The sequence below is a fragment of the Schistocerca serialis genome, chromosome 3, assembly GCF_023864345.2.
Source record: "Schistocerca serialis cubense isolate TAMUIC-IGC-003099 chromosome 3, iqSchSeri2.2, whole genome shotgun sequence".
In the NCBI taxonomy this organism is placed as follows: Eukaryota; Metazoa; Arthropoda; class Insecta; order Orthoptera; family Acrididae; genus Schistocerca; species Schistocerca serialis.
The window spans coordinates 940416731-940560909 of NC_064640.1; the positions used below are offsets into that span (position 1 = coordinate 940416731).

The following is a 144179-nucleotide window of genomic DNA, read 5'->3' on the forward strand; positions in this document are numbered from 1 at the left end:
GAGATCAAGATGGGAGGGTACACACACTACTACGTTGGCTTAATCTGACTGTGACTGCAATTGCTCGACCTGCCTACATAGTTCCCTGTTTCCTGATGCTGCTGGGAATTCAGCTCTGCCAGTACCTGTACCTGCTCCGTCCATCTACATCTACATTTATTCTCCGCAAGCCACCAAAAGGTGTGTGGCGGAGGGCACTTTACATGCCACTGTCGTTACCTCCCTTTCCTGTTCCAGTTGCGTATGGTTCGCGGTAAGAACGACTGCCGGAAAGCCTCCGTGCGCGCTCGAATTTCTCTAATTTTACATTCGTGATCTCCTCGGGAGGTATAAGTAGGGGGAAGCAATATATTCGATACATCATCCAGAAACGCACCCTCTCGAAACTTGGATAGCAAGCTACACCGAGATGCAGAGCGCCTCTCTTGCAGAGTCTGCCACTTGAGTTTGCTAAACATCTCCGTAACGCTATCATGCTTACCAAATAACCCTGTGACGAAACGCGCCGCTCTTCTTCTCTATCCTCTCTGTCAACCCGACCTGGTACGGATCCGACACTATACTCAAGAATTGGTCGAACGAGTGTTTTGTAAGCCACCTCCTTTGTTGATGGACTACATTTTCTAAGGACTCTCCTAATGAATCTCAACCTGGTACCCGCCTTACCAACAATTAATTTTATATGACCATTCCACTTCAAATCGTTCCGCACGTATTCTCCCAGATGTTTTACAGAAGTAACTGCTACCAGTGTTTGTTCCGCTATCATATAATCATACAAGAAAGGATCCTTCTTTCTATGTATTCGCAATACATTACATTTTTCTATGTTAAGGGTTCGTTGCCACTCCCTGCACCAAGTGCCTATCCGCTGCAGATCTTCCTGCATTTCGCTGCAATTTTCTAATGCTGCAACTTCTCTGTATACTACAGCATCATCCGCGATAAGCCACATGGAACTTCCGACACTATCTATTACGTCATTTATATATATAGTGTGAAAAGCTGTGGTCCCATAACACTCCCCTGTGGCACGCCAGAGGCTACTTTAACGTCTGTAGACGTCTCTCCATTGAGAACAACATGCTGCGTTCTGTTTGCTAAAAACTCTTCAATCCAGCCACACAGCTGGTTTGATATTCCGTAGGCTATTACTTTGTTTATCAGGCGACAGTGCGGAACTGTATCGAACGCCTTCCGGAAGTCAAGGAAAATGGCACCTACCTGGGAGCCTGTATCTAATATTTTCTGGGTCTCATGAACAGATAAAGCGAGTTGGGTCTCACACGATAGCTGTTTCCGGAATCCATGTTGATTCCTACAGAGTAGATTTTGCATTTCCAGAAATGACATGATACTCGAGCAAAAACCATGTTCTAAAATTCTACAACAGATCGATGTCACAGATATGGGTCTATAGTTTTGCGCATCGGTTCGACGACCCTTCTTGAATACTGTGACTACCTGTGCTCCAAATGCAAACTATCTCATCCACGGTAGCAGAACGCGCAATCTACCACTGCCGTTTATAACAAGAAGAAGTAAAAACAGAGAAACTGCACTTCCACCACATAAACAAAAATTATGTACAAATCCTTTCGACGCATCATGCCCTGACAGGTTACCAAACTTGCATCAAACCAGTGTTAAGTAATTTCCTCTAACATTCCATTTAAACAATGACGAATCCATAATCTGTTTTGGTTTCACAAATGACACCTTAAGGGTGCCTCTGCGACTTGACAAGGCTGAAACAGATATACATATACACCAAGATGTCCATCAACATAGAAAAGCTTCACACCACACCACACCACATTGTGCTGGTACTGCTAGACGACGATCGATACTGTAGATGTAGCTCCACTATCACTGAAGTCCTGCGTCAATAACCAGTCCTGACTCTAAAGTTGCGACCCAGAGAGCTGCAGTCGCAACATGTGCATCAGGCCAGGCATTGGGTGAGGGTGAGTGGTACAGTTTACACCTAAGGGAGTCAGTGACACAGTGGAATCTGCAGTAGTATTTATTTCTCGTCTTGAGTTTAGAGAGTTATAAAGTGTCTTCAGGGTAATGGGTGGCCTGGGCATAAGTGATGCTGCAAAGAAGTGCAGATGCATCGTCAGTATGACGTGACGTCGCCCCGTACGTCAGTGGGTCATGGCTGGATGTTGTACTGGCGGCAGCATGGGGATGAGAAGGCGTCGCCTGCACACACCCGTCTTGCGGTAGATTGCTGCTCCCACCTCAGTGCTCTCGTAGACAGCTTGTCGTGCACTCAGGTGAGGACAGCCAAGTGTGGTCCAGGATGTCAGCTGTCGTTAAGACTATTCCCTGGTCCTCCACGATGGGTCGACTAAGACCGCAGCAGATGTTCATGAGTCAAACAGGGGGATACATGAACGCGTCACCTCTGAGTGGTGTGGAGGTGACAGCTTGAAGATCATCCGCAATGACCCATAGCGTAGGAAGGCTGGCCAAACTTCAGTATTCTCCTCATCCACGACGTCCCAGTAGGCAGCGACGACAGACCGCATGTGGTATGAATCATATCGGCTATGTCTCTATATTGAAGTCAGTAAGCAGGTACCAGACAGACAATCATTGATCAGCTTGTTGTGGTTTCACTGAAAATCTATAGACCATCATTCTCTCTGGTTCTAGTGACAAGGACAGGATGTCAACATGACAATGTCTTTTAAGCTCCGAAAGCCTCGTATTTAAAGAACTGGTGGTATGAACGCATTTGGCCTGGTTTATCAGTCACTTCAGCACTCCTTGTCTCGCTGTGGTATTTCAGTAAGTATTCTAGGTCACCGAAATCAGGTCTTTCTAACTAATTCTGACATTGCAGTGGAGCTCTGACACTGACGTTAGGAAGTGGTACTTAAAACTATCTTGTTATGTAGCACTGCGCCTTACGTTACTGCTCTCCTCGCTCGGAGGTTATGTGGCAATGCTCTCTTCATACCCCGAAGTCCTTTACATTGACAGGACATCTTTTTGACATTCACACTGGCACAAAAACCCAGAGCTAGTCTTCCTCAAAAGTTTTGAAAATGAACAATAAAATTGTTCTGCCTGCACAACAGTAGCTCAACTGCATTCCTAATTTTGTATTCGTTATTAGACCTTTCCCTGCATTTTACCTATTTGGTGTTGCTTTGAAAACCCAGTACTCACCTGACCAGATGTATTTTTTAACCCGTAACTAATTCCCACTACTTCTAGGTTTAACGTTTCCATATCCCATTCTGAATGTTTATAACTTACCAGCCTGACTAAGAGATGTAAAAGTCCATGCTATTACCCACGGCATGCCAATTTTCTTTTTCTGTGGTGATGGCCTTCTCCTGACTGGGCTTGTCTGGAGATGAAAACAAGGACTTTTCCCTCCGGAATATTTTATTAATGATGAATCCATGATTTAACAATAGGTTAGAACTTGCCCTAGGGAAAAGTAACAGCTGTTGTTTTCCCATGCTTTCAGCTGTCCACAGCAGATTCACAGTAACTGCATAGCAATAATATTTTGGCTGGTATTAGAAGGCCAGGTTAGTGAATCATACATAATGTTGCCCCTACACCTACTGAAAAAGCAGCTGCCACTCTTCGGTATCCATGGGTTAATCTGATCTCTCCACAGATGCCCCTCTATTGTGGTTTAACTTACGATACAGCTATATGTATCACTGAGGCACAAAAGCCACCACGCGTTGGCAAGGTCTGTAGCTCACGGTTATATAAGTACAGGAAAAGAATTATGTAACCAATTCCACCATGACGTTGTACAAATACGAAAATGGTAGATGTAAGCTAAATACACCATTCAGCTGGACTCTGCATATGTAGTGGTCCTATTTCCTTCATTTGGGAGACAACTGCTTTCGCCTACAATAATCGTGATATGTTTAATGTGTAACCTTGCTGAATCAAAACAAAGTCGTTATTAACTGTTGCTCTGTGACACTTTCGCTTAATAGGGAGTCATTATACTTAATTTCTATCAGGAGTTAAGTTTAACACCCACAAAATAAAAAAAGCAGATACAGTGAACTTTCCCTTCTAATATGTATTACATTAACAATATTCTCTTCCTCAGTACAAATGATGGTGACATTTCATGTAACATAAAAATTCTACAGTAATAAATTACTTCCTTTCCTTTCTTGGGCATAAAACCAGAATTAAATTTCGTGTACTTCTAACACTAAATACAGGGTGAGTTACTAACTATTGCCGCCTAGAATAACTCAGAAAGTATGATAGTAGCTGAAAAGCTTGTGCGACAAATGTTGCATGGGAGAACGGGGGCCATAATATGACGTTCATTTGTGGTTGCTAGCTGAGGTCCCGTCAGACGAACGAAGGTAAGCTTTGTTTTTTTAAGTGGGATGCTATAGTTTGGTATTTATTTCTGATAGCAGCTATCGAGACGAATCCAATGACGTGTAACAGTAAGGTCTTTGAAGGTCAACGATGGTTCAAACGTTGGCATGAATGTCCATTTACAGAAGGTCTACGAAGTAATGACCATTGGTATCAATACAGTGCTGCAATCTTCTTGACATGGATTGAGTGGTATTCCTTATCACTTCGGCACTTATCGAAGCACATGCTCTGACAATTCTCCCTCATTTTTATTATCTTTTCTGTTTCGGCTAGAAAGTGTGATTAAACATCTTGCCAAATAAAAAATTCTGGATGGCCAACTAAGAGATATTACAAATCTAAACCGATGTCCTCCTGCTGATCTGACAAATACATTCCTCAACAGTATATAATATATCAGTGAATCAGTAACCTCTGAAATGTTCCATGTCTATGTATTACAATTTTTTTCGTGGTAAACAACACATAAACTTTAAAATCCCACATTATCCTAACATCAAACATTTGACAAGAATTGTGTATGGTACAGTGTATTATTACCCCAAGTATAATTACTAGGTCATCATTGATTCTGGTCACAACCTGTTTCCAAAACAATATGCAAAATAGATCATACAGGTAAACTTGTTTGAATAAAAGAATAATCTTTAATTATAATACAGACTTGAAACTGCATTTTTATTCATGGAAAACAAGAACACAGAATTATAACACTGAGGTTTTTAAACAAACATTTATTGATAAAAAACTGTTTTGTAACCAACAGACAAAACTCATTTCCAACAATGTCATAGGAAGGAATTCTACTACTATTATTGGAAGCCATACTTGAAATACTGCATAATAATGCGCTGAGAAATCACTAGAATAACACACTGAGACATTTAAAAATGTTCTGGAACAGGAAACTGACTCTCATTGTAGGCAGTTGCTGTTACAAATAGTGCTAAAGATGTAGAAAGTAATATGATTTTTCTGTTGACAAAACCAGATTTCTTCTAACACCATACTGCAGTGGTGGAGAGACAAGCAGATAGCGCCATTATGTTTATTTGATATCACAGATCATCTAAGATTGTAATACTGTACAACCACAGTCCTGAAATACTGGCTTCATACTTTTTATGACATTTCCAGAATCTACAAGGAACACAATGGTGTTATGAGTGAAATATTGCACAAAAGCAGTCTCTGACATCATCTATAAGGAAAACAAACTTATTTGCATTCCCCTTCGTCCCCTTCCTTGCTCAACCTGTCAGAACAGTAATAAACGAACTTTTTCAAAAGTGAGCATATAGTACATTATTGTGATTAAAATGTTTCACACCTAAATGTATGTACATGATTAAACCTTTACTAAAGCCTAATGTACGCTCATTTATCAGACTACATCATAATATGGAAAGATGAAGCCCAAGTAGATAACAGATGACAATGAAAATACGGAAGAAGGCTTTCAGATGCACAGTGCAATTGTCTGTGATACAACACTGAAGAAAGAAATGTAAGGAGCTGTCCCCTCATGACATGAGTATGAAGCCATTTGGTGTTAAAAATAAATTATACCTATTTGTGAAAAACAATCAGATAGCGGTCTCTCCATTTTCTTGTAGTTTCACTATCTTGATGGGCCTAAATCAGTTGGAACCGGTTTTGTAAATGCTTGAACTATTTTATGCAAATTAAAATAAGATACACAGAAAAGACAATCACACTCAGAAAATGAACTGAATGGGTATTTAGTCATGTACTGTCCATACTTACGCAGTAAATAATATCTTCTGGGCTTTAGCCATTAAAATATCTACTATTCTAAGTATTATGTATGTAATTATTAATTAGCGGATATAGAGTGTGTACAGCGTTCACGACGACTTTTTATACAGAAACGTTTCTGCATTTTGTCCTTTGACTAGTTCGAGTAAAAATCGAATACTGCCAAAGATCACTGTTGTAAATGGCATAATAAAATGGGTACAAGTGGATCAAGTTCCACTTCTTTCTAGTAATACATATACTTCTTTAGCTTGTTTCTGTAAGAATGTTAATACTGTTAGATCAGTAAGATCCTGCTTACTATCTATCTGCAAAGGCACTGATGCCGTGAACTGGTTTCCAGCCGGGCACAGTGGAACTCCAACTACAAACAAGTTTTGCATCACCCAAATTCCCAGAACTCCTGTAGATAGACGTTGACTGTGAATATTGTATCACAGACGCAGTCCCTTTGACTGCTCAGAGATGTAGATGTTTACATCTTTAGGCAGGTTTATGCCTAAAGATGTAAACAACCATGTATGAGCAGCGCCTATTAGACGGAGGGTGTCCGGCAGCCGATCAATTCCAGTCATCCACCAGGAGGGAGGTACATGGCTCATGTTGTCTGTAGTTCACCCACGCCTAGGCGGTTAATACCGCGGTTTGATCGCGTCCGCATTGTTATTTTGTGTCATGAAGGGCTCTCAACAGGGGAAGTGTCCAAGCGTCTTGGAGAGAACCAAACCGATGTTGTTCGGACATGGAGGAGATACAGAGAGACAGGAACTGTCGACGGCATGCCTCGCTCAGGCCGCCGAAGGGCTACTACTGCAGTGGATGACCGCTACCTGCGGATTATGGCTCGGAGGAACCCTGACAGCAACGCCACCATGTTGAATAATGCTTTTTGTGCTGCCACATGACGCCATGTTACGACTCAAACTGTGTGCAATAGGCTGCATGATGCGCAACTTCATTCCCGACGTCCATGGCGAGGTCCATTTTTGCCGCCACAACACCGTGCAGCGATATACGGATGTGCCCAACAACATGCCGAATGGACCGCTCAGGATTGGCATCACGTTCTCTTCACCGATGAGTGTCGCACATGCCTTAAACCAGACAATCGTCGATGACGTGTCTGGAGGCAACCCGGTCAGGCTGAACACCTTAGACACACCGTCCTGAGAGTGCAGCAAGATGTAGGTTCCGTGCTGTTTTGCTGTGGCATGATGTGGGGCAGACTTACGCCGGTGGTAATCATGGAAGGCGCCGTATCGGCTGTACGATACGTGGACGTCATCCTCTGACCGATAGTGCAACCATATCAGCAGCATATTGGCGAGGCATTCGCCTTCGTGGACGACAATTCGCGCTCCCATTGTGCATATCTCTTGAATGACTTCCTTCAGGTTAACGACATCGCTCATCTAGTGTGGCCAGCATGTTCTCCAGGCATGAAGCCTATCGGACAAGCATGGGATGGATTGAAAAGGGCTGTTTATAGACAATGTGACCCACCAACCACTCTGAGAGATCTACACCGAATCGCCGTTGAGGAGTGGAACAATCTGGACCAACAGTGCCTTGATGAACTTGTGGATAGTATGCCACAACTAATACAGGCATTCATCAATGCAAGAGGACGTGCTACTCGGTATTAGAGGTACCGGTGTGTACAGCAATCTGGACCACCACCTCTGAAGGTCTCGCTGTATGGTGGTACAACATACAATGTGTGGTTTTCATGAGAAATAAAAAGGGTAGAAATGATTTTTATATTGATCTCCATTCTAATTTTCTGTACAGGTTTCAAAAATCTGGGAACCGAGGTGATGCAAAACTTTTTTTGATGTGTGTATATTGCTGTTCATAATATATTACCGCAGTGCCTGAAGCTGTGTAACTTCTGGTATAAATTGTCGGTAAAAATGCAACACTCTTAAAGTCTGTGTTCAGTGGCACCAGCGTATAGCATGTGCGAACTTAAGGGTTGTAGTGTTTGTGTTTCATTTCCACCTCCATCAACGATCAGCTAGAGCTCAGGAGCTTTGTCACTGCGTCCTCTATTTTTTCTCTGCAGACAGTAGATGTGCTGAGTGTAGGGGCAAACAATGATTGAAGCATTCATTCCAGGGTACACCCGTGCCCCACTGGTGCGTACATATTCCTGTTGAACAACTTCAGCCATTTGAACGAGGTATCATTGTAGGCCTCGACTGTTTGCTGTGCGTCAGTGTATCGGTGATGTGTCACTGCTTTCAGTAGTGGTCAGTGCAACGTTTCCAGATCCGTAAACCGTGTTCTGTACGACCACGTAGAATAGACACACTCCAAGATCGATGCATTGTTCGAGCAGCAATGGCCGACCGAACATCATCCAGGGAAGAAATTCGGGCACATTTCCATATTCTATGTCACCGAGTACCACTGGGAACTGTCTACTTGCAGCAGAATTCAGGTCACGTGTGCCTCTGATCAGGCAACTGACATCACCACACCTCAAAGATGGCTACTCTAGTGTCATGGAAGAGTCGACTGGTGGAAGGAATCGCGATCTGTCGTCTTCAGTGACGACCAGGTTGGGTGTATATGAGAGTGATGGGCGTACATGTCCATGACGTAGACTTGGTGAGTAGCCTAATCTGGAGTGCATTCGGCCACCACACACAGCTCCCACACCCCGTGATTCACGGTCTGGGGAGCCATCAGTTACAGTTCACAGACACATTTGATGTTTCTGCAGGGTAAAGTAATCAATGCCCGTTACACAGCACAGGTGCTACTGCCATTTTTTCGAGAGGAGGGTGACGTTTTTTCTGCAGATCACATATGGCTGCTGCAACGTAGTGTGATCTTCGAGGTGTACAACAACTGCCCTAGCCAAAAAGATCACGAGATCTCTAACCCATTGACTACATCTGGGACGTGATGAGGTGGAAACTTAGTCGTCCTCCAGAAGCTGCAAGAATCATTGCCGAACTGCAACAAAGGATACAAGATACTTGGGACACACTACTGCATGATCCTATATGTCACCTTTACAATCGTTTGTATGCAATAATACACTCCGGCGTTACTGCCAGAGTAGGATACACTGTGTACTGACGGGATTCTGTCGACACACTTACTGACGGGATTCTGTCGACATGTGTTTCATTTGTTCGGTTTGTCATCATACATTCCTGCAGTTATAAATTAATAATTGCTAACCTTAGTGTCAAATTTGGAACGTAAAAGGAAGGTTATTCAGTTATTGGCAAATGTGAAATAGATAAAAGAAACGACACAGATGGGAGATGGGTTCAGTTTGCAGAATTTACATTAACATCTGTTATGAATACGCTCTTCAAGAAGCAAGCTAGTCACAATTCGACTTTGAGGGGCCCTAAGATTAATGTGGAAAATGAAATAAACTTCATTCTTAGCAAGAGATCTAAAATCGTTAGATATCTCTGTGCTGAACAGGTTAAATAAAATCAGTTGTCATCGATTAAAAAGTGCAAGATTAAAACTAAATGCTAAACATGAAAGATTAAGTCTAATTAAAGGAAAAAATGTTTATTTAAAAAATTAGAAGAGTAGATACAGGAATTTCAAGAAACAATTACAAGTCTCAAAACCAGTCAAAGAAGCTGACAAATAAAAAGATAAATCTGATGGACAAAAGAAGAAATACGAAAGTAGAAGCAATGTAAGGTAATATGGAATGTGCATAACTACGGAATGCTATGGAAAAGATGGAAAAGAGCATGAAAGAGGACCTGAAGAAAGAAGTATAAAGAAGATGTGATAAAAGTCAGTCTTGAAAATAAATCTAGTTTAAAGGCGAAGGCGAAGATTATGGTTCGAAAGAGTCAGCTTATAGTGTTGGACACAGATCAAGGCCAAATTATAGACAAGAAAGAAATACTCAAATATATTTTGAATTTTTATAGTAACCTGTACAGTAAGGTCAATGACGATATCTTAATCCTAGATGAATTAGTAGCTTCTGATTCCCAAATACCAGAAATAATCCCCCTCGGAAGTAAATCTGCTTGAGCTCTCAATCGATATTTTTAAGCTGATGGACGAGGAAGCTATAAAGCTTTTACCTAAGACATTTTCAAGTTGTTTGCACAGTGAAAAATTAGCAAGAGACTGGAACAGAGCCAAAATAATACATGATAAAAGTAGTTCTAAAGACGTAAAGAACTATCGCTCTATCACCCTTCTGTCTCTAAAGTACAAAATTGGTACTAGAATTTTCACTACAACATTGAGCACTACACTTTACCTGGCTCAAACCACTGTACAGGCTAGGTTCCGCAAAGGATTCAGTGAAATTCATCATGTCCTCACTCTAAACGAAACCATTGGTAGAACAAATGAGTACTATCTACCTCTTTGCCTTGGCTTTATAGATTTAGAAAAGGCATTTAGTTCCATCAGTCACCCAGCTGTGATTGACGCTCTAACAAAACAAGGAGTAGAACAGGTCCATATTAAAATCTTCTATAACAGATACAAAGCCCCATAGAGTTTGCAAGTGTTTTTGAAGAAACAAGATGACTATGTATGTCCAAACTTATTTACAGTAGTCCTAGAAAACGCAACGTCTAAATTTAATTGGAAAACGTACCGAGAAAGAGATTAAATAAACAAAGAGCTGTTCTGTTTGCAAACAATATATAAAAACTTCAATACTGGTTAGCGAATCTGCATTAGTTTGCTGTGAAGTTTGTCCAAATATGAAATGTGATACGAGCAACATCAAATGAATAAACTGAGACCGGAGGGCAATATCTGTAAAAGGTACACAGCTGCAGACGGTCGCAGAATACATGTATCAGGGTCAATTTGTAAGATACTCTTCAGTTTTATGACGTCTAAGATGTCGATTGAGCTGAGGGAAACATTTTCGACTGGTGTATACTGCCAGTAGTAACTTATGGCTGTGAGACTTGGACATAAAACGAATTCATTTTTAGAAAATAAATAGTAAACCAAAGACGAATGCAAAGATCGATATTGGGCAGCATAAAGAAATACAGACAGAAAAAAAGATAGAACGAAGGAAAGAAAGAAAACACACAGTAGATATCAGATGGGCAACAAATGTCAGCGACATACGGGAGGAGTATACTTTGAAATAGCAGTGGGATGGTCATGAGGCGCTAAGAAAGACGACAGGTGGTCAAAACAATTGCTAGATTGGAGCCCACTTTACCAAGAAAGACCAAGCGGAAAACTACGGGACAGATGGGACAGAGACTTAAGGCACACAGCCGGATTGAATTGGGAAGGGGAGCTCAAGATCGGCAGAAATAAAAGAACCTGCTGGCATCCCGTATATGTTGCCCGTCGACTCAAGTAGAACACATCTCGAAGTGATCGAATTGGCTGACAATGATAATGATGATTATGATACTCCTAAAGCAAGTAACTAACTTTCATATCATGTGTCAATAGAATGCAAGTTCTCACACAATACATCATCCATTTTATTAAATTTGTATACAACATTGTTGTTTTACACAATTTTAATTATATTGTTTTAGAAATAACATATTAACGAAATAGGGAAGTGACAAACACCATGCAGTTGCCTAACCATGTCCTTGATTCCATTTGATACAGTAGGTACACGGGTATTTTTAATTAAAATGTTGTGTTGGCAGGTCAACAAAGTATTACAACAGTTTTATTCGGATCCTTCAGAAACCGAAATACCTCATGATCAATGTAAATATGTTGGTGTGGTATTCACGAGGAAACGGGCTGCAGTCCCAACGTTGTCACCTGAATTCGGATTCTGAAGTTGTCAGTCAGTATGGATATACAACTGGTCTTCTACGTAATCTATCAGCATTATAGAAATTCACCTTATGTTCTATCTTTTTCACCATTACCTGTGATGAAAAGGGAAACTATTTCGTTGTAAACACGGAAGAAAGTTACATTGAGTCTGATCTCCTAATGGAGGTTTGTCAACTGAATAACATTCATTGTAACATATGTATAGGACACTGTAACACATATGTGCCAAAGAGACTGTCATATAACGCGAACTATAAATCACTGTTTCCTGACACTAGGAATAAAGCTGAAGAAACCAAAGCAAACTTAAGTTAGTACATTTCAAAAAGTACATGGGGCAAACTCCTGGCCCTATCTCTCGTCATAAACAAATAGGAAATCTATGGAGGATTAACATAGGAAGAGTAAGTTACAGTATTTGTAGTGTCTTTGCTTGACAACTCAAGACACTGATGGAAATAGTGAGATACATGTTATATTCCTTGTACTTGCTCACAAAAGAATAATTCTGAAGTAAACGCACGTTACAGAGCACTGTTTTGTGTTCATGGATTCCTACAGCTACTTGAAGACTTTAATTTCAATGCAAACGTAGTGGTGAAGCATGTCTGCAGGAGGTTATTATGAATTTAAGTAGACAGATGCACGAAAACTGTGCTATAGGTAAAGGGAATTTTTAAATTAAACATATGAGTGTATGGTACAGCTTCCTTGCTGAAGACTTTCATCGCATAGTAGTTTCTTCCTGTTTTTATTTACACAGTAGGAATAATGTGTTGATTCCACAATTTATATTGTAAGTTCGAAGAACATAAGGATGTGCGCGCTCAATATCCTTGTTCAATGATTGCATGACAGGTTATATGTCAGCCAACTAAAAACATACTTTAAAACGTAATTACAGGTGTTAATGTTTAACTGTTCTGAGAACACAATATGTAATAACTGCTTGTATACAAAAATATCTATCTATCATGAAACTTATCTCTTCCGTCAGAAGATGTTAACATTTATAAATGTTGAGGGAAATGTGTTCGTCGCCAAGATGACTATGTTGAGAAATACATACGAGTATGTAGATATACATAATAAAAATTTAGAATGTTAATAAAGTTCATTTTGAAAACATTATTGGAGGTATCAGCGATCCAATTACAATCTTTGAAAATTATAACAGTCTAGATCGCAAGGCACATTTATACAAAGGTGACCCGTATCGATGATTATGTAATCTTCAGATCTAGTCATTCTGATGGACAACGGCTGTGGATGGAGTAGGAACCGCGGAATGACGACAGTCAGCTGCTCTGTTGACTACCGTCACTCAGCTCCATACATCGCCATTGTCCATCAAAATGGCTAAGTCTGAAGATAATCATGTAATGATCAAATCCGGTCACGTTTGAATAAATGTGCATTGCGATCTAAACTGTTACTATTACTTTCAAAGTTAATAATTTTTTTCTTTCAAAAGATTAAGCGTTTTCACATAAAAAATTCGGAGACATTACTTTTTAGCGCGCCCTAGTAATTGCGTGTAGTGATGATGCCAGGTAGCAGCTTGAAAATTTGGCTGATATGAATGAAAATGAATGTAGAGACGGGGGCTGCAAAAGCGAAAATAGCAGGAAACAAGGAAATTGAAAAGAAATTTAGTTGAGGAACTGTCATTTCCAGAAACACATATCGCGCAAATTGTTGAAGTACACTTCTACGTGACTCAAACAGTGAAACGGGTAAGTATTATAGTTCCAGATTTGTCAGTACACTTTCTTATAAAACAGTAAATAATTTCAAACTGTACAAAATCGATTAGTTTTCTACACCAAAAAAATGTTTTACATTTGAAGCATAAATCAAGTTACTATGACTAAAGCCTGAAGACTGAAAAAAATCACCTCGCACAATTGTAACTTCTTGTATGTATGCCGTTAAGGAACACGGTGTGGCATTCCATCCAAATCAAAATACTAAGTCTGCAGTAGCTTGCCATCTTCTCCAAACTGGTCATAAAGTTGACTGCATTGTATCTGAAAGGTGATGTATACCAGAAAAAGACACACAGGTTATAGATTCCAAAAATCATTTAACTATATAAGCATCTCATATCACACTTCAGTTCACTTTGAATGAAAAGACTGTAAAAATTCGGCGGCACAACAACAACACACCACACTTTCTACAGATGTCGTCCTGCTCTTTTACTTTCTTCTCTTCTAGGCCTGTCTCTCTCTCTCTCTCTCTCTCTTTCTCTACTCCTGTATGTTTCACTACTCTGTGAAGTTATTCTGCCAATGAGTACCCAGTACCCATTACGTATTATAGTGTTCACAAACACATTACTATATAATCCTCCCAGCAGAATGGTCATTGTTCTGTACTGTATTTACGTTTTTGACAATTAATACTCAATATCTGGGTATTAAAGGTCTAGTGGCAAGCAATATGAGATAAAATTTAACCACAGAAAGCAATTAAGTATAATCATTTGTAAATTTGTTTTGAATATGGAATGAATTGGATCTCGTGTATTTTGTTTTGTAATCTTTGAACACGGATAGTCACTTACATTCTAGTTTTCCTGGTATTTATTGTGCCATGTTTCCTATCTATGCTTATATAACAGCATGCCTGCAGAGTAAATGAAGAAGATACTACATCGCTAAGTCATTTGCAAGGAAGCAGTACCGTTTAAGAGTACATGAGGAGTTTAAAATATTCGCTGTCAGTTATGTCATTTTTTCATATTTATCCATTTAAACTACTATAATCTTTATTTACATCATTCCACCGCGTTTTCATCGTAATGACGCTCTCTGACTGATTATATTACGCCGAGAAGATGAATCTGTCCTTCCAGATTACTAATACAATTTTCTTGGTGTTTATTGTGGCATGTTTCCTATCTATGCTTATATAACAGCATGCCTGCAGAGTAAATGAGGAAGATACTACATCGATAAGTCACTTGCAAGGAAGCAGTACCGTTTAAGAGTACATGAGGAGTTTAAAATATTCGCTGTCAGTTATGTCATTTTTTCATATTTATCCATTTAAACTACTATAATCTTTATTTACATCATTCCACCGCGTTTTCATCGTAATGACGCTCTCTGACTGATTATATTACGCCCAGAAGATGAATCTGTCATTCCAGATTAATAATACAATTTAGACATTTCACAAATTTCAACTTTGTGTTTAGTTAGATTTCAAAGTCAAAAGTTCTCAGTCTCGTTTAGTAAGTTTTGCCTATAATGTCTGAGAAATTGAGATACGTTTTGCGAAACATCTACTTTAAAATTCTGAAAAACATGAAAATTGAAACATTTGAAGATAGATGTCATATATCGATAAAACTATTTACAAAACCACAATAATCAGAAACTGTATAGTCTTATAAAATGAGAAAGAGAGTGGAATTTTTTTAATATTATACGGACATGTTAAAGGTTTGAGGTCTGGAATCACTGTCATTCATATTTTAAAATGAGAATGTAGACGTGCACAATTTCCCTAAATTTCTGTATGATCGTTGACATGGTTGCCCCATGGAGGTGTGATAGGATCGCTGTTATTCTCTGTATACGTAAATGATTTAGCGAACTGGATGGGCAGCAATTTGGAGTTGTTTCCTGATGCTGTGGTGTACGGTAAGGTGTGTAAGGTGAGTGACTGTAGGAGGCTACAAGATGACTTAGACAAAATTTCTAGTTGGTGGGATGAATGGCAGCTGGCTCTAAATGTAGGAAAATGTATGGTAATGCGGTTGAGTAGCAAAAACAAACCCGAAATGTTCGAATACATAATAAGTAGTGTAGTGTTTGACACAGTCAGGTCATTTAAATACATGGACGTAACGCTGCACAGGGATATGAAATGCAACGAGCATGTGAGGATTACGGTAGGAGAAGTATGTTCGACGTAGGTTTATTGGGAGAATTCTAGGAAAGTGTGGTCCATCTGTGAAGGAGACTGCTTATAGGACGCTAGTGCGGCCTATTCTTGAGTACAGCTCGAGTATTTGGGATCCGTACCATATCTGATTAAAGGACGACATCGAAGCAATTCAGAAGCGGGCTGCTAGATTTGTTATTCGGAGGTCCGAACACCCCGCAAGTCTTACGAAGATGCTTCCGGAACTCAAATGGTAAATCTCTGAAGGAAGGCGACAATCTTTTCAAGGAAAATTGTTGAGAAAATTTAGAGAACCGACATTTGAAGCTGACTGCAGAACTATTCTGTTGCCTCCAACATACATTACACGTAAAATCACGAAAATAAGATACGAGAAATTAGGGCTCATAAGGATATATATAGACAGTCGTTTATACCTCGTTCTGTTTGCGCGTGGAACAGGAAACGCAATGACTAGTACTGGTACGGGGTACCCTCCGCCACGTGCTGTGACGTGGATTGCGGAATGTCGATGTAGATGAAGGTTCCTTAAGCATGAGAGTAACAACAATAATAAAAATCGATTCCTTATGAATATATTCTGTCTTCAGTTACACTGATACTGTAGTACATGTTAGGTTTTCAGTAACATGGGTAAGGACTAGTGCATTCTCGTGCTTGTGTTCTTCCCAGCGCCATAAAATTCCTCAGCATTGTCTCCTCAAGACTTGCAATTTTCTCTGCTGATCTGTCGACCTAAACTACATGGATTCCGACCATAAATGTGAAAGGGTACAGTACTGCCCGACATTGAAAATAGGCACTAGATTCTTCGTTATTCTTGTCAGAACAACATATTTTTTGTAATAATAACTCAATTACACTTAATACACCGAAGCCTGATACCAGTGTAGGAAAGAATGACAATTTATTTATTTAACTGATCACATGTGCTCTCCCACAAAATAAATCCCTACATCCACTTTGGTGAGATCTGTGAAATGAATGAATGTATGGTCGTCTGCTAACCGTAGATAGTGAATGTGCTATATATGCTCATCTTTGAGACGGTCCTTTGGCCACCTTTGGTGGAACCAAAGACATGAAATTTACCTGAGCTCTGAGCGCCTGAAATGTGGCTGACCAATATGGTAGCAAGGTGCTCCCCCACTTTTGACGGAGGTGCGAGCTGACCTGAAGAACGGCAATGTTTTCAGCACTCGGGTGCTGGATCTCGTGTTGGTAAGACCTGTCTTAGGTGTGCTCCATAAAGACAAAAGAGTGGAGAGAATGGTATGCATGTGGAATACTTAAGAGTAGTTTGGAATAATTATTTCTCTATTTCAGGAACTTTTGTGGGGAGAATTAAATGTCAGGCAGGTAATATTAAGGGGATCGTAGTAATCTTCGGAAGTGACCAACGGTCACAATGAAACCACGTGTAGCAATAAGTTGAAATACTTCCGAGTGCATAAGTTAAGCTGAATTACTGGCATGTGTACTATAAGTTGGAAATATTTAAGAAATGGCGTGTGCAGGACTTGGAATTAGAGACGAGTACTTCCACGTGGTGAGTACTGTGAGAGTCTCAATCTGTGTATGAGACAAAGGATAAGGAGAAGTACTCGTCCGTAGTATCAGTTGAGGACTCGCGTGTGTGATAAATATGTTCTTAATATTACTTTGCGTGTTATGTTTCCGTGTGACGCTTGATTCAAACTATAACACTCTGAGAGTGTCTATCCAGCAACGCCACTTGGCTTGCATTGCACAGGAAGACGTGCATATATCCTCCAGAGTTCATAGTGGGAAAGAAAAGTTACGAAGTGGGGCACTGTCGTGTGAAACTGGGATGAATACTAATTGAAGTGGGAAAGCTGAAAGTGACGTAATTATAACGTTGTGACTATTCCTTGTGTTGTATTCCATGTTGTCAGTGTGGTGCATTTCATGTAATTTAAGTATGTGTGGTTTGCATGGGAGAGTAGCAAGATAGGTTCAGAGGCAGTGGGTTATGCATGTTCCTTTTTGTACCGCTCGGTCTGGAGGAAATTTTCGTGATGATGGGTGTGAGAGTCGAAGTGTGAGATATAGCAAAAGATCCACCATCCTATCTAGAAAGTGCACTGTAGTGTTAGATAATTACGAGACCATAGGATAGAGAATCACCAATGTTAAGCCATGCCCACTGGGCGGAATTTCTCATGTGCAATTGTTGTAGAAAATGTAATGGCGTGTTTAGGTTATAGAATTTATCGGAATAAAAAAATATAGTGAAAAGAAAAAGATTGGTGGCCTTTTCCTTCGAATAGTATGTTGTCATGATATCCAGAATTTATAATGTGTGCGCCATTCATATTCAGTGCGATGGCCATGTGTTGATCAAAGCCGTTGGTTAAGAAAGAAAATGTGGTATTACCAGTGCGTAGTGAACAGTCAGAGTTGTGTAAATTACTAATAGTCAGATATGCGTTAACCGTTTCCGTTGCATAATATTCAAACAGGAGAATAATTTGTAACTTAATTGTGAGTACTAGAGCTCATGTTACTCGATAAATACGAATGAATCCACTCGCTTGGCAGACCACTCATCTTGCAGGCCTGACTGCTTGATGCCACAGTATGAGAAACGCATCTGGATGCCTCTCAAATGTTGTTTTTCTCAAAGACACAGCATATTCTTCTGCCACAAACACACATTCCACCCCCTCGTACGCAAATAGTTAGATTTAAGCATATGGAATGCGCAACACCTTTCTGCTTATAAAGCAATAATGATTTAAAATTTTAATATTTTTAAGTATTTGCTGATTTTATTGAACACATGGAAAATAAACATAATATCTACTATCACAATAAAAAATGATCACATAAATCGGATTGTGTGAGCCTTCGCAGGTTGCATTAGCACTAGAAATTGGGATCCAAGTATTGTATGTTAATTACCCTAAATACTTTTCCACTAGGTTATAAAACAGACAAAATTAATGGAAACATTAATGTAGACTGAAATAAGTTGCCCCATAGGGATTTATTTAAGGGATGCTAAAGAGCACGGATACGTTTACTGTGTAACTTCTGCACAGTACGAAACGCAGAGCTGTCTATATCGTTATTGTGCCAGCTATTATGCTAGAGATCACTCTATTTCATGTCACTGACTTATAATTTTAAAACTTTATTTCCCAGGTCAAATCAAAAGTGATGTGAAATAGCTTCCCTGCTTAAATACAAGATGAACGTTGGGTGATATGAAGTCACTAATCACTGACCGTCTGTTTATTAATATCTGCGATACTCTCTTAACTGTTTAACGGATTAACAAAAATTTCTCTCGGTTCTAATCATTATGTGATAGGTGAATGTTTACAGACTAGTTAGAAGGAAAATAGAATAAATCCGAGGCTTTCTGATTTCTACCGTTTATCGCATTTCTAACAAAGAAGCAAAGGGAAACAAAAATTAAATGATGAACCAAACTATACAGTGTTGTATCCATAAGCAATGAATCTATTTCATATTCGTTGCACATATCAAGTATAACGTTAATCGTAGCTACTCATTATCATAGTTGACATCAAGTCCACGTAAGTGCTCATAACGTTATTTCGACAACTATACTCAACGTTAGTAAAATTACTTAAGAATCCTTGTTGATAAGTTCACATGGAGTACTGTTGTGTTGCACTGAAGTGACGGGACTGTATATTGGAGACTATTACAATTCAAATTGGACTGTAGAAAACGAAAAAGAAATTGCAACTGCTAGCTTCGGATGTGAACTGCCACGGAAGTCGATCATCGAAAGGATATGCATCACGGTGTTTCCTTTTTACAGAGAAACATTGGAAACCACGTAAACATTATTTCGTAGCTTGGAAGCTATTACGACAAACTATACGAAGATTACCAACCTAAATCAGTCATCGACCTGAATCGATTTCCTGGAGGTGGCATGTCTTTGTTTTTCTCAACCCTGCGAACCAGTTCACCTGTCTTATAATAATGAACTGCATTTGCCTTGCAACCATAATATTGCACTACTAACAGTTTTTCAGATTCATCAATGTTTGACGTAGGATGAAGTTACATTAAATTAAATATATACCTAGTTCATCCTTTGTTCTGTACACGTTCTGCTACTTTTTTAACGCCGTAAGCAACACCTGCAGCGGCAGCAGTTGTAATTTGGCATTTAACCAACAGACATATCATCCTGTCAGAAAAAGAGCTATGCACAACGGTGATTGCCAGAGCTGAAATAATATCCAACAGTAAGCATCAAGGTGCTGAAATAAACCAAAAAACATATGTTGAAACGAAACAGCTATGTGACAAATGAAGGCTTTCAGCCAAACGCGAAACGTACACCCAGTCAATCAACAACACGATCAGTACCTTGCGTACCTGGTACCATTCAGTACCTTGCGTTTCTTCCTATGTACAGCGATTTAAAGAAAAATGGGATTAATTTTAAACAGGAATTGGATTAAAACAGTTTTTCGAGCGCGGAAGAAAATCTAACATATGATCTGCCCTGTGAAGGATTATTATATTCTTATATTCCGATGATTTTTAACTGCATGTGTGGATGTGAGATTAGCTACGTGGGACTGTCAGTTCGAAATAATTACCAATGCTGCACCGAACATAAGCGGAAGACGAATGACAGATATCTGGGAAACCTAGTGGCAGGCAAAAATAAAGTTATCCATTAAGAACAAGACATTTTCGTGTAGACTCTGATTCTGGGACGCGCTTCAAATTACTAGGATTCAGTGATCAAGATAATCAGGGAAATTAAGTGCATTAATAGCTTTTAATAGACGTACAGACTACGCCCTACGTAGTGCAAAGAAGCCAACATTTGATGCCGACACACTACATAAGTTTTTGATCCATATTTGTCGTGGCAAGAATCAGCGGTCGCTGAGACACCTCACGTCATCCATACCTCTGAATTCCCACCATCTCAGTGACAGTCAGTTGCTCCTCCGACAAAGGAAATGTGTGACACCATAGAATGTTTGAACTTTTATGCCAGTTTACGAGCCAAGTTCAACTAGAGTAATTTACACAATAATTCTATCCGTAAATAGTTCATTCTTATAGTGATGAAATAATTTCCGTTACAGCTTAATTCACTTTTTCACAGTATCGTACGCCAAAATGACGGATAAATACGAAATATTTTTTTTTTTTTTGAAAACAACATCGTAGAGCTGTAGTCGTGTGAAACATTGGCTTTATTGGAGGAGCGTGTGGTCAGCACCTTGTGCTTCAAATAATTAATGACGGGTTTCAAAAGTGAAATCACTGTTTCTGACCAGACTGAACAGGCCACGTTACAGTCCTCTCACTAAGGAAAAATAACTGAGCTCGATTTTCGTTCCGGTGTGTGTAGCCCAGACATGCTGAGCGCTCAGCCACAGAGGGGAAAAACTCCCGGCTTAGCAGTTTAAAGTAGTACTGAAAGACACAGAGCTTCCCATAAAATGTGCTCAGCGATCTACGGCCTCATGTTAGAAATGGCACCGTAATCAAGTCAAGATTGCCAAAAAGCGACCTATGTTATTCAAACGGTCAGATGCGAAAAGAGTTGTCAAGCAAACTCTGTTGGCAACTTATGTCCAAAAACTTGGTAACACCCTCTTTAGAGAATTACACATCACCAGGATACTCTAACATGTTTCGATATCTGGAAGTTCAATAAGTTGGAAATTGATTTAGTGTACTCCAGATTCATTAGTTCGCCGTTACACTTGTATTTCATGTGAAATAATTGTGAACATAATAGTCACAGGTCTTCAGTTTCATTAAATTTGTTACAGATGAGGAACATTAGTATCCATTTCCACTACTGCACAGGCCTTATAATTATTCACTGTGTATAGATAAAATGAGCTATACTGTCTTAGTGGCTTCCTCGAAAATCGTCAGTATAAAAATAAGAAAACATGGAACACGAAAGCACATCACAGCTCGTAATAGAGTTATCTTTTGGCCACGCTTGTGCACTATTCTGAATTGTACCACTAGTACGTCTTACGTGAAGTGGCAGCAGTTTGGCGGCACTAGCCAGAAGCCTTGTCGGTGCACAAAACTAAAAGGTGCGGGGAGCAGCGACTACCGCTTGGCGCGAGCGCTCTTGATCATTTGGAGCGCAGTGAGCCCAGGGAACGGGCAGTTGGGGTAGAAGTTGTGGCAGCCCGCGCCGTCCACTCCCGCGATCAGCTGCCCCATGTGCGCCGCGAAGTGGTATCGCGACGTCACCTCGGCCGTCACGCTGATGCTCGTGTCGCTGAAACACAGAACACATCAGGAACTCACCCTCACTATCATAGCTAAAATCACTAAGGGCTAGATAAGCAAAGCCTAATTCTTCACATCATACGTAATCCACAAGCCACCTTGCGATGCATGGCGGAGAGTATTGTGACAGTTTCTCTACTGTAAGTTAGCACAACAGATTTTCAGTCATGGGCTCTGTATTTAACACAGATTTAATATAATTTGTACTTCACTGATTCTTTTCACATATTTCTACCCAAATTCCAAATTATAGCAAAAACCTAATTGTACAAGAGTACAATGTTACATCTAGAAACACTGACGGAAAAAAGTCGCAATACCAAAAAAAGATAATTCATGTAATGAAATTTCGGGAATATACTTGCCTAGGTAACATATTTAAGAGGTCACCATTGCAAGACCAGATGATAATGTTCAAAAAATGTTCAAATGTGTGTGAGTTTCGAGAACATACCTTCACCGAGGAGTCAAGCAGTATATTGCTCCCTCCTACGTATATCTCGCGAAGAGACCATGAGGATAAAATCAGAGAGATAAGAGCCCACACAGAGGTATACCGACAATCCTTCTTTCTACGAACAATACAAGACTGGAATAGAAGGGAGAACCGATAGAGGTACTCAAGGTACCCTCCGCCACACAGCGTCAGGTGGCTTGCGGAGTATGGATGTAGATGTAGATGTAGAAATCTTATGGGACTTAACTGCTAAGGTCATCAGTCCCTGAGCTTACACACTACTTAACCTAAATTATCCTAAGGACAAACACACACACCCATGCCCGAGGGAGGACTCGAACCTCCACCGGAACCAGCCGCACAGTCCATGACTGCAGCGTCTCAGACCGCTCGGCTAATCCGGCGCGGCAATGATAATGTAAGAACGGGATGAGCCATTGCAAAAGTGAAACGCTGGTACATTAATAACCGATGTATACGCCAGAGCGTTGAATGTAAGCATGCAAACGTACGTGTATTGTGTTGTACAGGTGCCGGAAGTCAGTTTGTGGGGTAGACTTCCATGTTTGTTGCACTTGGTCGGTCATACAGGGACAGTTAATGCTGTTTGTGGATGACGTTGTACGATGATGACTCATATGTATTCGATTGGAGACAGATCAGGTGAACGAGCGGTCCACGGCAACATTTTGACACTCAGTAGAGGATATTGGGTTATAACAGCGGAGTGTGGATAAGTGTTATCCGATTGGGGAGCAACTTCGTGGAATGCTATTCTTGAATAGCAGCACAATTGCTCGAAATACCAGATTGACGTACAAATTTGCAGTCAGCGTGCTTGGAATAGCCACGAGAGTGCTCCTGCAGTAGTCATACGAAATTGTACCCGGACCGTAATTACAGGTGTGAAGGTCCAGTGTGTCTAGCACGCAGACAGGTTGGTTGCAGGTCCCTAACTGGCCTCCTCCTAACCATCATACGACCATTATTGACACCGAGACGGAACTCTCGCTTGACACCACTGTAGTCGCAAATGGTGGTAGTTTGTGTTCAGTGGAATGCACATTACAGGTCGTCTGGCTCGGAGCTATCCTTGAAGTAACCGATTTGTAACAGTTAGTATGTGTCACAGAGGTATCAATTGCTACTCAAATTGCTGCCGCAGGAGCAGTACGACGCGCCAGAGCCGAACGCCGAACATGATGGTCCTCCCTTTCGGTAATGTAATGCCACGTGGCCGTCCGGAGCCCGGTCTTCTCGCAGTCATCCTGCCAAGTCTTCCTGCAATAGCGCAGAAAGAAAATCCTGCTTCTCTTAGCCCTGTTACACGATCTAGTTCAAACTCAGCGAGGTATTGATAATGGCGTCTTTGTCGCCTTAAAGGCATTTTTGACTAACATCGACTCATCACGTCCAATCTCAAAGATACTTAACGCTCACGACCGTTACAGTGTGTACTTAAAGCAAACCTGATTTGCATCCTGATAGTGGCATTACTAGCGCCATTCTTACGCGACTGGAACGAAACTGAAATAGACATAGTAAATTTTCGTTTATGTTACACAACTCCTTCTTGGTGTTCCGATTTCTTTTCTGTCAGTGTGTAAGTTTACTATATTTCCTCCACATGCAAACGTAAATTCCAGGCATGTTTAATAGGAAGTACTTTGGTCCAGTAGGCAAAAACTGACCTCTGTGCCGGCCGAAGTGGCCGTGCGGTTAAAGGCGCTGCAGTCTGGAACCGCAAGACCGCTACGGTCGCAGGTTCGAATCCTGCCTCGGGCATGGATGTTTGTGATGTCCTTAGGTTAGTTCGGTTTAACTAGTTCTAAGTTCTAGGGGACTAATGACCTCAGCAGTTGAGTCCCATAGTGCTCAGAGCCATTTGAACCATTTTTTCTGACCTCTGTAATATTATCGAGAAGGAAGAGAGTTGCCGATGGGAGTTAGAAATGGGACGATAGACGGAGAGAACATGGCAGTTTGTTAGTGGTGTAAGAAATGTAGTTTCTGAAAGGGAAGTAGTTTCTACGTGGCAGCGGCAGGATGGAACAGAGTCGAAAGCAGGGTCGAACCATTGGGACAAAGGAAGCGCTTGTTCGAAGTTCGATGACGAGCAGAATGAAGAAATTGCCAGAGATGTGTGACTGCGTTATTATCGTAATGAATTAACAAACATTAAGACTGAACGTAAAGGGCTAACGAGGGAGAAGGCGGAAAGGAGAAGACAGAAGAATCGAGAGTGAATAGCAGCAGACAGAAGATTCGTCAAGAAGATCGACACAGAAGTCGACAGTAGAACGAAGAATTCAAGATATCGGACGAATGAGAATTTTGTGGGTCCTCATCAAAGAAGCTCGAGTGTAGGGAACAATAAAAGTGACTGAGTCTGGGAAAATAATGGCCATTTCCTTCCATCAAGAGGAGGAGAGACATGGCAAACTATAGTGACAGCTGACAATACAAAATAAAGTGTGTCTTAAGCAATCTTTTGTGCTATTTCAACGTATTGGTAATGATATACCAGCAAGATAGTGTGGAGAAGCCATAGTATGAGTCGTTACAATTCCTCAGGTAATTTATTCAATTACGAAATTGTCGGCAGCCACACTGTCAGCTTCCGAGGTCAGTGGACACACCTGCAGCAGCCCAGATTAACAGCCATCTTCGGCCGCCGCCATCGCTACAATCTCAGTTGAGGAATAAAGCAAGCTGTACACTCTGGTGACGCGGTTTTCATATCAAACAGACGGGTGTGTGCACGTGAACTCTGCAACATAACACTGAGAGTATTTTAATATCAGTAACAACCAGGCGCATTACAAAATCTGGCAGTTAAGATTCTACTCGCAGTTGGGAAATTAGCATCGCTATATAGCCTTTGTAAGAGAGCCTTGTTGACTTGAAGTGTTAAAACATTTGAAAAAAATTCATTTATCTGACAACATAACTTTGTTTAGGGACGTGCACGATTGTAGCCCAACATTGATACATTAATATAATACCACACTTCGAATACACAGGGTTATTCTAAATGATGCTCAGATTATCACCTAGATCATTTATGGTTCAAATGGCTCTGAGCACTATGGGACTTAACATCTGAGATCATCAGTTCCCTAGAATTTAGAACTACTTAAACCTAACTAGCCTAAGGACATCACACACATCCATCCCGAGGCAGGATTCGAACCTGCGACCGTAGTAGTCGCGCGGTTCCGGGCTGAAGCGCCTACAACCGCTCGGCCACCGCGGCCGGCTAGATCATTTATGTAAATCAGGAACAGCACAGGGCCTATGACACTACCTTACCGAACGCCAGATATCACTTCTGTTCTACTCGATGATTTACCGTCTATCACTACGAACTGTGACCTCTCTGAGAGGATACTACGAATCCAGTCAGACAACTGAGACGATACTCCATATGCACGCAATTTGATTAATAGTCACTTGTGAGGAACGTTATCAAAAGCCTCCTGGAAATCTAGGAATGTGGAATCGATCTGAGATCGCTTGTCGACAGCACTCATTACGGGACATGTAGGAACAATGGCTGTTCCGTCAAGATGTGGAAGATTCCTAGGACTTCATTTTCCAACAGAATGGAACTCCGCGCCATGGGCACAGTGATGTACGAGGCTTTTTGAATTACTCCCTTCCTCAGCACTGGGTCGACGCAAGCGACTTGAGGACCTGGCTCTGCACTTCTGACCACCGAGATCTCCTGATCTCACGCCCTGCGACTGTTTCTTATGGGGTTATGTGAAGGAATCTGTTTATGTCCCGCCTCTGCCAACCACTCTCACTCTGAACGATCTGCGGAAAAGGATCACTGCTGCTGTGCACTCAGTAAGAGCATTTATGCTTTCGTGTGTGTGGGGCGAGTTTGTCTACCGCGTCGATGTTTGCCGTGCAGCCAACGGTGGTAACATAGAACATTTATAACATTTATCACACTTCCAATTATTAAATAATTATTAAAAACTAATAAATTACAAATTATTTAAAATTATTAAATTAATTAAATTGATGTTAAACATTACGAAAAAAATTTTCAAACTTCCTCTTTTCATTGGTACAAAGCTTGTTCATTTTGGAGTTCTGAAAATAGTTCCATCATTTAGAATAACCGCGCAAAAATTACGTACAAATCAGTAGTAACATTTCTTTAGCTATTTCTCATACAATTTCTGTTCATTGTGATTAATTACGCACCGACTGCTTAATATAACTTCAAAGGAGTCACAGTAGATCAAACATTTATAACTTCGCGAAGGGAAATTTGCATTACTGACATTAATTCTCTGAAGCTTTGCATGAGACGACAAGCAATCAACTTTACCTATTTAAATATTAATAACTATTGTAATGTTACAATTTTCTGTGCGTGTGTGCGTGCGTATACGTAGGTTTTGCAAGTCTAGACGTGAGATGTTTCCACTTGTCAGTTCAAGTGTAGGTATTGGTTCTGATTTATTTCGATAAAACAGTAGCAATTGTTGAGGTAGTTGTTCATATGTTGGTTAATAATAGTGGCAGTGAAAGAACAGTACTTCAGTGTCAGTAAGGCATCATCTCATAACATCTCATCAATCAGACTTAATTAAATGTATTAGTACCTTGTCTCAGTATGAGTTACACCGTTTCCTGTTCCACTCGCAAAGGTAGCCAGGGAAAATCGACCATCTGTGTGGTTCCATGGGAGAACTGATTTCTCTTTCCGGTGATCGTTGCCTTTACGCGAGATGTATAGTTAGCAGTAGGTACGTTCTCCAGTCTGTCACAAATATCGGCTCTCAAAACATTGTCAGTAGTGTTTCGTAGATGAACTTTTCTTGCCTCCACGGATTCCAGTTGGAGTTAGCGGAGCATTTCGGTATTTTTCGCTTGTTGATCAATCGAATCTATTGGTAACAAATCTAACAGTATGCCCCTGAACTGCTTCGATGTCTTTCCTTTAATCCGACATGGTGGTGATCACGAACACTCGATCACTGCCCAAGAACGAGTCGCACTTGTGAGCATATGCGATCTCCTTTATAAATGAATGCAGTTTCGTAGAATTCTCCCAATAAATCGAATTTGATCGTTCGCCTCCCCTACAACCTACCTTATACGCTCGTTCCATTTCAAGTCGCTTTGTCATTCTTAGATATTTAATAGGAGTGACTGTCAAGCAGCACACCAATTATACTGTATTCGAATAGAACAGGATTGTTTTTCATACTAATCTTCATTAACTTACATTTTCCCACATTTAAAACATGCTGCTGTTCATCCTAGGACGTTTTCTGATTAATCCAACATTTTGTTTATGTGAGAGCGGACGCACCATGCTTCGTATTGCACTTTGAACCACAGATATCCTTATAAAGGGCTGGTACCCAGTTCACAGGTCAGAGGAAGGCAATGCTCATCATCTCCAATAGGGATTTCCCCAAGAAAACACCATGGTGTTCAACCGACGTTTTAGTTCTATGAACAATTTACTAACATTAAGTAATTCGTATTTAATTTCCTGTAAGCTCGTGGCAATTTTTCAGTTTCGTGTAACCCGTCAACGGATATACGTGCTCGCCAGAACATTTCTTACTCTTCCGTGCTATGACAAATCTCCCTCGTTCAGAGCGTAAAGTAGGAAAGATAAATAGCTGTAAGGAATTTATGATAACCATAAACAAAAGCCAGTTGTCAAACGCTAAGACTTGTGTGAAGACCATAATACTTGGCTAATGGCAATGCAAAACATTTCCAGAGGTGAAAGTTATTTTAAATACGAAAAGTAGTAACCGCAGAACCAATGCACAGAATGTTTAGCTTCGTAAACATTGATATAATGCCTTTCGAATACTACAGTGGGCAGTTATAATACTTTCATCAAACGTTGATTGATAGTGTGCCTTCGTAGTTGCTCATAATTTCTTACATATGTGACAGAAACTGACGAGTTAAATACATAAACAATGCAATACAAACTCAACAGATCTGAAGGCGGTTGCCCTTTGCCGAACCGACTATCAGAAAATGTAAATTTTAGATTTAAATAAAGAATAACAGAAGTTTGAAGTAGTTGTGTAACAAAGTTCTGAGCAAAGAAGCTTTGAACATTTATGAATGAAAAGCAACTGTGGGATGGTAATTACCCTCTTATTGACGGCATTATAGACATACCCAGAACCAAAGACAGTACATAGATAATCACACCTCTTGTGAGGAAGTACAAACTAAAAGTATTAACAGCTTAGAGAGTTTCATATGTTTTATTCTCTCAATAATCAGATTAGTTGTTAGTTATACGTATCCTTAATGTGTCTTGCCAATGTCCACTCAACTAGTAGTTTCACATGAATTTGTTGGTAGTAATGAAAATTACACTCCTGGAAATTGAAATAAGAACACCGTGAATTCATTGTCCCACGAAGGGGAAACTTTATTGACACATTCCTGGGGTCAGATACATCACATGATCACACTGACAGAACCACAGGCACATAGACACAGGCAACAGAGCATGCACAATGTCGGCACTAGTACAGTGTATATCCACCTTTCGCAGCAATGCAGGCTGCTATTCTCCCATGGAGACGATCGTAGAGATGCTGGATGTAGTCCTGTGGAACGGCTTGCCATGCCATTTCCACCTGGCGCCTCAGTTGGACCAGCGTTCGTGCTGGACGTGCAGACCGCGTGAGACGACGCTTCATCCAGTCCCAAACATGCTCAATGGGGGACAGATCCGGAGATCTTGCTGGCCAGGGTAGTTGACTTACACCTTCTAGAGCACGTTGGGTGGCACGGGATACATGCGGACGTGCATTGTCCTGTTGGAACAGCAAGTTCCCTTGCCGGTCTAGGAATGGTAGAACGATGGGTTCGATGACGGTTTGGATGTACTGTGCACTATTCAGTGTCCCCTCGACGATCACCAGTGGTGTACGGCCAGTGTAGGAGATCGCTCCCCACACCATGATGCCGGGTGTTGGCCCTGTGTGCCTCGGTCGTATGCAGTCCTGATTGTGGCGCTCACCTGCACGGCGCCAAACACGCATACGACCATCATTGGCACCAAGGCAGAAGCGACTCTCATCGCTGAAGACGACACGTCTCCATTCGTCCCTCCATTCACGCCTGTCGCGACACCACTGGAGGCGGGCTGCACGATGTTGGGGCGTGAGCGGAAGACGGCCTAACGGTGTGCGGGACCGTAGCCCAGCTTCATGGAGACGGTTGCGAATGGTCCTCGCCGATACCCCAGGAGCAACAGTGTCCCTAATTTGCTGGGAGGTGGCGGTGCGGTCCCCTACGGCACTGCGTAGGATCCTACGGTCTTGGCGTGCATCCGTGCGTCGCTGCGGTCCGGTCCCAGGTCGACGGGCACGTGCACCTTCCGCCGACCACTGGCGACAACATCGATGTACTGTGGAGACCTCACGCCCCACGTGTTGAGCAATTCGGCGGTACGTCCACCCGGCCTCCCGCATGCCCACTATACGCCCTCGCTCAAAGTCCGTCAACTGCACATACGGTTCACGTCCACGCTGTCGCGGCATGCTACCAGTGTTAAAGACTGCGATGGAGCTCCGTATGCCACGGCAAACTGGCTGACACTGACGGCGGCGGTGCACAAATGCTGCGCAGCTAGCAACATTCGACGGCCAACACCGCGGTTCCTGGTGTGTCCCCTGTGCCGTGCGTGTGATCATTGCTTGTACAGCCCTCTCGCAGTGTCCGGAGCAAGTATGGTGGGTCTGACACACCGGTGTCAATGTGTTCTTTTTTCTATTTCCAGGAGTGTATTTTCTTTTTTCGCAAATAAGTCACTTACGACTAGTTGCGTTTGCCTTCCTTTTCGTCCGGTATTCTTTCATGAGTATCGAGTAAGTGTTTGCCTATTGTATCTTGCCCTTTTTTTCTCGAAGAAAACATTACCATAACCGATTGACACAAATAAGCTTAAAATTACCTAAAGGAATTAGGACACCAAATTTACAAAACCGTGTTGGTATGAGGTAAGTCACACAAACACGGATTTCCGAGGAAGAAGGAGGAAACGAACTGTTTTACGTTTTCCAGAAATAAATTTCAAAAGTGCAGTGGAGAAAGTACTGAAATTAATTTAAAATGTGTACAGTACGATTGGTAGATTCAAAATATACTGCCATAATCGCGTAAAGTTTTAGTCAGCCTTAACCGCTCTCTTGCTTCTCATAAGTCTGAAGATGTTCCTTGCTTATCTTACGGGCTCCTGCAACTGGTGCAGCAATTAGGGTAAATAATGACGTAATCGCTGCCTTGGCTATGAGAAGTACGTTCTGTAATGAGCCTTAATGGTAAGTTATCTAGTGTACTGCGCCATTTTCAACTTCGAGAAAGATTCATTTTGGAGTTCTCGCCGTTGTAGAGCGAAATTTTTATGTGGGACCTAGTCCTAGGCTACATGAAGGCCATCGATGCTTGCCGAGCTGGGTTTGCTTGAACTTCTTATTCGGGGCATGAGACTAGTCCAGATGGAAGACATTTGGCATTGAAAGGAACATATCCGTGTCTCGTTCTGACACACGGTTTTATTTCTGTAGTGTACTAGACAATATGGTGTGTGGTGCTTTTCTTAAAAGCACATGTACGTAAACACTAAGTAGACATTTATGTTGGCGAGCTGGGAAAGAGTCTTGTAAATTCGATAAAAATATAGTACTGAATTTCAGTCTAACAGTTAAAGAACAAAGTTGCGTTTCTGGTGATTTTCGGTAGAAATAAAATGCGCGAAATGGCGCAGCTATAGCTTCACGTCAGTCCTTTAATCTTTGGAATTTCTCTGGTTAATCTAACGTACAGTTATGTGGTGTTATTTGTTGTGAGATTCCGAAGGACAGTTCCAATACTCAATTGGAAAAAGTTTCTTTCTCCGGGCACTGTACATCCTTTCCTTCGCTAATTGCGTTTTTGCTTCTATATAAGTAATTGTAGTATAGGTCATCAGTTGACTTGAGTGTAGAATCCTATTTGTATGCTTGACAATTATGAGACAGTGTGGGGAGAGTATTAACGGTGGTCCATGCATAAAGTGTACTATTCTCCTATTATACTACATAGCCACCATGTACGACGTCATCATTTACTAACGCATCACTATCTGCCTGATTCATCTGAATGAAAATTATCTTCTCTCTCATCACAAGATTTTCAATTATAGTGATGAAACGAAAGCTCATATGAAGCTTTATTTTGATTTCTCAGTGGAACAGGCATGTAAACATTACATTTACCGTCAATGAACAGTGTCACAGTAGTCGTAATGTAACACAACTCACAAAAGAAATGATCTCTTAGAAAACTGTGTTGATACTCTTCAGTACTTATCTGTACGAAATGTGTATGCTTTCAGCTAATACAGCTTCACTGTACTTACCGGATAAGATTTAAGAGGGCTTTCTCGGACTCGGTAAGTTTCTCCTTGGACGGCATGGCATTCATTTCACATATCAGCTTCGGAAGACACGAGTTTTTGATCGTTGACAGCAGTTTGGCGCGTGTAGAGCTTGCTGTGGGCATAAATTTGCGAACAAATAAAGTATTTGTGCTTGCATCAAGCAGAACCTTAGACTATAAACAAAACCTCAGCATATAGTTATTAGTGGCACTTGCAAGTTAGAAGCAATTATTGTAGTTATAATTCTATATTAGCTTCGTTCAGTATTATACTTAAGTCTCATTTAAGTAGCCCATTACTAAAAAGTAGTTTCTGTCGCAGATAGCTGGTGTAGCCTGTGGTGAAATATTGTGAGTTTATTGTTATTAGCAAGTGAATCAGATTAAAAAAAGAAGGAAAATGTATGATAAACATACTTCTGTAAGTAAACTTCTGGCTAGAATTAAATTTAACTACAACTATGATACAGAAAGTTCGAAATCCATGAACTGCACGATATGCCATAAATTATGTATCTAAATGGCACAAAATTAGACATGAATATATAAGAAATTATTAGAGCCAATTTTTCAGTTAAAATATAGAGAATTAAAACGGTTGTTACAGTAAATGATCAGAAAGGAAAGGAAGATCATTTGAGATTTGTGCTCAGAACATCACTAATTGGCCGAGGCTGATGAAAATGTAGTGTGATTACTTATTACGACGACAAAAAATGCGCTGCTAATCCAAGATTTTCTATAACTGAGGCAAAGGACTCGCATTATCATTTCTATGGCATCATTAAATCCCTTCATGCGAAGAAAGACGCCGGTGCCGATTTCCGGCCAAATGCTAGCCCAGTCCGTGTGTAATTATACCCGGTCTTTAATGACTCCATCGTTCTTTTTCCACGAAAAGAAAACTCACTGGTATAACGAATTTGTTATATGATCATTAACATATCTTGGTAGACAACATCACGCATATGGAAAGGCCGGAAAATATTGCCAAAGCTTAACTTTGCTGTGGGCTACTGTGGTAACGCTTTTCACGATTGTGTTATAATTAAAAGAGTAAACAATAACCCCGCTCACCTCTGCATCGAAATAATGGGTCACTAATAAGTTTCGCTGGTTGAACATGTATGCATCTATTGCAAGAACTGTGCTGCAGCCATTGCCCTACCAGCACAGGAACAGGTCGAAAGTGATTGGTGGGGCCCAAAGGTTTCCCCCAAATCTGAGTCCAGCGAGAGCCTAGCACTGTATACGTTACATTACAAAGCTACCAGAAACAAACGATATGTAAGACTTGAGAGACGGGAGCAATCTATCTTCAGTGAAGAACTGAAGACCTACGGACCGAACGACACAAGCGCTTCGAAAAAACTACCAAAAACACTGAAGAAAGAAAAGGAAGAGATAGCTCTAGGATTTTACAGCCGCCGTAACCGATGGTCCACTTCCGGCTGAGCAGAGGAACACTCGGGCCAGTTCGCACTCAACGATCAAAACGGCAACATCGTCTTGGGTAGGCCACCAGTGTGTTAAATGTCTTACAAGGAATTCCTTGAGTACGATGTGCAAAGGGCCAATGATGTTTACGGCATCCGACGCCCCACCTGTTGCCTAGCATGCAACCACAATATTGGTCGCTAAGGGAAACAGGGGGTGGGACTGGAGGTATCCAATAGTGAGGATAGCGAGGACATAAGGGTAATCACCAATTGGACGAGGCTGATGAAGATGGAGTGTGATTGCTTATTACGACGACGAAAAATGCTGCTGATTCAAGTTGTTCAGGAATTGAGGCAAATGACTCGCATTATCATTTTTATGGCATCACTAAATCCCTTCGTGCGAAGGAAGACGCCGCTGCCGATTTCCGGCCAAATGCTAGTCCAGTCAGAATATCTCACAACAGCGCTATGTCCGCTCCGATAGCTGGGTGGTCAGCGTGACGGATTGCCGTCCTACGGACCCGGGTTAGATTCCCGGCTGGGTCGGAGATTTTCTCCACTCAGGGACTGGGTGTTGTGTTGTCTTCATCATCATTTCATCCCCATACGACGAGCAGGTCGCCCAATGTGACGTCGAATGTAATAAGACTTGCACCAAGGCGGCCGGACCTTCCCCGCAATGGGCCTCCAGACCAATGACGCCAAACGCTCATTTCATTTCCACAACAGCGCTATGATGCTAGTAGTGTTGATACAACGCACAGCATTGACAACGATGAACAAAGCCAACATTGCATTACATCTTCAACAACAGTTGTCGAAATTGACAATTCGTCGGAAAGGAACGCAAGCAATTTCGCGTAGTGAGAATGAAGTGACATATGAAACATTAGCGTATCCGAAAGATGAGTCAGTAGAATGTTTAGTGCCGTATACGTTCGACTGTGCGGACAATGTACATGAGGAGTAAATATGCGCTTAACATGTTAAAGCGATGTTGAAACAGTTGTCGATCCATGTGGTTCATCATCCTTTTCGGACAGGGAGCCACAAATTCCGTCATCAGTGAAACGAAGTAAAGGACAATCGTTGTCCAAGTAGCGGGTACTGAACATAATTACGTACATTGAAGACCATCCACAACGTAGTAAAAGCAATGATGAACAGATTTAGAATAAGTCTGCACCAATATCACAGTGCAGTGTATAAGGAAAACTACGAGTATTCAAAGGAGAATACCTGTTATAAAAACTGGTGTTAACGCTTTTCAAGGATGCTCGATACAATTTACAGGACGTGCATGCTAGTGACCTACTACGTTATGCACATCAAACTGAGCGTGATATGAATTACTGTGATATCAATGACAATAGTGGAAGGTTGTACAACTTCAGACAGTGCTGCAGAATTGGAAGACGTAAGATAACGAAATTTCATACAAAGTGTTAACTTGACGATGCACAGCAAACTGCGGATTCGGCCCGAAAATTTGTAGATGAAGTAAACAAACTTATCCCATCGTTCAGAAAGGAATTTTTTATCAACTCCGACTAACCGGAAGTTGGAGACGAAGTGAATCTGGATGGTAAATTGACTGAAAAGTTATTTACTGCGCTGCGAGAAGTTGGAGATGCTCTGCCCCCTACGGTTCTTTCTCGCCCGCGTGACCTTGCAAGGGCAGTAAGGAATATTTACGTCACAGCAAGCAAGGGTGGGGAAATGGGCGTAACAGAACTACAAATGTGGTATGAGCACTGCTTCTGGCCAGTAGCTGGTCAAAATAACATGCTTTTGCTTGATTCCTGGTCTGCTTATAAAAATCATGCTCCTTTAGAGCAAATTATCCCTCCTGAAAAGTGTGTGACATTGCAGTTCATACCACCTGGAACCATTGGACAAATTCAGCCTTTGGATGTTTGGTTTTTCCGTGCCTCTAAAACATATTATCGCGCTATCTGCAGCTGTGCCTTAAAGGTTAGCTAATTTCACGATTACGACAAATTCTTTGTATTCGGTTGCATGCCATCACATTCCATCAATTCTAATTATCTCGTAACACCAATACGATTGTCTATGCATTCTTCAAGTGTGGGTACCTAGCGCAACATCCTGCATGCTTTGTAACTCCCAAGCAGCTGATGGTGCGAACTTGTGTGATCATTGTGGCGCGCCATTTTTCAATCGGTGTTCGTGGTGCAAGTTAATAGTTTGTTTTGAACATTTCCTAAAAGTCGACAATGTCCATTTTCTGTAGTGTTGATCATAGTACCTACCGGATACTCATTTGTGTTGCACTCTTGATGCACATGTGTCATTGGCAGCTAATATGTTTCCTGTCCATAATATTGTTAACACAACACTTTCTAATGAGCCTTACTGAAGATTGAACTTGAGGCGTCGCACTAATGGGGTTCATTGTTAGTTGAACATTGTCAGATGTTCTTCAATTGAAGAGTCTTGTAAATCTCTTTGTATAAAGTCATACATTAGTATTCAGGGACAGTTGTAAATACACAGAACCTTCCTGTGGAAATGGACTGTACACATTTAAGTAAAACTTCATATCTATATTGTAATAAAGTGAACTACTATTTCGTGTGCTGCAGTTCCATTTATTCTCCTCCTGGAGCAAGCCAAACAAACGATCGTTGTGCCAGCACAACACAAAGAAAGTGAGAGCTTTTGCGAAGTAATTGAGTTTTTATTTCAGCAAGGGTAATCTCTAGCGGAAGATAATCCCAAGAAGTTTAGATGGAAAATTTATGGGTTCTATGTGCAGCGAACAGTACTACTAACGATAGTAAATTTTTCGATACACTCATTCTCAGAGAAGGCATTGTATTCTGAAAAGGAAAACACACTTTAACGTCCTGTCGACTTCGACGTTATCAGGAAGGTAGCAGAAAATCGAATTTGAGAAAGTTGATCGTGACCTATTCAAGGTAACTGTAAATCTGGATACCCATGTATGGCCTTAAGACTGATCCTTCTAAAAATGAGTCATGCATTTTATTCAGTCCTGTATTACAACGACTGGTCAGTGCAGCAGATGAAGTTTAGTAGGGTGGAAAAAAAGTGAAGGAATTCTTTTTTCGAGTCATTAAAAGAAGGAAATGACAACTATTGTCAATCTGTACTATATTTTATAAACAGCACGTACGTCCGTTGCAGACATTAGTTTTTATACTCATGCATTATTATTTCATGTGTCGCACATTAACTTTTTGATCAAATGTTTGAGCAGAGCAGAAACAAGACTCCCTAGTAATTACATAACGTATTTTTGTCCGATGAGTGGGATATGGACAGATGGGGTATGAAGTGGACTATCATGAGGTCTAGCTTTACAAACATTTAATTTACTTCCGAATAATCATGGTAAGTAAGGAAAACTTAGTGATCTGAGGGAAAACCTGAACATTTCATTAGCACTTGCTGATAGCTAAGCTTTCTCTTTATCTATATCCTCTTAATAATGATAAAAAAACGATCGATATTCAAATACATATTTCATGTTTTCTGAGCATAACTTGAACATAAAACAAAAAATTTGAAAGAAGAAAAACCGTCAAATGTTTTGTGAACAGACTTGCGTAATAGTAAGAAATAAAATCGATTAGAAAAACATCTTACTTGCCTTTGAATGACGCTCTAAATCATGAAGAGCAAATGAGATGTCAATCGAGAATTCAAAGTTCAGTGTTTAACTTAGAGTTTTAGGACGTACTAGAGGATATTTGTCTGGTGGATTACGCAGATCGCTCTGTCTGCTGTAGCGTGCACTTGACATACTCGTATTTCTATTATCTATGGCCCAAAGCCCCCCATGAACCATGGACCTTGCCGTTGGTGGGGAGGCTTGCGTGCCTCAGCGATACAGATGGCCGTACCGTAGGTGCAACCACAACGGAGGGGTATCTGTTGAGAGGCCAGACAAACATGTGGTTCCTGAAGAGAGGGCAGCAGCCTTTTCAGTAGTTGCAGGGGCAACAGTCTGGATGATTGACTGATCTGGCCTTGTAACATTAACCAAAACGGCCTTGCTGTGCTGGTACTGCGAACGGCTGAAAGCAAGGGGAAACTACAGCCGTAATTTCTCCCGAGGACATGCAGCTTTACTGTATGATTAAATGATGATGGCGTCCTCTTGGGTAAAATATTCCGGAGGTAAAATAGTCCCTCATTCGGATCTCCGGGCGGGGACTACTCAAGAGGACGTCGTTATCAGGAGAAAGAAAACTGGCATTCTACGGATCGGAGCGTGGAATGTCAGATCCCTTAATCGGGCAGGTAGGTTAGAAAATTTAAAAAGGGAAATGGATAGGTTAAAGTTAGATATAGTGGGAATTAGTGAAGTTCGGTGGCAGGAGGAACAAGACTTTTGGTCAGGTGATTACAGGGTTATAAATACAAAATCAAATAGGGGTAATGCAGGAGTAGGTTTAATAAGGAATAAAAAAAATAGGAGTGCGGGTTAGCTACTACAAACAGCATAGTGAATGCATTATTGTGGCCAAGATAGACACAAAGCCCATGCCTACTACAGTAGTACAAGTTTATATGCCAACTAGCTCTGCAGATGATGAAGAAATTGATGAAATGTATGACGAGATAAAAGAAATTATTCATGTAGTGAAGGGAGACGAAAATTTAATAGTAATGGGTGACTGGAATTCGTCAGTAGGAAAAGGGAGAGAAGGAAATATAGTAGGTGAATATGGATTGGGGGGAAGAAATGAAAGAGGAAGCCGCCTTGTAGAATTTTGCACAGAGCCCAACTTAATCATAGCTAACTCTTGGTTCAAGAATCATGAAAGAAGGTTGTATATCTGGAAGAATCCTGGAGATACTATCAGGTATCAGATAGATTACATAATGGTAAGACAGAGATTTAGGAACCAGGTTTTAAATTGTAAGACATTTCCAGGGGCAGATGTGGATGCTGACAACAATCTATTGGTTATGAACTGCAGATTGAAACTGAAGAAACTGCAAAAAGGCGGGAATTTAAGGAGATGGGACCTGGATAAACTGAAAGAACCAGAGGTTGTACAGAGTTTCAGGGAGAGCATAAGGGAACAATTGACAGGAATGGGGGAAAGAAATACAGTAGAAGAAGAATGGGTAGCTCTGAGGGATGAAGTAGTGAAGGCAGCAGAGGATGAAGTAGGTAAAAAGACGAGGGCTAATAGAAATCCTTGGGTAACAGAAGAAATATTGAATTTAATTGATGAAAGGAGAAAATATAAAAATGCAGTAAATGAAGCAGGCAAAAAGGAATACAAACGTCTCAAAAATGAGATCGACGGGAAGTACAAAATGGCTAAACAGGGATGGCTAGAAGACAAATGTAAGGATGTAGAGGCTTATCTCACTAGGGGTAAGATAGATACCGCCTACAGGAAAATTAAAGAGACCTCTGGAGAAAAGAGAGCCACTTGTATGAATATCAAGAGCTCAGATGGCAACCCAGTTCTAAGCAAAGAAGGGAAGGCAGAAAGGTGGAAGGAGTATATAGAGGGTTTATACAAGGGCGATGTACTTGAGGACAATATTATGGAAATGGAAGAGGATGTAGATGAAGATGAAATGGGAGATAAGGTACTGCGTGGAGAGTTTGACAGAGCACTGAAAGACCTGAGTCGAAACAAGGCCACGGGAGTAGACAACATTCCATTAGAACTACTGATGGCCTTGGGAGAGCCAGTCATGACAAAACTCTACCATCTGGTGAGCAAGATGTATGAGACAGGCGAAATACCCACAGACTTCAAGAAGAATATAATAATTCCAATCCCAAAGAAAGCAGGTGTTGACAGATGTGAAAATTACCGAACTATCTGTTTAATAAGTCACAGCTGCAAAATACTAAAGCGAATTCTTTACAGACGAATGGAAAAACTGGTAGAAGCGGACCTCGGGGAAGATCAGTTTGGATTCCGTAGAAATGTTGGAACACGTGGGGCAATACTGACCATATCTTAGAAGAAAGATTAAGAAAAGGCAAACCTACGTTTCTAGCATTTGTAGACTTAGAGAAAGCTTTTGACAACGTTAACTGGAATACTCTCTTTCAAATTCTGAAGGTGGCAGGGGTAAAATACAGGGAGCGAAAGGCTATTTACAATTCGTACAGAAACCAGATGGCAGTTATAAGAGTCGAGGGGCATGAAAGGGAAGCAGTGGTTGGGAAAGGAGTGAGACAGGGTTGTAGCCTCTCCCCGATGTTATTCAATCTGTATATTGAGCAAGCAGTAAAGGAAACATAAGAAAAATTCGGAGTAGGTATTAAAATTCATGGAGAAGAAGTAAAAACTTTGAGGTTCGCCGATGACATTGTAATTCTGTCAGAGACAGCAAAGGACTTGGAAGAGCAGTTGAACGGAATGGACAGTGTCTTGAAAGGAGGATATAAGATGAACATCAACAAAAGCAAAACGAGGATAATGGAATGTAGTCAAATTAAATCGGGTGATGCTGAGGGGATTAGATTAGGAAATGAGACACTTAAAGTAGTAAAGGAGTTTTGCTATTTAGGGAGTAAAATAACAGATGATGTTCGAAGTAGAGAGGATATAAAATGTAGACTGGCAATGGCAAGGAAATCGTTTCTGAAGAAGAGAAATTTGTTAACATCGAGTATAGATTTAAGTGTCAGGAAGTCGTTTCTGAAAGTATTTGTATGGAGTGTAGCCATGTATGAAGTGAAACATGGACGATAACCAGTTTGGACAAGAAGAGAATAGAAGCTTTCGAAATGTGGTGCTACAGAAGAATGCTGAAGATAAGGTGGGTAGATCACGTAACTAATTAGAAGGTATTGAATAGGATTAGGGAGAAGAGAAGTTTGTGGCACAACTTGACTAGAAGAAGGGATCGGTTGGTAGGACATGTTTTGAGGCATCAAGGGATCACAAATTTAGCATTGGAGGGCAGCGTGGAGGGTAAAAATCGTAGAGGGAGACCAAGAGATCAATACACTAAGCAGATTCAGAAGGATGTAGGTTGCAGTAGGTACTGGGAGATGAAGAAGCTTGCACAGGATAGAGTAGCATGGAGAGCTGCATCAAACCAGTCTCAGGACTGAAGACCACAACAACAACAACATGGCCCAAAGTGTAGTAAACTTACAACAATTTTTCAGTCTCACGAAGTTGGGAATCTTTCAGATATCAGGAGGGAGAATGCATGTGATGCAGGACGTTATGTATTTCTTACAAGTGCTTTCGACATCACTGATCTTGTTCATTCACTATTCCCGATAAAAAATAAATGAAACATTCAATAAAACTGGAACTGTAAACAGTTATAATCGAATTGCAGATTCTGCTTAGTACTCTTTCTACGTCACTATAGTGTAAGTTTTCCAGCTACTACCATTAACTTTCCTTGTTCTTAAATATTAAAAGTTTGATTTTGTGTAGCAATTTCAAACACATTTTTTTTCATGTTTGAACAGAAATTTTCAAGGGGTCTAGGAAATATTTTCCTAGTGAATACTGCGCACAATTCTCAATGCTTCTGTGTGGCTATGACATATTCCTGCAACATGTAGCTATAGATGAGAAAGCTTCAACTATATTTCAGCCTGAAAAATTTTTCACTAGAGAACCAAACAAATATTAGAAAAAAGGCTGCCTGTGGTGAATGAAGTAGTGCGTCGCTGCCCACTGCAGTCTGACAACATTATTCTTGCTCACTAACGTTTATCGGTAGACGAAGGTTAATTGAAAAATATGGAATGAAAGAGGAACCTTCGACCAGACAGCGATTAGAATCCTTTGCCGAATTTCATCCAGTGGTCTCCTTACGCCGTAACGGGTGAACATCTAAGCTCATAACTATTTGCATAGCAATAGTAACTGTTGGTAAATTAGTTAACCACTACACTTTGCATAGCAACACTATCTCAACTTGTGAAATACTTGTTTTGCTTGACTTCACGTAGAAAAAGTATGTCAAGGCCACACAACAACAGACCGCACATTCTACATAATCCACCAGACAAATAGCCTCTAGCACCCTTACAAACTCTTAAGTTAAAAGTTGTATTTCAAATTCTCACTCGGCACCACATTTGTTGTACATGCTGTCAAGCAGCTAAAGGCGCGTCAACTCTTTCTCTGGTCTATTTTATTTCTAGCGGTTACACAAATACATTCAGAAAAAATTTTACCACTTTTTTAAATTAATATTAACGCCCTTCAACAGTGGTGTAATTTCACATGAATTAACGTAGATTCACCTGAGATATGTAATGATATCCTCTGCTTGTTCAACCGGTTGGTTTATTGGCAATTTATTATGGGTGGTGCTTCGATTAATAGAGTCGAAACTGATGGACAGCTATCGTAATGTGTATGACACATAGAAAAACCTGGAAAGGATGCTTAGAGTGGATGGGACGTAATACCGCACGCACCATGTGTTTGGATCAAATATGTATTATCTCAAGAGCATTTTAATGCTCACAGTCGAACCTCTGTTTTAGGCTCTGTCAGGTGTGATCGTGCATTGTTGCTACTAAACTCAAGCTAGTTGACTGCTCCGCACCGCAAGAAATGTTTCACCTTTTCTTTGAATTCGAGCTCTTCTTTATTTTTTCCTCTCTCCGCTTCGATGATGATGATTATGTTTGGTTTGTGGGGCGCGGTTATCAGCCCCCTTACTAATTCCCAACCTTTGCTCAGTCCAATCTCACCACTTTCATGAATGATGATGAAATGATGAGGACAACACAAACGCCTAGTCATCTCGAGGCAGATGAAAATACCTGACCCCGCAGGGAATCGAACCCGGGACCGTGTGCTCGGGAAACGAGAAAGTGACCACGAGCTGCGGACTCTCCACTTCGACACAACCTACATTTCCTCATATTATTTCTCATCTACTCAGTTCACCCATTGGACTATAACAGTTGATAACGAGGAAACACCGGTAGGAGTGTCATAACCCAGACGACAGATAAAAATCATTTTCTTTGTTGACAGTCCTACATGTTTCATAGTTCTTTATAAGTGTTGCAGTTAACTTGTAAAATGTATCACCATTATTTACTACATGCAAACAACTTACACATATTTAAAATAAAATGCACAGAAGTAATCACTACTGTGGAAAGTGATCAAGCGATCTATGTTATCATTGTAAGTACTGTTTGCATTTCCTGAACGTTTCACAGCTGATTAACAAAATACGATACTTCAGAAAATAACGTTAAGTGATATGTGGCGCATATGACGAGATGATCTAATTCATTTTCCTACTAGCCGAATGACAGGGAAAGCGATTATAGAAGAAACAATAATGTTTTATGTTACGTAGGATATTAAGGGAGACGAAACACACAGAATTCGTTATCACAAAGCTGTGTAGAATGATGCCAGTGGCTTAATTTGTCTCCCTTATCCCTGAATAAACAAAAGTGCTTTCGTAGTTTGTCGTGAAAGGCACATGCTTGTTTGATCTTGGCCAGGCAGCCTGTTTGAGGAGTATCTCTTTCTATTTGTGCTGGCGCGGCGGGCCGAGTCACAAGGATGGTGGTGAAGGCCACTCGACGTCTGGTGCCGTTTCCAAACCGGTTTCTACGGGCGGGGCTCTGCATGTAGCCCGCAGCAGAAAACTCCTCAATAAAATGACGCTGCTGTGGTGAGACAAGCTGCAAATTTACTCTCTGGAATGCCACAGCTTAACAGGACTGGCACCACGCGAGATTTGTCCTACTGTTCACGTCGCCCACGCATAGTCGAAATTTAAGTGATACCTGAAGATTACAACAAACAATTAAGATGAGGATTAAAACAACTGACGTAATTAGCGTTGCAGGGATCCCATATGGAGGAGAAGGGAACCAAAACAGGCCAGTAACCAAAGCGGAACTCACTTTTGTTGGTTGTCATAATTTCCTCAACACAGCCTACTACTAACTACCAGCGCTGGGGCCACCTGGGATTATGCTAAGTCTTGTAACATTTCGCACTGTACTTTGCTTTCTTTGAAGAACAGATTTTCTTCATTCTCCAGAAGACACCGCGTCTTCTTTTTGTTTGTCCATCTCGGTTTAGGCCGTTAGTAGATATGCTGAGTCGGCTGAAGTGCACTGTAATCGATGACGTCATGTGGTTTCCCCACACCCAACCCGCCTGATAAAAACCAATTGCACTATGTATAATATTGCGGGAGTTCAAATTTTGACAGGAAATTCAAAAATAGCAAAATTGTGGTTCTATTTTAACTATTGAAGTAGGGCTTTTGTCTTAAGAATAACTTGACGGGAAATTAAAAACGGTGCATTATCATACTGGTTGACTTTGAATACTGACACAGTGAATCTGACGATTAGAATACTGGGACAGGCTCTGTGACGTCAGAACACAAGATGGTTATGCAAGAAGGCTGACCTGAATAAAATATGGGAGACAGAAGATGGCCAAGCTGGAATTATGTTTTAGTTTTAACATGACATCACAATAAAGACTTGGAATACTGGTGCATCTGTCTGTGAAGTCCGAATACAAGATGACAATGCAACATGACCGACGTGGAATACTTGTGGAGGAAATCCAAGATTCTGAATCCTGAGACAGGCTCTATGAGGTCATAAATCCAAGTTCTAAGATGCTGGCACTGTACAGAATAATGCGCTGTAATAATTCATACAAACGTGTGGGTCGCTTTCGCTTCCACTTTCGATTAGCACCATACTAGCATCTGTAGTAATCGATTCAATAGATTTAAACAGCAGGCACAACAAGGAATTCCATTCACAATAGGTTCCAAACAAATTGCAGGATTCTCAGCCAGCTGCACCGTAGAGACCCAAACAATCTTTAGAGGGTGGCAGTGTAACTAACGCCGATTTTTGCTGTGAACACGCCTTGGTGTGTTGCAAATTTGATGTCAATGTTGATGAAATGTTCAACTCCAGTCATCCTTAACAGAATGTGATCTAATGTCTGCGTTGGCACCGCATTTTAAGTGATAGCTCACATAAATTATAAGAGCTTTACTTTTCACATAGCACATCTAAGATTTCCAGCAGATTTCTATTCACTACTGACCTTTAGCGTCCAGGCAGATTATCCATTAATAAAGAAGTTCATGCTACAAATCTTCAGCATGTTATTCACATCTGATATTCTAACAAAGGAAACCACACAGCAGAATAACACTATATCTGTGATGTAAACCTGCAGGTTCTAACTTGCAAGGTCCTAAGTTTAGCATCCATTACGTCTTCGATGACGTCAGAGTCCAAGATGTCTGGCCAAGTAATGTGAATGCAGTCTAAAATATTTGTTCCAAATCGAATGACACTGCGGTTGTCTACCCGCACCATTCATCCTCAGTGGAGGCTTACTAGCCACAAAGCGAACACACCACTTGTGCTCTGTACCCCATATTGAAAGACCGATCATCTTCTTCATAAAGCGTCGTCAGAGATCCACCACCTCTAATTTTTAAATTTATCTGAGGACTATGGGACTTAACATCTATGGTCATCAGTCCCCTAGAACTTAGAAGTACTTAAACCTAACTAACCTAAGGACATCACACAACACCCAGTCATCACGAGGCAGAGAAAATCTCTGACCCCGCCGGGAATCGAACCCGGGAACCCGGGCGCGGGATCTACGACATCTACACAGATGAAACTGACTTGCACAGTGGACTGTAAGTATTAAACCATTCCTCTCTCTCCAAGTTTATTACTTGTGTGTGTATTTCATAATCTTCTTTTATTCCCCCCCCCCCCCCCCCCCCCAATTTCAAGAGCTCCCTGATGCAGACGTTGCTTTGTTATTGGACCAGCAGCAGGAGCTATCAAGCCAGCATGCACTTCCCAACACGCTGTATTGGAAATCAATAACATCTGAATAGCAGCAGAAATGAAATCATCGTGCAGGCAAGCTCCCTGATGCAGCTCCCGAGCCGGCCGGAGTGGCCGTGCGGTTCTAGGCGCTACAGTCTGGAGCCGAGCGACCGCTACGGTCGCAGGTTCGAATCCTGCCTTGAACATGGATGTGTTATGTCCTTAGGTTAGTTAGGTTTAATTAGTTCTAAGTTCTAGGCGACTGAAGACCTCAGAATTTAAGTCGCATAGTGCTCAGAGCCATTTGAGCAGCTCCAGACTTGCTGGGGTGGAAATCATGACAGCACGCAGAAATGTTTCCAGCCTTCCAGTGTTCACTATCACCATGGTCCGAACCACATGACGTACGTCAAAAATTGTCTAGTGCTGCTATGAAAACGGTATTATTCGCTGCGACATAGAAATTCAATGCTAGTGACAGTAAACGCTTAGCTGTAAGCATTTCCTCAGATCATGAGTTAAACGTAATGGTAGTTTTTGAGATTCCACGATTTACTGACATGAATGTAGAGCTTTCAAACTGTGAACGGTATCAGTTATGTCAGAATTCAATGAAAATAACTGCTACGTTCAATACTCGAACACCTGCAGTGTTACCAGATTTCCATACAATATGTGTAGGGGACTATACAACAGCAGCGAAAATATACAACGACGAGAATACCACACTGTGCTTTCAGTTTCAGGAATCTACGTTCAGAAACTTGATGTTTACTATTTCAGCCATCCAGAGTGTAGTGTGTGAGGGTGGCAAATGTTGCCCATGTGTATATCGATATTTTGGAAATGTCTGGCATGCGCTTACAGAGCTTACACATCGGAACACTTCAGAGGAAACCTTCGCTACGAATTTCGTTGCTGTGCTTCAGTCCACAGTATGTACGATGCATCTGCATCATCACTACCTGACGTTCCTAGGGACTGACGTGGATATTTGTGTTTATACCTGTACCCTACTATTTTAAACCACATTTTAAAAAATTGAAAATAAATGAGTATTTATCACTCTGTACCATGTTTCATTTCATTAATAAATTTCAAACATGATGAACAGAATATATAGTTAATACACTGCCGGAAAAAATAGCACATCCTTTTACAGGTTTACAATCCACTTAAGACACATTGTGGAATAGTGCATATGGACTGCATGAAATGATTACATTTACAGATCAATAGCACAAACGGTTCTAAGTTACCAAGTACCTAGTAGATAGTGTCGGAAGTTCCATGCGGCTTTTTTCGGATGATGCTGTAGTATACAGAGAAGCTGCAGCATTAGAAAATTGTAGCGAAATGCAGGAAGATCTGCAGCGGATAGGCACTAGGTGCAGGGAGTGGCAACTGACCCTTAACATAGACAAATGTAATGTATTGCGAATACATAGAAAGAAGGATCCTTTATTGTATGATTATATGATAGCGGAACAAACACTGGTAGCAGTTACTTCTGTAAAATATCTGGGAGTATGCGTGCGGAACGATTTGAAGTGGAATGATCATATAAAATTAATTGTTGGTAAGGCGGGTACCAGGTTGAGATTCATTGGGAGAGTGCTTAGAAAATGTAGTCCATCAACAAAGGAGGTGGCTTACAAAACACTCGTTCGACCTATACTTGAGTATTGCTCATCAGTGTGGGATCCGTACCAGATCGGTTTGACGGAGGAGATAGAGAAGATCCAAAGAAGAGCGGCGCGTTTCGTCACAGGGTTATTTGGTAACCGTGATAGCGTTACGGAGATGTTTAATAAACTCAAGTGGCAGACTCTGCAAGAGAGGCGCTCTGCATCGCGGTGTGGCTTGCTCGCCAGGTTTCGAGAGGGTGCGTTTCTGGATGAGGTATCGAATATATTGCTTCCCCCTACTTATACCTCCCGAGGAGATCACGAATGTAAAATTAGAGAGATTAGAGCGCGCACGGAGGCTTTCAGACAGTCGTTCTTCCCGCGAACCATACGCGACTGGAACAGGAAAGGGAGGTAATGACAGTGGCACGTAAAGTGCCCTCTGCCACACACCGTTGGGTGGCTTGCGGATTATAAATGTAGATGTAGATAAAGATGTATCGACCCATGCTGAAGCATCCATACTAGTACGTGGTGCAGCGTCCACGGGCGGAAATGCAGGCGCTGACTCTGGCATCTAGTCCGTCGTATAGATGGCGAATACTGTCCTGGGTTATGTTAATCCAAGACTGCTCGACATGGTTACGTGGTTCTGTAAGAATTGCAGGTTGACCAGTCTCACAAGTCATTTCTCGCACCATCATATCACACACGTCCTCGACTGGAGACGAGTCCAGAGAACGTGCTTGCAGACCACATTGAGTTTCACGGGCAGTGTGTGGGCGAGTATTATCCTGTTGGAAAAACACATCGTTTCTATGTTGCCAGAACAGGTATAACAACATTCTGCACTTACCGAGCGCTGGTTAGCACACCCTCCAGAAATACCAAAGGTGAACGAGGATTGTAACCTACCGCATCCCAGACCCAAAGGCCTTGGGCGGGGCTAGTGTGTCTTGGACGCATTCACTCTACGAGACAGCGCCCACCAGGTCTACGACCATCACTTGCATGCATACCGTATCTGCTCTCACTGGTGAAGTCCAGACTGGGCCATTTCATTTTCCAATGACCCTCTGAAGACACCATCTGGGACGAGTACGTCGATGCTGTGGCGTGAGAGGATGACGAGGTATAGGTGTGCACGCCCCTAGGTCCACTGCTAATAACCAGTTAGCAACAGTTCGTGTTGACACCTCTGGGTTCACAAGCACTCTAATCTGTGCTGTGGCAGCTATACGATCTGCCACTGTTGCCCTTACTATACGACGATCCGGGCTGGCGTCTTTGCTGCGTCGACGTCCTGAATCTCGTCTAAGGGTGTGAGAATGTTCAGGTGACCACTGATACCAGCACCGTTGCCCAACTGACGCAGCACGTCCAACTTGTGCGACAATTCTCCGAGAGGACCATCCCGCCACTCAGAAGGTCACAATTTGGCCCCTTTCAAACTCGCACAGTTCGCTGTAGGAAGCACGAGTGCGTCTCAGTGGCACAATTGCCTGCTTGCTTCACACGTTTGCACCACAGTGAGCCTTCTAGCACTAGACATTCTCTATTACAGGGTAGACATACATGGCGCTCTGGTAAGTATGCCAATACACTACCTGTTGGCGGACGACGCAGAAACCATTATCAATACGTCTACTATTCCTCAGGTGGCATATGCCGTCATCGGATCAAAATCTACATCGTCTTTCCAGATGTACTTTCTTTCCGGCAGTGTATGACTGAAGTGCAAATGACAAAAAAATTGTTTACATATTCGGTTATCTAAACAAAGAGGCAGTCCAGAGTTATCAAGCAAGGAGGACCTATGGACAGAAACATGCAGAAGAACTGTAGCTCAAGTTTTAAGTATTTCTCCATCCACGGTATATATAGCAGAGCAGTTTTTGATATGAGGAGGTGTGTCTACTTCAAAGTCCAGTTATTGCTATATTGAAGAGACTTAGCGCATTTTACGTGAGATGAAACTTGTCAGTTCATTTACCTATGGGCAGAAACATGCAGAAGAACTGTAGCTCAAGTTTAAGTCAATATTTCTCCACCCACGGTATATATAGTAGAGCTGTTCTTGATATGAGGAAATGTCTCTACTTTACAGTCCAGTTATTGCCATATGGTAGAGACTTAGCGCATTTTACAAGAGATGAAACATGTCAGTTCATCTGTTGCAGTGTCAGAAAGAGATTTAACAGTAGTTGCAACAATGTTAGAGAGAAGTGAGGATAAAAGATTCTGGTTTTACAAGATGACCATCTACCCGTTTCAGAACGGTCTGTGCTTCGACATTGCCTTCCCGGGGCTACCCGGCTTTCAGTTCTTCTCAGGGAATGTAAACTAGATCCCTGCAGGTCACAACACCTTTGCTGTAGTTAAAGGTGTTGTGCAATTGAGTTTCTATCACATACTCTCCCACGCATTGAGCTTTCTGAAGGTCCTGTACTTGTTGGGAGCTAGATGTTTCAACCAACAGAGCGCCATTGTGCAAGCGCTTAACAGATTTTAAGGTGCTAGCAATGTCTTCTAAGCCTTTCCGTGTGTAAAAAGGCGAAAGTTTCTCAAAACCACTCTTTGTTCTTTTAACTATAAGAAACACAGTCTGCGAAACAGCAAACATTCTGTTACTACTGACTGAATCAGGACTGGTTATACGAACCCTCTTGATAGACTGGATATTGTTAACTTCCAGCGGTACACCCTTACTGCTGGGTAGGGAAAAGAAAGTTTCGGAGGATCCCTTTCAGTCCCACGTCCAGCTAGGGAAAGGAGGGTCCACTCAAACAGAGCCTCCTGTGCCTGAGTAAGCTTTACACAGCTGAGGTGCGTCAGGTTCCCTAGAGGTTGCCTGCTAACGACTGTTTCATCTTAGCAGCCAAACACGTCATTAGCGCCAGCGGATATAACTCCTTGAGCTTGCGGGTTTTTATAGAGGTTTATTCCAACCTCGCGATCCGAGCGGTCAAGCCAAGCTCCCCGTTCACGAGGCACACAGTATTCCACCGCCGTGCCGTGCAGTGGTCGGTGTAACCCAGAGCTTACAGTGACAGGGGACTGGCGGCGCTTACCAGCCCTCAGCTCAGAAACAGCGCGGTCGCCAAGCCCGTACCCAGGAAATGAATGCTGAGCCCCTGACGGGAAAACGAGTGTGGTGTACTGAACGGTGAAGAACGACAAGCCAAATTAAGCACGGTTGAGAAAATGAATGAGGCCCATCAACAACTTTCTACTGTAAGTCATAATAATTGATACCTCTTCGACTCTTCATTTCTTGTGTTACATTTCCATCTATTTTACTACGCAACATAGTGTTTTCAGTCTTCTGTACTAACAATCACAATACATCTTCGCTGCGAGCAAGTTTCGAAATTGTATTACGAATAGCAAGATTCGGCAAACCGTTTTCCGAAAGGGAGTTTGTAAAAGCCTTTTTCATTGATGCTGCAGAGCTTCTGTCTCCCACTAACGTTAGCAAGTTTCAAGAGAACTACCTTTCGAAACATCGTGTGGGTGTAATAGCAAGCGTTGTGCACAGACAGTTAATAAATAAGGCTCTAAGCACTATGGGACTTAACATCTGAGGTCATCAGTCCCCTAGACTTAGAACTACTTAAACCTAAGGACATCACACACATCCATACCCGACGCAGGATTCGAACCTGCGACCGTAGCAGAAGCGCGGTTCCGGACTGAATGGCCTAGAACCATTAGGCCACAGCAGCCGGCTTAATACACTACTGCTCATTAAAATTGCTACACCAAGAAGAAATGCAGATGATAAACGGGTATTCATTGGACAAATATATTGTACTAGAACTGACACGTGATTACATCTTCACACAGTTTGGGTGCATAGATCCTGAGAAATCTGTACCCAGAACAACCACCTCTGGCCATAATAACGGCATTGATACGCCTGGGCATTGAGTCAAACAGAGCTTGGATGGCGTGTACAGGTACAGCTGCCCATGCAGTGTCAACACGATACCACAGTTCATCAAGAGTAGTGACTGGCGTATTGTGACGAGCCAATTGCTCGGCCACCATTGACCAGACGTTTTCAGTTGGTGAGAGATCTGGAGAGTGTGCTGGCCAGGGCAGCAGTCGAACATTTTCTGTATCCAGATGGGCCAGTACAGGATCTGCAACATGCGGTCGTGCATTATCCTGCTGAAATGTAGGGTTTCGCAGGGATCGAATGAAGGGTAGAGCCACAGATCGTAACACATCTGAAATGTAACGTCCACTGTTCAAAGTGCCGTCAATGCGAACAAGAGGTGACCGAGACGTGTAACCAGTGGCACCCCATAACATCACGCCGGGTGATACGCCAATATGGCGATGACGAATACACGCTTCCAATGTGCGTTCACCGCGATGTAGCCAAACACGGATGCGACCATCATGATGCTGTAAACAGAACCTGGATTCATCCGAAAAAATGACGTTTTGCCATTCGAGCACCCAGGTTCGTCGTTGAGTACACCATCGCGGGCGCTCCTGTCTGTGATGTAGCGTCAAGGGTAACCGCAGCCATGGTCTCCGAGCTGATAGTCCATGGTGCTGCAAACGTCGTCGAACTGTTCGTGCAGATGGTTGTTGTCTTGCAAACGTCCCCATCTGTTGACTCAGGGATGGAGACGTGGCTGCACGATCCGTTACAGCCATGCGGATAAGATGCCTGTCATCTCGACTGCTAGTGATACGAGGCCGTTGGGATCCAGCACGACGTTCCGTATTACCCTCCTAAACCCACCATGTTCTGCTACCAGTCATTGGATCTCGACCAACGCGAGCAGCTGTGTCGCGATACGATAAACCGCAATCGCGATAGGCTACAATCCGACCTTTATCATAGTCGGAAACGTGATAGCACGCATTTCTCCTCCTTACATGAGGCATCACAACAACGTTTCACCAGGCAACGACGGTCAACTGCTGTTTGTGTATGAGAAATCGGTTGGAAACTTTCCTCATGTCAGCACGTTGTAGGTGTCGCCACCGGCGCCAACCTTGTGTGAATGCTCTGAAAAGCTAATCATTTGCATATCACAGCATCTTCTTCCTGTCGGTTAAATTTCGCATCTGTAGCATGTCATCTTCGTGGTGTAGCAATTTTAATGGCGAGTAGCGTAAATGAGGCTAAGGACTTGGTTGCTTTCTCTATTGCGTGAGATGACGCAACAGCTCTTCCAGATACAGCTCAGGTAGTGATATACTTACGAGGTGTCGATAACGCTCCGTGTGTAACAGAGGACGTTTTGTACTTAGTTCCTTTGAAGGGGATTACGACAGGTGTAGACTTATTCCAAGCTGTCGAGCAAGCAGTTACTTGTATGGATTGGAATCGATTAATCTCAGTGACCACGGATGGAGCACCAGCAATGCGAGGCCATCAGAGAGGACGCATAACACTGATGTGCATCGAGAGGCGCTTTGTGCAAAATCAGTAACGTTAGAAATGTCATGTAAATTGTTGTGCGCACTGTAAACTATCTGAAAAGACATGGGCTTACTCGTAGTCAGTTTCAGCAGTTGCTGGAGGATTCAAAAGAGCAGTACGGCGACATTTCTTACTATACCGAAGTACGCTGGTTTAGTCAAGGTAAAATGTTGAAAAGTTTTTTTTTATTTATGTTTGGCCGTAGTACATTTCATACATGAGAAGGGAGAGTGAACCGAAATTAAAAGACCCTTGCTAGATATCAGACCATGCGTTTCTCGTTGAAATTACGTCTCACATAAACAGCCTGAACGTCAGTTTGCAAATTAAAATAATTTAATTTCTGACATGTTGAAAGAAGTAAATGATTTTGAAACAAAGTTTGCTTTTTGGGAGAGCCAACTATTGTCTTGGTTTGGTCCACGAAAGTGCTAGAGTTGAAGAATACGTGTCAATAATCATAAAAATCAAGGAGCAATTTCGAGCACGATATGAAGATGCTACGTGTGTGTCTCCTATCACTCGTGGCTTTGCACGGTCATTTTCAGCATCATTTGAACATGCTCCAAATCATCTACAGATAGAACTGATCGACCTGCAGTGCGATACACGGCTAAAGGACAAGTTCTTTGCAGTAAGAAGAACAAAATAATTCTACGAAAACTTCCCATAGCATGAATTTTCACGCCTGCATCACAAAGGTGAAAGAGTTATGTTCACTTTCGGATCTACTAATGCGTGTGAAAGATTTTTCTCCACAATGAAAATGAATAAATCAAGGTTTCGATCGAGCATTAGTGACGAAAATCTTCGTAACTGCCTGCATTTATCAGAGTGGAGTGCTTTTGTTCCCGTCATTAACATTATTGTTTCTCATCACCAATGATAAACATGTTTCGGATTTCTTTCTTTTTCTAATTTATAGCTGTTATTTACTACTTGAGCCTCACTCTGCTGTATGTTACATAGTCGAACATTGTTATTTGAAAAATTTGGAATTGAACCGGAAGTTAAAGGTGTACTTACATAATTAAAAATTAGTCTTTCATTATTGAGAGACACAGTGTTCAAAGTACGTGGACAAAATTATGGTCTCATAAAGAAAAAGAAAATCCGAGATACAGCAGATGGTTAAAATGATGAGCAGCATTCATTCACAAATCATGCGTCAAAGCAAAATATGAACCTGAAAATACCATACATTTTCTAGAACTGTGCGTTATAAGAAGTGGTGAACACAAGATTCGTCTCTTCCGCAAGCTAACAACTACCTCAGACAAAGTATGGTAACCCATTACAACGTTCAAAGTTGAAAACAGCGCAGTCGCGGATGTGCAGATAAAGTAGAGTGGAAGACAGTTATGTAAAGCTGGCCTAGAACGGCTAAGTATCCAATAATATAGCCAAAATCTCGAGAAATATAGATGTGAAGATTGTGTTTTCCTCATCAGATTAATTAAGTGCCATTTTAAGGAATGCTGTGAGGAGAAGAAATGAGGATCCTTTTCAATAAACAGGTGTGTATAGTGTAGAACTGAAGGTACTGATGAATGAGTATTGGCCTAACAGGAAGGAGATTTAGAAATATATACGATATAATGTGTACACAGAGTGTACTAAAGGTGAAAGATGCACTATGGTATGCACCAAAACCTATGTCACGGCAGTGAAAGCGTGCAGAATGGTTTAAAAGTACGGCACAGAGTAGGAAAAGGTGAATTAGATGATAGAACTGGGAAGACAAAAATCTTTGCTGCCAAAAAGGAGGGAACAGGAATAACTACTCAATTAACAGTACGAGTACCAAATGAATAGGCTTTTATTCCGCATTTCAAAGTTTACTAAAGAAGCAGGAGTAAGTTGGCCTTAGGATTCAGTTCGCAAATATGAGCCACAAAAAGATCACATAAGTAACTAGCGAGAGAACCTCTGAATTTTTTTGTGAAATATCTGTGAAAAACTGATAGATTCGTCACTAATTTAAGCAGTTTACCAAATCGATTTTGGAAGTAGCTTTCTCTTTGATTTGAACATTATTAATAACCTTAGATTTTGTCTTTTGGTAGGAAACTTTATAATGCATGCTTGCCATTCGAAGTCGATCGTCAGTAAATTGAATCGCGCAAGGGAGACCGCGTAGTACGCAGTACAGCCAAGATCTGTCGCCGCAACTGCTCTCAATGAAGTCTGAGTGGGAGTAGGTACTGGTCGGGAGACAGCCGAGCAGCACGGCGTTCGGTGTACGGGCCAGAAGGAACGCAGCATTCTTCACCATACACTTACAAGTTTATAGGAAAGTGCATCAATAACATACGTAAGCCAGAAAAAATAATGTACATATGAAGATAAAAATGAAACCTGTGGACAGGATGATGCCGGCCGGGGTGGCCGAGCGGTTCTAGGCGCTACAGTCTGGAACCGCGCGAACGCTACGGTCGCAGGTTCGAATCCTACCTCGGGCATGGGTGTGTGTGATGTCCTTAGGTTAGTTAGGTTTAAGTAGTTCTAAGTTCTAGGGGTCTGATGACCTCAGAAGTTAAGTCCCATAGTGCTCAGAGCTATTTGAACCAGTTTTGTCGACAGGATGCGTTTGAGAACATCCTGTAAAAGCCGCGCTAGTCCGGTCTGATAAATTTTATTGGAGACGATGTCCCAACGGGGAACTTTCGACTCTTCGTTTTATTTGCGTGAAATGCCGATATCTTATGTAGCAGACACACATCCGCAGTTACTCTTTACCGCAGGAAACTTTCTACTGCACTGTCGCCAAATGGTACGCGAAATCGTTAAACAGCAAATTCATTACTAGTCTCGTGTACTAAACACACGGGAGGCAGGGGTATAATACTCTTCTTTCCAAGTGTCACAGTCGTCTCTGTAGAAAGCGATAGCTGCAGGCGTCTGGCATGCGTAACGATCAGCTGAGAGAGGCAGTTTCATTGTGGCGGCGTTTCACAAGAGGCGCACGCTAAGTCGGACGTGGCCGGCAGACCGTCACGTCCAGCTGTGCTGCGAAAGTAAGACAAGGCCGCCGAAAGTAACGGCCTCCGCCTCAAGCTGCCTGGCGCGCTGGCTAGATTCTAACGCATCTGCCTCTTCACTGCGTTCCTACAGCGGAGGGAACGACGGTATTTTCTTGTGGAGGGAGGCTCTCAGTGTTGTGTAATTTTACTGGATGTAGTGTTCCAACAGCGAACTTTTGACGATAGGAATACTACCGTTGTCCCTGAGAAGGCTGGAGAAATCCTGAAGTAATCCAAGGCCACGGTAATATTTTTCACGCATTAGCTTAGCGTCTAATTTATGTAAGAAATTATGGCCTGTTCAAAATTACTTTATAGGATTCACACTTGGGTAGGAAAATCCGGAGGCATCGAACTGAGTTGCACGTCTGATTTGATCCGTCATAAATAGTTTGTGAAAACCTGTGACTGTGAAAACAACTGGTTCGATTATAAATAATTTTTCTACTACCAGTCACAATTTTCTTTTATTTAAATTTTACACGACGCCTTTCGGGAAATGATTCTAATTTTCTAGTGCATTTTTCTCTGTGTACCGTGCCATCTTTACGTACTGTTGTTTAAGTGTCAGGTTCTGGTTTGTTCTGTTGACTTTACCGCAATACATAAAAAATCCTCAATTTTTAGGTGATTATCGATAATAATATGAAGTGAGTGGCGAAATTTTAAGGATAAGTTCTTCAAAAGAATAGGAGAACAAACAATAACTTGCTGTTTCAAATTTAACAACTAACTACGTATAAAAGTCGATAATCAACTAAAAACTGTTTTTTTTAATGTTGCATTGAAGTTAACAGAACAAAGCAGAACGTAACACATCAAAACATTATGCAAAAATAGCATAGCAGACAGAGAAGAACGCGCTGGAAAATGGGAATCATTTCCTGAAACCTGTCGTGCGAAACAGAAATAGAAGAAAATTGTGATTAGTGGCAGAGAAGTTATTTCTAAATAAACCAATTGAGTTGCACGTCCTACACACAACACACTCGTGATCTTGCAGTTCATTCAACTCGCAAACTATTCGATGTACAAATATTGAACTGGCATAACTGTCTACTGTAAGAACTGGAGCACGTTTTTGTTTTATTTGTGGTACGAATTTTTTGAGCCAAAAACTTAAGAAACAAAGTTATACAAATTTTCTAAATGACGGAAACTTTTGGTTCTTGTTCCAAACCAGCACTATGTCGGAGATCTTGAACTCGACGCAATTTGAGTTAATTGTGACCTATGATGCAGCGCTCTCACCTGAAAACCTCAGCGCCTGCCCATCAGGTTAATTCGAGAAACAGAATTAGGTTTAAATTAATCAGTTATTACATCCTCTGGTGAAACTTTCTAATTATATGTAAAAAACAAAAAATTTCGTCCTGTTAACGGTGGTGAGTGAACTATCGGTTTACGAGATAGAGAAATAGTAATACAAAATACTCAGCCTCAATATTTGAAACAATACGAGGGATTTCTTTTGTGTGATTAATATTGAAGTGAGATTAACTTCATTCGGGGTTGGTTATTGATAAGGGTCTTCTTTTTAATCGTCAAAATTTACACGACGCCTTTCGGGAAATGATTCTAATTTTCTAGTGCATTTTTCTCTATGTACCGTGCCATCTTTACGTACTGTTGTTTAAGTGTCAGGTTCTGGTTTGTTCTGTTGACTTTACCGCAATACATAAAACAGTGAAGATACGCCTCATAGTGTTTTCTCATTATCAAAAATTGCAGTTGACTGACCTGTAAGAATTGTGGCCCTTAAGTAGCACTAGAACAATGCAACGCCTTACTGGAGGCAAACTGGAGAGCTGTGCCCATGCAAACAATGTGGAAGCCTAATGACTGTATGTCAGTATACTTTTTCCAGCTCGTCGATTTCGTATGTGAGGTACTGCGGTTTATGGAGATAGGTCGCTAAGCTCCACCTTTTTAAATTTACCACTTATTTTGACATTTTAACACTGAAAACGGAGAAAAACTCTATCGAAGTTACTCTCGTAGCTATCAGAAATAACTGAAGTGGCTCTCACTGCCATTATTTAATGACTTTGTCTTTTCCTGTAACTAAATTTTTAAATAGTTTCATTCTCCCATAGTTTGTAGATGACGCACTGCTATAATTGAGGGCATTCTTTCAGTTCTCAGAAATGACTTTCCTAACACTGAAGCTAGTCATATCCTCCCCTTACTTTTCGATGGTAGAGGGTCTTGTGAACAGCAGCAGAAATGTTGCGCGCGTTATCAAGAACAATTGTTGACGGCTTAGTCGCGTAATTCGCAAACCATTGACCTCGACTGACCTCGCATCTCAATTCACTGGCCAAGGATGCGACGTCTAACATTTGCACTTAATAACATACGACGAACATTTTTCACTGTCACGCAACAGACAATAGTATTAGATTCTGGCTCAAATCCACATCCCATCATTCTGACAGTTTTGCCGTGGTTTCCCTACGTAACTTCAGAGAATAGCGAATGATATTTTCTTCACTCTGAAGAGGAGAAGAATATAGAAGTATAAGACATTAAATCCACTCAAGAAAGAATTCTGACACAGGAAGAATTTCGTAGCTGTTTCCACATCATGTACACAGGAGTACTGATATCCTTAATATTCTGTGTTACATTTACTGCACTGACCAAAACTGAGATAATGTTTTACACATCAGATTCGTGTCCAGAGAGGTGGGCTTTCTAATTTCTGTCTGGCCAATATCAGGACGTTGACTCCAACAGGTCACAGTTGACAGCTCTCCCAACCCATATCCTAACGACCCAGTGCTAAGTGGTTAATGACATTTTAGCCGACAACATTTTGAACTTTAACCTGCATTTTACCCAAAATAGCGGTGGCCGTCAAAGACCATTTGCTGCTCAGGTTTTGTGCATATGGGTCAATAACGTGAACCAGCAAGGTGTTATGCTATTAGTGTAGTGAATACTGTATGTCAGTAGTTACTGTTCTAGTGTAGAACAAAGCGTATTTTCATAGGCGCATGTTGTATCGAATTTCGTAGCTGTAATTTTGATCTTATTCTAATAAAGAAAATAAAAATTTTGTATCACCCGAATTAATTGCAATTATTATGTTTTTTCGATCATAATTCTCTTGTTCAATACTCGTTCGACCATAGTAATCCGCTGCGTACAGCAAGCTACATAATGGAACTAACAATAACCCTACTACCTAAGTGTCATTCAACACAGCGTCTACAATCGTGAACGGAAGTACTCTGTTCATCTCTCAACATACTTCGGAGGATCATTTTAAGCCTGAACGATGCACGCGTTGTCACTTTGCGACAAGAAGGTTCAAAAATGGTTCAAATGGCTCTGAGCACTATGGGACTCAACTTCTCAGGTCATCAGTCCCCTAGAACATAGAACTACTTAAACCTAACTAACCTAAGGACATCACACACATCCATGCCCGAGGCAGGATTCGAACCTGCGACCGTAGCGGTCTCGCGGTTCCAGACTGTAGCTCCCAGAACCGCACGGCCACTCCGGCCGGCGCGACAAGAAGGGTTCTCAGAAAAGGAAGTAGCGTGCCAAATTAAGTACACCACAGCGACATCTTTCGAACAATCGACTCCTATCGCGAGACACACAACAGTGAAGATACGCCTCATTGTGTTTTCTCATTATCAAAAATTGCAGTTGACTGACCTGTAAGAATTGTGGCCCTTAAGTAGCACTAGAACAATGCAACGCCTTACTGGAGGCAAACTGGAGAGCTGTGCCCATGCAAACAGCACGCAACCGTCTTCACATACTCAAAGCAACCTCTAGTCATCCTTTGCAGACAACAGGACTAACACCCCAAGCCGAAGAATGTGGGAACACCTGTAATGAAAACTGTGAAATCTATATCAATGTCATCAGGTTATCATGACCGAAGAATCCAAAATTTATTTCTAACAGTGTTAAGGCGCCTAGGTATCAAATCATAGCTTAGGTATGCATGCAATCCTACGTACTCAACAGGCTCGTGGGTCCAGTATACTCTGTGCCGGCATGATGTACGGATGTCGGACGTTTCACTCTTTGCTGTCGAGGGTAATCTGCGGGCTGTGCAATATTTGGACTCGATTCTCCTGCCCACTGCTCACCTTTACGGTCTATATTTCGGCGACGTCTTTGTGTTTGAAGATAATAATACGCGAGCACACCGCGTCCAATTTGTGAACATCTTCCCCCAGAAAGCATGACGCAACCGAACAGAATGGCCTACTCTGAATGCTAACATGAGTCAGATTGAGAATTGTTGGGAGTATTTGAAAGCTGTGTCGCGTCGTCACAGAGACTCCCACTCGCACTCATGATCTCAGGTGGAATGTCGTCGAAGGGCGGGACAGACTAACAGCTACCTGTCAGCCAGGTTGTGTATAGCATGCCAGTTCAGGCATGTTACAATTCACCGAGTAGAGGAACATGGAACTGACTGTTACACAGATGCACTTTTTGATTTCGCAGATGTGCACTTTCAAACAGACGACATTTTTTTATACTTATTTTTTGTCTCATGAGGCCTATTATTTCATTCATTGCTCCTCTTGAATCTGAGACCAAACACGTTTGCAAATATGCAGGAAGTGTAAAACGCTTGTTGAGTTGTTTTTACACTCTCACGGTGCAATTATGTATAAAGTTGTGAGCAAATTGCTTCGTTGCAATTCCGGCTGTTGATCCCAGTCGCAAGTTCTAGGGTTCACTGCAATGTCTGCAAGGTCGCCTCTTTGTCAGGACAGGGTAACACGCAGTGGCGCGTAACCGAGAGGAAGTACACGTTAGCGCCAAATCCGTCTCCTTCACCTCGCTACGAGTCTGTCGTTCATAATGGCACTCGGCCTCGCTGTTGCTCACAAAGCAATCCCTTCTCATTATTGACATTTAGATACGCAAATATTATTACTACCATTCACAGCTCCATACGTGTCTGTTCTATATGTGTCTGACAACTTAACTGCAGATTCCACATTTTACTGCACCACGTTAAAATAATTATTTGATGTCTCCATACCATGGAAGACAAAGCTTAAGAGAAAAGCACTAACATCTAACAACTGGTGGCACTTAACTACCCTACGTTATTAATACTGCAATACTTACTGACACCATTATATTTTCAGAAGCTGCGTTAACCCCGCTACTTGAGGAGACATAACGTCAGCTTCTAGAAACGAATTCAATTTTTCCGTGGTATTATCCGTCCACTGGAGGACCTGCTATTTGCTTCAGCTGCCACGTGCCTTCTCTGACACCAGGACGTCATCTCAATTTGCAAGCACATCAATGGTTCGTAGGCATGTACGGTGTATATTCGGTTCTATATGGGATCATGCATTAACTTGTTTGTATGTTGTGCTTCGCAGTTTGGCCCACTTCCTTTCCTTGCAATCTGAGATTCTACACCTCTCAGAAACTGTTGTAAGCGAATTAGAGCGATTTCCTTCAGAAGTGTTAATCACCATCTTTATTAATCGTCTGCTCTCTCTATTCATTACGATGCAAACAATTAGTGCTGCACACTTACGCAACATACTTTTACATTTCATGTGAGCACTTCATTCTTCCTTATGAATTCGAAGTGTAACTCACTTCTAACTTTTTCTTTTGAGTTATCAGTCTTGTGACTGGTTTGACGCGGCCCGTCACGAATTCCTCTCCCGTTCCAACCTCTTCATCTCGCAGTAGCCCTTGCTACCTACGTCCTCATTTATCTGCTGGATGTATTCCAGTCTCTGTTTTCCTGTACAGTTTTTACCCTGTTCTAACAAGCTTCAGACCTCAGGCTTCTTATCTGACACCATCAGATGACTTTTAGGTTTCACTAACCCTCTGGGAGGTACCATCCAAGACTCAAAACCACGACTCAATGGCCCATCACTGCTGAACGCTGCACCAGCAGCGAGATTTTCGATCAACGATTCGTGCGCTATGCTAAAATTGCTATTGACACAAAATTCTCTCCTCGTTATAGGGTAGTTCACATCTCAGATGTTTGAAGCAGTAATACAAATGTTCGTGATACATATTCCCACATTTGAGCCAGAAAGCTATTCTCAACAGATGCTGCCTCACAACAGGTACATTCGATAAGTCCCTGGTTTAGTTCAAATGTGCAAAGTTCCCGTTTACGCCAGAAGAAACTAGTGTAAGTTGCGCTAGGTAGCTGAGGTTTAAGGAAATAAAGCAGCCCTGGTTTGCACAGATCTCAGTAGCCAACGCTTTTTATCTTCACTAAAGCAGTCTTTTTGAAAGAGTAAACCGCCATTTGACTGCGTATTATTATATTTATCTTTTGTACTATTCAGATTTTGGTTTTTACGCCATTATCAAGTACAATGCTAAAAGTTGTTAGACAATTATAAAGTCATATCTCTTGACGCAGTTCAAAGCAAGTAAACAAGGCTAACACATGGCTTAAGCTTTGAGATAACGTCTTATAGCCTTGTTTACCTGCTTCGGACTGTCTTAACAGATATGACTTAATAATGGTCTAATAGCTTTTACCGTTGTACGTGGTGATGGCATAAAAACCGAAATCTAGATTGTACAGAAAATAGATATAGTAATACATAGTCAAATGGTAGTTTAATCTTTTAAAAAGTATTGCATGACTGTGGTTCAAAACCATCAAAAATTTTTTACTGTTTAATCACTACCAGCTGTCAATGACCTCTGCCAGTTCTGCACAAGCTACGCCGCTTGGCTCATTATAGTCCAGTCCAATTTTTTTTTTGGACAAGTTTTCTGTATGTTTTCGGGGGTGCTGAATCCAAAATCTCCTAAGTCTCATCAAAATAGGTCAATTTTCCCTTATAACTCGGAAAGGACGCAATTGTTGGCAAGATTGACCATTTATGAAAATGAAGAGGTTAAAATTTCCCACAAAATAGATCCCAATGGTGTTTTTCGTCAGGCCAATTTTATGGTCCGTAGCCCGTGTTGAACTTAGGGTAATTTCAAAGCTGAGCACATGGGCCATCTCAACACCTTCGCCGCGCACCTGTGCTTTGCTGCAGATCCGTTGCCAAATTCCATCCTCCAATAGCGTTGCCATGTTGTTGGAGTGTTTGGTAGATGACACTTGTTCTGGTAGAGTGGGTAGATGTTCGTAAGATAGCCATGTCCTCCTCCGGCTGGTGGGGTGTATCTCTTGCATCGAGTTTTTTGGCACAGTGGAACTTCAGAGGCTGTGGTACATGCAGAATGGGACACCGGCACCTTTTGCTATGGTGAGGCGACATCTAACGCTCCGATATGGCCAGAGGTGGACTGGGCGAGAGGATCTCTACCGTGGCCTCCAGTCACCAGATCTGAACGTTATGAATTTTTGTGTTTGATGGCGTCTTAAACGTGTAGTGAACGCCACTCCAGTTAACACCCTTGAAGAAGTGGAGCAGAGACTTCTCATTGCTTGTCAAAATTTTCGAAATATTCCAGCCGTGTTTGTAAGGATTCCAAACTCATTTCGGCGACTGGAATAGGCTAGCATCCAGGTACTAGCATAATAACCTCATTTAACTAAGAGTACAGTCATGTAACTGTTGTCGTGTTCATTCAAAACACGTGTATTTCTATCAAAGTATGTCTTATAACTTTTCTTAATGTCGTACACTATTGTTACGTTTTCCTAACTGGAGTGTTTACACAGAAACAAGTCACTGGTGGGTGGTAACCACAAAGTCACAATTATGTCCCAAACAGTTTGCTTGCGGAGTTATGTTTCTCTGACTTCTTTGCTTGTAGTGTCGTATACTTTCATCTGTATGCCTATTAACTATGATACACCCTGCATGCAGCACATCCGCTTCGTCTACTTATGAATTAGAATTTGCAACAACACTAGCGATTTACAACACGCAAATGTATTGTAACAACCGAAGGTATTAGAAGGAAAATGAATATGTCTACATCCGTACTCTGCAAGTCACCTTGCGGTACGTGGCGCAGGGTGTTTTGTGTACTACCGCCAGATTTCCGTATTCCTGTTCCAGTCATGAATGGTTCGCAGGATGCCGGTTAGCCTCCATGTGGGCTCGAATATCTCTAATTTTATATTAATTATATTTTCGCGAGATATATGTAGGAAGAAGCAGTAATTTGTTGACACTTCTAGGAACGTACTGTCTTGGAACAGTAAACCGCACTGTGATGAAGAACCCTCTTTTCCAGCACATGCCACTGGAATTGGCTGAATATTTTCGGGACGCTTACACGCTCACTAAATGAACCCCTAACGAAACGTGCTTATCTTCTTTGATCTTCTCTACTTCCTTTATCAATCCTATCGAGTAAGACTCTCATACAGACGAGGAATATTCAAGTATTGGTTGAACGAAGGTTGTGTCATCTGCCTCTTTTGTTGACGGACTACATTTCCTGAGGATAGTTCCAATGAACCTCAGCTGGGCATCTGCCTTTCCTGCGATTAGTTTAAATCGCTAAGTACGCATACACATATATTTTATGGAAGTAAGTGTTCCAGTCACTATTCTGCAGTCGTGAAATCATACAATAATCGGTCTTACAATGTATACACAATGCATTCCATTTGTTTATGTTGATGATAAATTGTCACAGATTTTCTGGAACTGTGATAGAGAAAAGTTATCAGACCCTTCAAATCATAGATACTTTCAACTGCACAGTTGTAAATTTACTGTCTACTGGTTTCAGTTACAACAACCATCTTCCCAGGAGGAAAACAGTATATACATCAATAGATCAAGAATACATTTTCGTCAAATATGACACAACAATATGTAGAACATACATAACTGTCATAAGAGAGTGCCAAAACATAATCCATATGAACGTACTGTGTTGTAACTGTGCCAATGCACAGCTCGTTTATATGGATTATGATTCAGACAGACTCTAATGACAGTTACATACACTGAGGTAACAAAAGTTAAGAGATAGTGACATGCACATATAAAATGGCGTTAGTATCGCGACCATAAGGTATAAAACGGCAGTGCATTGGCGATGCCGTCATTTGCACTCAAGAGATTCATTTAATAAGGTTTCTGACGTGATTATGTCCGCACGATAGTAATTATAGTGCGCGTCATTTATGACGGCGGCCGAGTTTAGGTTAGTCTGCGCATCTGACGTCACAAAACACAGTCAGCCAATGAACAGAGAACGACGTTGCCAGAGCTCGACTGCAGTGCAGAACACGGACGAGTGTCTTCAGTTGTAGAAACGTTCAGTCATAAATAAAGTAATTGAACAAAAGCAATGTCTTGATAGCAGACTTTCTTTTTTTATAAAGTTTGGAAAAAGCATTCTTTATACCAATTGCTTCATATTCTATCAATTAGTTAAACAAAGCAAGCAATAAGCCTACTAATTCAGGCTATAGCAAGGAAAGGTGTTTGTATCGTTCTCACGAACCGCTTTTTCGCAATAAAGAACAGCGGTAATTGTTTATTTTCTATTGTACTTCGACGAAACGTGAATAATTTATAGCCATACCAATAGTGTTTGTCGGTATTTCGCGTGATTGTTTGGTAACTAAATGAGAGGTTCTGAGTTCAAACCTTGTTCGGTCCTAAATATTTTCTTTATTTGTAAACAATATCAAAGTGTCTTACTTCATGAATTTTACTTTTTTAATGTAATTTTTTGCAATTTCTTGTGCGTTGTCTCTTCATTATGATCATAATAAGTTTTCGGTTTTTCTAATTTTGTCCTCCAATATTTCCTTTCACAGCAATTACAAAACAGTGAAAAGGCACACATACAATATTCATGTTATCTGTTTTGTTTGTATATCTTCTCTTCCGCAGTCGCTGTTTTGCTATTCATATTGAGATATATTCTTTTGCGACAGTACTAAAAGTATTATTTAGAGCAGAATTTCGGCTCGTACGTTGCCGAGCTACTTGATTGTCTGACGCAATTCTTTGCTTCACTGCTTTGGCAACATCATATTCAATGTTTTCGTCGACTGATCTATGTTTTTGGTTTTGACAAGTATTTGCTGTCCGTTGTGACAAACACAAATTGTTTGTGCACTGCGCCTCACTGGCAATATATTTTAGTTTCTATGTTTTATTACGTCCACAATTGCCAGCCGGTGTGGCCGTGGGGTTAAAGGCGCTTCAGTCTGGAACCGCGTGACCGCTACGGTCGCAGGTTCGAATCCTGCCTCGGGCATGGATGTATGTGATGTCCTTAGGTTAGTTAGGTTTAATTAGTTCTAAGTTCTAGGCGACTGATGATCACAGAAGTTAAGTCGCATAGTGCTCAGAGCCACGTCCACAATTCAATTTTGTGTACTTCGCCAACTTTGTTTTAATCAGAACGTTTTAGAAAAAAGTGAAATGATTCTGGTATAAATAAAAGTTTTATTATAGTCGCTAAAGATGGAGTATTTACCAATATTACATACGAGACCTATCTGGTACTTAAATTAAATGAGATATTGTTATACAGTAAATTTTATATGAAATTTAGGTATCTTGTCCACATTTCATTCTCAACATTGTGGCAACTAAAATCGACCATACGGAAAGTATACGGTATGGACTTCTTTACCTCTGCAAACTCTTCAAAATTTCGTGCAATGGTTTACTACATTTTATACTGCACAATAACTGCGTTGAGCCCGCATATCGTGGTCGTGCGCTAGCTTTCTCGCTTCCCACGCCCGGGTTCCCGGTTTCGATTCCCGGCGGGGTCAGGGATTTTCTCTGCCTCGTGATGGCTGGGTATTGTGTGATGTCCTTAGGTTAGTTAGGTTTAAGTAGTTCTAAGTTCTAGGGGACTGATGACCATAGATGTTAAGTCCCATAGTGCTCAGAGCCATTTGAACAATTTTTTTTTAACTGCGTTGAACATCGAAATAAAATTAAGTCATTTATGGGGGGAAGGTATCAGTCAAGAAGATGTGTAAAAATCAAATTTTTGGGTCAAATAGTTTTTGTGAAATCGAATGATAAGTGTATCAAAGCAGTCGGAACACCATGTGTCTGCACAGGCGAGCAGTGCAGTGATGACAAAATCGCGTACAGCGGGGAATGCAGGGAGCACGTCTCCGTAGCAGCGAAAGGGTTAATGCGGCCGTGGTGGCTTTAACTGCGCGCTCCCCCCTAAACGTAAGTTTGCGAACTGTACTATACTATGGCGCGAGCGTCGTTTGCAACTGGCAACGCAGCAATCTCCCGCGTCTGGGCGGGCATGCACGAGTCGCCAAGATAAAAAGGACGTAATCGAGATATCAATTCGATCACAAAATTGTGCACTGGTAACACTTTCGCAATCATGGACAGCTTTAGAAATAGCATGAATCAATATTTCTATAGGGGAGTTCCAGTGACTTGTTGAACCCATGTCACGTCGAGCTACTGCACTGGGCCGGGCAAAAGGAGGTCCGACACGTTATTAGGAGGATCCCATGACTTTTTTCACCTCAGTGTATGTTCTACATTTGGTTGTGCGTATTTGACAAAAAAGCGTTTTTGATCTATTGATATAATTATACTGTTTTTCTCCTGTCAAGATGGTTGATATAATTGAAATCGGTAGAGAATAAATATAAAAGTGTACAACTGCTGGTGCAAATATGCTTTCTTCAAAATACTTAACAGCCCTAGACAGCCACGTAAGAAAATTTTTATATTTAATAATTCTGCAAATTTCCAGGAAACCGAAGTTAAGCGTATATTATTCGTTTGTACGAGCATTTGTGACGCATGGGCAGAAATGCGGTCAATAAAAGAAGCGGAAAACAATAACCATAAGGGATTTGAAAGAAAAATTCTGTGAAAAATTAAAGGGGAGGGGCCCTCAGCATACCTGGCGGGAGACAATATATAATAAGGTTAATGGCTATGGCAAATAAGATGAAACTGAGCACAGAGCCTTGAGGCGCCCCGTTCTATTGAACAGAAGTATCCAACAGAGTCGAACCCACACATACGGTCGTTTAAAAATTCCCAGATAAAAAGGAGCAGGCGATCCCGGAAGCCCCACTCGCACATAATACAGACGATGCCGTCCTCCAGCATGTGTCATACACCTTCTTCAAATCAAAAAACATGGTCACAGTTTGGCACTTCCGTAAAAAGTTGTTCATAATATGAGTTAACGAGGTGACGTGACAGTCAACTGCAGAGAGGTGCCTACGGAATCAACAATGGGCGTTAGGGAGGAGATTCTGAGACATGAGCCACTACACCAGGCGAACATTAATCATATGTTCTGTCACCTTGCAGATGCTACTGATGAGGGAGATCGCTCGGTAGCTGGAAGGAATTGCTGGGGGCCCCTCCTCAGGGGGGAGGGGGGGGGGGCTCACCCACCTAAAGTGATTGTCCACATCTCAGATCACACCTCCCGTATTCCAGAGAGACCAATCGGCATAGAGAAAGGTACCAGCTAAGGCAGTCACCACATCCTGGGCCTGATCTTTACCAGAGGGTGCGTATGGGACCTATTTGTCGATCCGGGCCTGGAAATTACGTGTTATCCGGTCACTTTTCGCTCGTCAAACACTTGGCCTGGTCTTCAGGCAAGCACAGAGATGATAAAGAAGAAGAAATGGAAAAAGAGAGGCCTCAAATGCCAAAGCGGAAGATGGATAAGAAAAGGAAGGGAAGGGAAAAAGAGATGAGATGACCCGACGAATTCATGCATAGTTTTAACAAGAACTTCGGTTTCAGCAAGAGGGAAAAATAATAGCAAGAGGATAGACAAGCCGCACGGAAGTAGTAGCACGAAGTAGTGCTGCAAAGGGTAGGGTTCCTTGGTAGCCAAGCACGTACTCACCAACGATTGGTGAGGCACCTGGGGGTTGGACGTGGAGTGGCAACTGTGTACCAGCGTCGGTGCTGGCGGACCGAGGAAGGTTTAAATCCTCCTCGTCCTGGTCCCAGACTGCGCGGGTACACAGAATCGGGACTGGATTTTCACATCATAATAACAACATATACTGATAGAACCAAAGCTAACATCACAAATTGAGACATTGCTAAACACAAGGTGTCAGCTAGAAATTTCGCGTCCTATTTAGTAGCGAAAGAAAACACTGACGGAAAAGGTAGTGTAAAATTGTAGGTAGAGATGACTGGACTGTTTGCTTGGTGTCAGATACAGTCTTTCCGAATGTGGCGTCGGTCGGCATAGCTGAAATTACCAGCGAGTCAGGCAGCGACGCATATGTACATTTCTGAGCATTATGTTTCGGGGAGGCATAGCTGTCAACAACTTTAAACCACTAGTGCTCAATGAAGACATTTCGAACCGTGTAGGACAGAGCCAAAGTAACACCCTACCCATTTAGTTGTCGTTATTACATTTCCAGGGGCATGTGCACTTCGAGTAGGGAGTAGGATAGTGAATGTGCACATGTTGGCACCACACGTCATATCGTTAGTCATGGGACGGGGCAGATATTCGGTATCTGTAGGTTCAGCTGGATCAATTTCTCGCCTTAGCCATGCATTCTTCGAGTTGTTAATCAACTCTTGCCTTTTCATTATCAGTACTGTTCTCCCCCTCCTTCAAATTGTGGGTATATGGAATAAAATGCGTCAGTGTATAGTCTGGTCTAGTCTGCATTAGCAACAACATATCTTGATTAACTGGGGACAACAGACGGAAATACCATGGAACAATCTTCCATGATAACACTCGACATGTCTGTGATCGTGTACGCACTAACGCAAAATTGTTTATAGTTAGAGGTGGCTATAAAGGATACTGTCATTACTGACCAACACAAACAGTTCCTCAGTGTGCGACGCTTTGATTATAACCGAAAGCCAACCTATGTAATATGTGAATAAATCTTAATTCATGTGGGAACATTTCTGCGAGGGATTCATTTGCAGTTTTGCAGAATTTAAATTGAATTTTATGAAAATATTTCAACCTTCCACTGACAATTGGTCTTACTTGAAATCAAAAGCGGAATTTAAGATATGTGTTTCCGAGAATATCTAACCTAAATTAGACGTCATGTGACATTGCGCCGCCTCTAACGCGTCACTGTTCATTTATTAGCCTCTGTTTCAGATCTGGCCTTTCGAACGGGTGCTATTTGAATTTATACATAAGTCACTAGTGGTGAATTTGTTAGTTTACATGGACTTCCCTTATTAAATTCTGAAAAGGAATGCTTACAACAACAGATACTTTCGTGGTTTTGCTGCTACTTAGTGTGTATCATGTCGGGCAATAAAGAGTTTGCAAGTCATGCAGAAAATGAGGTACAGTGAAATGTCTCCAAAGGTGGATGCAAGGGGCACCAAGTCTTCAGGAGGCATCTGTTTCGCTGCTGAGATGTGTTTTCCACCAGTAACTGGGATCAGTCCTCAGGAGCTGCAGAAAGCACCTAATCTCCGTAAAACTCAAAGTTGTTTAGTCATGACAACGAGACTACTATCATCAAGTGAAGAAACCAGGATATGCTCATGACATGAGATCGTTATCACTAACTGTCCCTGTGGTGTCACCGCCAGACACCACACTTGCTAGGTGGTAGCTTAAATCGGCCGCGGTCCATTTATTACATGTCGGACCCGCGTGTCGCCACTGTGTGATCGCAGACTGAGCGCCACCACAAGGCAGGTCTCGAGATACGGACTAGCACTCGCCCCAGTTGTACGGCGACTTTGCTAGCGACTACACTGACGAAGCCTTTCTCTCATTTGCCGAGAGACAGTTAGAATAGCCTTCAGCTAAGTCCATGGCTACGACCTAGCAAGGCGCCATTAGCCTTACATAGTTTGATAGTTATCGTATGAAATGTCTCATCAAGAACGTTGTAAACCAAAGGACTATATAAAAGTTAAGTATTCCCAAAGCAATGTACTTTTCTTGCTACCATTCACTACTTATCCTGTTCCAGAATTCACGCCCGTCTGCGTTAGATAGCGTGCATTTCGGCCTCCTCTATCTACAAGGTGTTGACACATTTGCCAACACATCAGTCCCACTTTCAGAATAAATTATAGTAATGTATTTTTGATGGAACTAGAGACACGATAAATAAGAGCCATTAATCTCTACGATACTCATGAACACAACTAATTCAATAACATATACAATCGCAACTAACAAATCAAGGGAGATTCTGCACTGTCTTTAATATAAAAAAAAATTGTAATACTTTATTGAGACTCAAAGAAAACAAATGACATCCATTTTTACGCTAAACTCAAGCGAGCTGTGCAATAATTAAGGTATTGCACTCGTATTTGGTGGGATAAATCTCTCGTCATGTCAATTAGGTTAAATTTCTTGTAGTTTTTATACATCACAAAACCACATCTGGCAAATGGTTCTTTTGGAACCGTCACGGCCGATTGCTTTCCCTATTGTTGTTAAACTGAACAAGTTTTACGTTTCTAATGACAACACCGATGGCAAGATAAATTCTAAAATTCCTGTTGTTTCTTTACTAGACGGCTTTAAAGGCGAATGTCAAAACATTGAGTAGGTATCGCTGGGACGCGCTAACAAGCAGCCAATGAGAGACGTGAACAGGTAGGGAATCACAGTGCACTGTGAATTCTTGACACAACAATGTGAAGAACTGTTATCGTTACCTGTCAAGGAAGTGACTTCCCATCGCTATACGGCTGGTTGGTAAACGGAAATCTGACTATAAGAAAGCTTTATGCGTGGTCCGCGCAGTGTTGATGTCCTCATTGTCTGAAGGGTATTTGTTCCGCCACTTATCGCAGCAACCGCGTTGATTACAACTAAACTGGCACCTGAGAACTGTGTCACCATCAAGGCTCGAAACCGGATTTCCTGCTTTTTACGAACAGCCAGATAACTAGTAGCTAATTCAAGCATGTTTCCTGGACGAAAATAATTTTGCATTGGCAATCAATGGCTCGTTTATTCACGGAATTTTTACTGAATTTTCGTACACTACATATCCTTATTACATGGGATAAAAGACATGCCGTCCCCATACCTTACAGTGGTACTATTCGAATGATGGGAGATTATTTGCACGCAATAATTCTGATGTTGGGAGAGAACAATCGAGTGACAACTGTTATGGAGCGGAGCACATATAGGCTATAATGATACAGCAACTTAATTATCAGGTGCTGTAGTCTACTACGAAATGAAGCTATGGCAGATGTCGGACAGGAAAGCGGCTAACCAGTCTTGTCGGTTGTTTGAATATACTCAAGAGCTCTTTGTAATTGGGCAGGTGGAATGTGGTCCGTCGAACTTCACAGACGGGAGGGCGCCATGCGAAGCCGTTGTCTGCCTGGGGTTAGACGTCAACGATCCGGCCAACCTTGCTCCACTAAAAAATTCTGGAGTCTGCCACAAAGTGGAGCCAACTAATCATAGCCAATCATTTGAGTTGTGTTTGCCCTCTCTTCTGTGAAAACAATTACTAAATTCAAGACAAAAAGGCAAAGGGGGTTCGTTTCAAACCAAATTGTCTGGAAAGAATAATTACTTATTTAAAACTGTAGAGAATCGACTCGTGGCGATAACATATTAGACCTTCTGGTGACAAACAGACCCGAACTATTTGAAACAGTTAACGCAGAACCGGGAATTAGCGATCATAAAGCGGTTACTGCATCGATGATTTCAGCCGTAAATAGAAATATTAAAAAAAGGTAGGAAGATTTTTCTGTTTAGCAAAAGTGACAAAAAGCAGATTACAGAGTACCTGACGGCTCAACACAAAAGTTTTGTCTCAAGTACAGATAGTGTTGAGGATCAGTGGACAAAGTTCAAAACCATCGTACAACATGAGTTAGATGGGTATGTGCCAAGCAAGATCGTAAGAGATGGAAAAGAGCCACCGTGGTACAACAACGGAGTTAGAAAACTGCTGCGGAAGCAAAGGGAACTTCATAGCAAACATAAACATAGCCAAAGCCTTGCAGACAAACAAAAACTACGCGAAGCGAAATGTAGTGTGAGGAGATCTATGCGAGAGGCGTTCAATGAATTCGAAAGTAAAGTTCTATGTGCTGACTTGGCAGAAAATCCTAAGAAATTTTGGTCTTATGTCAAAGCGGTAGGTGGATCAAAACAAAATGTCCAGACACTCTGTGACCAAAATGGTACTGAAACAGAGGATGACAGAATAAAGGCCGAAATACTAAATGTCTTTTTCCAAAGCTGTTTCACAGAGGAAGACTGCACTGTAGTTCCTTCTCTAGATTGTCGCACAGATGACAAAATGGTAGATATCGAAATAGACGACAGAGGGATAGAGAAACAATTAAAATTGCTCAAAAGAGGAAAGGCCGCTGGACCTGATGGGATACCAGTTCGATTTTACACAGAGTACGCGAAGGAAATTGCCCCCCTTCTTGCAGCGGTGTACCGTAGTTCTCTAGAAGAGCGTAGCGTTCCAAAGGATTGGAAAAGGGCACAGGTCGTCCCCGTTTTCAAGAAGGGACGTCGAACAGATGTGCAGAACTATAGACCTATATCTCTAGCGTCGATCAGTTATAGAATTTTGGAACACGTATTGTGTTCGAGTATAATGACTTTTCTGGAGACTAGAAATCTACTCTGTAGGAATTAGCATGGGTTTCGAAAAAGACGGTTGTGTGAAACCCCGCTCGCGCTATTCGTCCACGAGACTCAGAGGGCCATAGACACGGGTTCACAGGTAGATGCCGTGTTTCTTGACTTCCGCAAGGCGTTCGATACAGTTTCCCACAGTCGTTTCATGAACAAAGTAAGAGCATATGGACTATCAGACCAATTGTGTGATTGGATTCAAGAGTTCCTAGATAACAGAACGCAGCATGTAATTCTCAATGGAGAGAAGTCTTCCGAACTAAGAGTGATTTCGGGTGTGCCGCAGGGGAGTGTCATAGGACCGTTGCTATTCACAATATACATAAATGATCTTGTGGATGACATCAGAAGTTCACTGAGGCTTTTTGCAGATGGTGCTGTGGTGTATCGAGAGGTTGTAACAATGGAAAATTGCACTGAAATGCAGGAGGATCTGCAGCGAATTGACGCATGGTGCAGGGAGTGGCAATTGAATCTCAATGTAAACAAGTGTAATGTGCTGCGAATACATAGAAAGATAGATCCCTTATCATTTAGCTACAAAATAGCAGGTCAGCAACTGGAAGCTGTTAATTCCATAAATTATCTGGGAGTACGCATTAGGAGTGATTTAAAATGGAATGATCATATAAAATTGATCGTCGGTAAAGCAGATGCACCGACCGGAGTGGCCGTACGGTTCTAGGCGCTGCAGTCTGGAGCGGAGCGACCGCAACGGTCGCAGGTTCGAATCCTGCCTCGGGCATGGATGTTTGTGATGTCCTTAGGTTAGTTAGGTTTAATTAGTTCTAAGTTCTAGGCGACTGATGACCTAAGAAGTCGCATAGTGCTCAGAGCCAAAGCAGATGCCAGACTGAGATTCATTGGAAGAATCCTAAGGAAATGCAATCCGAAAACAAAGGAAGTAGGTTACAGTACGCTTGTTCGCCCACTGCTTGAATACTGCTCAGCAGTGTTGGATCCGTACCAGATAGGGTTGATAGAAGAGATAGAGAAGATCCAACGGAGAGCAGCGCGCTTCGTTACAGGATCATTTAGTAATCGCGAAAGCGTTACGGAGATGATAGATAAACTCCAGTGGAAGACTCTGCAGGAGAGTCGCTCAGTAGCTCGGTACGGGCTTTTGTTAAAGTTTCGAGAACATACCTTCACCGAAGAGTCAAGCAGTATATTGCTCCCTCCTACATATATCTCGCTAAGAGACCATGAGGATAAAATCAGAGAGATTAGAGCCCACACAGAAGCATACCGACAATCCTTCTTTCCACGAACAATACGAGACTGGAATAGAAGGGAGAACCGATAGAGGTACTCAAGGTACCCTCCGCCACACACCGTCAGGTAGCTTGCGGAGTATGGATGTAGATGTAGATGTAGATATCATAAAATGATGTTAAAAGCTAAAGTAGCTGGAAGCGATATACCGGCTCCTGATTGACTGTCTCAAACATTTGTTGGACACATCAGTATAGAGACGATACCACTCTAAAAGGACACCTCGTCCTAGATGCTCTTGACTGGTGGAAGCGCAAGACTTCATAGACACTCGTGAGCTGGCGGATGGGGTTGGCAATATGGTGCAGAACATTAGTGACATGATGGGGACTAACTACCTTCCTCCACCCTTCGTTTTTCCGTAACCAGGAACCATTCGTGGCCTACCCGTTTTAGTGTAAATAATTAGCACAAAAAATAAAAAGTACTTCCGAAAAGTGGATCAGTAATTTAAAGTCATTAGTTGTGAGACAATTGTAATAAACAGCAGTCTCATCCTACCTTAGCTTTGTACATTCTGGGTTGGGAACAGGTGGCAATCTTGCCATTGCTTCTTCTGTATGCAGAGTGGTGAGTTGATCCGTTAGAGCACTGCATCCGCGTGGTACATCCGCGTCAGTAGCGCCCGTCTACATCACTCACTATCCACGCACACGCGGAACCAGACGGCTGGCGGTTTACTCACTTGGTACTATGTGGTGCTCACTCACAGAGTGACGAGCAACAGTCGCATGTCATTGCCACGCGGGTAAGCAAACACAGATTCTACATGTACAAGTTCGACACATCATTAATGGGTCCGGCAAGCTTCAAAATGTATTTAGAATTAGAATTTCGTTTTAGCTGTCGATTTTCCATGTTTTCTATGGTGAAAATGTGTGCTAACTACCTAAGATTCACCAAGTGTTACCATAGTAGAACGAAAAAAAATGTTAACCGAATATTAAATGTTGTTGAAAGTCATTGTTGTAGTTGTGGAACTGTACATTTCCATGAAATGATAGCTGTCGAATTAATGCTCGCTTTCAGCTGCTAAAATCACACTGATATTTACGAGGGGCGTTCAGAAAGTAAGCTCCGATCGGTCGCGAAATGGAAACGACTATGAAAATCCGATAAAGCTTTGCACAGATGTGTTGGGTAGTGTCTCTAGTATAACCCCAGTTAGCATCACATCGCTCTTCTCATTTCTGAGCTCGCAGTGAGTGCGTAAAGATGTCTAGAAAATAGTGTCTGCCGCCAAGTACGAGGGCCTGGTGAGAAATTTCGCCTGAAGCTATGCAGCTAACATTACATAACTGTCGTGCTGTTTCTTCTTCAAGACAATTCTCAGCCGCATTCTGCAGGGGCAATGAAGATGCTCCTGCATCGTTTTCAAATGGAAATGTGAGATTACCCACAATACAGTCCGCAATTGTCTCCCCCTGAGTTTCATCTCTGGTCACATGAACCGCTGTCTTTGAAGACAACATTTTGACACAGACAACGAGGTGTAGGCCAGCGTGGAGAATTGGCGGAAAGCACTGGCGGCTGCCTTCTATGATGAGGCTATTGAAAAGTTGGTACAACGCTATGACAAAAGTCTAAGTCAGAACGGCGACTACGTAGAGAAGTAGCTGAAAGGTGTAGCTGATTGTTACAAGTAAAACATTTCTGATGTTCACTGTGGTTTCAATTTGGCAATCAATCGGAGCTTACTTTCTGAACAGGCCTCGTAGATATACAGGGTGTCCCAAAATAATGTATACACCATTCGAAACTGAATTTCTCTTTAAATAGAGGAGATAGAAATAACTTTTTGTATGTAGTAATCCAGAATCTTGGCAATGCTTCCATTTGCTGCAGAATTGGAAATAAATATGGCGTTATCGTTTGAAGAACGAAAGCGAGTGTTAAATTGTTGATGGAATAAGGAGAATGTCGACGAGATTCGTCGACGTTGAAGGGACGAATTAAGAACATCTCCACTTTCACAGTTAACAATTAAAAGACTCCGTAACTTTTTGTAGCCGATGCACCGATACATGATGTGGAGAAGAGGCGTAGCAGAAGAAAGAGTTGTTCAACAGACAACAAAAGGATCGATGCAGTGTTCAGGCGTACACGCATTCCCCGAAAAAGAATGCGAGGCATGCTCGTATGAGACTGCGCTCAGAAAACCACTGGTTCACAGGATTTTGAGGAATGAGAGATGGAAGCATTAAATTCATATTCTTCTCCTTGCCCTGAACGAAGATGATCCCGATGGTGAACTGATTTTTGTAACCGTTTAATCAATATGTGTGAAGAAGAGAATGTTTCCAAAATCTAATTTTTCGGTCTGATTAAGCGACTTTTAAACCAAACGGAACAATTGCCAGCCGTAATTGTGTGTAATCCGCTAATGAAAATCCATACGTAACTGAAGAAACACATGATAACCTGACAGAAGTATCTGTTTGGTGTACTCTGTCCTCTTGAGAGCTAATGGTGTCGTACTTCTTCGAAGGGGCCATCGCAGTTGATTCTCACTAGAAATATTGCTCTTGATAACTCCAGGCCTCACCGACATTTTTGACGTGAAGATTATTACTTTTTCACGATGGGCGGAATCACACTTTCAACTATATGTGAGGGAAGTTGTCAGTCGCATTTTCCCTCCGAGATGGGTAGAACGAAGTGTTATGGAGTATAGATCTCGATCACAGCATTTGACCCCTTTTGGCTTCTATCTTTGGGGATACTGTCAACAACACAGTACACGCCGCAAAACCACAAAAATTGTATGGTCAAAAGGAGAAAATTGAGCAAGTCTGTGACGCTAGTCAATTAGAAACTATACAATTGGTGTATCGCTGTATTCCAAGTCACTGTCGACGATGCGTTGCGGGAGAAGATGATCACTTCAAGCAGGCCCCATAAGTTACGCCTTAATGTAGACAACACCAAAATCTTTTCATTTCTGTCTGTTGAAATCAAAGAGGTAATTAGCTCAAGAGAGCGTATACATTATTATGGGACACCCTGTATTTTGAACACAACAAATTAAAAAGATTTCTGTCAAGGAGTGTGACAACAGACTATAATTACTTCCGGTCCAGATTGTGTACCAGCCAGGCTCCTCTCAGAGTATGCCTATACAATAGCTCCATATTTAGGAATTATACACAACCGCTCTCTCACAGAAAGATCCGTACCTATAAACTGCAAAACTGCTCAAGTCACACCAGTACCCAAAAAGGGGAGTAGGAGTAATCCGTTTAATTACAGGCCAGTATCACTAACGTCAATTTTCAGTAGCGTTTTGAAACATATACTGTACTCGAACATTATGAAGTACCTCGAAGAAAACGATTCATTGACACATAGTCAGTTCGGATTCAGAAAATGTCGTTCTTGCAAAACACAACTAGCTCTTTATACTCATGAAGTAATGATGGCTATCGACAAGGGATGTCAAAATGATTCCATATTTTTGAATTTCCAAAGGCTTTCAACACCGTTCCTCACAAGCGTCTTCTAACCAAACTGCGAGCCTATGGATTATCGCCTCATGTGTGCGACTGGATTGTGATTTCCTGTCAGAAAAGTCACAGTTCGTAATAATAGACGGAAAGTCATCGAGTGAAACAGAAGTAATATCTGGCGTTCTCAGAGGAAGTGTTATAGCCGCTCTATTGATCCAGATCTATATTAACGACATAGGGGGAAATCTTAGATTGTTTGCAGATGCTACTGTTATTTACCTTCTTTAAAAGTCATCAGATGACCAAAACGAATAGAAAAATGATTTAGATAAGATATGTGTACGGTGCGAAAAGTGGCAATTGTCCCTGAATAAAGAAAAGTGTGAAGTTATTCACATTAGTACTAAAAGAAATCCGCTAAATTTCGACTACACGTAGATGTAGATGTTCGTTTAAAATTAACAAAAAGACTTCATATACACCGTAGGCTTTCGTGAATAAATCCAGAAAATGAAGTACTAGGACTCATTACATTTGATAATATGAACAGGATGAGAAAGGAAGCGTAAGGTGTAACGGAGTCTATCCTCCGCAGATGCTACTGTCTGATTGCTCTACTTATAATAATACCAATCTCTATCGATTGGTATTATTATAAGTAGAGTAATCAGACAAATTTGTTCACCAATAAATTATCTGTAAATTACAGAACGAATAACATATAATGCCCCCGTATTTTCTTTGTTCACTTGTTGTCCAGAATTAGTATTTGTTCCCTAGCATCAGTGCATTTTCTGTTGCATAAATAACTTACTTATATTAATGGTTTGACCAGACTCTTTTTGTGGCTCTGTGGCTTAAACTCCAGACTCCAAAACCTAGATTAAAAGTTCGATTCCTGGTTACTCCTACGATTTTCTCTGTTCTTATCTCTTCTTTCACTTATAACAATGACAGTAATTCCAAGTCAAGTTGCACTGCATTTCGGAGTACGTGTTGAAATGTAGACGTCCTTCTAACTCGCTGTATAAGTCTTTTCAGAGGTGGGAGGAAGTCAAGGGCACACCATCATGCCTAGTAAAGCTCTGCAGCGCTTAAAACCGTCCTTAAAATTGAGCACAGCTTTATACGATCTGCAGCGAACAAATGAAAACATAAAAATGCTTATAGGCGGACGGCTTCAGTAGTTTGGACTACAACGCACTAGGCAGTCGCAATGTTGAGCAGCAAATTTAGTAATCCTGCTGACGGTCAGTCGTGACCGATCAGCAAAGCGAGATGGACGTGGATTATGTTATGCATTTTTTATCTCATAACAAACGTGCTTTACTATAGTTATAAAAATTATTTTTCCGTCGTTTTACTTGGTTTATGCGCTGCCGATTATACATTACTGGCCATTAAAATTGCTACACCAAGAAGAAATGCAGATGATAAACTGGTATTCATTGGACAAATATATTGTACTAGAACTGACATGTGATTACATTTTCACGCAATTTGGGCGCATAGACCCTGAGAAATCAGTACCCAGAACAACCACCTCTGGCCGTAATAACGGCCTTGATACGCATGGGAATTGAGTCAAACAGAGCTTGGATGCCGTGTACAGGTACAGCTGCCCATGCAGTGTCAACACGATACCACAGTTCATCAAGAGTAGTGACTTGCGTATTGTGACGAGCCAGTTGCTCGGCCACCATTGACCAGACGTTTTGAATTGGTGAGAGATTTGGAGAATGTGCTGGCCAGGGCAGCAATCGAACATTTTCTGTATCCAGAAAGGCCCGTACAGGACCTGCAACATGCGGTCGTGCATTATCCTGCTGAAATGTAGGGTTTCGCAGGGATCGAATGAAGGGTTGAGCCACGGGTCGTAACACATCTGAAATGTAAGGTCCACTGTTCAAAGTGCCGTCAATGCGAACAAGAGGTGACCGAGACGTGTAACCAATGGCACCCCATACCATCACGCCGGTTGATACGAATACACGCTTCCAATGTGCGTTCACCGCGATGTCGCTAAACACGGATGCGACCATCATAATGCTGTAAACAGAATCTGGATTCATCCGAAAAAATGACGTTTTGCCATTCGTGCACCCAAGTTCGTCGTTGAGTACACCATCGCAGGCGCTCCTGTCTGTGATGCAGCGTCAATGGTAACTGCAGCCATGGTCTCCGAGCTGATAGTCTATGCTGCTGCAAACGTCGTCTAATTGTTCGTGCAGATGGTTGTTGTCTTGCAAACATCCCCATCTGTTGACTCTTGGATCGAGACGTGGCTGCACGATCCGTTATTGCGAAACGAGCCGTTGAAAACCTACTGTCTCGGACTATGCGGTTTATAAATGCACTTTTGGGATTCTGGAAAATAAATGGAGAACGGAGAATTTTTCACCGTCCAAGGGTGTTCGAGAAGAATTTATAATTTCCATAACAAATGCATGCTGTGTTTTAAAAAACAATGTGCCACAAAGACATGACTATAAATTTGAAGACATATTGTACGTCACTCCAGAATTGGAAATTTCCACAGATCAGACAAGCTGTCATTATGAAATTTGTTTCAAGATGCAAACAAGGTCTGCCTGCTTCGACAAGTGCACGGAGACTTAGGCAGACACATGCGGTCTCCACGAGACAGCGTGCCCAGAAATGCCAACGCGGAGTCAGCTGTATGCAACAGAGGCCCAGTGCGCGGGCTACATTGCAAGTCATTTTTGTATTGAATGTCGCAGGAGGCCTGCCTAATGCTTAACAGACGTTACCACTGACGCGGACCCCATCAACTGTCTCTGTACCTGCCAATACTTTTCCTCTACTATTATTGCACAAGAACTCTAGGTAAGTAGTCAACGATGAGAACACAGTACACAATCGGATATGCATATCTCCGTAATATAATTTGGCACCGAGCGAGGTGGAGCAGTCGTTAGCACACTGGACTCACATTCGGGAGGACGACAGTTCAAACCCGCGTCCGGCCATCCAGATTTAGGTTTCTCGTGATTTCCCTAAATCTCTCTAGTAAAATGATGAAATAGTTCCTTTGAAAGGGCACGGGCTATTTCCGTTTCCATCCTTGACACCACCCGAGCATCTGGTCCGTTGCTAATGACTTCGATGTCGACGGCATGTTAAACACAATCTTCTTTCCTTCTGTTTTAATATAATTACGCAATTCGTGGTTGTAGTGCTACAAAATGAGTGAACCAAGCAAGAACTCTGTGGTTCCTAACTATTAACATCACCAGACTTTTGATCTAAAGTCTCCTAACACGTTAATAGAATGCTGCTGGACATCAAAACTGATTTAGGTTAACTCTGAACAAGCTTGCCGTTAGAATATGGAATATTTTTACCAGCCGACATCCATCTATGCAATTACGTAGAGCTTTGACAGTCAAAAATTTTGGAAGAGAAATTAGTTTCGAGTATATAAAAGAGTTCGTAATATTTTAGCACACGTACAACTTGTGTATCGTGAAAGTGTCAAGAGATGATTGGAACACAATTTACGCCTTTCTAAGCCGACTGCAATTATTGCAGCAAAGTCTTACCCACCCTTTAAAACCAAGCAGTTCATTTCTATTGCTGTCCATGACCAAGGGAGGCTTACAACAAACTTCAGACATATAACAGCCAAAGAAATGTCAGAAAAATCGGGTCGCAAGTTTCGAATGTCATTATAACGTAAAAATATTTTTTTTGGAATGCGATTTGAGAAGTGAAGTTAAAGTGGAATAAAAACGATTTATTTGCCAAAAATTACAGTCCAGCTGATGATTTCTCAATTTTTGCTGAACTAGGTTGTGAGCTGAAAGTCATGCTCGAAGTCATGTTTAAACACGAATTCATGAGTGCATTTCCCGTGAAGAACGTATTTTCTTTGGTGTTACAACGGTAGATCTCCGTACATCAAATAAAGTTTGTTATGAGGCGTTTCAAAAAAAAATGTTGTCCTGAAAACTAACTTAAAAGAAACGAAAAGTACATTCGTTTAATAAATGACAATGAACTGGAGCAATAAATGCAATTAGATTAAAAATTTATCTATTTTTCTTAACACTTTTATTCAGATGATTTATGACGGTGTCACGAATAACTAATAGTGATTTATATCTTTATTTGTTATTCGCCATTCACACAAATTTTGCCAAGTCTGGAGCTAAGTGAAGAGCATCGCGCATGCGCACACAGCAAATTCGCAACCTACGTGCAAGCGAATGCAGGTGCGTGAAAACCGCATGGCTGCGGAAAAGCCCTCAGGTAGCCATTGTACATGAGCTCATGCGGCTGTCATTAGCATCGGTAACCTCCAGCAAAGTTCTGCAGGTTACGGTATCAGTACTTATAACAACGAATTTTAAAACTCATAATCTCTCCAGCAACTTATATCATCAGACAATGATGTTTCCAGTCAAGCAAGAAGGTACTATCGAATAACGAAAATGCTGAGGCTGCTACTCAATAACATCGGGAAATTCACTGTAGAGCCCTGATCCTGGAAAAAAGTTCCCTTTGTTAATATGTCAATAATGAAGTGATGGAGACACACTTTAGGCTGTATGAAAGCTATTTTTTCTTTTTTTTACGAATGTCGCGTTTCAAGAAAATATACTGAGAAAGAATTTTTCCCCTAAAGAAGAAAGGAAACTATTCCCAGATCGTAGCTAAGCTATTTCTCTCTTTTATCATCTCTTCCAGCAGTGCTTGTTCAGCTTGTACGAGGTTAGAGGCGAAGAAGAATGGTAATCATAGATTTGAAATTGTAAAGGAGAGTCGTGAGTCGGGCCATTACACAGGTCGACCAATTGTGAAAAGCGGGAGTCTAGGCTGATGTCTCGTTCTGGCAGCCGTATGCACAGGGACTTGACAAAAAAATGGATGCACAGAGAGAAATGCAACCTTGAACGTAACTGCAAATGATAGCTAAAAAATGGTTCAAATGGCTCTGAGCACTATGGGACTCAACTGCTGTGGTCATAAGTCCCCTAGAACTTAGAACTACTTAAACCTAACTAACCTAAGGACAGCACACAACACCCAGCCATCACGAGGCAGAGAAAATCCCTGACCCCGCCGGGAATCGAACCCGGGAACCCGGGCGTGGGAAGCGAGAACGCTACCGCACGACCACGAGATGCGGGCGCAAATGATAGCTAAGCCTGCAGTTTACGCTGCTGTCTTTCACTACGAACGGAACCTGTGCAATGTCATCTATATGTTTAAGTGTCAGTCTTGATCAGAACAGTGTTCTCTTTATTTGTAACTGCATAATGTCGGAATAGTTGTTGGATGGGTGACCATCCGGTCTGCCGAACGCTGTTGGCAAGCGGGGTACACTCAGCCCTTGCGAGGCAAACTGAGGAGCTACTTGATTGAGAAGTAGCGGCTCCGGTCTCGGAAACTGATATAGGGCCGGGGGAGCGGCGTGCTGACCACATGCCCTTCCATATCCGCATCCAGTGACGTCTCTGAGCTGAGGGTGACACGGCGGCCGGTCAGTACCGTTGGGCCTTTATACCCTGTTCGGGAGGAGGAGTTTTCAGTAACGAAGGGAGCACAAGTGCTACGAAGATTTATACCGCGTACACATAAAACTGTAAAACATCATCCGCTAATCCACAACGCAGTAGAAAGTGTGTGCTGAGTGATCGTAACAGTCGGTCATTGAAGAGGATTGTGATGGAAAAGAACAGAGCGACATCTGCAAGACTCACTGTAGAGCTGAATCTCCCTTTCGCGAACTCTGGCAGCACAAAAACATGGAGTAAGCTCCAGCAGCAGGAATCTGTGGGGCGAGCTGAAATTCCAAAACCACTCAACAGTGATGCAAATGCCTGTAACAGGAAAACGTGGCGCCGAACCCATAAAACCTGTACTATGGAACATTCGATTCGAGGAAATTCATTTGGTCGGAAGAGTCTTGCTTCACGTTATTTCCATTATCTGGCTGAATTTACGTCCCAAGAGAGAAAAAAGGGGTTCGCTGATGATTTGAGCAGCCACATCGTGGTATTCAGCGGGCCCCATTGTTACTCTGCAATGTCGCGTTAACGTTTTCGTGACCATTTTGGCTGGTCTTGTACATAAGATGTTACGATGTTTCTTTTCCAGTGATGATGCTGTGTTCCAAGACGCCAGGGCTCTCTTCACACGGGTCGCATTATACAGAACTGGTTTTCTTAGCACGAGGGTGAACTGCCACACCGCCCTGACCACCACAGTCATCGGATCTCAATATTATGGACCATTTGGGGTCTGCTTTGGAGAAAAAGGCGCCAGATCGCTATCCACCTCCATCAACGTTATTTATTTTGCAGGAAGTATGGTATAAGGTGTCCTTTAAAACCATACAGGACCTGTATTTGTCCTTTCATTGGTGACTGGCGAGTTGATTGGAATCCAAACGATTTTACTGTAGCCGGCCGGTGTGGCCGAGCGGTTATAGGCGCTTCAGTCTGGAACCGCGCAACCACTACGGTCGCAGGTTCGAATCCTGCCTCGGGCATGGATTTGTGTGATGTCCTTAGGTTAGTTAGGTTTAAGTAGTTCTAAGTTCTAGGGGACTGATGACCTCAGATATTAAGCTCCATAGTACTCGTAGCCATTTGAACCACTTTTTGATTTTACTATACGTTATTAGGTATGGTAATGTGTTTTGTTTTTGGTGTTTTCATATTTTTGTCCACTTCCTATAACTGTCAGGAAGTTTCAGGTATATGAAGTTCCAGTTTACTCATAACAATCATACAGAGTTTTGAAAAAGATTCGAAGGGATGGAGTTTAACGAGTCGCCGAAGTGTAGCAAAATTCAGAGGACTAGTTCAGTTGAATAGCGAAGGGGGTTCAAACTATTCCACACCTTGTTGAAGGAACTAGCGCAGTAATAATCTGAAGTGATTCGGAGAAACCACCGTAAACGTAAAACAGAACTGCGGAGAAACCACTGAAACGCTGAAAATCCTCCTGAACACTAGATATTTATTAAACGTTTTGGCAACTCGTTAGCGGACAAGTTTTCCAATCCTACTGCGTGGCATAACGCACGTAACACAGACCTGCCATGCCAATACTACTGTTTACCAATTCTGCGCAGCTCACTATAAAGATCAAGTAAGGAAGACTGTAAGCATATTACGGCGATTTACCGATTTGGGCACAGAAGCCAGTTTGCGCGTATGTATCACGTGCTAAAGACAGTGGCATATTGTGCGTCAAGAGATGAATACCATCTGTTGTGCTAATCTACACTCCTGGAAATGGAAAAAAGAACACATTGACACCGGTGTGTCAGACCCACCATACTTGCTCCGGACACTGCGAGAGGGCTGTACAAGCAATGATCACACGCACGGCACAGCGGACACACCAGGAACCGCGGTGTTGGCCGTCGAATGGCGCTAGCTGCGCAGCATTTGTGCACCGCCGCCGTCAGTGTCAGCCAGTTTGCCGTGGCATACGGAGCTCCATCGCAGTCTTTAACACTGGTAGCATGCCGCGACAGCGTGGACGTGAACCGTATGTGCAGTTGACGGACTTTGAGCGAGGGCGTATAGTGGGCATGTGGGAGGCCGGGTGGACGTACCACCGAATTGCTCAACACGTGGGGCGTGAGGTCTCCACAGTACATCGATGTTGTCGCCAGTGGTCGGCGGAAGGTGCACGTGCCCGTCGACCTGGGACCGGACCGCAGCGACGCACGGATGCACGCCAAGACCGTAGGATCCTACGCAGTGCCGTAGGGGACCGCACCGCCACTTCCCAGCAAATTAGGGACACTGTTGCCCCTGGGGTATCGGCGAGGACCATTCGCAACCGTCTCCATGAAGCTGGGCTACGGTCCCGCACACCGTTAGGCCGTCTTCCGCTCACGCCCCAACATCGTGCAGCCCGCCTCCAGTGGTGTCGCGACAGGCGTGAATGGAGGGACGAATGGAGACGTGTCGTCTTCAGCGATGAGAGTCGCTTCCGCCTTTGTGCCAATGATGGTCGTATGCGTGTTTGGCGCCGTGCAGGTGAGCGCCACAATCAGGACTGCATACGACCGAGGCACACAGGGCCAACACCCGGTATCATGGTGTGGGGAGCGATCTCCTACACTGGCCGTACACCACTGGTGATCGTCTAGGGGACACTGAATAGTGCACGGTACATCCAAACCGTCATCGAACCCATCGTTCTACCATTCCTAGACCGGCAAGGGAACTTGCTGTTCCAACAGGACTATGCACGTCCGCATGTATCCCGTGCCACCCAACGTGCTCTAGAAGGTGTAAGTCAACTAACCTGGCCAGCAAGATCTCCGGATCTGTCCCCCATTGAGCATGTTTGGGACTGGATGAAGCGTCGTCTCACGCGGTCTGCACGTCCAGCACGAACGCTGGTCCAACTGAGGCGCCAGGTGGAAATGGCATGGCAAGCCGTTCCACAGGACCACATCCAGCATCTCTACGATCGTCTCCATGGGAGAATAGCAGCCTGCATTGCTGCGAAAGGTGGATATACACTGTACTAGTGCCGACATTGTGCATACTCTGTTGCCTGTGCTTATGTGCCTGTGGTTCTGTCAGTGTGATCATGTGATGTATCTGACCCCAGGAATGTGTCAATAAAGTTTCCCCTTCCTGGGACAATGAATTCACGGTGTTCTTATTTCAATTTCCAGGAGTGTATATAGTAAATGGAAACATGACTTTTATCAGAAATAGAATGTACGTGCAGAAATGAGATTTAATAACTGCCACTTTCCTGTACATTACAAGTGCTATGTTACTCAACAAAGATTGTTTCTGGTCACAGTGAAAGGAGTAAGTGAAGACGGTGTAGTTGTTTTTTGATGAACCGATCGTAGCGTAGAGTAAACTTTTTTGAAACAGAATCCAGAATACTTACAGAATCGGTTATATCCTGAGGGCGAATATACAGTCTTAAAGTTGCATCACTTCATTCTGTAAAAATTTTCCTTCAAAATATGTAAGCAAATCATTTCAGGTTGTTCTTTTCTGGAGTATGTCATTATTACCAGATGCTGCTCTTAAAAAAATGAGAAAGTTGTTTCGACACTGAAATGACAAAAGGAGCACTTGGCAGCTAATGTTTCTGCATCAAAATTAAGTAACGCTTCTCTTCTCTTCATCCGTCGGAGCTCGTGTTAGAATTTCACAGTCGATCGTACGATATCAGAGTGCTAATCAAGAACAATTGCTTTGAAATTGCAAGACTAGCGTATGTCTGGTAAATGTTTACGTCATACACACACACACACACACACACACACACACACACACACACAAAATGGTTCAAATTGCTCTGAGCACTATGGGACTTAACATCTGAGGTCATCAGTCCCCTAGAGTTTAGAACCACTTAAACCTAACCAACCTAAGGACATCACATACATCCATGCACGAGGCAGGATTCGAACCTGCGACCGTAGCGGTCGCGCGGTTCCAGACTGAAGCGCCTAGAACCGCTCGGCCACACCGACAGGCTACACACACATACACACACACACACACACACACACACACACACACACACTTTGTTCATTACGTTAGGTAAGAAAATCAGATCGTGTGCTCATCACGACTTTTATGCAGCAACCGTGTTAAATTACAGTTTACAAGATGGGTATATCGAACATAGTAAATAAAAACGTAAAATATACAAGTTATATGAACGTATAGCTACAATTTTATAAGAAAAATAAAGTACTTTGCAATGAAAATTCTGTTGTGAAATTCTTTTGTGGGTTGATGTGATCACTGGGATTGTGGTTTGGGAGTGTGTGGCTGGTTGACTGGGTGATGAGTAGCTTAAGCTGTTTTTCAGATTCTGGAACAACCCGTAGTTGTTAAGTGTCACCTACCTTAAATAATGGGTGACACGTGCACCACAGAAATGGGAAAAAATTAGTATCTTGCAATGATGAAACATTTCGACTTTAAAGCTAAGACTATAGCCAGGCTGAGAGAAACTCACGGGCATTCTGCTCCAGCTCTCAATACTGTATACACCTGAATAACTATGCCTAAACACTGTATCTTAAGTGCTGTAGGTACCGCATTTTTCAGACACCCAATTCAGGATCTTTCTGACGAAATGATTGCTAAAAATCAGGGCATAGTCACGTAAGCTCTATGAACGAATATTCTAGAGCGTGTTGAGATGGTAAGGATACACGGATTCATAACATTCTGAATGAAGTGCTGCATATGAAGAAACAATATGCGTTACAGTTACCGCGTTTGTGGATCTACATCACCACAGATGATTCTGAAACAGTCATTTGGTAATAAGCATAGTCCGCTCGAATTTTGATGTCACTGCGTGAATATGAATGTAAGATGGATCAACCACTGCACGCCGGGGTAAATCGCAGTCAGGAAAGCCGTTCGTTGAAGATCGTTGTACTGAAAAACCTGTAGTACCTCAGAGCTATGTTTCAATGAAAGAATATAAATTATTTTAGCAACTGAAGCATTCTGAGATATTACATCTATCTTATCCACAACGGTACGAGACGAAATCTTTGCATTCCTCGGGCAAAACTGGAGCAACATTTCAATTCAGAGCTTATTAGTCAGTAGGAATACTCTGTTTACTTGCCAACATCTTTTCATGTTAAGATTCTTTTACAAATAATATTCCTGAGATAATTAAAGCAATTATGAAGATAGTTCAGGAGATTCGTTTGGAAAAGCGTAATGATTAAAAGATAAGAGTTTCAGTGCTGGTCATGAAACAGATTGGGTTCACTAAAGCGAAAATCTTGTAATACCATTTTATTTAGCCTAAACAAAAAACGAAGATTAGGATTTACGTTTCGTCGACGACGATATCATTAGAGACGAGGCAAAAGTCGGTTTGGGCAATGGAACTGACTGGCCTTTCAGAGGAACCATCCCGGCATTCGTGTTAAGCGATTTAGTGAAATCGCTGAAAATCTAGATCTGGGTCGCAGACGAGGATTTGAACCATCGTCCTCCCGAATACGAGTCCAGTTTCTTATCACTGTTTTTTTTAACTTAAAACACAAGAATAAAAATCAGTAAAATGTTGTGTAATACATCCTTCAGTTACGTCGATCTCCTTTTTTGAAACCGAGTAGTTCACGTTAATATGCAATAACGGTCATTCGTGTGGAAAACTGGGTGCCTAACAGTTTGTAGACCTTGACAGTATAAAACAGGGACTTCACCACCTGAGCATTCAGGCAGGTAGTGCTAATCACTACCGAACAGTGCGCTACAGTTGTGCAAACGTTTAACACATTAGAGGTCTAAAAACCAATAACAAGAGTTGCGCAACTTAGAGGCGGGCTTCAAGATGATTCATTGCGACAGTTCGTAAACACATGACCGCAGAAACAATCGGACAACAGAAAGAGTGAGGACCTACTAAAAACAACACAGGCTGCTAGCACGTTACACAACGGTGTTAGAAAATTGTCATTTATATTTGACAGCTCCTTACGATACTATATTTAGTGAATAAGATTCGTCCTGAAAGCCCGTGGCGTTTCCTCTGACTCGAGGTCCTCAAAACTTTGACTAAGGCGAGGAAAATAAATTGAGTACAGACATATCGAATGAACAACGCCATTTATGGAATGTGACTGATTAAAAACAAGGGATGACCAGTTGGGAACACATGCTATGATATTTTCCACGATATACATAGAATTTCATCGAAATACAGTTCTTGGTAACAAAAGGAAATCACCAGAAGCGTCGAGAGGATTTGTATGAGCGTAGCACGTACGGGAACAATGCGACAGCTTGAGAAAGCAGAATGGGCCGTTCTGTGGAAACTGAGGACGTCAGACGTTTCAGTGCCCTTGCGCAGCAAGTCTTACAGTGTTATCGTTTCATTGGCTGAACAATACAAAGCATTAAAGACATTTAGTACGTTATACCTCTCGGCTGCAGCTTTGCCGTTTGACATTCTGGCGGATAAGGTATGACGACCATCCAACAAAATGAAATGTTACCTTTCTTCGCCGGCCGGAGTGGTCGAACGGATCTAGGCGCTACAGTCTGGAGCCGCGCGACCGCTCATGCATGGATGTGTATGATGTCCCTAGGTTGGTTGGGTTTAAGTTGTTCTAAGTTCTAGGGGACTGGTGACCTCAGAAGTTAAGTCCCATAGTGCTCAGAGCCATTTTGTTGCCTTTCTTCATCCTTCGGGTATTTTCACTGCTTCTGTACAGTGATGTAATTATGCCCTTGAACTAGTCTTCAGGAAGAGTTGAGTTTCAATCCTCATCCAGCAAACCTGGTTTAAGATTTAGGTCGTTATTCGAATACATCTGCGGCATATATCTCAACAGATCCCGGTCGCTTCGTGCATAAACTGAAGTTTTGATTCGTGCCAAACAGTTACTAAATACACGTTCCATTCTCACCTATGTGTGTACCGTAATGAGAAAAACAGCAGTATCTGTAGTCCAGAAGTAATCAGTTCGAACAACCGCTATTTCCAGGAAGTACGGTCGAGCATCAAGTAGGAAGTTCTGATAAATCGCTTTCTACTTATCGTTTCATTATGTACTCCCATTTTAGTATAAAACTAAACGATCGAATAACAGGCTGTCGGTTTATTTTGAAAAGAAGAAAAATAACGCTTTAATTTTTAAGTGTTGTTGTCCCTCCTCGTTGGCATCCTGTAATCAAATCTGAAGAATCATGGGATATAACAAAGGAAAAACACACAATATTTTTCGAGGAAACCTTAGAGGGAACATTAAAAATAACTTCGCACTGAAATTCCATTGCTTATCATCGCTTTTCATCTAATGTCACATTGTAATCCCATATTCATTGTAGTTATTCCTCGGAATGCCATGTAGCGAGTGGTTGTCCACGAAACATCACGTACTCTTTTGATCATCAACTGGCTATAACCCGAGAAGATTCTGAATGAACGGTTAATGCGCCCAGGAAACCATAAACTCTGCCTTGTAGGAGTAGTTATTTATTTTAATTTTCTTCAAGATGTAGGAAATGATTTAAATTCTTTTCTCATTTGAAATCACTATAGGTATTTGGTGTATCATTGTAATAATTTAGAATGGTATACACTTTTTATGACAATTTTTTCAAAATTCAGTTTTGTACTACCTAGATTTGATATCATTAGTACATTTTCTAGTGCACCAACATTATATTTATATGTTATCTAGATCATAAGAAAATATGAATTATGTGGAACTTTGACAAAGGAATGTATTTGAATATTATTTTGAAGGTTTCTTCACTGATGGTTGGGTTCCATAGAATTACCAGATTACTGGGACGTTAACTGCTAAGTTTCACCCGACGATCCAGATAGTCCTAGGAATTTTCTATGGTATTAAAAATGGTTCAAATGACTCTGAGCACTATGCGACTTAACTTCTGAGGTCATCAGTCACCTAGAACTTAGAACTAATTAAACCTAACTAACCTAAGGACATCACACACATCCATGCCCGAGGCAGGATTCGAACCTGCGACCATAGCGGTCTCTCGGGTCCAGACAGAACCGCACGGCCACTCCGGCCGGCCAAATGTAGAAGGGAGGGCAACACTTGGCCCCTCTAGGGTATCGAAATAAGCAACCTGATGGACGTTCACGGCAAGATGAAAGACTGTTGCCCACGTCGTGCTACGTAAAACACCCCGAAAACATCACATAACCACCTTCGATCAGAAGTAAGCCTTCCACAGACTGTAAATTAAAGGCCTCACCGGGTCGTCCGTGCACTTGGCGCCTTGCTTAATTGAAAAATAGGGAAAGCGCTAATCGTCGGACTGTTCTCCATTTGTCCAGTCAGATACTGTCTAGTTTATGACTTGTTTGGCCCACTGAAGACGTACAGGTTTAAGAGCCATTTTGAGACATCGCCTTTCGCGAGGTACTCGACTGCTATTGTCCAGTGCATGCAGTTTTCTTCGTTACGTTCCCTATAAAATTCGTTGAGAAGGACCAGTTTTCAGAAACAGCATCAGTTCCTACGGGTTTTGAAACCGATTGTCACTCACAAGGTGTGACACAGTATCTGGCCCCTGTCGGTTGGAATCTATCTTATGAACATAGTTTTTACTTCGTGTTACATGGCTTCTGGTGGTATACCACGTATTATTGAGCATCGTCGGTGTGGTTGTGAGCACATCGGAACGCGATGGCTCCTACCTGTCGTTTTGCCACGTCTCCATACTGGCCAATTTTGTTGCGCTGATCCCATACAATCGACTGCCACGACTTGCGTCAGCTGTGGATAGTGACACTACTACGTCACTATTGCAGTGCTCCAGTGTGCACTTTTAATGGGGTCACTAATATTCAGTCTGGTGAGGGTGTAGCTTGTGGTCACAGCATCATGGATCGCTCTAAACTCTGCTGTACTGTGCACATAAGCCAGTTAAACTAATACATATGTGGTTTAAGCAAATCGTGTGTAACACCAATTCGACTATGCGTGATGAGTAGTGGTCAAACTGCCGCTTTCCTCTTGTAATCGGAGGGAGTTTGGAAAACGAGTTCTCGATAAGTACTGGAGGAAACGGCTCACAATCTACAGCCAGAGCTACCGCCTCGTCTGAAGTGTCTCAAGGTGACGGCGTGGCTGCCTGCGACAGCACAATGGCGGCGGAAAATGAAAGCGTTGCGTCACGAGCGAAAGCCTGCCTTGGAGCTCGGCGCGCCCTAATCCAGCAGCTGCTGTGCATTCCACCGCTTCGCATGAAGCTTCGAGGCTCAGCTTTTAGCGGCACTGAAGGTCAGCCAGTGCCCTATACACCGGCCAGATAGAAGACAAAACGCCTGTCAGGTACCATAGTAGCTGTAAGCCACGAAGACAGAAAATAAATGGCGTGTTTTCGTGTTTAGGGCAGAGTTGTCGATTCCATTTTACATTTCATTCGCAATATTTCGCCAGCGACCCAGTCTTTTTCATGTGATACGTTGTTATGTTGTTACGTATTATACTCTGTCCAGGCAGTGATAACAATAACTCCCAGCAGCTGAAGAGAACGAAAGGGTCGGTCATCGAATTATTGCGAATAAATGCAATCAAAAACTAGGCCGTACACCCGAAAGTACAGGATTAACCAGTCACGCCGAGAAAACCTGAAAGAGCGTGACACTACATATACAGAAAAGACTATTAATGAATTCGAATGCTCCCAGAAAACAAATTCCTGTTTCGGCACACCACAATTATCACTACCAAAATTACCTCAATAAATATAAAAATCCCTTGAAAGAGAACTGAAATCGATTCCACTTCAATACTTGGACATCTTCCACCTTATAAAAATAAAAAGTTTATCCGCCGGTTGGCTGACATCTCCTTTTAACAAGGTTGTGATTAGTCTCATGTCGAAAAATGTGTTGATTTCTTTCATCGCCGTTGCTCAGCTTCGAAAAAAGTCTGTAAGCAAAATTTTATCTTCTACTACGAACTGGACGTCAGTCAAAATAATTATGAAATATGACACTTTTCGCTTGGTCTTCGCTCTTGAAATTGCATGGTGTACAGCCCCCGAACTTATTGCTGCGCTACGGCAACGTCACCCAGGGACTACGCGCTGGCCTCGGCAAAACGGTGATAGTGTGGATTCGCAGTTGAAAGCGATCGAACGATAACTAACTATGCCTACAGAAATACAACTGCTTTATCTATAACTTCCTTACGGCATTGTTATGGGAAATTTTCAACACGTCTGCATTAATTTTATTTCTTCTGCTGCGAGAATGTGAGGTACCGATACAGTGCACCAAACATACATTTCCTTGTGCTAATTAATTAATTATGATAATTTACGGTCCTCTCAGTAGCAGACAGACGTCAACGTTTTTAAAGGAAACGGGGCCACGATTTGATATCAGTTCTGTCTAATGTCAGCGTATTTTGAAGAGTGCTCTGCATATTTCATCACATTTTGAAAGCAGGGAGGGGAGTTAATACATGTGCTTGTGATTGCAGCTTCAGAATTTTTTCATGTTGGAAGACTAAAAGTGTAGTGATCTGTCCATAATAATTTACCCTGTTAATCTTCTGCTAAATGCAGCCCACTGTTAAAAAATTCTCTCTTAGCCAGCTGAAGTACATCCGTCATACCAGTACATACTTGTCAGTCTGAGCTCGAAAAAATATGGCTGATAATGATTCAGAATTTTTCAGATTTAAACAACAATCGACAAGGAGAAGGGAATTGTTTTCATGAAATGGAATAAATTGTGACGATTACAAAATGTAAAATTTTCATTCTCCATTTTTCCAAGCTGTGATGTGTTTGCTACAAAAAAAAACGCTCTTTTCACACGAATCGCAAAGTTTCCGGTCGATTCTTGAACACAGATAACAATGAACCATCCATATCGATCATGGATATTATTGTGTGTGAATGTGTAGGTGCAGACATGTACCCTGCAGTCATCTTTGTGTGTTTTTCCACCTTTTAATGTGAAAGTTGTTGTAGTCTGCATTTCATTCTCAAATTTAGGCTTATCTGCTGTGAACCCGCAAGATTAATTAAAATCAGCAATAGTGCTCTTTGCATCTGTAGCAACCACCGTAGTTCATCCATTACACCACCGCTTTATTTTTGTCGAACGCGGTAATTTTTGTTTCAGATATCTCTTCTGGAGATAATAATTCATTAAAAGTGGCAATATAACTGACTAATTCTTCAGGCGTATAACTATATTTAGTTCTTCGCCGCCAGTGGACTTGCAGTCTGTAACATTGAGTGCTTCAGTTCTTCCTATGCGCAAGTGTACACTATTTAAACGTCCGTCTGAAAGTTTAGCCACCATTTAGTACATGAAAATCTTCACTCGTTTTCTGTTGATGGCTTCAGCTGGTATATCTAATAGATCTCCATGGTGCACAGAAAGAAATGCGCACGGTTTCTATCACCTAGACAGCGAAACTGATCGCAAATGAAATGTACTGGAATTTAAAAATTTGGTTACAGGAAATGATTCCAAATATTTACCAAAAAGTAAATTAACAGTTACCAGAAAGTAAGACGAAGAAATTGAATTTCAGCTTTAGTTTTTAACAAAGCCTTAAACCAAGATTCCTTTTGAAAGGGCACTGCCAGGCAGGCCGCTTTTTTCCAATTACGCGCCGTAACATCAGCTAGCGACACCCGGGGATATCCATCTCTTGATCACAGGCCTCAGTTCTCGCGCTTTTTCTTAGCTAACTTGCAGTGCGTATTAGTAGCTGAAGTTTGGATTGTGTATTTTAGTGGCATTCTCCCAGTGACAAAAAAATTACGGCAGATTTAGACGTGACAAGTCTGACCATACTCTTGTTATGATTATTTTTAAACATTCTACACTTTTCTATAACTTTTATTATACATTGACACTGAATACTGAGATGATGTTTCTTAACTTCTTCATATGCGCTCATGAGTAAACTGGGCAATGCTCCTGTTCAGAGTTTTCCATGAATTCTCAATTAAGTATAGATCCGAATATTTTGAAGTTATTTCAGCAATGTCAATGTAATTATATAGTACCCACAAGGGGTTATATCCTCCTTCTGTTTCGGACGTAATTCATTGTAATATGTATATTTACATGTCATTGAGAATTTCAGCACTTCCTATGAAAATCCTTTTGTAACTGTTATTAGTCACAGCATCGTCGCCAACGTAAGCTGAAGAGCTCGTTTCCAGTCCGATTATATTTTCCTCACCGTTCGTTATTGTGGGCTGAATGGTTTTCTTTTGCAGGTATTTGTTGACGCTGCTCCACACATTTACATTGCCATCGGATCTGCAGACATTAAATTTACCTTCGTCCACTCCTCAAATATTTTATACCCATCCATCCCTCTTTATAAACGCAGCTTCCTTCGGAATCTAATCTTTTCTTGCTATTGACCTCACAAATACAGTGCTTCTTTGCCAGTAACCCATTGTAAACTTTACCATTCAACGATTTATTAACTTACGCTTCTACTTTACGTGTGCTGCGGCGAGGGTTTTTCGTTGATTAATCCACGACGTTAGTAAGCTTTCTACGTGGATCGTTGGTAGCAATGACTCGATTCTAACTTGACTTCTATATTGGATTTGATGTTTTAATACCTGTAGTTGTAATTCAGGAATTCTGAAACTGGAAATTGTGTATTACGAAACTTAGCTTCATCATACCACCATATACTATTTTCCGTATTCATCTCCACCCTCACACCACCAAAAAAAAAAAAGTGAAACATTGACACTTAATATGGTCAAATGTTAAAGAAAGACGCTGTATACTAGTGCACAGTTTATGATAGTTTCAACTAACCATATTTAGAAGAACAATGGTATATGTGTACTCGACTTCTTAATGACTACATTCAATAAATGATTTACAAACGAATATATTTAAGCCACAGACTATCAGTGGAGACGACTAAGCACATACATGATGATGATGATGAGTTCCCATACTCTGAGGAGCGTAGGGGACGATGAGGGAGACCCACACCGCCGTACTAGGCAAGGTCCTAGCGGAGGTGGTTTGCCATTGCCTTCCTGCGACCGTAATGGGAAAAAATACTTTAGGGACAGGATCCTTCCACCAAAAGAAGAAAATAATGTTTAGTAAACAAGGTCTAAGGGCTCTAAAGCGCATATCTAAAAAGATATGAGCACTTGCTCAGTAGAAGAAATGTGTTTCACACGAGCGAAGATGAACAAGTGCTCACAGCTCTTAAGGTATACATTTTAGAGCCCATGTTTATTAAATATTTTTTACTTATTTCTGCATAAGGAATCTGTCCCTAAAGTTTGTTGTTTTCTTTTGGGGGAGGGAGGGGGGACACTTTACATGCAGGAAACGCAGGTTTAATATTCATTGTTGGCATTGTTGTCGGTATTTTCGCCCAATAGGAGTTTCACTGTTTCCTTGCGTTTTTGGCAGCACGAGTGGATTACGTCTAAGGTTAACCCATTATTAATAGTGGCTTACTGGTATCGAGAACGCTACCTTAGTGTACAGGTACCCACAGTTGCATTCTCCACGGGATTTTTCACTGCCAATGCTTGCGTCGTTTCCGATTTATTATGACCTGCGACCTAAGTTCGCCCTAATTAGGGAGGATAATATCTACTCTTATTTATTTTATTTTCAGACTTTCCTTTTTCATGATTGAACTGCTACCTGTGAAACTCAATTCCTTGTGTGAATAAATGTGCGTGACAGTTCCTCTTCTAGCAAGCATTTGACTCTAGCTTCATTACATTATGCTTGTGGTCGTTGATAGTACGTACGCATCCACGCTAGATATCTTCGTGTATCCTTCGAGGATGCTCTTTACGTTTAAAAACCCTTGTGTTGATGGATCATCTTTCTTACAAAGCCTTTCCACACGGACATGGTATTGTAGGTGTGCTTCTGAAGCTGTTGGATTCCTGTTTTGCTTTTCTGATCTCAAGTAGTTCGATTTTCTTCATGGGTTTGTGTGTCTTCCTTGCACTTTGCTTGCACTTTTCACGGATGACGCTGTGTACAGAGCAGTCGCAATGCTAGAATATTATAGTGAAGTTGAGGAGACCTGCAGAGGATCGACACTTGGTGCACTGACTAACACTTGACGCTCAACATAAACAAATGTAACGTAATGCGAATTCACAGACAGAAAGGATCTCTACTGTATGATTAACACATTACAGAACAGACACTGGAAGCAGTGTCTTCCACGGAATATCTAGGAATACGTGCGCCTGGTTAGCTGGGTGGTAACGTGCTCGCCTCCCATGCAAGCGGGCCCGGGTTCGATTCCCGCCCGGGTTGGAGATTTCCTCCGCTCGTGGACTGGGTGTTGCGTTGTCCTCATCATCATTGTATCCCCATCCCCGACGCGCAAGTCGCACAATGTAGCGTCGAATGAAATAATACTTGCACTTGGCGGCCGAACTACTCCGAATAGGGGCCTCCCGGCCAACGATGCCATACGCTCATTTCCATTCTTTTTCTAGGAATATTTGTACGGATCGTCGAACGATCACATAAAATTAATCACGGGTAAGGCAGATGCCAGACATATTCAATGGAAGGATCCTCAAGAAATGTAGTCCATCAACAATAGAGGTAGCTTTCAAAACATTCGTTCGACCAATACTTGAATATTGTTCGCAAATCTGGGATCCGTACCAGGTTGGAGCGATAGAGGAGATACAGAAGATCCAAAGAACAGCGAAACGTTTCGTTGCAGGTTCAGTTAGTAAGCACGAAATCGGCACAGAGATGTTCAGCCAACACCGTTGTCAGTCGCTGCAACAGACGAGCTCTGCATCATGGTATGGTCTGCTGTTAGAGTTCCGAGAGCGTACGTATACAAGAGAGACGGTCAATATTTTGTTACTTCCAACATATATATTGGAAAAGGCCACGAAGATATAATTAGAGAGATCTGAGCCCACACAGATGCATACCAGCAATTGTTCCTACCGCAAATACTTCGTGACGAACCGGGAATGGGGAAGTGACACTGGTGCACGAAGGACCATCCTCCAAACGCCGGAAGGTGGCTTGCGGAGTGCAGATGTAGATGTATATGACTAATGCTAAATAACGTAACTCTGGGGGCGTGCGGCAGAAAAGCCGCTGACAGCATTTCGTCCCATGAAAAGTGTATTCGTGAGGACACACGTTTCGTGACACATATGAAGCGTTGAAATACCCAGTGTAAGGCAGGAAAGCAGTTAAATACCCTTGACTCAAAGGTCCTGAGGACAGCTAAGACGCTGCACCAACAAACCCTCTACTATTTCATAAATATCATTCATAACGCGCATAAACTTTAGAAGCATCTGTGACCCGTATCTCCATACAATTAAAAAGTTTGTGCTTCATCGGGGTGGAGCCGAAACAGAAGTCTTAGTAATATTACTAACTTACAAATAGCACAAAATAAAAGAACAAGGCGGTTGTCGGTGACAGACAATTCTAGAGGCTGCTCTACAACCCTGAATATAGGCCAGTGATGCTCTCAGAGTAATTGCTAATTTGGGACGTAGAGACGGCAGTTGAATACTAAGTGCAAGGCCGTACATACGGTAAAAAATAAATGTAACAAGAGAGGGGAAGTAAACAGGTTTCCAGTCAGACAGTCAAAAATGGCTCTGAGCACTATGGGACTTAACATCTTAGGTCATCAGTCCCCTAGAACTTAGAACTACTTACACCTAACTAACCTAAGGACACCACAGACATCCATGCCCGAGGCAGGATTCGAACCTGCGACCGTAGCAGTCCCGCGGTTCCGGACTGTAGCGCCTAGAACCGCACGGCCACCACGGCCGGCAGTCAGACAGTCAGATGGTATTAAGGGAATCTCAGCCAAGTTCTTGAGATCGTGTACTTTCTCTGTGAATAGGTAGAAAAACTATACGCCGCGATACCAGTGGATTCGATGAAGTCGCATCTCGATAATAGAGTACGTTCCATTTGGTGGGATTAAGTCTCAAAGAAGAGGAGGTTACGTTGCATTTAGTTGCTGATCGATGCACTGACAAGGAACCCCTTCAGTGCGAGGCCACAAAAGGGCAGTGATGTTTACAGCATTCAACGGCCACATATTGTCTACCATAAAACTACAATATTGGGTGCTAATGGCAACTGGTGTCGGGACTGGACGTATCCAGTGGTCAGCGCAGTATGAGGTGACGGAGCGTAGTTGAACTGCTTAGTCGACGAGTACGAGTAACTCACACCAGTGCTACAGTGCTAGTGACTGGTGTTAACACAAAAGAGAGAGAGAGCCACGACAAACAAAGCAAACATTGCATTATATTTGCAACAACAGTTGCCGAAGTCAACATTTCGTCAGAAAGGAAGCCAAAGAATTTGGTAAAGTGAAAAAGAACTGGCAGATGAAATATTAACGTTTCCGCAAGATGAGTCAGTGGAATGTGCAGTGTAGTATACGCTCGACTCTGCGGACAATGTAGATGAGGAGTATAATGATGACGATACGTGCTTAACAAGTGAAAGTGATACTGAAACATGCAGCTCATCATCCTCCGTCACCAGTGAAACGCAGTAAAGCACAACTGCTGTCCAGGAGCGTGTGCTAAACAGAATTACGTACGTGGAAAATCATCCGCAGCATAGTAAAAACGCAATTACGAACAGATTTCAGTTAAGTCCTCAGCAATACAACCGTGTAGTGCACAAGAAAAACTAAGGATATTCGAAGGGGGCAAGAAGCACCTGTTGCAGAAAGTGGTGTTTTTGCATTTCAAGGATGCTCAGTATAATTTACAGGATGTGTATCACCTACTACGTTATGCACATTACAATTCGCGTGACATAAATTACAGAGATTTGAAGGGAAGCAGTGGATGGTTGCAGAACTTCAAACAGTGCTACAGAACTGGAAGAGGTCACATAACGAAATTTCAAACAAAGCGTCAACTCGACAACGCGCAGCAAACTGCGGACTAGACCCGAAAATTTGTAGATGAAATAAACAAACTTATGCCATAGTTCAGCAAGGAATTTGTTATCAACTCCGACCAATCGGAATTTGAAGATGAAATGGATATGAACAGAACCTTTGAAATTAGAGGTACTAAGAGTGTTGTATCAAGATCAACTAACATCAGTGCTTTAACGCATCCATATATAATTATTCAGACTTTCAATCAGGATGGTAAAATGGCTGGAAAGTTATTTATGATGCTGCGAAAAGCTGGAGATACTGTGCCTACTACGATTCTTTCTCGTGTGGTGATCCTGCAAGGGCAGTAGGGAATATTTACGTCACAGCAAGGGAAAGTGGGCAAATGGGCTTAAGAAAACTACAACTACGGTATGACCTCTGCCAATAGGTGATCAAAATAACATATTTTTGCTTGATTTCTGGTCTTCGTATAAAAATCATACACCTTTAGTCAAACTATCCCTCACGAAAAGTTTGTGATATTGCAATCACTGAACAAATTCGGCCTTTAAATTTTTCTTTCCTCTATGTCTATAAAACATATTATGACACTATCTGCAGCAACGCCTTAAAGGATAGCCAGTTTCACGATAGAGGATGTCAAATTAAACGCCCTTCAGCCGTCAATTTTCAACCTTATTTTATTGGGAAACCACTTTTAGCGTTTTACTACGCCATCTTCAGGCCCCTGACCGATGTTTAGGAATAATCTACCTAGCTTGTGATCAAAACAGGGGCCTGCAATACTGGTATTAGTTGATATTTGTTCCAGTGACCACTTCAACCATCACCTGCCCATGGCAGTTGGTGGCTGAAGTGGTCACTGCAACAAATATCTAATAATACCAGTATTGCTGGCCCCTGGTGTTAACACAAAACATAGAAATAGCAACGATAAACAAGGCAAACATTGCATTATATAAGCAACAACAGTTGCCGAAGTTGACATTTCGTCAGGAATGTCAGGTGAAGGTTGAAGTGGTCACTGCAACAAGTATCTAATAATACCAGTATTGCTGGCCCCTGTTTTGATCACAAGCGAGGTAGATTATTCTTACACGTCTGTCAGAGGACTGAAGATGGAGTAGTAAAACGCTGAAACTGGTTGCCCAATAAAATAAGGTTGAAAATTGACGGCTCAAAGGCGTTCAATCTGAGATCCTCTATCGAACAGCCGAGTCCTGCAACCATCGCTAAAATGATGGACATACAGAGTTTCATGACAAACTCTGCGACAGATTGTTTCACATTCGGTTGCAAGCCACCACATCCCATCAGTTTTCATCACACCGCGACACTAATATGATTCTGAATGTATTCTTTAAGAATGAATACCTCGCTGAACGTCCTGCATGGTTTGTAACTCCTAAGCAGTTCGTCATCGATCTTGGTGGAGCGAACCTTCGTGGTCATTGTGGCGCATCGCTTTTCATTCGGTGTTCATGGCGCAAATTAATGGTTTCTTTTGAACATTTGTTGAATCTCGACAATGTCAATTTTGCTAAGTGTAATACATCCATCCAATAAAAGGTTGATCTCTGCACCTCCCTTACACTCAGTTTCTGTCGCCCTCCTGAATCCCATCGGCAGCTAATATTTTCCTTCTCAAAACTGTTAACACAAAACTTTCAAATGAGCCTTACTAAAGACTGAATTTGTGACCTCGCACTTAAAGGGATCCTTGTGAATGTCAAGGCCATATTGTGGACTGCACAGCTGTTGCTGAAGTGAGGAATTAACAAGTGGCTAATGTTCCATCTACTGAATGAAGTTAAAGTTTTTGGCTCCTTCGGTATTTTCTATAAGAATTAAGGTACGTGTTTTCAAGCAATACTTTTCGTTTCCAAACTCATACGTAGTAATAGTAAGACAGGACTACACTCCAACTGAAACTATACCTGCTACCCTTTAGAGTTGTCCAAACAATATACACCGACGAGCCAAAACATTATGAACACCTACTTAAAAGTGTGTTCGTTCACATCTGTAACGCAATTCAGCAGTGATACTGCGTGTCATGCATTCGTCAAGTACTCGATAGGTTTCCAGAGGTTTTTGGCACCAGATGCCTACGCACAGGTCACATACCTCCTGTAATTCACGGGCGGTTGGTTTGTGGGCGCCGAGCAGGCGCCCCAATTGCGTCCCATCTGGGTTTCATCGGATTCAGATAAGGTGAATTTGATGCCCAAGACATCAACGTCAGTTCACTATCAAGCTCCTCAAACTACTGCCGCACGATTCTGGCCTTGTGAGACGGACAGTTATCGTGCTGGGTTTCATCGGATTCAGATAAGGTGAATTTGATGCCCAAGACATCAACGTCAGTTCACTATCAAGCTCCTCAAACTATTGCCGCACGATTCTGGCCTTGTGAGACGGACAGTTATCGTGCAGGAAAATGCCATCACTGTTGGGGAAGACATCAAGCATAGGGGGATACAGGCGGTACCTGATAAGGTTCACGTAGTCCACTGCAGTCATGATGCCTTCGACTACTACCGAAGATCATATGGAAGTCCGGGTGAATGTCCCTGATAACGTAAAACTGTTCCCACCGGCCTTCGTCCGTGACACGCTGAATGTTTCGAGCAGACGTTTGTCTGGGTGACAGAGTATGTGGACACGACCATCGACCTGGTTTAACAATGAACTGATTTCATCTGACCATGTACATGATTTGATTGATCCGCAGTCCAGTCTCGATGATCTCCTACCCACTGTAATCACAACTGACGTTGTTGTTGGGTCAATATGGGAACACACGTAGGGATCCTCTGCTGCCGAACATCATGTTCAACACTGTGCTCTGAACGGTGTGTTCCAAAACGCTTGTGCCCGCGCCTTCACTGTACAGTGTCGTACAATCTGCCACAGATCAGCGTCTATCCTGCATTAGAGAGGGAGCAAGCCTGCGGTCCCTATGTTCTGTGATGAGGTATGGACTTTCAACTTCTTGTCGCCTACTCCTGGTTTCAGCATTCTTCAACCACTTTCCATAGATGCTCACGACAGTAGCACGTGGACAGACAACAATCTTCGCCTTTTCGAGATACTCTCTCCCAGGCGCAGGGCCACAACAATCTGGCTTTTGTCAAAGTCGCTTAAGCCTTTGGATTTCCGAATTTCCGCAACTTTCCGTCTCTAGAATGATTCCCCATTCGTCTCTGCTCCGCTCATATACTTCTCTTACCGCGTCACGTCCCCTCAGCGTCATCGGGAGCATACAACCTGGCAGTGGGCAGTGGTCATAATGTTTTGGTTTATCAGAGTATTTACGCAATTCACGTAACATGCAGTAGGGCTGGAGAGGTCGGCCTCAACAAATCTTTCTCAACGGAACTGCGGTAGATTCATGCATTCTTGCCTCTGTTAGTTAGCATTGGTATATTACATCCTCATCTACACGTTACGGAACACTAAATAGGTTAAGAAGTTCAGCATCTCAAACTCAGAACGAAACGTCTTTTGATAAATATGACCGTAACTGTTGCTAACAAAGAGTGGAGCTTCCGCCTTTCACTATACTGTGTTACAGTAATTTGGAGGCGTACTAAAGGACTAGACTAATGACAGTCCTCTTCCTACACTGCGGTAAAGTATAAAGTGGTGCACATATATGACTTCGAAGGAATCACAGGGGGCGAGCTCGCACGACAAATATCGATACGAAATACTTACAGAATCGCCGTTCATGTATGGATGTGTTCTTTGGAAAAACACTGGCAATATTCCATTGACACTAAACATATTCAACAGATACGTCAACTTCCGATCTGAATCAAAAAATGTTCAAATGTGTCTGATATCTTATGGGACTTAACTGCTAAGGTCATCAGCCCCTAAGCTTACACACTACTTAACCTAAATTATCCTAAGGACAAACACACACACCCATGCCCAAGGAAGGACTCGAACCTCCGCCGGGACCAGCCGCACAGTCCATGACTGCAGCGCCTCAGACCGCTCGGCTAATCATCCGATTTGAATAAATTTTTTGCTGTTACAGCGCTTGCCCTTAGAATACATGAAACTAATACAAATAAAGTATATTAGATCGAGGGATTTGGCTTGTATTGTGCTCAGATTTCTCGGAATTATCCCTTATAGTTCGACTAGTGTGATAGTAGTTCAAATGGCTCTGAGCACTATGGGACTTAACTTCTGAGGTCATCAGTCCCCTAGAACTTAGAACTACTTAAACCTAACTAACCTAAGGACATCACACACATCCATGCCAGAGGCAGGATTCGAACCTGTGACCGTAGCGGTCACGCGGTTCCAGACTGACGCGCCTAGAACCGCACGGCCACACCGGCCGGCGCTTTATTGTTCTAATAGCATTTCTTCTGCTTTTCATCATACACTAGAAGCATATCTAACTTTTTTTCGTTGGTGTACATGTCTGCTCAAAGAAACTGTGACAGAAATGCGATGTCTCATTACCCCAGCAGCACGTTTATAGCCTTCTCTCCAGCTACCTCGTGCGTCACCTTGCGGCGTTATCGAGAAGCAGGAAAACACCTTCCCTGTTAAGTTCCTCAGTGGTCAACAGGAAAGGTCGCATTGGACATTGCCGCTTCGAAAGACGAATACGAAACGGGAACATATCTGTGTCTCAAAAACTGTTCGCCAAAATATTATGATATACACATATTTGAAACCGTCTTTTCTAGCCCATCATCTTACCCTAAAATTTAACTTAGGGTTTCATTTAAAAAAACCAAAGATGGCCTCATATCTCTGTAATAAAAATAGCACAAACATGAAATGTGACGTATTCAAGTAGCCCTTGTCCCTGAAATTCACTTTCCGAACGGCATCTTTGTATCTATTACTGTTGGGGAGATACAAGGGGTGTTATGACTTAGCTGCCTCACCCTGTATAACAGAAAATTTTATTTCCTTAAAGTTGAATGAAACCATTGCACAACCATATTTTTTTTAATTTTTTTATTCTGATGATTCCTAGATTCTGTGCTCATAACTTAAATTTAAGGGGACACTGAACGTGGAGGTTAGGTACCAGACAACGTGTAATTAATATATATCAGTGGTGAATGTTGCTAGAAGTGTGCCCACAATTTCCTTTAAAGGTTTACTGACGAAATTTTTACTTCATGAAGCTTGACCAGAACAAAATTTCTATATTGTCTACTACATATGTTACTACTACCAGTATATATTCCATGGCTATTGTGGAAGCTAATAATTAATTTACGGTGAACAGTTGCAAACTACAGAGCGCAGGTATTCCGTGAAAATATAATGTCTGTGTGGATTAAACAAATACGCAAAGCAACAGCTGATATTCATTTTAAAATTTAGGTGGCCAAGAAATGTATCACCCAAATTTTTGGAGCGCTACATCGAGCGCGGCTAATATAGGTAGTGATACTTTCCTTATAGCTTCCAAAACGACAACGCATTTACCCACTTTAATATGGAAACGTTCTCAACACAACTGTCTTATTTCGTTTACTAAAACCAATTACACGTGTTAGAAACGCAGATGTTGAAATTATAGATATTACTTTATTAGGAAGAAATAAATGTTACATTTGAACACTTAGTTTGTGGACAGAAGGTTCTTGCTCCATTGTATGATAGTATAAAATCACACATATGATTTAAGTAGCTGACTATGGGTATGCTGAAAGTGCTATTCTAATTTAATGTGAGAACAATAAATGAATTTTTCGTGAATTGTTATATTATGGCATATGGTTATACACACCGCTAAACTCAGAGTTTCTTCTGTGTTCTATGTACCAAACATAATCTAAACCGATTTTCGATACCGCAGTTAGCACCATCCAAATTTTTCGTTCGTTAAGTAGGTCTGTTGGTGAAAGATTGGTTAGTGAATACGCAGCAAGCCAAGCAGGCCACTCTGTCTGCTGAGACAGCCTGCGATGCCGACCTTCCACTGCCTGATCCTGTTCAACAACATCGTCAAGGTCGGCGATTCCACTCCCGGGGAATAGCAATAAGGCGGCCATGTTCTTACTGAAATCGAAACTTCACTTTGTTTTGCACAAGTCTCGTATATCGTGGCCACAAAAAAGAGAAAAAATCACTGGGCAGTGAGATCTATCTGACACTTCACTACCGTCTGTAACTGCGTGTCTCCGACATAAACTGTGTATAAACATATATTACGTGCAGCTTTATATTGCATGTCTTAGATAACTTCGTACAATTTTGTCCTGAATTTCAAGTAAAGTGAAACTAAGAGAAAAAGAGAAAGACCTTGTAACTTAAAACAGTCATATTCTTGCATCATCACAAAAACAGTTTCTGTTTAGTTTTGATATTTTTGAGAGTTATTTGGATTTAATTACAAAACTATCGTAATATTTCGTATAGACTGGTGACGCATCAACAAATATATTTTCCCAGTTTGAAATTCAGAAGCACCTGAGAGAGAATTTAGTACAATACCCCCTAACTAATTAGTTTTATTTAAGAGACGTATTTCAAGTGTCACTAGATGACTGAAGCAGCGAACATCGGTTAATTAAAACAGCGAATGCGTTACGATTGCATCTGGCAGTCATATTTTGAAATAAATTATAATTTCGGTACTTTACTTAGTTACTTTCGAGTCTTGTCTTTGAGTATTCGTGAAGTTTGGACGGACGATCTGAAGAAAATTTTTCTCCAGGCTGTATTTACTGATGACAAATACAACATGGCCTCGATTTCCACAAATGACTAATTTTCAGTAATTCAATGCGGTGAATAGATGTTAAGTATGTCGTCACTTACTCTCATTTCGGTGTCTAGAAGGCGAAAGTAGTTACCTGTAATAGATTTGTCGATAGTGAAACTGAATTATAGGAATTCATTTCAGACACATTTTGAAGTCATACGAGATTAATAAACGCTGCGGGCCGGTCTTCAGCGTCTTTAAAGTACATACTGTCAAAGATAACAGTATTGTTTCACTTTGCTGTTTAACATTAAATCGATTTAGTGGCTAGTATCATTGCTTGACGTTGGAAGAGCATAACAAAGGCGTTATCACTACTGCAATAAACATCTGAAAAAATTAACGACACCTAGAACTTACGCGTCATGTGAAGTGGCAATGCAACTGATTTCTTGTAGGACCATCCTCACTTAAAGTTTAGGTAAACCACTACAACTGAATGCTAAGGACGGAAAAGGTTCGAATCCGAGAGCGTTTTTAGGAACGCTTTACTTTTTAAATATATGTGGCTTTTGCTCTTAACAGAATTATAATGAGAGTAAAATATTTGTTGGCTGACGGTTCTGATACTTTATTTAGGCTACTGACTCGTGTATGTCGGACAGAAATAATGGACTGCTGAACATTTCTCGATACTCACGTAGATGCGAAAAGTAGGGAAGAGCTGCTAAATTAGTTTCTGTGTGCCCTCGGTGTCGTAAGGTTACAACAAAGAAGAAGAAAAAATTTTATTACTTCCCTTTAAAGTCTGTTCAGTAATAGCGTTGACCACTTAGTGACGGCCGTAAAGGCGAAGTTTCCAACGCCAAAATAATTTATTAAATGTTTTAATAACGAAGCGAGATTTTCGGTCGTTAGGATTTGAAAAAGTTTCGGTCGAGTCAGCTTTTCTCGACATATTTACCTGATCCCCGACGTCAACGACGGAGGAATAATGTGATTGTTCGGGAGAACGGTTTCTGTTTGCTGACATTGTGACAGCTGACGAGCTGTACTCACGATAAAGTTCCCAGGACTCGTGTTCTGCGGCAAGCGCCGTTTCGGCAGGCTTGGTGTCGAAGGCGGGCACGGCGGGGGATCCGAGCACGGTGAGCAGCTGCGCCAGCAGCGTCGAGTAGTCCGCCGTCAGCAGCAGGAAGAGCGCGACGAGCACCACGACGCGCAGCACGCCGGCCTCCATGGCTGAGCGCTGGACACCGACTACCCGGCGCGGTGAAAGCCGCCGGCCGCCGTCTCGCGCCGCCGCCGCCCCGCACCCGCCTCTCGCGCTCTGCTGCTTAAGCCGTCGCGCTATCCACTGCTGCTGTACCACTTCCCTTTCGACCCATCACCTGCCGCGGGATGCCCCAAGATTTGCGTTTCTCATTAAAATGTAGCTAACTACAGACCGATTTCACTTTTGCCAGCATTCTCACAAATTTTAGGAAAAGTAATGTACAGGCAGCTTCTCAACCATCTGACCACAAATAACATATTATCAAGAACACAGTTTGGATTTCTGAAGGGTTCTGATATCGAAAAGGCTATTTACACCTACAGTGAAAATGTACTTAATTCATTAAATAACAACTTACAAGCAGCTGGTATATTCTGTGATCTGTCAAAGGCATTCGATTGTGTAAACCACAACATCCTTTTAAATAAATTAGAATTCTATGGTGTCAGGGGCAGTGCTGCAAAATAGTTCAAGCCATACCCAGCTAACAGGAAACAAAGGGTGTCAGTGCAAGGGACTAGTGAATTAAGTCATCTGTCATCAGAATGGGAAGAAATTACATGTGGTGTCCCACAAGGATCCATCTTAGGGCCATTGTTTTTTCTTGTGTACAGTAATGATCGCTCATCAGTTACACTGCCAGAAGCAGAGTTCGTTTTGTTTGCAGATGACACAAGTATTGCAATAAATAGTACGTCGAGTGTAGTTCTATAAAGATCTGCTAATTATATTTTCGTGGATATTAATAAATGGTTTAAAGCCAACTCACTGACATTAAACTTCGAAAAGACTCACTATATGCAATTCAGAACCTGTAAGAGGTTTCCACTCACCACATGCATAAAGTAAGAAGAAGAGCAGATAGAAGAGGTTGATAGTCTTAAATTCCTGGGATTACAACTTGATAATAAATTCAGTTGGGACGAGCACACCACAGAACTGCAGAAACGCCTTAACAAATCTGTATTTGTAATTCAAGTGTTAGCAGACATAGGCGACATAAAAGTGAAAAAGCTTGCATACTTTGCCTACTTTCATTCCATAATGTCATATGGTATAATAATTTGGGGTAACTCTTCAAGTCAAACAAAAGTTTTCAGAGTCCAAAAGCGTGTAATACGTATTATTTGTGGAGTAAACTCACGGACGTCTTGTAGAAACCTCTTCAAAGAACTGGGTATACTAACTACTGCCTCTCAGTATATTTACTCCTTAATGAAATTTGTCCTAAATAATATATCTCTTTTTCCAACAAACAGCTCAGTTCATACATACAATACCAGGAACAAAAATGATCTGCACAAGGACTTAAAAGCACTTACTTTAATTCAAAAAGGGGTCCACTACTCAGGAACACTCATCTTCAATAATTTGCCAGCAAACATAAAAAATTTAGTTACAAATAAAGATCAGTTTAAAAGGAGCCTGAAAGACTTACTAGTGGCCAATTCCTTCTACTCCATTGACGAATTTTTTAATAGAAACAAATGATGTATTGTACATATTCATACTATTAGTATTGTTATTTCAGCTTTAAAAAAATTGACATGTTCCACATCCACGAGGATCCCCTCAACACGGATCTATGAAACGATAAACTAATCTAATCTAATCTAATGCTCTTCAGACCAAAGAGTGGTTTGACAATGCTCTCCACGCCAATCAGTCTTGTGCAGGCCGCTTCATCTCTGAATAACTACTCAAATAACGGCCATTAAAATATACAGGGTGACAATTATTGAACTATATGAAATAAAATTATTATAACTTCTTAACGGTTGTACAAACTGCACGGCTGGTAGCGGGGCATGACGCAATTCGTATGCGCAAGCATGGTTCGGTTTAGCAACGAAGCCCACTTTCATTTGGTTGGACTCGTCAGTAACCGAAATTGGTGCATTTGGGTGACTGAGAATCCGGATTTCGCGATCGGGAAGTCTCTGACCCTCAACGGGTGACTGTGTGTTGTGCAATGTCCAGTCACGGAATAATCGGTGCCATATTCCTTGATGGCTCGGTGGCTACCGAACGGTATGTGAAGGTTTAGGAAGATGATTTCGTCCCCATTATCCAAAGTGACCATGATATTGACAAGATACGGTTCATGTAAGACGGATCTGCCGGCCGGAGTGGCCGAGCGGTTCTAGGCGCTACAGTCTGGAACCGCGCGAGCGCTACGGTCGCAGGTTCGAATCCTGCCTCGGGCATGGATGTGTGTGATGTCTTTAGGTTAGTTAAGTTTAAGTAGTTCTAAGTTCTAGGGGACTGATGACCTCAGATGTTAAGTCCCATAGTCCTCAGAGCCATTTGAACCCATCGAAACAAGAGAGTGTTCGATGTCCTGGAGGTGCAATCTGGGGCCCGCTCTGGCTCTGGGGTTCCCTAGAGGCCACTGCCATTGGCCTCGAATGGCCGCCATATTCTCCGGATTTGAACACATGCGACTCCTTTTTTTATCGCTATATTAAAGACAAAACGTACAGCAATAACCCCAAAACATTGCTGAGTTGAAAACAACTGTTCAGGAATCGACGGCATCGATGTTCCGACACTTCAGTGAGTCACGCAGAATTTCGCTATTCGTCTGCGCCATGTTATCGCCCATGATGGCAAGCATATCGAACATCCGTACTGAATATCCGTAGTGACGTTTACATGTTGAATAAAGTTTGTGCACGCCGCAGTTTGTAACTAATTTAATTTTTTTTATGTAGATCAGTAATTATCACTCTGTACTTACTGGTTGGTCGGTTGATTGGTTTGTTGATTGCGGTTAAGGGCTTAAAGAGCGAGATCATCAATCCTTGGGTCAAGAGAGATGTCAACAGACGTTAGTGATGACTGTTAGAACTTTTAACCCGTTATGAGAATATGTAGGAGTCGTAAACATAGAAACATCGAAAGGCCTAGACGTCTCTCTACGATATTTACATCCCTACACTTCTCTGCGCCCCCCCATGAACCATGGACCTTGCCGTTGGTGGGGAGGCTTGCGTGCCTCAGCGATACAGATGGCCGTACCGTAGTTGCAACCACAACGGAGGGGTATCTGTTGAGAGGCCAGACAAACATGTGGTTCCTGAAGAGGGGCAGCAGCCTTTTCAGTAGTTGCAGGGGCAACAGTCTGGATGATTGACTGATCTGGCCTTGTAACATTAACCAAAACGGCCTTGCTGTGCTGGTACTGCGAACGGCTGAAAGCAAGGGGAAACTACAGCCGTAATTTCTCCCGAGGACATGCAGCTTTACTGTATGATTAAATGATGATGGCGTCCTCTTGGGTAAAATATTCCGGAGGTAAAATAGTCCCCCATTCGGATCTCCGGGCGGGGACTACTCAAGAGGACGTCGTTATCAGGAGAAAGAAAACTGGCATTCTACGGATCGGAGCGTGGAATGTCAGATCCCTTAATCGGGCAGGTAGGTTAGAAAATTTAAAAAGGGAAATGGATAGGTTAAAGTTAGATATAGGGGGAATTAGTGAGGTTCGGTGGCAGGAGGAACAAGACTTTTGGTCAGGTGATTACAGGGTTATAAATACAAAATCGAATAGGGGTAATGCAGGAGTAGGTTTAATAATGAATAAAAAAATAGGAGTGCGGGTTAGCTACTACAAACAGCATAGTGAACGCATTATTGTGGCCAAGATAGACACAAAGCCCATGCGTACTACAGTAGTACAAGTTTATATGCCAACTAGCTCTGCAGATGATGAAGAAATTGATGAAATATGTGACGAGATAAAAGAAATTATTCAGGTAGTGAAGGGAGACGAAAATTTAATAGTCATGGGTGACTGGAATTCGTCAGTAGGAAAAGGGAGAGAAGGAAACATAGTAGGTGAATATGGATTGGGGGGAAGAAATGAAAGAGGAAGCCGCCTTGTAGAATTTTGCACAGAGCATAACTTAATCATAGCTAACACTTGGTTCAAGAATCATGAAAGAGGATTGTATACCTGGAAGAATCCTGGAGATACTATCAGGTATCAGATAGATTATATAATGGTAAGACAGAGATTTAGGAACCAGGTTTTAAATTGTAAGACATTTCCAGGGGCAGATGTGGATTCTGACCACAATCTATTGGTTATGAACTGCAGATTGAAACTGAAGAAACTGCAAAAAGGTGGGAATTTAAGGAGATGGTACCTGGATAAACTGACTAAACCAGGGGTTGTAGAGAGTTTCAGGGAGAGCATAAGGGAACAATTGACAGGAATGGGGGAAAGAAATACAGTAGAAGAAGAATGGGTAGCTCTGAGGGATGAAGTAGTGAAGGATCAAGTAGGTAAAAAGACGAGGGCTAATAGAAATCCTTGGGTAACAGAAGAAATATTGAATTTAATTGATGAAAGGAGAAAATATAAAAATGCAGTAAATGAAGCAGGCAAAATGGAATACAAACGTCTCAAAAATGAGATCGACAGGAAGTGCAAAATGGCTAAGCAGGGATGGCTAGAGGACAAATGTAAGGATGTAGAGGCTTGTCTCACTAGGGGTAAGATAGATACTGCCTACAGGAAAATTAAAGAGACCTTTGGAGAGAAGAGAACCACTTGTATGAATATCAAGAGCTCAGATGGCAACCCAGTTCTAAGCAAAGAAGGGAAGGCAGAAAGGTGGAAGGAGTATATAGAGGGTTTATACAAGGGCGATGTACTTGAGGACAATATTATGGAATCGGAAGAGGATGTAGATGAAGATGAAATGGGAGATAAGATACTGCGTGAAGAGTTTGACAGAACACTGAAAGACCTCAGTCAAAACAAGGCCCCGGGAGTAGACAACATTCCATTAGAACTACTGACGGCCTTAGGAGAGCCAGTCCTGACAAAACTCTACCATCTGGTGAGCAAGATGTATGAGACAGGCGAAATACCCACAGACTTCAAGAAGAATATAATAATTCCAATACCAAAGAAAGCAGGTGTTGACAGATGTGAAAATTACCGAACTATCAGTTTAATAAGTCACAGCTGCAAAATACTAACGCGAATTCTTTATAGACGAATGGAAAAACTGGTAGAAGCGGACCTTGGGGAAGATCAGTTTGGATTCCGTAGAAATGTTGGAACACGTGAGGCAATACTAACCTTACGACTTATCTTAGAAGAAAGATTAAGAAAAGGCAAACCTACGTTTCTAGCATTTGTAGACTTAGAGAAAGCTTTTGACAACGTTAACTGGAATACTCTCTTTCAAATTCTGAAGGTGGCAGGGGTAAAATACAGGGAGCGAAAGGCTATTTACAATTTGTACAGAAACCAGATGGCAGTTATAAGAGTCGAGGGGCATGAAAGGGAAGCAGTGGTTGGGAAAGGAGTGAGACAGGGTTGTAGCCTCTCCCCGATGTTATTCAATCTGTATATTGAGCAAGCAGTAAAGGAAACAAAAGAAAAATTCGGAGTAGGTATTAAAATTCATGGAGAAGAAGTAAAAACTTTGAGGTTCGCCGATGACATTGTAATTCTGTCAGAGACAGCAAAGGACTTGGAAGAGCAGTTGAACGGAATGGACAGTGTCTTGAAAGGAGGATATAAGATGAACATCAACAAAAGTAAAACGAGGATAATGGAATGTAGTCAAATTAAATCGGGTGATGCTGAGGGGATTAGATTAGGAAATGAGACACTTAAAGTAGTAAAGGAGTTTTGCTATTTAGGGAGTAACATAACTGATGATGGTCGAAGCAGAGAGGATATAAAATGTAGACAGGCAATGGCAAGGAAATCGTTTCTGAAGAAGAGAAATTTGTTAACATCGAGTATAGATTCAAGTGTCAGGAAGTCGTTTCTGAAAGTATTTGTATGGAGTGTAGCCATGTATGGAAGTGAAACATGGACGATAACCAGTTTGGACAAGAAGAGAATAGAAGCTTTCGAAATGTGGTGCTACAGAAGAATGCTGAAGATAAGGTGGGTAGATCACGTAACTAATGAGGAGGTATTGAATAGGATTGGGGAGAAGAGAAGTTTGTGGCACAACTTGACTAGAAGAAGGGATCGGTTGGTAGGACATGTTTTGAGGCATCAAGGGATCACAAATTTAGCATTGGAGGGCAGCGTGGAGGGTAAAAATCGTAGAGGGAGACCAAGAGATGAATACACTAAGCAGATTCAGAAGGATGTAGGTTGCAGTAGGTACTGGGAGATGAAGAAGCTTGCACAGGATAGAGTAGCATGGAGAGCTGCATCAAACCAGTCTCAGGACTGAAGACCACAACAACAACAACAACAACTTCTCTGCGTTACCGAGCTGCCTGTTCGATGATGCGCAAGATGTGTCTTGTCGACCGATCTGTTCTCTTAGTCAAGTCGTGTCATAGTTTTTCCCCCCATTCGATTTAGTACCTCCACATTACTTATTCGATCTACCTATCTAATCATCAGCATTTCTATGCAGCATCACAACTGAAAAGCTTCAGCCATCATCAGTTATTTTGCCCCCGAAATAGCAAAAGTAATCTACTAGTTTTAGTGTCTTAGTTCCCAACCTAATTCCTCGCCTGACTTAATTCGCTACATTCGAATATCCTTGTTTTACTTTTGTTGACGCTTCTCTTATAACCTTTTTTCAAGACACTGCCCTTTCCGTTCAGTTGTTCTTTCAACACCACTACAGTGTCTTCGGCAAACTTGAAAGATTTTATTTCTGCTCCCTGCACATTAATCACTTCTCAGATTCCTCCTTGGTTTCCTTTATTGCTTCCGTAATGTACAGATTCAGTAACACATCCGATAGGCTACAACACTGTCTCACTCCCTTCTCCTCCACAGCTTCCCTTCCACGTGCTTCGGCTCTTGTAAGTATGACTTGATCTCAACTCAAGTTATAAATAGCCTTTCATTCCCTGCAATGAATCTCTGTTATCTTCAAAGTTTGTAAAAGTGTAATTCAATCAACATTGCAAAAATCTTTCTCTGAATCTACTAACACTATAAACGAAGGTTTGCCTTTCTTCGAAGCATCTTCTAAGATAAATTGCAAGGTAACTATTGCCTCCCGTGTTCCCGCATTTCTCAGGAACCAAAACTAATCTTCTCTGTTGCCAGATTCTATTAGTTTTTCCTTTCCTCTGTGAACAATTCGTGTCAGTATTTAGTAAATATAAGTTACTAAATTGATGGTTCGATAGTAGTCACAACTGTCAGAACTGCTTAAGAAGGTACAATGAGGCAGCTGCTACCCCACTTTTCAGTCAGTCATTTAACAGCAGCGTATCCCCTTTTCGGGCTCTAATAGGAACATTTCTTCGCTGATTACATACTTCTTGAAGTCTGAGGGTGTTTCACCTCTCTCATATGTCTGTCAGAATACTATCCCAAATTGAACGATTATATCAACTGCCAAAACTTCCATCGGGTCTGTTGTGGAACCCGGCAATGTAGCAACTGAACTCCTGTTTCACGTTTCCAGCCACTATTATTTTTCCAGTATTAAGCTGGTTAACCAGTTTTTGTCTGTCGAGAGATGCACTGACAATCTGGCACTTACACGAGAATAAACAACGTTCATGTAAAGCTGTGTATCTTACACAACGAAGAGCGGTGCCTTTCGTTCCGGGACTTTTTAATCGGCACGAGAGCTATTCAGAGATCTTCAAAAAATTCCAGTGACAGATGCTACATGACGTTTATTCTTGAGGCCCTGCATTCCAGTAAGTCTCGTAACATATTACTTCCTTCCACATATACCTCTCGAAATGACCACATTGAGAACATCAGCGAAATGAAAGCTAATACTGGGTTTAACTATAATCGTTCTTCACACACGGAATTAGCTAACACTGAGAAAAGTTCAGGGTCGGGGGGTGGGGGGGGGGTGATTGTAGTACCACAGACCGTATAGTGGTCTGCAGAACATAGACGTAGCTGCAGATCCAAAGAGTGTTGCAAAGGATTCCCACAGCAGCGATGCCCCTATTACTATCACAAGCTTTTTATGGTAGTCATTAGCATGGACCTCTAGCACCCTCTCCAGTTCCATCCTACTTTTCAATCGCTGTGCACCTGTAGTAGACCAATATACTTATTACTGGTACCTGGTTCGGTTCCTGATATCACATGCTTCTCGCTCAGAGTTTTAAATGCGGATGACTAGATATGCTAGCCGCCACTCACATGATGGTGCCATCTGCCCACTGAACGGGGTTATCCTGTCTTAAGCACACAGCTAGGATCTGATCTCCCATCTGCAGATAACTCAAACAAGATCCAACATCCAAGGTCCATTTATCTTACATCAGGCAAACGATTGTTAATTATTGATGTAATCGTATGTAATGTGGTACTTAAGTGGACAGGGCCATCTTAAAATTTCGGAATGTGTGCTGCGATTTGAAAGAGAGCCTTTGGAAACCAAAGATCTTGTATCATGTTGACGTTTCCTTACAAGAATAGTAATGAGTACTTGGACTCATCAGTTAGATGCTGTCCGTATTAGAATGAGCTGGTAAAGCGATTTTGTGTGTGTAACACAAATTAGAGGCAATACAATCGACAGCATTGTGCTGAATAAGGTCATCAATTACGCCATTGCGTAGTTTTACAGCAGAGTATTTGCCACTTTACCACCTCTCAGATAGAGTTGGGTGCCAAAGTTTTTACCTCCGGTCGTTTTGACCGAGCAAGGTGGCGCAGTAGTTAGCACACTGGACTCGTTTTTGGGTCAACGACAGCTCAAATCTGCGTCGTACCATCCAGTATTAAGTTTTCCGTGAGGTCCCTAAATCGCTCGAGGCAAATGCCGGGACTATTCTTTTGGATAGGACACGGTCGATTTCCTGTTCCGTGATCCGAGTTTGTGCTCCGCCTCCAATGACCTCGATGTCAATGGGGCGTTAAACGCTAATCTTCCTTCTTTACTTCCGCTCGTTTTGTGACTTGTCCATATCACACTGTGGAATGGTTGGGGATACCGAAATTTAACTTACTTCCATAAGCATTTTATCTAATTTACAATGGTTCCGTAAATAAAAGAAAATTACAAAAATAAACAGATTAAACTTTTATGTAGGTGAAGTGTCGCAACTTGGCCAATATGTGAAACCATTAACACAGTATAAATAAAACATACAAACATAATCCAGAGAAAGCATTTACTCGTATATGCGAACCCAGAACACTTAATAAATATTCTAAACCAATTTTCATTTCGATAAAGCACGAGCAATACCATGAAAGAGGATATCTACCCAACAGGCAACACAATATGAACTGCGATAAAAGCTGCTATCGATGGATTCTGTAAGCTTCGTAGAACTTGATTACCGGACTCCTCGGAAACTGTGCGTCGCATGTGAGGATCTGGAGAGGATAACTGGAAACAGCAGCATGGCCCGCGACAGGATTGCAAATATGCTTTGTTGGATAAAGTCGAGAGAGGGTAATGTTGTTACCTATTCACCGCGTAAGGAACCAACATGAGCATCAAGGATATCATACTTGTAGTCCTGTACTCTCAAAATCTCATCTCACTATATAGCTAAAAACAGGCAAACACTGTTTCATCCTGGGACTTCTCATTCAGAGATGTTTCATGCATTCTGCCTTCTCGCCAAATGAAAAAGCATGTTGTTAGTTTGCAAGCTAAAACGGGAATCATTCGTGAAGAGAATGCACCTGTGTTGATCTAGAGCCCAGTGACAATTGAAAATGCCGTGATCTACTTCGAAAGGCGACAGATACCTTTGTGGCTGGTAGTCTCACGTATAGTCTCACATGTATACCACGTCCATCAAGACTTCTACGCATCGTACTCAATTATACCATCGTTACGGTAGCTGCAGCATAGCCTGAACGTAGATGCAAGGATGTTTTAATCTGTTTCTTCGAATACATAATGGCTATCGTCTACAACTACATGTACATCTACATGGATACTCCGCAAATCACATTTAAATGTCTGGCAGAGATTTCTTCGAACCACCTTCATTATAATTCACTGTTATTCCAGTCTCGAACAGCACGCGGAAAAAAAATAACACCCACATCCTTCCGTGCGACCTCTGATTACCCTTATTTTATTAATATGATCGTTTCTCTCTGTGTAGGTCTTCGTCAGTAAATATCTTCACATTTGGAGGAGAAGGTTGGTGACTGAAATTTCGTGAGAGGATTCCGACGCTACGAAAAACGCCTTAGTTTTAATGATGTCCACCCAAGTCTTATATCATGTCAGTGACACTCTCTCCCCTATTTCGAGATAATATAAAACGTGCTGCTCTTCTTTGAACTTTGTCGATGTTCTTCGTTAATACGATCTGTTAAGGATCCCAAACCGTGCAGCAGTACTCCAAAAGAGGACGGACAAGTGTAGTGTAGCCAGTCTCTTCAGCAGACTTGTTGCATCTTCTAAGAGTTCTACCAATAAAACGCAGTTTTTGATTCACCTTCCCCAAAACATTTTCTATGTGTTATTTCCAATTTAAGTTGTTCTAAATTGTAATTCCTAGGTATTTAGTTGAATTTACGGCCTTTAGATTTGATAGAATTATCGTGTAACCGAAATTTAACGGCTTCCTTTTAGAGCTGGTGTGAATGAAGTCTTACTTTCCATTATTTTGGGTCAATTGCCGATTTTCGCACCATACGGATATCTTTTCGAAATCGTTTTGCTATTTCTTTCGATCTTCTGACAACTTTACTAGACTATTGACGACACCATCATCTGCAAACAACCGAAGACGGCTGCTCACATTGTCGCCTGAATCGTTTATATACATAAGAAACATTAGAGGGTACATAACACTACCTTAGGGAACGTCAGAAATCACTTCTCTTTGACTCGATAACTTTACGTCAATTACTACAAACTGTGACCTCTCTGCAGGAAATTATAAATCCAGTCGTATAAATGAAACGATATTATATAAGCACACAATTTGATTACATGATGCTAGTGAAGTACGGTGTCAAAAGCCCTCTGAAAATCTAGAAATACGGAATCAGCTTGAAATCCCTTGTCGATAGCACTTAACACTTCGTGTGAGTAAAGAGCTAGTTGTGTTTCAAAAGAACGATGTTCTGTGTTGACTATGACTCAATAGAACGTCCCCTTCGAGGTAATTAATAATATTCGAACACAATATATGCTCCAAAATTCTGCTGCATATCGACCTTAATGATATGGACCTGTAATTTGGTGGATTACTCCTATTGCCTTTCTTGAATATTGGTGTGATCTGTGCAACTTTCCAGTGTTTGGGTACGGATGTTTCGTCGAGCGAACGGTTGTATATGATTGTTAAGTATGGAGCTAACACGCCAACATACTCTGAAAGCAACCTAATTGGTATATAATCTGGACCGGAAGACTTGTTTTGATTAAGTAATTTAAGTTGCTTCACTACCCCGAGGATATCCACTTCTAACTTACTCATAATGGCAGCTGTTCTTGATTCGAATTTCGGAAAATTTACTTCGTCTTCTTTGGTGAAGGAATTTCGGAAGGCTGTGTTTAATAACTCTGCTTTGGCAGCACTGTAATCGATAGTAATTCCAAACTATGGCGCAGAGAAGAGATTGATCGCGTCTTGCCTCTCGCATACTTTAAATATTACCAGAAACTCTTTGGAATTTCTGCCAGGTTTCGAGACAAAGTTTCATTGTGGAAACTATTAGAAGCATCTCGCATTGAAGTCAGGGCTAAATTTCGCGCTTCTGTAAATGATCGCCAGTCTTTGAGATTTTGCGTCCTTTTAAATTTGGCATGCTTTTTTCGTTATTTCTGCAACAGTGTTCTGATCCGTGTTGTGTACCATCGGGGCTCAGCTCCGTCGTTTGTTAATTTATTTGGAATACATCTCTCAATTGCTGTCGACACTATTTCTTTGAATTCAAGCCACATCTGGACTACAATTACATTTTTAATTTGGAAGGAGTGGAGAGTGTCTGTCAAGAAGGCGTAAAGTGAATTTTTATCTGATTCCTTGAATAGATATATTTTTCGTTTATTTTTGGAGTACGTGGGGGTTACAATGTTAAATATCGCTACGGCAGCCCTGTGTTCACCAATCGCTGTATCCGTTTTGAGGCTCGTTATTAACTCAGGACTACACTCCTGGAAATGGAAAAAAGAACACATTGACACCGGTGTGTCAGACCCACCATACTTGCTCCGGACACTGCGAGAGGGCTGTACAAGCAATGATCACACGCACGGCGTAGCGGACACACCAGGAACCGCGGTGTTGGCCGTCGAATGGCGCTAGCTGCGCAGCATTTGTGCACCGCCGCCGTCAGTGTCAGCCAGTTTGCCGTGGCATACGGAGCTCCATCGCAGTCTTTAACACTGGTAGCATGCCGCGACAGCGTGGACGTGAACCGTATGTGCAGTTGACGGACTTTGAGCGAGGGCGTATAGTGGGCATGCGGGAGGCCGGGTGGACGTACCGCCGAATTGCTCAACACGTGGGGCGTGAGGTCTCCACAGTACATCGATGTTATCGCCAGTGGTCGGCGGAAGGTGCACGTGCCCGTCGACCTGGGACCGGACCTCAGCGACGCACGGATGCACGCCAAGACCGTAGGATCCTACGCAGTGCCGTAGGGGACCGCACCGCCACTTCCCAGCAAATTAGGGACACTGTTGCTCCTGGGGTATCGGCGAGGACCATTCGCAACCGTCTCCATGAAGCTGGGCTACGGTCCCGCACACCGTTAGGCCGTCTTCCGCTCACGCCCCAACATCGTGCTGCCCGCCTCCAGTGGTGTCGCGACAGGCGTGAATGGAGGGACGAATGGAGACGTGTCGTCTTCAGCGATGAGAGTCGCTTCTGCCTTGGTGCCAATGATGGTCGTATGCGTGTTTGGCGCCGTGCAGGTGAGCGCCACAATCAGGACTGCATACGATCGAGGCACACAGGGCCAACACCCGGCATCATGGTGTGGGGAGCGATCTCCTACACTGGCCGTACACCACTGGTGATCGTCGAGGGGACACTGAATAGTGCACGGTACATCCAAACCGTCATCGAACCCATCGTTCTACCATTCCTAGACCGGCTAGGGAACTTGCTGTTCCAACAGGACAATGCACGTCCGCATGTATCCCGTGCCACCCAACGTGCTCTAGAAGGTGTAAGTCAACTACCCTGGCCAGCAAGATCTCCGGATCTGTCCCCCATTGAGCATGTTTGGGACTGGATGAAGCGTCGTCTCACGCGGTCTGCACGTCCAGCACGAACGCTGGTCCAACTGAGGCGCCAGGTGGAAATGGCATGGCAAGCCGTTCCACAGGACTACATCCAGCATCTCTACGATCGTCTCCATGGGAGAATAGCAGCCTGCATTGCTGCGAAAGGTGGATATACACTGTACTAGTGCCGACATTGTGCATGCTCTGTTGCCTGTGTCTATGTGCCTGTGGTTCTGTCAGTGTGATCATGTGATGTATCTGACCCCAGGAATGTGTCAATAAAGTTTCCCCTTCCTGGGACAATGAATTCACGGTGTTCTTATTTCAATTTCCAGGAGTGTATTTGTTGCCAAGAGGTCAAGTGTATTTTCACAACCGTGTACTATTCGCGTGTTCGAAATAATTTTTCTGAGATTGCGTTGCATGGGGGCTTAATTATAAATTATGAATGCAAATTCTTTTTAAATTTTTTGGTAGCTGTTTGTCCGATTACGAAGTCTCGTAAACGGTTGGCCCTGATTAGTATTTGTACGCAATCTGACTGAATAGAACAACAACAAAGAATGAAATGAAAATTTCCGTTAATGCAATTAATTAATTAAGTCCCCAGCAACTATAAAACCTACGAAACCAAAGCACAAGTATAACTGTTCTGTGTGTGGAAGTATGACTCAACTTACACATCTGGCACGGTTCTTCGTCAATAAGACAAGAAATTTCAAATACCATTTATACTGAAGTAATTAAAAAAATAGAAATACTGTGATTGCAAGAAAACCAGAATTACACTCTAATACAAGAACACGAGCCAGATGCTTTGTTGACTGAACCTGTAATGACGCATTATTCAAGACATTGAAATAATGAGAAAAAAAACGAGTTTTGTTACCTTCATATATATTGACGAAAAGCACTCTAATCATTACAACATCTCCATTAGAACAACATCTGCTATCTAGCCCATCAAATAACTGCATAAAACATGGAACAAGCACTCACTACTACGACATCTCGACAAGAACTTTTCACTACTACATCTCAGCAAGCACTGCCTACTACGAGTCCTCGACAAGCACTGTACTCCGCTACTTCTCAATAATCACTGCCAGTGGAGGCGGCCGAACAAAACTCTCTGGGGCGATCTCTGGCGCTGTGGCTCAGTGTAGCCACCTTTCAGCGTTTAGCACAATTTCGGATGATGCTTCATGCTTACTACCGGATTTAAACATGTATTTTCGCCAACGTGAGTCACCACCAACTATAACTGTATGAGTCGGGTACGTGTTAGAAATTAAACTCAAATTTTCTTTGAACCTTTCAGCAATTTTATCATCATCGTAACAAATTGTATCTCATTATCGGCTTTGGACGGAACATCTGGATGTCGAACCTGCGGCCAGAAAGTGTTTCCACAAACTATGAACAGCACAAGGGCCAGCATTTAGCCGTCTGGACACCACAGTATGCTTCATCTGCCTCTAACGTGAAGCGACGCCCTCCATGACACCCCCCCCCCCCCCTCCCCAGCCTTTCCACCGACCACCAGCACTGCATTTCGTCGGTCAAATGATGATTAGAAGTTAGTAGTCCACGTTGGCCATCTCTGTTCTCCTTTCCTAATTCCCATAGCTTCATCTTCCACTGAATTCTCAGCCACGTTATTGATGCTGTGAGCCAATGACGAATGTTGATTGGTGGGATACAGTGTCTTTATTTTGCAAGTGGTAGGTATGTGGAGTAATTAATTTGGAGCAACACTGAAATTTCGCTTATATTGCCCTACATTTTTCGACTTATAAGATGTATCTGTATTTTTTTCAAAAGACGTATAGAAACCAATATGATACGCACTACTTCGAACATAACTGACTTTGGTTGACCCTTCACCTTATGTGAATCACTTGATCCACTTAAAACAACTTGAGACGTATTTTAGAAAAATGTCTCTAAGCACTATGGGGCTTAACATCTGAGGTAATCAGTCCCCTAGACTTAGAACTACTTAAGCCTAACTAACCTAAGGACATCACACACATCCATGCCCGAGGCAGGATTCGAACCTGCGACCGTAGTAGCCGCGCGGCTCCGGACTGAAGCGCCTAGAACCGCTCGGCCACAACGGCTGGCGTATTTTAGATTTACTGCTTCTTACTTGGGGGAAAAAATATTATTTGCTAACTTGCCGTCCATAACGAGGTTATTAGAGACAAAGCTTTGGATATGGGAAGGATAGAGAAGGAAATCGGCCGTATTCTTTCATAGGAATCATATCGGCATTTGCCTTACGCGATTTAGGAAAATCAGGGAATACCCCAATCTGGATGGCTGGACAGGCATTTGAGCCGTCGAGTAGGAAAGAGGAACGGATTCCACCTAAATTTATCTGGATAGATTGAGAAAGTCATCTAGACGACAAACTGGATCAAGCTCTGCATATATTACAGTATAGCGTTTCCTCCTTATTTAAAATAACAGTTTATTCATGCTACACCTTATTGGGGCAGTTGTGGTTGTATCTGTATCCACGGAAAAACAAAATGAAAAGTGACTTTAATTTTTGTTCATTCGTGAAACATTTGGAAGTCCTAATAATTATTACGCTCAGTTAACAGTAGTTTGTTAACTGCGTTATGTGATTTTCACTTGCTCTTATATGTAGACAAAAAATATCAGACTTACTACGGATCAACTAATTATTACACCTAATGACAATTGTGACTGTAATATCAAATTATTGAGAACTAGTTTGTTGTAAAAGATGCCATATGCATAGGAAATGCAGTAATACCTTCAAGAGAGAATGCGTGAACTGAGGCCTGAGAAGAGCACACCCAGCAGTTTACATTCTGATGTCTGAGGTGACGCAACAAGCAAGCATGCGTTGTGAGTATCGACGTGATTAACATACGCATGGGAAGAAGCTGTCCCTATTCATCAGCACATGAAATGTAAATCACTTCCATTTCGCCGATGTCATGTGCACTTGCGACATTGAATTGCCCCACACGAAGATGTTTGAGTAAATAAGTAGGAGTTTGACTTTTTAAAATTCAAATTTGACGCAGCAAGGAAACGGCGAATGTTCTTTCAATTAAACGTCTACCTGAGACAGCATCAAGAACAGAGAATGCTTCGTGGAAGAGAACTTTATTCTTGTTGATTACAATGCATTTGTCAAAATATCCACACTTCTTCTAAAACTTTTAATAGTGTGTTCCCAAACAAATTTAACTAAAAATTTAATTCACATAGCATTTAGAACACAGAAAAATGATTGATCTGGCGTCTGAGGAACATTCTTAGATGAGCTACGTACGTTTGTACCACTTTCGTGGTCTCAGATATTCTCACAGTCGATCTCCAGAATCAACTATGAAGTGTGATTTGTCACAACTGCCCTGAGTGACAGTGAAAGCAAATGAACCATAACTATGTAGCTAAAATGTACAGTTCGATCAGAGCTTTTTACAATTGTGGCGATTACTAGATTTGCCACAAGAACTCGAACATGTGTAACAGATAGTTGTCATCTCCTTGAAAATTTATCTACGAATTTGATTACCACAGTGGATTAGAGTAAGGTACTGAAAAAATTAACTTCTTACCTGCACTGCTATATCCATACCCTCATTTCGTCATTTGCATTATTTCAGCGAAGAATGAGTCAAGTGATGCCACTGAAAGATCGAGAAAATATAGATCCAGGAAGATGTAATTAGTTACAGAGCACGTAGAGAGATCATAAACACAGAATCTAATGAATTTTGAAACTGACTTGTAATACGTTTATACAGGGTGATTCAAAAAGAATACCACAACTTTAGGAATTTAAAACTCTGCAACGACAAAAGGCAGAGCTAAGCATTATCTGTCGGCGAATTAAGGGAGCTATAAAGTTTCATTTAGTTGTACATTTGTTCGCCATTTCAGCCAATAAAGTTTTTGGTCCCTTTTTCTTCGAAGGTGCTACTGTAACTGGACTACAGTATCTGGAGATGTTAGAGAATTGGCTGTTCCCTCAGCTCGAACAAAAAGCACAACAATTCATATTTCAGCAGGATGGAGCGCCACCACATTGGCACTAATCTGTCCGTAACTACCTGAACGTCAACTACCCGAGGCGATGGATCGGCCGCCAGGCAGCCCGTGACAGAGCACTTCATCACTGGCCTCCAAGAAGCCCTGATCTTACCCTCTGCGATTTTTTCTTATGGGGGTATGTTAAGGATATGGTGTTTCGGCCACCACTTCCAGCCACCATTGATGATTTGAAACGAGAAATAACAGCAGCTATCCAAACTGTTACGCCTGATATGCTACAGAGAGTGTGGAACGAGTTAGAGTATCGGGTTGATATTGCTCGTGTGTCTGCAGCAGGCCATATTGAACATCTCTGAACTTGTTTTTGAGTGAAAAAAAAACCTTTTTAAATACTCTATGTAATGATGTATAACCGAAGGTTATATTATGTTTCTTTCATTAAATACACATTTTTAAAGTTGTGGTATTCTTTTTGAATCACCCTGTATATCTTACGGCCGTATAATGTGGTACAGGAGCAGTATGAACTGAGGATCGAATCAGAAAAGTATGCTAAGTCGATGGCCCGGCTGTCACGTTTCTGCTCAGCCTCTGACAAGTAGCCAGGGAAATAACAGCGGCACTCAGCCCTGCTTGTTGTGTGGTTCGCTGGGATGTGAATGAGCCAGCACACTGTGTAAGCTCCGTAGCTTGCACACCGTTACCCGCGCCGGCCGAGCTAAGTCCAACCTTGTGCCGCTTTCACTTTCGGCTGAGACGGGCTCTTGTATTCTGCCAGTCATGTGGTCTGTTCCAGCGTCACCACAGCAGACGGTCAGGACGCTAAAGCTGTTCGAGCGACGTCCTGATTACAGAACGCTGTCACAATTTTAAAAGCTGTGCTTCATTTACCACAAAAGCCGTTTTTGTAATATGTATCCAACCACCTATGTTTTATGTGGTGAATGTGAACTCGTTTGCATGTTTCATATACATCTGTATTATGTGGATTATGTGAAGCAACAGGAACAGTGCACTTATCATTAAAAGTATAGTAAATGCGCCGAAACAGAAACTACGTGATCATTCCACGTCGCTATGTTACACACAGATAATTCATGTACTGAAAATGATTGTACTTGTGGCTCTTTAATATTGCAATCGCCGGCCGCTGTGGCCGAGCGGTTCTAGGCACTTCAGTCCGGAAGCGCGCTGCTACTACGGTCGTAGGTTCGAATCCTGCCTCGGGCATGGATGTGTGTGAGTGATGTCCTTAGGTTGGTTAGGTTTAAGTAGTTCTAAGTCTAGGGGACCGATGACCTCGGACGTTAAGTCCCATAGTGCTTAGAGCCATTTGAACCATTTTTTAATAGTGCATTCGAAAAGTATCAAAGTTTTCATTTCTCGAAAGATATAGTTCTGCCCCTCTTCAGCGTTCATGACAGTATGCCCGTATGTACCGAAAGCTTCAGTCGATATGCGTGGATTTTTCTTTTAGGACAGATAATCTGAAATTATTGCGCGGTCCGTAAAACTACTGAGGTTAAAACTATTTCCTCGTATATAATGACTTCCGCTTTGTAGCCCAGCAGCTATTAACTCATTGTTGTCGTGCAACGACAAACGAACACACTCACTCTAACCCCCCCCCCTCCCTCCCCACCGCACGTGTTTGTGTATATGGGGGGGGGGGGGGCGGATTAAGCGGGATAGCAGGATGGCAAGACTGTGCTGATAAGTGTTCGGCTAAACGGCAGAATACAAAATACACACATCAAAAAAAGTTTTGCATCACCTTGGTTCCGAGAGTTCCGGAACCTGTACAGAAAATTGGAATAGAGAGCAACATAAACATCATTTCCGCCCTTTTAATTGCTCATGAAGACCACACATTGCATTTTGTACCATCAAACAGCGAGACATTCAGAGGTGGTGGCCCAGATTGCTGTACACACCGGTACCTCTAATACCCAGTAGCACGTCCTCTTGTATTGACACGTGCCTGTATTCTTCGTGGCATACTGTCCACAAGTTCATCAAGGTACTGTTGGTACTGATTGTCCCACTCCTCAACGGCGATTCGGCATAGATACCATCAAAGTGGTTGGTGGGTCACGTCGTTCACAAACAGCCCTCTTCAATCTATCCCAGGCATGATCGCTAGGGTTCATGTCTGGAGAACATGCTGCCCACTCTAGTCGAGCGATGTCATTTTCGTGAAGGAAGTCATTCACAACACGTGCACGATGGGGGCGTGAATTGTCGTCCATGAAGACGAATGCCTCGCCAGTATGCTGCCGATATGGTTGCACTATCGGTCAGAGTATGACACTCACGTATCGTACAGCCGTTACGGCACCTTCCATGAGCACCAGCGGTGTACGTCGACCCCACATAATGCCACCCCAAAACAGCAGCGAGCACCTTGCCGCACTCGGTGGACAGTGTGTCTAACGCGTTCGGCCTGATTGGGTTGCCTTCAAACAGGTTTCCGATGATTGTCTGGTTGGAGGCACATGCGACACTCATCGGTGAACAGAACGTGATGCCAATCCTGAGCGGTCCATTCGGCATGTTGTTAGGCCCATCTGTACCGTGCTGTATGGTGTCGTTGTTGCAATGATGGACGTCGAGAGTGAAGTTGCGCATCATGCAGCCTATTGCGCACAGTTTGATTCGTAACACGACGTCCTATGGCTGCACGAAAAACATTATTCAACATGGTGGCGTGGCTGTCAGGGTTCCTCCGAGGCGTAATCCGTAGATATCGGTCATCCACAGCAGTAATAGCCCTTGGGCGGCCTGAGCAAGGTATGTCACCGACATTTCCTGTCTCTCCGTGTCTCCTCTATGCCCGAACAACATCGTTTTGATTCACTCTGAGACGCCTGGACACTTCCCTTGTTCAGAGCCCTTCCTGGCACAAAGTAACAATGCGGACGCGATCGAACCGCGGTATTGACCGTCTAGGCGTGGTTGAACTACAGACAACACGAGCCGTGTACCCCCTTCCCGGTGGAATAACTGGAACCGATCGTCTGTCGAACCCCCTCCGTCTAATAGGTGCTGCTCATGCATGGTTGTTTACATCTTTAGGCGGATTTAGTGACATCTCTGAACAGTCAAAGGGGCTATGTCTGTGATACAATATCCACAGTCAACGTCTATCTTCATGTGTTCTGGGAACCGGGATGATGCAAAACTTTTTTTGATGTGTGTAAATTTTAAAAGGGAAGTAATTTTAACATCAGATGTGTCATAGCCTTCGTAGCCATCTATGACAAGAAGTTACATATCTGTTGGTACTGTAGTGTTCACTCCGAAGCCTGGTTTGATGCAGCTCTCCGCGCTTGTCTATCCTGGGCACGTCTCTTCATTTCCACTGGACTACTGAAAGTTACATCCGTTCGAAAGCGCTTACAATATTCAAGTCCTGCTCTCTCTCTGCACTTTTTACTGTCGATTAGCAAATCAACTATTCCTTGATGCGTTAGTTGTGTCCTATCGACCTATCTCTTTTTTAATAAAGTCGTGCCATTAAACTGTTTACTGTCCGATTTAATTTAGTATCTCTTCCTTCGTTATCCAATTCATTCGTCTGATCTGCGGCGCATTTACCATAAAATATGTATACTTCGTCCATCGCCTAAGAGCTGACTCTCTCTGTCGATCTTTTATTAATTCTATAACAAGGTCCATCGACATACGCCGCATCGAATTTAACGACCTGCCTCCAGGTTCCGATTTTCTCTTAAAATACGAAGAATGGAGATGTAGAGTTTAACATCCCACTGACGATGACGACACTTTAGCTGGAGTATAAACACAGGGCGAGTGAGAATGGGACAGGAAGTTCAAAAATGTTCAAATGGCTCTGAGCACTATGGGACTTAACTGCCTTGGTCATCAGTCACCTAGAACTTAGAACTACTTAAACCTAACTAACCGAAGGACATCACCCACACCCAAGCCCGAGGCAGGATTCGAACCTGCGACCGTAGTGCTCGCGCGGTTCCAGACTGTAGCGCCTAGAGCCGCTCGGCCACTCCGGCCGGCGACAGGAAGTTGCCCGTGTCCTTATCGTTGGCACCTTCCTCGTATACGCCTCAAATATTTTAGGGAAACGACATAAAATCTAACGAAGATTTAAGATCGTCCCCTCAGTTGTAAGTCGAGTAGGTACTTTAACGGCTGCTCTGTCTCGGTCAGTCCTCTCAGAATATCAGTTTTATTTTAGAGGCTCAGGAAAAAGAAACGAGAAAGGTATGAGAATACAATCTAAGGCAAACATCATTAATCTTCAGTTCAATCATTTTAATCACCCAACTTAAGAGTCTGAAAGGGTTTGTACATGGAAAATTGATGAAAACAAAATTTCTTGTAATGGTGTTACACAGACCGATCGAAATTTGGAATGTGCGTAGGTCTTTAATCAGATGCAAAAATGTACAGAACATATAATTTCCAGATATCTATTCAAAACATACATTTTCATGATTAATATAAATATCAAATTTTAATTTGTGTTTGGGTGCCAGCCTCACTTTCAGGAAAAACGAAAAAGGAACATTCTTCCCATTATTTCCATATTTATTGGCAATTTCGATTTAGTGGCAGGTAGTTACACAAATAAGAAATAGATCACTTCTATTTCGTAGACCGCTGATGGATCCATAACAGAATCCACTCTTGCACTTCCTTGCGCAACTGAAACAAAAGTCCACGCATGTGTTTCTTCACGTTGCCAAAGATGTGAAAGTCACACGGTGAAACATCCGGGCTGTTTGGAGGATGTTGCAGTGTTTCCCAACCAAATCGCTAAAGCATAGGCTTCGTTTGATTGGCAGAGTGGGGGCCGGTGTTACAGGGCAACAGGGCGTTTTGACTTTATGGCGCGTCGTAGTTTGTGCAAAGTGTCTTGATAGCACTGCGATTGCTGGTCCATGTTCGAGGAACTCGACGAGCCGAGAGTCGCTGCAGTCGAAGAAGATCATTATGACCTTATCGGAACTTCAGCGAACAGCTTTGGATTTCTTTGGCGACGGAAGTGTGAGGAGATTCGATAGCTGGCTTTGCCGTTTGCTCTTGGGCCGTCGGACGGAATCATTCCTCTTCACGATACTGCCCGCCCCCACACTGCCAATCGGACGAAGGCTATGCTTCAGCGATTAGGTTGGAACACTGTAACACGCTCCAAGCAGCTCGGATGTTTCGCCATGTGATCTGCACTTCTTTGGCGATCTGAAGAAAGACTGTTCCAATCGGACGAAAGAGTGCAAGAGTGGCTACGGTTGTGGATCTGTGAACTGCCGACAGCGTTCTACAAAACAGGAATTGATCATCTCGTCTCCCTGTTTATATGTCTTCCTGCCTGTGGTGATTACTTTTGAATGAAACCATTTGACCGTCTCGTTTTGGAGGATGTTCGGTTTTCGTTTGACTGCCCCTTATATTACGAGCACTCGTCAGGAACAGGACTTGCTTCGCGTCGGCACAATACATAATTTCCAGTTTATTAAAAGATCTATCATCTGTTTCCAGATACTAACCTTTTCAGACCGTGGGAGCATATATGTGGTCTTGGAGGTTCGTGGTTCGATCTAATGGCAAAAGCTGAGCCTATGCAACCTACACAAACGTGTACTACAAGTAATGAGTTGGTAAAAACCGTTAATTAATTTTACAAAGTGAAACTTCGAGGTCCATATATGTGTACCTACGGGAGTGAAGAGGTTAATCTAGGTCAGTTCCCTGGACATTGCCCCATGTGATAGAAATATTTAAATTCGAGCATAATTAAATTTTCTGGGGCGTCGTAATGAAATTCAAATGAAGCGTTTTCACTTTAATAGCCAGCCACAAAGGGCAGCTTTTTCTACGCTTACTGATTCAAACACGAATTCATCAGTAACCCCTTTCATAGCGCCTGGAAGATATCAGTATCAGGACACACGATGGTCTTCCCCTTGCAACTCTACCCGTACTCTTACCCATGACGTCGGTCTGATGGAGAAGTCTTGACGACTGGCAAGAGATAGTAGAGATTCGTGCGTCTGTTAAACGATCGAAGCCTGAAGCACACAACAGCTACCACCGTCATACCTGAGCCGTGCTGGCTCGGATCGATCGCTCGATCGCGATAGTCGTGCGGGATCTTCGGCGGTTCGCCGCGCCAGGCGCTTTGACCGGCACATAGGTAGGCAGTTCAGAAAAAATGGTTCAAATGGCTCTGAACACTATGGGACTTAACGTCTATGGCTATCAGTCCCCTAGAACTTAGAACTACTTAAACCTAACTAACCTAAGGACAGTACACAACACCCAGTCATCACGAAGCAGAGAAAGGTAGGCAGTGGGAAACTGTTAGCGCAGGCGGAAACAGTAGCTGTGGGCGCGAGCACGCTCTACCTCTGTTCAGCCCTGACACACTAAACTCTATCTCGGCAGGTGGAAATCTGTACGAGGACGGTGTTTTGGTCAGTTGCGGAGCGATGGTACAATCTGGAAACCTGCCTGAGTCGAAGTTTGGAAGTTTGTGGTAAGTTCCTATGGGACCAAACTACTGAGGTCTTCGGTCCCTAGGCCTACGCGCTACTTAATCTAACTTAAACTAACTTACGCTAAGGAGAACACACACTCACATGCCCGAAGGAGGACTCGAACCTACGACGGGGGGAGCCGCGTGAACCGTGGCAAGGCGCCTTAGAGCGCGCGGCTACACCGCGCGGCCACCTGAGCCATCTTGAGTGCCTCTTCGCTACTGATTTTCAGGTATTTTGATAAGTTTCTTACTGTAAACTGTGTGCTTGCTCTTTTAACATCCTGGTACTCCGACCAGGTTCCTCTCAACCGTACTGCTGTATTTGTTGTCGGTCAAGGTTCATTCCGAAAGAAGCGATGCTTATTTCAGTGGTTATGCTTACTTTAATAATAGTTGCCCCTATCATCGCAATTATTATGGGCAACTATTTGTAAAACAATTTTGGGGATTGAAATTTTGCCTTCTCTGGCATTTACAAACAGAAAGTAATAAGAGCTATCCTTTTCAGTGCAATTATTATGGACAGGCATTTGGTAAAATAATTTTGGGCTACTGAAGCCTTGTCTCGTCACATACTACTGTAATTCTGATGCTACCCAGACAGGGATTGTATAGGCCATTGTAATTTTGAGTTGCACGTACTGATAGTATGTTTATCAACTTACGTAGTCATTGGACAGATATTTTGATCAATTTATGTTACGGTTGTAAGCTGTGTCGTTCCTTTGTTGTAAAAACATGGCACTGTTATTGGCTTTTCAAGTTAGTTTTTCAAAAATATTCCAATGTGTGTAAAATCTTATGGGACTTAACTGCTAAGGTCATCAGTCCCTAAGCTTACACACTACTTAACCTAAATTAGCCTAAGGACAAAGACACACACCCATGCCCGAGGGAGGACTCGAACCTCCGCCGGGACCAGTCGCACAGTCCATTACTGCAGCGCCCTAGACCGCTCGGCTAAAATGTAAGTTTTTGGTCGGTTGTAGTTGACCTCGTATGAGACCCGGCCATCTACCAGTACGGCCGTGACTGGAGAAACTGCCCCGCCCATCCCGTCCGTTGGATTATCACCGCCTGTGGCGGGGTTTGAATAGTATACAAATAACTTCGTTTATTCTAAACTTATTTAACCAAAGGACGTAACGCATGTGTTGCGTATCTACTACCAGTTTGTGGTGAATTTTAATGGCATTGTTTAAATTTTGTATCCAAATTGAACTGAAGGAATTTTGAAGTCTATAAAAGAAGAAGTTTTTTGCCATTGGCAAAGTTTTATAACTAAAAGGGCATCTTTTGTTAATTAGAGAAAATATTTCTTCTTGAGTTTTGTAAAAGGTAATAAAAGATTTTGTGTTAACGTTCTACTGTTGACAACTGCGAAGGCTGTTCCTTGTTGTCTGGCCCAGTCCTATCACTCATCAGCGTGTTAGGCTGGTTAAAGTGTGTGCAAGACCATAGCAGTGGTAGGAAAATGTGTCGTTTTGTATGGGAGGGGTGGCCAATTACTTAAATTTTGTAGCACCATACAGTTGAATTTGCTACTAGTTTGTGTTTCTGTATATGCTTTTGTCTGGGTAGAGAAACTAATGTTAATTCGTGTTTCAGGGTAGCAGCACTGGTATAATGGAGCCCAGAGGTTGTCTGAATTTGGCCTACCGCAAAAAGGATCAGCTTAGCTACGAACTCTGTATTCGTGGAAAATCGGGAGATGGAAGCATCGCTGGCCTGGCTCTTCTGCACTGTCCACTGCACTTGACCGCTGAAAAAACGGCGATGTAGGTCTTATTCCGCTTTATCTGTCTGTGAGCTGTCTGTGAACACATCATGGTTGCAGTCTTCAAAACTGGATGGAGGCGTTTGCGCAAACTTTCGCCCAATCCACCGTCAATTTGGAACAGCTTCCCTACATTATTTGGGATCATTAGCGACAGCAGAGCTTAGTGCTGCCGGAGACATTCACTATCAATGAACTGGATGCGGCCTTGGGGAGCTCTAGCGACGTCACCACAGATACGACGACATTCACTTCCGTATCTTAGCTAATTACCTGACGATGCGAAACACCTTCGGTGTCTGTCATACTCTATTGAACCATAATTGAGCACTGCGTACGTTACCAAATTATACCTTTCTCTTTCACAAATTAAATACACCACAAAACACCATTACATCCTCGACCGTTTACATAAAAAAACTGCACTGCCCGACAAGTGTTGAAAACACAGTGGAAGCAGTTTTTCACCCCGTCATCCTGGGTGGTTTTCACTGATTTTTAAGAGCTTCTATAACGTGTAAGTTCTTAGTGAGAGTTTATTACTGCCTAAAACATACGTGGCATGCTCCGTATAAGTCTATGGAGGTCACCATGTGGTATCTGTTTCCATTCTTCAATGAAAGCCCATGAGAGTTCTAGGAGAGCCTGTGGTGAAGCCGGCCGTTGTGTCCGAGCGGTTCTAGGCGCTTCAGTCCGGAATCGCGCTACTGCTACGATCGCAGGTTCGAATTCTGCCTCGGGCATGGATGTGTGTGACGTTATTAGGTTAGTTAGGTTTAAGTAGTTCTAAGTCTAGGGGACTGATGACCTCAGATATTAAGTCCCATAGTGCTTAGAGCCATTTGAACCTGTGGTGAAACACGACGATCAGGAACACGTTAAGCAATGCCCACATATGTACGATGGGGTTTTGGTCGGTATTCACCGCAGACCATTACATCACTTCAATGTCCAGGCTCCGCAAGACATCCTTGCTGGCGTCCGCCACATGGGCCCTGACACTAGAAGGAATTCAGGGCCACCGCCGCATGCAGCAGTCACCACATGGTCCACTAACATCTGTTCGATAAGGTGACCACAGGAAACGACAAGATCCGTATAGCTGTCAACACTGAAGCCTACCGGCAACATCAGAGAACATTTACATCTACATGTTTACGCTGCGAACCGCAGAGGGAACGCCCCATTGTACTAGTAGGGTATCCTTCCGTTACATTCACGTGTGGAGCGCGGGAAGAATGTTTGTTTCAATCCTCTGTGCTTGCTGTAATAATTCTAATCTTGTCCTCGCGATCCCTATGTGAGGGATACGTAGGGGGTTGTGGTATATTCCTAGAGTCGCCACTTTACAGCCGGTCCTTGAAACTCTTGATAGCTTACGTCTGTCTTCAAGAGTGTGCCAGTTGAATTACTTCAGCATCTCTGTGACACTCTCCCACGGGTCAGACAAACCTGTGACCATTCTTGCTGCCCTCCTCTGTATACGATCAATATCTCTTGTTAGTCGTATTTGGTATGGGTCCCACACACTTGAGCAATATACCCGAATTGGTCGCAAGAGTGATTTGTAAGGAATCTCATTTGTAGACTGATTGCACTACCCCAGTATTCTGCCAATAAACCGACGTCACCACGTGCTTCACCCACGACTGAGACTATATTATCATTCCATTTCATAAAAAAATGGTTCAAATGGCTCTGAGCACTATGGGACTTAACATCTGTGGTCATCAGTCCCCTAGAACTTAGAACTACTTAAACCTAACTAACCTAAAGACATCACACACATCCATGCCCTAGGCAGGATTCGAACCTGCGACCGTAGCAGTCGTGCGGTTCCGGACTGAGCGCCTGAACCGCTAGACCACCGCGGCCGGCTCCATTTCATATCCGTACAGTGTTCCACTCACGTGTTTGTATGTCACCCAGGTATTTGCATGTGTTGGCTAATTCCAGCAGTGACTCATTGATATCATAATCATACGATACCATTTTTTCTTGTGAAGTGTACAGTTTTACATTTCTGAATATTCAAAGCAGTTTACCAGTCTTTGCACCACTTTGAAATCTTACCAACATCTGACTGAAAATTTATGCAGTTTTTGTCATACATTACTTCATTATAGATAACTGCATCATATGCCAAAAGTCTGAGGTTGCTATTAATATTGTCCCCAAGGTCATTAATAGACAACATGAACAGCAAGTTAGTTCTATACCTTACGAAGACTGATTGTACTTTTGGCAATGAGTGTAGGTGCATTACTGAGTCAAGTGCTTTTCGGAAGTCAATAAATACTTCATATACCTCACTGCCCTGATCCAGAGCTTCCAGTATATCATGTGAGAAAAATGTGAGTTTAGTTTCACATAATCGATGTTTTCTGAATCCACGCTGGTTGGCATGCAGGAGGTCGTACAGTTTAAGATACCTCATTATGTTCGAGCTCTGAATATGCTCTAAGATTCTACTACAAATCGATTTCAAGTATTTTGGACAGTAGTTTTGTTGATCACTTCTACTAACCGTCTTGTAGACGGGTGTCCCAGCCGCAAATTCAGTATAGAATCTTACAGGGGTTCCATGGAGGTCTGGAGCTTTGTTCGGTTTTAACGATTTCAGCTGTTTCTCATCTCCACTGACATTAATACTTATTTCAGTCATCTTTTCAGTGGTACAAATATTAAATTGGGGCACTTCTCCTGAGTTTTCGTTTGTAAAGGAACATTTTAAAACAGAGTTAAGCGTTTCATTTCTGTTTTGATATCCTCAGTTGCAGTTCCTGTCTCATTCGCCAGAGACTGGACACTAACAGCCTTTAAATACGACCAGAATTTCTTTGAGATCTGTGAAAGATTACTTGAAGATATTCTGCTGCGATAGTTACTGAAGGCTTTACGCATTCCTCTCTTGACTGGAAAACGCTTTTCATTCAGCACGTCTCTACTTGTGTCACTAGGCTTTGTTTAACAAGTATTACTCAGTAGTCTCTGTTTCTTTGTAAGTTTCTTCACAGTGACTGTTGCCATGGAGGGTCATTCACATTAGGAAAATTAGAAATTTGTGGTAAGATCTTATGGGACCAAAATGCTGAGGTCATCGGCCCCTAAGCTTAGTCTAACTTAAACTAACTTACGCTAACGATAACGCGCACACCCGTGCCTGAGGGAGAACTCGAACCTCCGACGGAGGGAGCCGCACGGACCGTGACAAAGCGCCCAAGACCGCGCGGCTACCCCGCGCTGCCACTCATATTAGGAACTGTTTTCCTGGACACATTTTTATCGAGTGCATCGTCAACAATTCTTTCACACTTGAGTCATTGTTCCTTTACATGCCCCTGCCCTGTGCTGAAATTTCAAGCTTCTTATTGAGATATGACACTATTGGTACTTCAGAGTCTGCCTATTTCCTGGACAAAATTTAGCAGGTGTCGCTTATTATGCGTCTTCGCACACCAGCACAGCCACGTCTTGCATCAGAGGAGATATGGACTCGTGTGTTAATAACACGGTTCAGCAGTGACGAAGTTGCCAGTTGACGTGGGAATGGCATGACTGAAGGCGAACTGCAACATGTTGTCTGTCAACCTAGGTATTCGAACAGGGTGTCTGGTTCATAAGGTCCTTTCTCGTAATGTGTTTATTACAGTCCGACTGGACACAGTGGTTCCAGTGACCCTTCCGAGATCGTCTTGCAGTGCTCTGGCAGTACACGTACCACATCGCAAAGCAGAGATGGCCAGATATTGGTCTTCACGTGGGGCTGCAGTGCCTCGGCAACCTTATCCAACCCACCTTGTGCACTGACCTGTCTCCCCGTAGCGTGTCCACAACCAACAGTAACACATAGAGATGCATTAGCATGTGCAACTTATGACCGAATCAGACATGGTTCAAATGGCTCTGAGCACTATGGGACTTAACATCTGAGGTCATCATTTCCCTAGAACTACTTAAACCTAACTAACCTAAGGACATCACACACGTCCATGCCCGAGGCAGGATTCCAACCTGCGACCGTAGCGGTCAAGCGGTTCCAGACTGAAGTGTCTAGAACCGTACGGCCACACCGGTCGGCCGTATACAGATGTATAGATAGACAGATAGATGTTGAATGCAACGTCCGCCAACGTCCATAAATGACATCTGTCACCTATGTACATCACTAGAAAACACTGCGTTGCCGGTAATAACTTGACACCAGTCCTCACTTCCTTCTGAAGGGCACCTGAGACTGTATGTATAACAAAGCCAATAGGTAGCTAATGATCCTGATTGTTGCGTACATTGAAAGCGAAGATCTCAAGCCGTGCAAAAAGATCACAGGTAACACCTGCATCAAAACAGATTTAACATACCATTGTTTGAAACATCCTGGCAGATTAAAACTGTGTACCCGACCGAGACTCAAACTCGAGTTCGAGTCTCGGTCGGGCACACAGTTTTCATCTGCCAGGAAGTTTCATATCAGCGCACACTCCGCTACAGAGTGAAAATCTCATTCTGGAAATATCAGTTTTTGATGCATGTGTTCCCCTAATTCTATTGAACAGTGTATCATAGTACTTATCTTTGAATCTGGGATGCACAGCAACCTTCTTCTATCATATCGTCGCATTTCATAGCACTCCAATCTATTATCTCATAAATGTACACTTAACAGAGAAATAATGACACCACATTGACTCCTTCAGAGATTTCAGGTGTTGCGTGGTTTTATAGTGGTCTCATAGATCGATACCATCCTCACCGTCGCCTCACACTTGGCAACGAAAACGCACGTTTCCGAGAGACGCCGACAGCCGTCACGCGGATACCCTACGGATCCAATGATGCGCGCCCGCTGCGCCACGCCTTCTGCGGCTCCCCTCTGCAGCCGCGATATAGGATGGCTGGCGCCAGCTACCCGGCCTAGTCTCAGCCGCAGTCTTCGACAGTCTTCAGTGTTAGTCAGATTTCGACAGTTTGCTCGTTCATTAGCAGGGAGAGCCGCGAACTGCACGACGGTCCTCAGGTGCTTCATGTAACTGGGCGCTGATAACCTCGGCGTTGAGCGCCCGTCAGCTGCAAACACGCACTTTATGTAACTGTTGGACTTCATGGCTGTTTCTTCTTTTGTGAAGTTTATTCGCAACGCTTGGAGAAAGTTACAAGTTAATTAAAACTTCTATTTGCTGTATTTACGTGTTCGCGAACATTTTCTGCTCCTGTCCGGCTTCCCTACGACAACGGCTACTGCACCACTCTGAATCCCACCTCCTCTTACCGTTGTATACGGAGTAGTACAAAACACTTATCAGTGCCATGAATAAGCCGCTGAAAAAAATGCCGCTATTAGAATATGGCTTTAGTGAGTTACATTATATCATCACACTTTTATTGAATATTGTGATGCCCCCAGTGTCAAGATATGAGTATGACACACTCTCTTATATAAATCCAGCATGGTTATTGTTCTCCTCTCTCAAGGAAGAACGAAATATCTTTCATTATATTATGACAGCGTGGTCGACAATGGAATATGGATCCGGGCGGATACCAACTGTCTTGAGGAACAGAATTTGCATACTTGTGACCCACTAAGGAAACCGGAGCTATATACAAGCGTCCTTCCGAATTGAGAAGGCTTATAGATGAAAATCTAGCAGTAATAAAGGCACTTACGTACACACTGCACAACAGAAACGATATTCTGATCGTAACAAATGGTTCAAATGGCTCTGAGCACTATGGGACTTAACATCAGCGGTCATCAGTCTCCTAGAACTTAGAACTACTTAAACCTAACTAACCTAAGGACATCATCACACACATCCATGCCCGAGGCAGGATTCGAACCTGTGACCGTAGCGGTCACGTGGTTCCAGACTGAAGCGCCTAGAACCGCACGGCCACACCGGCCGGCTGATCATAACAGTGTCGCAGAACGCCCTCAGTAAACTAGAAACTTGAAAACGATCTCAATGCGTTCTTACTGTACAGGAATCTAATCAATTTATCAGTGAATCTGGCAAAATAAAGAAGTGCAACTGCCCGGAGTCAAAAGGGATTGCGGAATCATACCAGCTTCAAAACGTAATATCACAACAAGTGTACCCTGATAGTACGATAGACTCTGAGGATGTAGAAACAAATGAAAAAAATCGATAATAGGAAAACTCTCGGATGCAAAGAGAACTGTGCGTTGCAAGGATTCGACCATTTAACCTTGAGGTAACAAGATTTTTCGTCATTAAACTTCGAAAAGGCAGTATTTGTAATTCAGAACTTGTGAAAGTCCCCCCCCCCCCAGCATATTTCTTTAATATGATGGCAAGCAAATAAAGAAGCCGACGATGTTACCTTCGTGAGATTACAACTTGATAATAATTTCAGTTGGGACAAGCATACCATAGAACTTCTGAAACGCCTAAAAACGTCTTTATCAGCAATTTAGATGTTGTCAGATGCCGGTGATGTGAAAATAAAAACGTAGCGTACATTGCTTACTTTTATTTCTTTATGTCATACAGTATGATATTTAGAGACTAGTAATTAAGCCAGGTTTAAGTTTTCCGAGTTCAAAAGCATGTAATACGAACTAAATGGTTCAAATGGCTCTGAGCACTATGGGACTTAACATTTGAGGTCATCAGTCCCCTAGAACTTAGAACTACTTAAACCTAACTAACCTAAGGACACCACGCACATCCATGCCCGAGGCAGGATTCGAACCTGCGACCGTAGCGGTCCTGCGGTTCCAGACTGTAGCGCCTAGAACCGCACGGCCACCCCGGCCGGCTAATACGAACTATTAATGTTATGTATTCAATAACAAGATCCTGCAGAGGCTGTTGAAGGAAAAGGGAATACCAGCTTCTGCTTCCCGGAATATTAATTATTGAAATCTCTCATAAGTAATATATGTCCATCTCAGACCAACAGCTCACATCTAGGAATCAATAACAGAAATAAGAATAATCTTCATAAATATTTAAAAGCACTAGCTTAGGTCCAGAAAATTGTTCATTTCTCAGAAAAACACTTTTTTCAATAACTTGCCAGCAGCCCAAACAAGTTTAGCTACGAAATAATTACAGTTTAGGAGAAACTTAAGGGATACATCGGTGGTCAGCTTCTACTAGTCCACTTACGATTTGGTTAGTAGAACTACAAACTGATGCATTTATTATCATTAATGCCAAGTAACGTGAATGTTACGTAAAACATAAGCTGTCATATATTGACGACATAATGACTCGCACGTTGTTACGCTTAAGGCTATTTGGAGCCTTCAAGGGCACTCCAAGGTAGGAAATGGTTCAAATGGCTCTGAGCACTATGGGACTTAACTGCTGTCGTCATCAGTCCCCTAGAACTTAGAACTACTTATACCTAACTATCCTAAGGACATCACACACATCCATGTCCGAGGCAGGATTCGAACCTGCGACCGTAGCGGTCGCGCGGTTCCGGACTGTAGCACCTAGAACCGCTCGGCCACTCTGGACGGCGGGTAGGAAATCAGAGACACAATACAGAGAGCAGGCAAAAGTGGTAGCATTGAGGTTACCAGAGATAAATAATAACACTAGAGCCGTGTAAATTGCAGACGCCCTGGGCAGCTGTCCCAGGGGAGAAGTTTCACTTCAGAGAATTGACTGGTAACTCCATCCACCACCTAGACGCTGTCGTAAGGCCTCGCTGTAGAAGACGGCCGCGAAAGTGCAAGTCTTAGCAGAAATATCAAGCTTAATACTTGCTCCTGATAACTGCAACATCAGTGGATTTACACAATTTAGAACGCTAGTACAGCAGTCCCTACCCACAGAACGGTGACGCAAAACACTGTTCTTGCTGACCATAACAGGAGTGGCAGTGACGTTTAGCTTCCATCTGATCGCTGTTGATACCAAACTTGGACTTTTTTAACGTAAAATCCAGAAGCATCCCTACCTACCTAGTACGTTGTCCTCAATGATGAGTGTTCATCGGAGGTGACGGTATCATCTGGAGTGCCCCAGGGAAGTGTGGTAGGTCCGCTGTTGTTTTCTATCTACATTAATGATCTTTTGGATAGGGTGGATAGCAACGTGCGGCTGTTTGCTGATGATGCTGTGGTGTAAAGGAAGGTGTCGTCGTTGAGTGACTGTAGGAGGATACAAGATGACTTGGACAGGATTTGTGACTGGTGTAAAGAATGGCAGCTAACTCTAAATATAGATAAATATAAATTACTGCAGATGAATAGGAAAAAGAATCCCGTAATGTTTGAATACTCCATTAGTAGCGTAACGCTTGACACAGTCACGTCGATTAAATATTTGGGCGTGACATTGCAGAGCGATATGAAGTGGGACAAGCATGTAATGGCAGTTGTGGGGAAGGCGGATGGTCGTTTTCGGTTCATTGGTAGAATGTTGGGAAGGTGTCGTTCATCTGTAAAGGAGACCACTTACAGAACGCAGGTGCGACCTATTCTTGAGTACTGCTCGAGCGTTTGGGATCCCTATCAGGTCGGATTGAGGGAGGACATAGAAGCAATTCAGAGGCGGGCTGCTAGATTTGTTACTGGTAGGTTTGATCATCACGCGAGTGTCATGGGAGTCTCCAGAGGAAAGGAGGCGTTCTTTTCGTGAATCGCTACTGAGAAAATTTAGTGAACCAGCATTTGAAGGCTGAATGCAGTACAATTTTACTGCCGCCAACTTACATTTCGCGGAAAGACCACAAAGATAAGATAAGAGAGATTAGGGCTCGTACAGAGACATATAGGCAGTCATTTTTCCCTCGTTATGTTTGGGAGTGGAACAGGGAGAGAAGATGCTGGTTGTGGTACGAGGTACCCTCCGCCACGCACCGTATGGTGGATTGCGGAGTATGTATGTAGATGTAGATGTAGATGTAGATGTAGGAGTAGGGGAAGAGTCTCGATGTGGTTGGCCAGAGGCGCCCTGCAGGTGCAGACCGCTTCGCCAGATTGGCCGAAGCTTGTTAAGTGCCGGTGGATTGGTGGAAAGGGAGAAATGGTGCGCCGCCACGATTCTTTAAAAACCCATGTTTTTCTTTTCAGAGGAGCTCTCAGTCAGATCACTGGGGCGCTGATTCCGTGACACTCGTGGCCAGCCTCGGTAAGCTCCGACGCGTCTGTTTTTCTCACTTGGAGTGCTGCTCTCATGTTTCTACTAACGTGCTGCTAGTGTTTGCTATATCTGTTAGCACCTGCAGACACTGACTTCTGTTGTGTAACCAGTTGACTCCTTTGCTTTTTCTATTGTTTAGAATTAGCCTTCAGATTAGTATTTAGTCTTGACACAAATAAATAGTGTTAACCAGACCCCTGAATTCCACGAGTCTCCTGCTGCAAGCATCCTGTCGAGTCTGAGAAATCCGCGTCTCGTAGATGCTCTATACAGTGTTTGCGGCTGATCCAAGTCATCAGCCTGCCTGCACTGGGAATTGCCTTTCTGCATTTGCTCCTCACCGCTCGGAAACCGCCAACTGATCACAAGTCCCCTAATTTACCTCTATCTTGTGTTAGGACCCAACAGAATTTTTGGACTTCTTCAGTGGAGTAATGTGGCTGTGTAAGTAAGTGTTATAAAATTATCTTCTGCGCTTCAGTGTACGGACACTACTGGCCATTAAAATTGCTACACTAAGAAGAAATGCAGTAGATAAACGGGTATTCATTGGACAAACATATTATACTAGAACAGACATGTGATTACATTTTCACGCAGTTTGGGTGTATAGATCCTGAGAAATCAGTACCCAGAACAACCACCTCTGGCCGTAATAACGGCCTTGATACGCCTGGGCATTGGGTCATACAGAGCTTGCATGGCGTGTACAGGTACAGATGCCCATGCAGCTTCAACACGATATCACAGTTCATCAAGAGTAGTGACTGGCGTACTGTGACGAGCCAGTTGCTCGGCCACCATTGACCAGACGTTTTCAGTTGGTGAGAGATGTGGAGAATATTCTGGCCAGGGCAGCAGTCGAACATTTTCTGTAACCAGAAAGGCCCGTACAGGACCTACAACGTGCGGTCGTGCATTATCCTGCTGAAATGTAGGGTTTCGCAGGGATCGAATGAAGGGTAGAGCCACGGGTCATAACACATCTGTTCAAAGTGCCGTCAATGCGAACAAGAGGTGACCGAAACGTGTAACCAATAGCACTCCATACCATCACGCCGGGTGATACGCCAGTATGGCGATGACGAATACACGCTTCCAATGTGCGTTCACCGCGATGTAGCCAAACACGGATGCGATCATAATGATGCTGTAAACAGAACCTGGATTCATCCGAAAAATGACGTTGTGCCATTCGTGCAGCCAGGTTCGTCCTGTCTGTGATGCAGCGTGAAGGGTAACCGCAGCAATGGTCTCCGAGCTGATAGTCCATGCTGCTGCAAACGTCGTCGAACTGTTCGTGCAGATGGTTGTTGTCTTGCAAACGTCCCCATCTGTTGACTCAGGGATCGAGACGTGGGTGCACGAACCGTTACAGCCATGCGGATAAGATGCCTGTCATCTGGACTGCTAGTGATACGAGGCCGTTGGGATCCAGCACGGCGTTCCGTATTACCCTCCTGAACCCACCGATTCCATATTCTGCTAACAGTCATTGGATCTCAACCAAAGCGAGCAGCAATGTCGCCA

At 42.4% G+C, this 144179-nt stretch overlaps 1 protein-coding gene across 1 annotated transcript; it reads right to left on the bottom strand.

The window, feature by feature from the left end:
- Nucleotides 1–21597: 21597 nt before the first annotated feature.
- LOC126471285 (uncharacterized) lies at nt 21598–108042 on the bottom strand. The gene is made up of 3 exons (XM_050099403.1): nt 107831–108042; nt 32034–32166; nt 21598–22153 (listed from the first exon to the last, which is right to left on the bottom strand). The coding sequence occupies exons 1-3, from the start codon at nt 108009–108011 to the stop codon at nt 21979–21981; spliced, it is 489 nt and encodes a 162-aa protein (XP_049955360.1). The 5' UTR covers nt 108012–108042; the 3' UTR covers nt 21598–21978.
- Nucleotides 108043–144179: the final 36137 nt, after the last annotated feature.

Coding starts and splice junctions, on each gene's coding strand:
- LOC126471285 (XM_050099403.1), bottom strand. CDS start 108,011: ATGGAGGCCGGCGTGCTGCGCGTCGTGGTGCTCGTCGCGCTCTTCCTG. Junction 32,167..107,830: donor CGAGTCCTGGGAACTTTATC/GTGAGTACAGCT, acceptor TTATGCCCACAG/CAAGCTCTACACGCGCCAAA. Junction 22,154..32,033: donor GCCCTCTTAAATCTTATCCG/GTAAGTACAGTG, acceptor TCTGTGTTTCAG/CGACACGAGCATCAGCGTGA.